At 43.5% G+C, this 144,179-nt stretch overlaps 7 protein-coding genes and 2 long non-coding RNA genes across 11 annotated transcripts; 2 read left to right on the top strand and 7 right to left on the bottom strand.

The window, feature by feature from the left end:
- Positions 1–25,586: 25,586 nt before the first annotated feature.
- Positions 25,587–62,576, bottom strand: LOC308280317 (uncharacterized protein; the record flags this gene model as incomplete). The annotated part of the gene is made up of 14 exons (XM_080720579.1): positions 25,587–26,571; positions 28,409–36,332; positions 38,205–38,486; positions 40,280–40,421; positions 41,990–42,126; positions 44,341–44,543; positions 45,156–45,291; positions 49,285–49,357; positions 49,664–49,809; positions 53,142–53,310; positions 59,325–59,355; positions 59,886–59,941; positions 61,979–62,009; positions 62,540–62,576. 14 exons carry the CDS (start codon positions 62,574–62,576, stop codon positions 26,564–26,566), a joined length of 9,375 nt encoding a protein of 3,124 aa, XP_080576705.1. The 3' UTR covers positions 25,587–26,563.
- A 9,077-nt stretch (positions 62,577–71,653) lies between these two features.
- Positions 71,654–108,068, bottom strand: LOC308280556 (gap junction gamma-1 protein-like). The gene is made up of 4 exons (XM_080720884.1): positions 108,033–108,068; positions 74,173–74,245; positions 72,510–72,864; positions 71,654–71,922 (listed from the first exon to the last, which is right to left on the bottom strand). Exons 2-3 carry the CDS (start codon positions 74,198–74,200, stop codon positions 72,512–72,514), a joined length of 381 nt encoding a protein of 126 aa, XP_080577010.1. The 5' UTR covers positions 74,201–74,245; positions 108,033–108,068; the 3' UTR covers positions 71,654–71,922; positions 72,510–72,511.
- Positions 75,476–78,112, bottom strand: LOC308309361 (gap junction Cx32.2 protein-like; the record flags this gene model as incomplete). Its single annotated transcript, XM_080754910.1, has 2 exons — positions 78,045–78,112; positions 75,476–75,982 (listed from the first exon to the last, which is right to left on the bottom strand). The coding sequence occupies exons 1-2, from the start codon at positions 78,048–78,050 to the stop codon at positions 75,476–75,478; spliced, it is 513 nt and encodes a 170-aa protein (XP_080611036.1). The 5' UTR covers positions 78,051–78,112.
- Positions 84,708–87,409, top strand: LOC308280560 (uncharacterized protein). The gene is made up of 5 exons (XM_080720889.1): positions 84,708–84,775; positions 85,083–85,217; positions 86,340–86,417; positions 86,510–86,704; positions 87,069–87,409. The coding sequence occupies exons 2-4, from the start codon at positions 85,165–85,167 to the stop codon at positions 86,682–86,684; spliced, it is 306 nt and encodes a 101-aa protein (XP_080577015.1). The 5' UTR covers positions 84,708–84,775; positions 85,083–85,164; the 3' UTR covers positions 86,685–86,704; positions 87,069–87,409.
- LOC308280562 lies at positions 88,661–98,766 on the bottom strand. Its single transcript, XR_013961753.1, has 3 exons — positions 98,593–98,766; positions 91,613–92,177; positions 88,661–91,417 (listed from the first exon to the last, which is right to left on the bottom strand). It is a non-coding gene; the product is annotated as an uncharacterized lncRNA (long non-coding RNA).
- Positions 108,069–108,095: 27 nt separating the features above from the next.
- Positions 108,096–110,581, bottom strand: LOC308280558 (gap junction gamma-1 protein-like). Its single transcript, XM_080720887.1, has 4 exons — positions 110,567–110,581; positions 109,278–109,350; positions 108,746–109,100; positions 108,096–108,158 (listed from the first exon to the last, which is right to left on the bottom strand). The coding sequence occupies exons 2-3, from the start codon at positions 109,303–109,305 to the stop codon at positions 108,748–108,750; spliced, it is 381 nt and encodes a 126-aa protein (XP_080577013.1). The 5' UTR covers positions 109,306–109,350; positions 110,567–110,581; the 3' UTR covers positions 108,096–108,158; positions 108,746–108,747.
- A 437-nt stretch (positions 110,582–111,018) lies between these two features.
- LOC308280553 (gap junction gamma-1 protein-like) lies at positions 111,019–116,566 on the bottom strand. 2 transcript variants are annotated; one of them, XR_013961751.1, is made up of 9 exons: positions 116,494–116,566; positions 115,246–115,318; positions 114,660–115,033; positions 114,116–114,200; positions 113,584–113,938; positions 112,875–112,996; positions 112,423–112,495; positions 111,891–112,245; positions 111,019–111,303 (listed from the first exon to the last, which is right to left on the bottom strand). XR_013961751.1 is itself a non-coding variant. In XM_080720880.1 (6 exons), exons 3-5 carry the CDS (start codon positions 114,672–114,674, stop codon positions 113,586–113,588), a joined length of 453 nt encoding a protein of 150 aa, XP_080577006.1. In that variant the 5' UTR covers positions 114,675–115,033; positions 115,246–115,318; positions 116,494–116,566; the 3' UTR covers positions 112,720–112,996; positions 113,584–113,585. The 2 variants fall into 2 exon arrangements, 1 of the variants encoding a protein (XP_080577006.1); XM_080720880.1 differs by lacking the exons at positions 111,019–111,303; positions 111,891–112,245; positions 112,423–112,495 and having other exon boundaries at positions 112,720–112,996.
- A 6,362-nt stretch (positions 116,567–122,928) lies between these two features.
- LOC308280561 lies at positions 122,929–125,609 on the top strand. The gene is made up of 5 exons (XR_013961752.1): positions 122,929–123,077; positions 123,589–123,754; positions 124,022–124,156; positions 125,279–125,356; positions 125,449–125,609. It is a non-coding gene; the product is annotated as an uncharacterized lncRNA (long non-coding RNA).
- A 4,146-nt stretch (positions 125,610–129,755) lies between these two features.
- LOC308280554 (uncharacterized protein) lies at positions 129,756–138,214 on the bottom strand. Of its 2 annotated transcripts, XM_080720882.1 has the most exons (6): positions 137,911–138,214; positions 133,777–133,907; positions 133,147–133,592; positions 132,095–132,421; positions 131,092–131,550; positions 129,756–130,313 (listed from the first exon to the last, which is right to left on the bottom strand). In XM_080720882.1, exons 5-6 carry the CDS (start codon positions 131,398–131,400, stop codon positions 130,185–130,187), a joined length of 438 nt encoding a protein of 145 aa, XP_080577008.1. In that variant the 5' UTR covers positions 131,401–131,550; positions 132,095–132,421; positions 133,147–133,592; positions 133,777–133,907; positions 137,911–138,214; the 3' UTR covers positions 129,756–130,184. The 2 variants fall into 2 exon arrangements, with proteins under 2 accessions (XP_080577008.1, XP_080577007.1); XM_080720881.1 differs by having other exon boundaries at positions 133,147–133,907.
- Between the last annotated feature and the right edge of the window lie 5,965 nt (positions 138,215–144,179).

Here is a 144,179-nt window from a genome sequence, read left to right as displayed (position 1 = left end):
AATTTGCCAAAATGGCCTGTAATACTGTTCTGTTGGTATTCACCTTTGTTGCTTGGAGCATTGAAGATTGCTCAAGGAAACAAAAAAACAACACATATTGGCCATGTTTACACTTTATAAATGTTACACTCAGTATCAGGGACCTCAGAAGCGTGTGGAAGATCCATACGAAGCAACAACATCTTGGCACATCCTTTTCATGCTGGTCACCAACCTAGCCACATTTTGACATTCCATCCTCTCCACTCTCAGATTCTGGAGGTACTCTCTGATGATCCTGGCTCTGTGGGGGTGAGCGTTGTCATCCTGAAGGATAGCATTAGGTCCCAAATTCTGTCAGAACCCATGTGACTGGCACAGACCTGTGACTGGCACACATCTGCCTTTACTTGAAGCCCAAAACGAGAGTCAATGCCAGCAGAACAGTAGGCCTATTACAGGCCATTTTGGCAAATATTTGGTCGGCGCTACCCACATGTTTGGCTGTGTTACCCATTCCACGAATGCCCGATGCTTACAAGCTAGTTCATGTATGTAACCAAATCTACAAAGTAACAAGTAACTAAAGTTTTCAAATATATATAAAGGAGTAAAAGTACATTATTTTCCTCTAAGATGTAGTAGAGTAGAAGTAAAAGTAGGCCTATTGGACATTTGAAATACTCATGTAAAGTACAAATGCCTCAAAATTGTACTTAAGTAAATGTTCTTGGTTACTTTACACCACTGCAGTTGTTAGGCTATTAAGCACTAGTGGTTAAGTGCTGAATGCTATGTCATTGTCATAAGTGATGATCACTGTCACTTGGCCCTCAAGCACCGTCTGCCAGCTGGATAGAAATTAAAAAAAAATCCAGTCTGCTTTTTATTTGTGTGAGTGCTTTATCCTGACTCTGATCATGCTATTGATTTAAGGAGCCTTGCATCCAATATATCAGAGCCTATACTTTGCCAAAATGCGTGCACTTGACAGACGCTGGTATTCAGTGGCGTAAAGTAACTAAGTACATTTACTTAAAGGGGGCCTGTCCCCTAAATGTACTTAGGTACTTTACACCACTGAATACCAGAAAAATTGCTAAATCTGGTTACTATAAATATCCCCTGGACATAAGTCAGGGGATATTTCAAAAAACCTAAGGGCACATGGACAGTAGTTCCTGTAGCCTTCCTGTCCCATAATGATATTGACAATTTGACCTCACAACAACAATCACAGTGTCAAGCTAAACCACAGAAGAGAGCTTTTGTCTGGGTTAACAGGAAACCTGATCTTCCTATTTCTTTCACCCTGGCTTTCTCTGCTTCATTCTCCCCCTATTCACACCACAGTGTGGGACACTGTCATGGTGACACAGTTAATATGAACACCTTGTATTTTTAAACTAATACTGATGTCTTGTGTCAAATATTTATACTGTATAAACATAAACATAGCCTACATAATAATAATAATATCATCTAATAATATAATTTAATAATAATATCTGGAATTTATACTGTGCTTTTCTCGTACTCGTACTCGTACTCGTCTTCTTCCGCTTTTCCGGTCAGGGTCCGGGTCGCGGGGGCAGTATCCTCAGCAGGGAAGCCCAGACAGTCCTCTCCCCAGCCACTTCCACCAGCTCCTCCGGGGGGATCCCGAGGCGTTCCCAGGCCAGCTGAGAGATATAATCTCTCCAGCGTGTTCTGGGTCGACCCCGAGGTCTCCTCCCGGTTGGACGTGCCCGAAACACTTCCCCAGGGAAGCGTCCGGGAGGCATCCTAACCAGATGCCCGACCCACCTCAACTGGCTCCTCTCGACGTGTAGGAGCAGCGGCTCTACTCCGAGTCCCTCCCGGATGTCTGAGTTCCTCACCCTATCTCTAAGGCTTAGCCCAGACACCCTGCGGAGGAAACTCATTTCGGCCGCTTGTACTCGCGACCTCATTCTTTCGGTCATTACCCAAAGCTCATGACCATAGGTGAGGATTGGGACGTAGACTGACCGGTAAATCGAGAGCTTTGCCTTGCGGCTCAGCTCTCTTTTCACCACAACGGACCGGTGCAGCGTCCGCATTACTGCGGACGCTGCCCCGATCCGCCTGTCAATCTCCCGCTCCCTCCTTCCATCACTCGTGAACAAGATCCCGAGGTACTTGAACTCCTCCACTTGAAGCAGGGCCACCTCCCCGACCTGGAGTGGGCACTCCACCCTTTTCCGGCTGAGGACCATAGCCTCGGACTTGGAGGTGCTGATCCTCATCCCGGCCGCTTCACACTCGGCGGCGAACCGCCCCAGGGAGAGCTGGAGGTCGTTGCTCGAAGCAGCAAAGAGGATCACATCATCCGCAAAAAGCAGGGATGAGATCCTCCCGCCACCGAACTCGACACCCTCCGCCCCCCGGCTGCGCCTAGAAATTCTGTCCATAAAAATTATGAACAGAACCGGTGACAAAGGGCAGCCTTGGCGGAGTCCAACTCCCACCGGAAACCGGTCCGACTTACTGCCGGCTACACGGACCAGACTCACACTCCTTCGGTACAGGGATTGAATGGCCCTTAGCAACGCGCCATCAACCCCATACTCCTGGAGCACCCCCCACAGGATACCTCGGGGGACACGGTCGTAAGCCTTTTCCAAATCCACAAAACACATGTGGACTGGTTGGGCAAACTCCCATGCCCCCTCTAGCACCCCAGAGAGGGTAAAGAGATGGTCCATGGTTCCACGGCCAGGACGAAAACCACATTGCTCCTCCTCGATCCGAGGTTCAACTATCGACCGGACCCTCCTCTCCAGTACCTTCGCGAAGACCTTACCGGGGAGGCTGAGGAGTGTGATCCCCCTGTAGTTGGAACACACCCTCTGGTCCCCCTTCTTAAAGATGGGTACCACCACCCCGGTTTGCCACTCCAAAGGCACTGCCCCCGATGTCCACGCAATGTTGCAGAGACGTGTCAACCAAGACAGCCCTACAACATCCAGAGCCTTGAGATACCCAGGGCGGATCTCATCCACCCCCGGGGCTCCGCCTCCGCGGAGCTGCTTCAGCACCTCTGAAACTTCCACCCCGGAGATTGGACAACCCAGCCCCAAGCCCCTCGGCTCTGTTTCCTCCACAGAATGCGTGCTGGTGGGATTGAGGAGCTCCTCAAAGTATTCCTTCCACCGCCCGACTATCTCCTCAGTTGAGGTCAGCAGCTCCCCGCCCCCACTGTACACAGTGTGGGCAAGTTGCCGCCTCCCCCCCCTGAGGCGCCGGATGGTACTCCAGAACCTTTTCGGAGCCGTTCGATAGTCTTCCTCCATGGCCTCACCGAACTCCTCCCACGCCCGAGTTTTTGCTTTTGCGACTGCCGCGGCTGCACACCGCTTGGCCCGTCGGTACCAATCAGCTGAATCTAGAGACCCACACGACAGCCACGCCCTGTAGGCCTCCTTTTTCAGCCTGACAGCATCCCTTACCGCTGGTGTCCACCAGCGGGTTCGGGGATTGCCGCCACGACTGGCACCGGCAACCTTGCGGCCACAGCTCGCGACAGCCGCCTCAGCAATAGCGGAGCGGAACACGGCCCACTCGGCCTCAATGTCCCCCTCCACCCCCTGGACGCGGTCGAAGCTCTGCCGGAGGTGTGAGTTGAAGACCGTCCGGACAGGTTCTTCCACCAGGCGTTCCCAGCAGACCCTCACTACTCGTTTGGGTCTGCCAGGTCTGCGCGGCGTCCTCCCCTGCCATCTGATCCAGCTCACCACCAGGTGGTGATCAGTTGACAGCTCTGCTCCTCTCTTCACCCGAGTGTCCAGAACATACGGCCGTAGGTCAGATGATACGACTACAAAGTCGATCATTGACTTCCGGCCTCGGCTGTCCTGGTGCCACGTGCACAAGTGGACAGCCTTATGTTTGAACAAGGTGTTAGTTATGGACAAACTGCGACTAGCACAGAAGTCCAATAACTGAACACCACTCGGGTTCAGATCGGGCAGGCCGTTCCTCCCAATCACGCCCCTCCAGGTCACGCTGTCGTTGCCCACGTGAGCGTTGAAATCCCCCAGTAGGACAATGGAGTCCCCAGTCGGGGCACTATCAAGTACCCGTCCCAAGGACTCCAAAAAGGGTGGGTACTCTGTACTGCCGTTTGGCGCATACGCGCAAACAACAGTCAGGACCCGTTCCCCAACCCGAAGGCGCAGGGAAGCAACCCTTTCGTCCACTGGGGTAAACCCCAACGTACAGGCAGAGAGCCTAGGGGCTATAAGAAAGCCCACCCCAGCCCTCCGCCTCTCACCCGGAGCAACTCCAGCAAAGGAGAGGGTCCAACCACTCTCAAGGACTTGGGTTCCGGAGCCGGAGCTATGTGTCGAGGTGAGGCCGACTATATCTAGCCGGAAACGCTCAACCTCTTCCACCAGCTCCAGCTCCTTCCCCGCCAGAGAGGTGACATTCCACGTTCCTAAAGCCAGTTTCCGTAACTGGGGATCGGACCGCCAAGGCCCCCGCCTTGGTCCACCCGATCCGTTTAACACCGGACCCCTCTGGCTCCTCCTGCGGGTGGTGGGTCCACTGGGGGATGTGCCCATGTAGTCGGTTCGGGCTGGGCCCGGCCGGACCCCATGGGCTAAGGCCCGGCCACCAGGCGCTCGCCCACGGGCCCCAACCCCGGGCCTGGCTCCAGGGCGGAGCCCCGGTAACCCTCCGGGCCGGGTACACGGACTCATGTTGTTGCTCATCATAAGGGGTCTTCTGAACCGTTCTTTGTCTGGCCCCAGTCAACTAGAACCAACTGTGCTTTTCTGAGTACCCAAATGTATGCAAAAAAAACTCCTTGCAACAATTTTATTTATAACTCAAGTCTGCTGTATAGTCATGACTCGTCAAATAAGAAAATCAGATGCCCGAACCTAATTGTTTACTCTTTTTGCCTCTCTCTCTGTCTGTCTCTCTCTCTCTCTCTCTCTCTCTCTGTGTGTGCGTGTGTGTGTGTGTGTGTGTGTGTGTGTGTGTGTGTGTGTGTGTGTGTGTGTGTGTGCGTGCGTGCGTGCGTGCGTATGTATGTATGTATGTATGGTGTGTGTGTGTGTGTGTGTGTGTGTGTGTGTGTGTGTGCGTGTGTGTGTGTGTGTGTGTGTGTGGAGTGGTGTGCGTGTGCGTGTGCGTGTGCTTGTGCGTGTGCGTGTGCTTGTGCTTGTCTGCATCCCCTCCCAACAGCAGATTACATGACATGAGGTCATTGCTATGGGAACATGAGGTCATGTTGGACCAATGGCTGATCAGCCAGAGAGGCTTACAGTCCAGTCCTCTGGGGTATATGTCCATCATCGCCTATTACATGCACGCACACACACACACACACACATGTACACGCAGCATGCATGTGTAAATCCACTCAACAGAGAGATGATTCCTTACTATGTCTCTTTACACCTTTTATATTTCAGCTAATTGATAACCAGAACCAAATGGATGCACACAACTCAGAGAGTGTCCAAATGGAACCAAACTGACCATTACAGTTCTATTTGGTTGATGGTTCCATTTGTACATTCTCAGTGTTACGGGGGTCCATGGCCTAGTGCACGGTCCTTGAAATTAAAAAGTCAATCACAGGGATAAGACATCCATTGCCAATATCATTTCACGACTTCAGTGACATCAGCACTCTCTGTAACAGTGAGTCATTTCACCACAGGGATTCCTGTCTGACCGTCCAGTGATACAGACGTCTTTGTTTACTGTGACCGAAGGTCGCAGTCTGTGTCTCTGTCTGTGTCAGTCTTTCAGTCAGTCAGTCAGTACATATTTTTACAGTCTATTGGTTCCTTTGTCACTGTGACATCACTCTGACATGCTCTGATGTCACTGTGATGTCAGGGGAACCACTATTAACAGATGGGTTTGCTGCTCTGACCTCACGCTCTGGATTCATGTCCCTTTTATGCCCATATATAGTCGACAATGTGCATGCCCATATATGGGCATTCCAAGATCAAACTAGCAAATTAATTACATCCTTGTCCGTTGTATTCCCTGCCCATATATGGAGATCCTTGTCCCAGTGTCATCAATATTAAGGGCATATCTGGGAATGCCCATATATGAGCATGTTCTGACATGCCCACATATGGGCAATCCCAGATCACACTTGCAAATTAATTACGTTCTTGTCCGTTCTATGCCCATATATGGAGATCCCTGTCTCGATGTCATCAACATTAAGGGCATATCTGGGAATGCCCTTATAGGCCTATATTGGCATGTTCTGCCAATCTCAACAGGCACTGTTGAGATTGGGTGACTGGTCCGATATACATCACTGGCCAGATAGCCAAGAATTGGTGCGACCTGTCGCCCTGAGGCTAGTTTACTAGTTTAAACCAGTAAGACTCCCTAATCGGGAGATAAGCGACCGTAGGTGGCTTATCTCCACAAATAGGGCAAAAATGTGTTTTTCCCAAATCTTCCTGATCCATGTTGATGACATGAGTGTAGACATGCTGTGTAGTGATATTCGTGATTTTAGGGCAAAAACTGTAGGAGCAGTGTCCAAAAATGTGTTTTAAAAATCGGCCTGAAGGTGGCGCTAGAATAGGGCCATGTGAGAAATGAGGGGTGGGGTCTCCGCGTTGCCTTGGCGGACGAATAGGTACCGGCCCCGGCTCTCCCGGACGCTCCTAGCCCGAGTTACAGCATTTTATGTGCGCTGCAGTGGCAGGGGGTCCTCCACTGGGGGCGCCACCACTTTTGCATCCGTTCTGGAGCACCAGGAGTCGGTGGTCCCCGGGAATTCCCCGTGAGCAGCCCCGTTGGGGTGGTCATTTGGTCATTTTTGCACATCTGGGGGTCCCCCAGGGACCTGGGGGTCCCTGGGGCTCCGGGGGTCCTTGGAGGTTGTAGTTTGGCAGTCAAGGAGTGTGTGTGCAAAATTTGGCATGGATGGGGGCAACGGTTGTGGAGATATGAGCAGGGCAAAAGTGTGACGGACTCACTGACTGACTGATTCACTCACAGACAGCCCGTGGAGGTTTTGGTAGTAAATGCGACCTACGGTCGCAATTAAATTGTGCTATAACTTCACAAACTTTATTTTTTACTGTGTCACCTCGTTCCACCCATCCTTTTGTTCATTGTAATGAGGACACAAGCTGAGGTCACACACTATATAGCTCACACCAAACACAGGTCAGTCGTCACCAACCGAAAACCTAGAGAATCATTCACCATTGATGTCATCCTAGGCTTCCGTATCCAATACACAACTGTGACTAAACATGACTTATAGCCTGATCAAATTCCACGGAACAAAGACGTCTCCGTCACTGAATGGTCAGGAAGCCCTGTGGTGAAATCTCTCACTGTTACACACAACAATGCTGACATCATTTTAGTAAGGGAGGAACAGCTTTTATTATTGTTATTCTTTTTTGTATGTAGGCCTATGTAGGAAAATTACAATAAACAAAATCTTGAAGTGTTTACCCTAGAAACCATACTGGCAGTAGATCACATGGGGCTGAAAACACCACTGAAGCCAACACTAATGAAAACCTCTCAGTTCGCATTTGGACATCAATATTAATACAACGTGTTTGGAACACCTATAGGCATGGACTGCACGTACCCACTGTATGTAACCTATCTGAACCTATTGTTGGACTGTCCTGTGTTCAGCTCATGCTCAGCACCTGCATGTTTTCAGTCTCCATTACACTGTCTTAACAAAGATATATTCTTCATCATCGTCTTTAACAAACAAACAAACAAACTCCTGCTAAGTGTTCATTTAACTTTTAAAGTGTACTGCAAATATATTTTGCTCTCTGCTATGTTTATGAATGTGCTATATATATTTGTCACTGTCTGGACAAAATCTCTTAAGGTTTTAGATTTTTTGGCATCAATCAGGACTATTGAACACCTTTTACATCTGAGTGTTGGTTAACATAATATTGAACAAATGCACAATGTAAAGTAGTAAAAAGTGCTTAGGACAAAACCTCCTAACTCCACACTTTCTGCCAAACCAGCTAACTCCACCCGTTTGGCCCTGTGTGTTGGTTAAAATAATATTGAACCAATGAAAAGGAGTAAAAAGCCCTTAACTCCACTTGAGCTCATTTTCCCCGAAAATGATCATTTTGGAGTTAGGAGGTTTCGGCCCGACAGCAGAGATAGGTTCGTTATTATAGAGACCTACTTAAATCTGATAAACTAAGCTACAAATGAACCAAGGCTGACATGATAACACTTATAACTTTCAAATGAATATTGTCCCATGAACTGATACAGCTACAGTATCTCGGTTCTGTCAGTGTTCCAAAGAGACATTCTCACAAAGAAGCATGGATTACCTGTGCATACCTGTGGAAACCTCTCTAGACAAACCAGCATTTTATTAGATGCGTCTTAGCTTATACTAGCCAATCAGATCACTCGCACTGTAGATACAGTAAGCCTAACCCAATCCAAGGAGGGTTCTAATTCTAAAATGTCAGTTTAATAACAACGTTTGGCTTTTGTTTTCTGGAATGCATACCTTCTTCTACTGTAGGCCCAGTTATAGTTATGGTCTAGAATTATTATTATTGCTATTATCTGTTTATTCTTTCTTCCTTTCCTTCTTTGTTCCTTCCACCCTAAAAGTATCTGCGTTTCAGAAAACATCCAATCTTGGCAGATAGGATGGAAATTCACCCACTAATCAGACAGAAAATACATACTAATTGGCCAGATGGTGGCGCTACAACAACAAACTATTGTCCAATAATTCCAGAACTAAACTCTCACTTACAGTGAGTAGGATATCGTCGTTGTCGGGTGGAAACCTTGTATGTCCAAAACTGTTTGTTTTGTATTTATCATTTTAAAAATGATTTAAACTAGTGAAAACAGCCGATCTACAAGCACACAACGCCTCGCACCTGTGTGCTTGTAGATCTGCTGTTTTCACTACCTTTGTGCGACGGCCTTGTATGATGAAGCAGCCAAGCAGGGCTTTACTTTGCGAAAAAACATACAAATTTGAAACTTGGAGATACAAGGTTTCTGCCCGACAGTGACGATAGTGTAAAGCCCTTTTTAAATCACCCAATAAGGGGGTGCCATCACTTCCAAACCCTTGCATGAGCTCACATTGGCCTTAAATCAATCAGTTTGTCAAAAAAATCACCAAACCTGCTGGATATGTTTTAATTAAACCTTGTCCCCAAAATGCTTTTGAAATTGACCAACAGGGGGTGTCAATATTGCCCAGAAAGGATGTGGCCTGTAACAAAGTTGGCCTTAAATGAATGAGTGTCTGTCTAATCGTCACAAAACCAGCCAGCTATCTTTAATACAGGTGTCAGAAGCTGTCAGAAGGTCACTCTAGGCCCCTCGCAGCGTTCGACTTCTAACAGTCTGTGTCGGCTTTCAAAGTTGTTTTCAACGTAAGTATCTTGAGACAGATGTGTTGGCAGGGGCGTCACACCAAATTCTGGGCCCTGAGTACAAGGATTCACTGCGGGCCCCCCATGAATGTTAACTATTGAAAAATAGCAGATTTACAAGCTCACAGCGCCGCACTGAGTGCCGCGGCAGCCGCGCTGCGAGCTTGTAGATCTGCAATTTTTGAAAAATCATGAAAATGTGTGCAAGAAACCGATGTTTCCATGTCAGTGGTGCTCAAACTTTTTCATGTCAAGGACCCCCAAAATGATATGTATTTGGGGGCGTCACACCAAATTCTGGGCCCTGGGTACAAGGATTCACTGCGGGCCCCCCATGAATGTTAACTAGTAATAATTATTGAAAAATAGCAGATATACGAGTGCCGCGCTGCGAGCTTGTAGATCTGCTATTTTTCAATAGCTAAATAATGAAGGCCCGTCCACCTTGGGCCCTAGTAACTCAGTCCCACTTTCCCCCCCAGTGTGACGCCCCTGTGTGTTGGCTTCATAGAGTTATAATAAGGTTGGCTTCCACAATTTTCAAACGCTTCCGCCCGGCCTAAACAGTATGCTCTTCAGCAGCCCTGACGAGGAGCACAAAGTAAAGCAGACCCTCCCACTTCCGTTTCGACGTGCAGTCGCGTAATTAACTCCTACTGGAAAACCCAAATGAGCCAAAGCCTAGCCAGTTAGCTGCTTAACAAAATTGGAAACAAAAAAATATATATTTTAAAATAATATTTTCATGAACAATGCATTGTGATTGGTTGAATAATACCCTTAGCCGGTCTGAAGAGCAGATGACATGTAATTCTCCAATTTCACAAGACAGAATTACAGACTGTGATACTGTGGCATTTCAAAGACTGTGGAAGGAGTTGCCTAGGCCTATTCAAAGTCAGTGTGAAGTGTATTAAAGAAGAAGGAAGGTTTACCTCAGTGCCCATGTCTCCAGCTTCGTAATATTCCTTATACTCCTGTCCAAAGCACAAATGACTGACTCTGAGAATCCATAGGAACACGACTAGTATCCACATAGTGGGAAGAGAAGGGGCAGAGGAGGAAGGTGTGACGATTGAATAGGGATGCAGAGAGAGGTGATGGGGAAGTAAAAAGAGGTACAACTGAGTCCGCTTCTGTCTTCGCGCCTCTGTCTTCCTTCTAGCCAGGAACATACTTTGTTTTAAAGCCCAGGATAAGGCTTACTAAAAGGCAATCTATTGTGCAAAACATGATGGGGATAAAAAACAAAAAACAAAATATCTCCTCTTTGATTTCTGGTGTTCAAAGACGGCGTCTCCTCTCTTGTCCTCTCTTCAGGGAAATGTATCCCTCGCCCTCTTTCATTCACTCCATCCTTTATGCCAACCTTTCGCTTGCCAGAGCCTCGGAGTGTCGTGCGCTTGGCAGTCGAGCTGCGCTTGGTTGCTAAATTGGTTCAAAAGAAAAAACCCAAAACATAAATAACAGTCACGAGAAAGGAAAAGGACCCACAATTAAGTCAATTTCCTGTCAGTAGGCAGCTGGTCCGGCTTTAATGCAAGTCAAATGACCTTGCATTTGAAACAGGAACTCTTCAATCTGAGCCTGTGGTTGAGTGTTGTCATCCTGAATGCCTGCATAATCTGTTTTTCAGTGCCTTAATCTGTTTTTCAGCGCTTGTCCTTTGTTTTATCTTATTTTCTTCTCTCTCTCCTCTCACACAGCTGTCTTCTCCACTCTCTCCTTCTCTCTGTCTTTTTTCTCACGGTCACTCCCCTCTTCTCTCTCTCTCTCTCTCTCGTTTTCTTTCTGTCTCCTCTTAAAGTTATTGTTGTGTCCTTCCAGAAGGCTTTCATTCAGACGTACTCAAAACGTGCTGCGTCTCAAGGAAGGAGCACAGTTTTGTCCCACTTTGTGAATCCATCCTTAACCTATTGCTGGGGTACTTTGGTCCTCAGACAGAGAGAGATAGAGAGAGAGAGGGGAGAGAGAGAGAGAGAGCAGGTATGCAGGGTTGTAAGAGAGTTTATTCCAAATCCAGTTTATTCCAAAGAAGTGTAAATTCCCCAAGCGGCTTCCTTGCTCAGTCTTCAGTGCGTGTCCGAGGGGAGTGAAAGAGAAAGAAGGAGGGAACGCAATAAGTCCAGATAAATCTCTGTCCCAGTGGACTGAATGAAGGAGTGGATTGCGCACTACAGAGAGCTGCTACATGTGTGAACACAGCTTATACTGACGTGGTCTCTCTCTCTCTCTCTCTCTCTCTCTCTCTCTCCTTGTCCTTCTCTCACTCTATGAATGGGAGGAGCTGCTGTGAATGTGTGTGAACACACACACACACACACACACACACACACACACACACACACGTGCACACACGCACGCAGCACGCCCGCACACACAGTGTTACTCTGTACACAGTACACTAACAGTAGGCCTATGTCTGAAAGGTATTGCTACTGTCTACCTGATGGGGAGTGTGTGTGTGTGTGTGTGTGTGTGTGTGTGTGTGTGTGTGTGTGCGTGTGTGCGTGCGTGCGTGAGTGCGTGTGTGCGTGCGTGCGTGTGTGTGTGCGTGCGTGCGTGTGTGCGTGCTTGCCTTGTCTGCCTGCGTCCGTGCGTGCAAGTGTAAGTCTCTTCTTCTGTCTGTTTCATCATTTGCTCGCCTCAGGAAGCCCCGAAGTGTGTGTGTGTGTGTGTGTGTGTGTGTGTGTGTGTGTGTGTGTGTGTGCGTGCGCGCACGTGCGCACGCATGTGTGTCTGTGTGAGTGAGACAGTTGAGAAGGGAGAGAGAGAGAGAGAGAGAGAGAGAGAGAGAGAGAGAGAGAGAGAGAGAGAGAGAGAGAGAGAGGGAGGGGGAGCCTTGTTGGCATTGAGACTAACTCATATTTGCATGGAGCTTATTGATAGATTGAGGTTACCATAAGCCAGGGTTCCCCAATAGGCGGCCCGCAGGTGGTATAAGAGCAGCAACAACACTAGTATATCGTCGTTGTTGGGTGGAAACCTCGTATCTCAAAATGTGTACGTTCTTTCACAAAGTAAAGCCCTGCTTCGTCATACGAGGCTGTCGCACAAAAGTAGTGAAAACAGCAGATCTACAAGCACACAACGCCTCGCACCGCGAGGCGTTGTGTGCTTTTAGATCGTCTGTTTTCACTAGTTTAAATCGTTTTTAAAATGATAAATACAAAACGAACGGTTTTGGACATTTTCACCTGACAACGACGATATCTGACCTGTCACTGGAGTAGCGGGAACGCCACCGTCGCCCCCTGCAATGTTGTGGCCCTCGTTTTGGTTCCCTACACATAATTCGGCCCTTGGGGAAAACTAATCGGGGAACCCTGCCATCAGCATACAGTATACAATATATGTATTTGCCAGTGTCTGAGTTTAATGAACAGTCCCTCCCACTCACACAAACACACACCATCAGCCTTCCTGCTATCCATCAAAAGCCTGTCTTCTGCATTCTTCATATAGCTCCCAGTATGTACTTCTTAGCGTGCGCGCGTGTGTGTGTGTGAGTGAGTGCGCGCGTGCGTATGCGTGTCAGTGGGTGGGTGGCCCCAGTGTGATGTCTAGAAACTCGAGCTCTCTTCCTTGCTTTCTCGTGCTATAGCTTCTCCCTGGGGCCTAGTGGTCCTTTGATCACCCCCCCCCCCCCCCCCCCCCCCCCCACACACACACACACACACAGTAAAATTCTCAGTGTTGGATTATCTCAGGGTGTAAAAATGTAACCTTTTCTGAGTTGTATCAACCCTGGTAGGCTGTGAATGGTGCTGGGTGTGTGTGTGTGTGTGTGTGTGTGTGTGTGTGTGTGTGTGTGTGTGTGTGTGTGTGTGTGTACTATTCAGAGCAACAACACAATAGAGACCTTACATACCTCACTGATTCTACTGCCCTGGGCATTGTGTGTGTATGTGGGTTTGTATGTCGCAGTTAGGGAGGCGCGCGCGCGCACAGGTGCGCGCAAACACAGGTGTGTACTACTATGTCTGTGAGGACATGTGACTGATTCCCAGCAAAATGTGTTTCCCTAACACTAATTCAAGTTCAAACCCTCACCACTGCATGCCTTGTTCACTTAAGCCCTGGCTACAGTATATATTATGTTGTATGACGAATAGAGAAAATATACGATTTACAAGGTCGTATATACCTAGGCCTAGATCTGCTATTTCTGGTACTTAAAATAATTGTTAACCCTACTGTCCCAACTCTGGTGGTGAACGACATTCAGCATAAATATCAGATCTGTGTGAGCTTTTAAACAGGCTATTCCAGAGATTTGGTGAGATTTGGTATACAATTTGGCCAAAATGTCATCCTGTCCGAACCTAGGCCTCCTTGAGGACGGCCAAAACGTCCTCGGGTGCCACATTTCATGATTTGTATCGTTGAAAGGATCCTTGCAAACCAATGTAGGTAGGTAGGTAGGTAGGTAGGTCGGTCGGTCGCTTGGTTCGGTCGGTGCAAAGTTACAGAGAAGTATGAAAAAGATAAAAGAAAAACAAGAACAGAGTACAGAAAAGAGCAAGGTACATCAAGAAGGAAAAGGCAACTCAAGCACAACTATCAATATAGTACAGTGCCCGAATCAAAGTGACCATAACAGTCAATCAGTGCTATAGTGCAAACAGTATCTCACCATCATGTCAAACACAAGCAGAAATACTAAAAAACTACTAACACAACCTAATAGTGCAGAGTGTCCAAAGGTCAAAACTAGAAAACGAAAAGAAACAAGAAAGTGTGTCATTACCAGCTCGTGTGAATGACTTACTGGACTCTCTTTGTCATGGTGACAGCGCAGTGACATAAATAATAGGGTGATAAATAGATAGAGGAAGAAATGGGGGGGGGGGCGGAACAGGAAACGAGAGTGAGTTAAGACATACAGACGAGACGGAGCAAGAGGTGTGCCTGGGAAATGCTTGGATGAGAAAACATCCGATTTTCTGGCCAATCCCAGCCAGCCATTCTGGGGATTTAAGACACACGTGTGCGTGCACGCGGGGTGGCAAGTGTCTGCTTGCACCATGCTTTATGTGTTGAAATCCATGTAACCAAATTCCACATTCCAGTCATTGCTGTCTCCATTTCATCGTGTGAACCAAATGCTCCATGCATAGAATAGGGCAGGGGTTCCAAAACTTTTTCGACTAATAATATAAAGATTATTTTTTTTAGTAGGTAGGTACCCCTACATTATATTCATAATTTTCACTCCCAGCACCTTATATTTATAGCATATTTTAGCGATTATGTTGAGAGGAAAACGTTGAGATAATAGCCATTTTGGTTAGAACTGACTGAAAATACGTTTGTACTTCAAGTTTAAAATGATACTAAATATTTTCCAAGTGTCCAAATAAATTCAAAATATTATCAAATTATCTCGCGGCACCCCCCTGGACTGCTGTCGCGGCACCCCAGGGTGCCCCGTCACGCCAGGGTGCCCCGTCACCCACTTTGAAAACCCCTGGAATAGGGAATACTAGAATACTAGATGGTGCACTTCTTAGTATAATACAAGAATCTACACATCTACTTCAAAGGACAGGTGCGTAGGAGTATAGGCTGCTAGGGCCCAAGGTGGAGGGGCCTTAATTATTTTATACTTTAGCAGATATACAAGCTCAGAGCGCGGCCCGAGCTTGTAGATCTGCTATAAGTCGTGAAAATGTGTGCACATTTTGGAATATATGTATTTTTTAAGCAAACATTTGTAACTAAAATTTCGCTTCTGGGGGGTCCCTGGAACTAAATATTTTGAGATGGGGGTGCGTGCTCCGTGACCAAATACATATCATTTTGGGGGTCCTTCACATGAAAAGGTTTGAGCACCACTGACATAGAAACAGAGGTTTTTCAAAAAAACCTTTGAAGGATTTGAAATATTCACTTGCCAAATGTACACTATTTTTCAAAAATAGCAGAGCTTGTATATCTGCTATTTTTCAATAAAGCACAAAATAATGCGTTCCCAGTCTAAATGGGTTAAACCCCCTCCCCCTATGAATAACAGTGCAGTGAATCCTTGTACCCAGGGCGCAGAATGTGGTGTGATACCCCTGATTGCAGGTACATGTCTTTTGCCGAAACGTTGTACCTGCAATAAACGTTTTGGCTGTATAGTGGAGGGATTCTCTTTCTGCTTCTCGAACGTCTTAGTATAAAATGGTCGGCTCCTAGCTGTCTGTCTATGACAATTCTATGGCACAGGGCCAAACAACTAGCAGTCCTAGACAGGCTTTCTTGGCTCCATTACCATTGTTGATTACCGGAATTTGGATTCTCCCCCAATGCAATACCGTTAACCCACTGTTTCCCAAACACTGGGTCGGGACCCATTTGTGGGTCACGGCATACATTTTTATGGGTCCCTTAATTTTAGGTTTCCTACATTTAGTTTTTATTATCTATTTCAAAACATTTTCCAAAAACATTCCCAAAAAGCTTTTACATTAACTACTAGTAAGATGTCTAAATTCTTGGCCATCTGGCCAGTGATGTATATCGGACCAGTTACCCATATATGGAGATCCATGTACTGTATATACATCCCTCTTATGCCCATACATGGAGATCCCTGTCTGAACCAGCTGCACAGATATGGGCTGTCTTCCTCCATATATGAGCATTCCCATATGAAGTCCTGTTAGATATGAGCTTAATATTGACATCAGGGATCTCCATATATGGGCATAAAAGGGATTCTGTTAGAGTGGTTCCCATGACATCACAACGTACAATATATTTTATGCCCATACATGGAGATCCAGCCACACAGATATGGACCATGTCTTTGCCATCTGGCCAGCGATATATATCGATGACATCAGGGATCTTCATATATGGGCATAAAAGGGATTCTGGGGAATACCCATATATGGACTTTTACATAGGTGATATCACCTGTGATGTCACAGTGATGTGTCAAGGGAACCAACCCACACACACGTCTACACACGGACAAGTTGTGACATTTCTCATGGTAAACTGTGACCTTCGGTCGCAATAAAATGAATAAAATGATTTTACGGTGTAATTTCATGAATAAAATAAAAATCTAAGAAATCCCATAAATTAGAAAACAAATCTTTATAAAGTAATGAAAATAGCCAATCTACAAGCTCAAACTATGTGGCGTGAAGCGACACGTTGTGAGCTTGTAGATCTGCAATTTTCACTAGTTTGTGTCCCGGGCAAACGTCTAATTTCTCTTTTGTGTCTCGAGCTAAGAAGTTTGGGAACCACTGCTTTAACCTAACACAACCGCACGCACGCACACACACGCACACGCACGCACGCACACACGCACGAACACACACACACACACACACACACACACACACACACACACGCACGCGCGCCTTATAATAGAATACTGAATTCTATGCTTCCAGCAAAAAGGTAAAACTACCCCTGTCTGATGAGTTCATTGTTGAAGCATCAGCAGCTATGCTTCAGATTATAGGTCTGACTGATGTGGGCCAAATGGTATTGAAAATAACCTGCAATTTAATGTGCTGCAGACATGAAGCACTTTCTTACCAAGCATGCAAGTGCAGGCAGCTCTGAAGAAAGACATGACTACAGATTACGGCATTAACGACTTGTGATTTTTGCAAGTCGACTCGACTCAGTAAAAGGTTGAGTTGAAGTCGACTTTATCGTTTGATGACGTCATCACATCACACACGACCCCCGATTGTTTTGGGGGGTCCCTAGATGATTAACTTAATGTGAAACATTGTTTTCTCACTAAATGCCCTACTACAGACTAGGTTAGTATATGAGCTAACAAAATACACACTGGCTTGTAGAGACGCAGGGACGTGCAGAGAACGTTAGGAAGGCAGGGGCTGAAATTCCTAAAAGGGCCCTTTGGTGAAAATATAGAAAATAGCCGACTTTCAAGGTCTTGAAGGTCGGCTATTTTCGGTGCTTAATACCACACTTCAAGGAGTAGTTCACCCCCAAAATGTATTTTTTTTTCTATTGATTAGTCACACCATAGAGACTTGAGTTCAATAAAAAAAAATTGTATTCATGGATGGGGACTCAAATGCATGGGCCGGGATGGGGACCCAAATAAGGCCCTGGATTGGGACCCAAATGCATTTGGGTCAACGGGCAAGTAAATGTACCCCCATTGATTTTCACACAAATGCATTTGGGTCCCCCTCCAGAATCTATGGGGGTCAATTTACTAATACCTTTTTTTTTTGTCTTGCGGAATGCGACAAATACAAAAAAATATTGAACTCAAGTCTCCATGGTGTGACTAATCAATAGGAAAAAAAAGTCTTTTTGAGGGTGAACTACTCCTTTAAGTGTGGTATTAAGCACCCGAAAATAGCCGACCTTCAAGAACTTGAAGGTCGGCTATTTTCTATATTTTCACCAAAGTGCCCTTTTAGAGATTTCAGCCCCTGCCTCCCTAACGTTCTCTGCACGTCCCTGCGTCTCTATAAGCCAGTGTGTATTTTGTTAGATCATATACTAACCTAGTCTGTAGTCATGTCTTTCTTCAGACCTGCCTGATCAAGGTCATTTTGGGGGTGAACTACTTACTCCTTTAAATAAGCATTATCAAGTCAATACTGGAGATTTCCACACAGAGAGGGCAATTCTTTCAACATAAGATGCTGCATTCAAGTTCAGGAGAGTTTGGTATCTGAGTGTACACAACATCAGGGACATCTTCTGCTCCCTGTTGACAGTGGTGTAAAGTAACTAAGTACCTTTACTTAAGTAACATTTTGAGTTATTTGTACTTGAGTATTTCCAGTTTTCAGTATTTTTACTTCTACTCAACTACATCTCGTATCCAAATACTGTACTTTTACTCCACTACAATTATTTGAACACTTTAGTTACTAGTTACTTTTCAGATATGCATTATAATATTTTAAAACATACATTAACCACTTTAGCCATATTTTATACCTAGGCTGTTTGAAAATAGCCGATCTACAAGCTCACAATGTGACCTTAACACGTTGTGAACTTGTAACGGAGTATTTCTAAATTGCAGTATTGATACTTTTACTCAAGTAAAAAATGTTAGTACTTTTTCCACCACTGGTTACAAGTCCGGAACTAAAAACATATTCAGTAAAAGTCCAAAAGTATTTGTATGAAAATATACTTAAGGAGGACTTCACCACTTTTCAACCTGTCTTCATAATAGGTCCTCACTAATGTTCATGATAAAATAGCAAAAAAAAAAAAAAACATCTACTCAGTCTGGGTCTCCGTACATATGAGAGCTGTGGGCTGGTCAGAAATCCATCCACCAGTGACATCGGTTGACAGATTTTTTTTTTACAATATTTTTGAAGAAAGTATTTAGATTTTTATTATCTTGAGAACAATGGCTTCCATTATAACATTGCAACTTTTCAGGAATAGAAAGCCTGCAGTTTCTATTAGCTTGGATAACTCATTGATGATGTCACCGGTGGCTGGATTTCTGACCCGCCCACAACTCTCCTATGAAAAAGAAAATGTGCTATTTTATTATGAACATAAGTGAAGACCATGAAGACAGGTTGAAAAGTGGTGAAGTCCTCCTTTATCAAAGGTAAAAGTACACATTATGCAAAACGTCCCATTTCAAAGTTTCCAAATGTATAAAAAGATCTTTTGAAATAACACCATTGCGACGCATTGTGAGCTTGTAGATAGTCTATATTCAAACGGCATAAATGTCTATAGGGCTGAAGTGGTTTTGTTAATAATAACTAGTAACCTTTCAACTAAATGTAGTGCAATAAAAAAGTGCAATATTTGGATCGGAGATGTAGTGGAGTAGAAGTAAAGGGATTAGAAATTGGAAATGCTCAAGTACAAATACCTCAATATTGTACTTAGGTAGTAGGCGGCTGCAGATATGGTTTGACCCTCAACAAATTGCAACAAAAGGTTTCTCAATGGTTTATAGTAGTATCAGGTGTACTTAATAACATATCGAAAGTCTACCAAAATCTGACCACTAGAAATGCACATTTTCAAGATGGCCGCCGCCAGTTCCTTAAAAGACCTTTACTCCTTTATTATTCATCATAGACAAATATTTGTGGTGTCAAACCTCATGTTTTGATGATCTAGGAATTAAATTAGCATATATAAATTTATATTCAAGTGATTGCAAGTACAATTATATGTTAAAACAGTTGGTTATTGCGACCGTAGTTCGCATTTACTACCAAAACCTCCACCGGCTGTCCGTCCGTCAGTCAGTGAGTGAGTCACACGTCACACTTTTGCCCTGCTCATATCTCCACAACCGTTGCCCCCATCCATGCCAAATTTTGCACACACACTCCTTACCTGCCAAACTACAACCTCCAAGGATCCCCGGAGCTCCAGGGACCCCCAGGTCCCTGGGGGACCCCCAGGTGTAAAAAAATGTCCGTCCACGTCACACTTTTGCCCAGCTCATATCTCCACACCCGTTGCCCCCATCCATGCCACATTTTGCACACACACTCCTTACCTGCCAAACTACAACCTCCAAGGACCCCCGGAGCTCCAAGGACCCCCAGGTCCCTGGGAGACCCCCAAGTGTAAAAAATGACCAAATGTGCAAAAATGACCAAATGACCACCCCAACGGGCCTGCTCACGGGGAATTCCCGGGGACCACCCACTCCTGGTGCTCCACAACGGATGCAAAAGTGGTGACGCCCCCAGTGGAGGACCCCCTCCACTGCAGCTCACATAAAATGCCATAACTCGGGCTAGGAGCGTCCGGGAGAGCCGGGGCCGGTACCTATTCGTCCGCCACGGCAACGCGGAGACCCCACCCCTCATTTCTCACATGGCCCTCTTCTAGCGCCACCTTCAGGCCGATTTTTAAAACACATTTTTGGACACTGCTCCTACAGTTTTTGCCCTAAAATCACGCAAATCCCTACACAGTATGTCTACACTCATCCCATCAACATGAATCTGTCCCATATAGCGCCACCTTCAGGCCGATTTTTAAAAACACATTTTTGGACACTGCTCCTACAGATTTTGCCCTAAAATCACGAAAATCACTACACAGCATGTCTACACTCATGTCATCAACATGGATCAGGAAGATTTTGGAAAAACACATTTTTGCCCTATTTGTGGCGGTCGCTTATCTCCCGATTAGGGAGTCTTACTGGTAATAAGGTTATAAGCATATTTATGTTAAATTTGAAGATTTCCAAATGTAATTGGACATTTCTCCTTTTTCCATGTGCCATAATGTCTAGTATTGATGATTTCAGTTATAATTAACATTTTGTTAAAGCTTTCAGGAGATTACTTTTGATACCAAAAAGGAATAAATTAGTTATTACTGTAAGGTACTGTGAAATTTGTAAAAACAGGGTGGCCAAAAGGCCATGTAAGAGTCATTAAATATACAAATTTGTGAACAGAACCTGTGACAGATGCTGAAAGTTGGGGTGCTGCAACCTTATACAGGAACAATCTAAATAATTTTAATTCTCACCTCTGTACATAGCTTGTGAAGAAACTAGAGTTTCTTCATGAATTCATTAAAAGCATTTGTTTTGCACTGAAACCACTGAGTCACAAACCAGTTTTTTGTTTGAAAATATACATTGCTATGGGTGTACGTCAGGGGTGCCCAAAAGGTAGATCGTGATCTACCAGTAGCTCACCAAGGGTGTGCAGGTAGACCACATGACATGCCTCTAAAAATATATAATTAGACAAACCTCCAATGCAATGCTTTGTTCAGGAGTCAGTAGCATTACAGAAACCAAAGAACCCCAAAACCTACCACTTCCATACAGAATGGGATGAAGACATTTCCCCCAGTATTTCCCATTTATTTCCCCCTTACAGTAAGTGTGTTTGTCTAAAATGTAACGCCAGTGCAGGGCTGCTATTCCAATTGCTATCCGAATGCTATTCAGGCCCTCAGCTAAAACATTTTGGATGGGTAGATCATGTTGAGCTAGTCATTTTAAAAGTAGATCTCACGTCAAAAAAGTGTGGGCACCCCTGGTGTATACGTAAATAAAAGTCCATTTCTATTTCACTCAAATAGTTTGAGATAGTGTTCCACTAAACTGTTCCATCTAAAATACCTCAAAGGGGTCACCACCTGGAGGGCCTGGTACCTCTGCAGAGTCCTCCCATGGTGGAGTGGATGTGTGTAGCAGGGCTAGAATGCACATTGGGAAGCTAAGGGAGCATGAGGCGTGAATGGTGTGACGATCAGTGAGGGGGCCAGTGTGGGAGTGTGGTGGGGATGTGGTGGCTCTCAGGTGGGTACAGGTAGGTTGGGATGGGTGTAGGTTAAGAGCGGGGCTGGAAGCTTTACATATCTGATAAGCTCCATACTTGAGGACTAAGCTGGGCCATCATGTGCTTGGAGAGGGAGTGGAGGTCAGTGCTGTCACAACCTAGGTGTTTACTGGGTCTTGGCAGGAGCAGTTGAGGAGTGTGGCGTGGATAGAGTTCAGATTGGCTTGTCGCAAATGTATTTTCTGGAGCATTTTAACAGTAACTAAGAAGGCAGATGGGACAGCTCATGACACGCTGTGCTCCAAGTCTTCCCATAGCATCCCAATCTAACCAACTTCAAGGCCCACGCAGGGCTGTGTCCCTGCTTCTATCTGACAGACAACAAGCATTGCTTTCTGCATAGCCTGGCCCTATACATCTCAGCTTTTTAACTGGAGAGGGGACCAGCCCAGGACCCTCTGAGTCACATTGATATGTCACTAGGGGCTCCTGGTAATATGAATGGTCTTAGAAAAATACCAAACAACCAGACACTGACTCTCCTGAGCCAGTCCGTCCATCCTCAAACATCAGCTCACGCTCACAGCCCGTCCTCACACCTCAGTCCCCGTCTGTGTCCGCTTGCCCTGACCGGACACGGACGGTCTGAGCAGCGGCTCTTACTGCTAAAATCACGCAAATCGGTACACAGTATGTCTACACTCATGTCATCAACACGGATCTGTCCCATATAGCGCCACCATCAGGCCAATTTTTTTCAAACACATTTTTGGACACTGCTCCTACAGATTTTGCCCTAAAATCACGCAAATCGGTACACAGTATGTCTACACTCATGTCATCAACATGGATCTGCCCCATATAGCTCCACCATCTGGCCGATTTTTTCAAACACATTTTTGGCCTAAAATCATGCTGCGACCTGACGGTCTCCCGATTAGGGAGTCTTACTGGTTTCTCCTCCTCCACATAACAACCCAGCTGTCTTACACATCATAACTAATTGTAGCCTCACCAAAGTTACGCTAAGCATGGAGCGTTTCTTAAAACGCACCGAATTGTGAGGATGGAAGTTTGAGTATTGGCATTTGGCTATTGTCGCCAATATTATCTGCCACCAACATCTTCTGAATTGCTGAAAATGGTGACAATTAATTTTGTCTTTGTGTAGCTGTTTTTGAGCATATCATGAAGTCTTTTTCAAGTGAAAAACAAATGTAAAGAAAAAAACTGTGGTATTTAATACATATTAAGTTAGGTAACTTGAAATGGTTGTCCCTTTCACTTCAGTGGGTTTTAAAAGAGTCACAGACACAATATTGGATTTAAGAATTATGTAATTGTATCTCTGCAATTTGGACAAGTCCAATGGATTCCTAGGCCACATAAACATAGGGTTTGACACAAAAAATACTTGTCTAGGGTAAATAATGAAGGAGTTAGAGTATTTTAATGAATGTCTGTCCATCCTGGACGCCATATTGAAAATGACACCTTTCCAGTGGTCAGACTTTGGTAGACTTTTAGTATGTTATTAAGGACACCTAATACTACACAAAAAAGTTGAAAAACCTTTTTTCATATCTGCAGCCGTCTATAGAGCACTTAAGTAAACTTAGTTACTTTACACCACTGCTACACCCACACCCCACAACCCCCACCCCCACCCCCACACACACACACACACACACACACACACACACACACACACACACACAGGGCTCATAATTAATGGCAGAACAAGTGATGAGACAATTTTCATTTGAGTATGGCTGTGCTGTCCTTCTGATTTGATCACATACTAGACAAAGTCTGATTCTAAAATGCCTTGTTGTCCAATCCAATTGTTTGGTCTTAATTACCCACTATATATTTCTACTAGTCAGACAAGGTTCCATATTGTTCAAACGTGTGAATTACAAATACGGTATTGTATATCCATTCAACAGAATGATGATGCTTTTTTGGGAACATGGCTCCTAGGCCTATAGTATTAAGTGAGACTAGTCAACTACAGAGCTGCCTATACAATTTTCAAAAAGCCTAGAGCAGGGGTTTTCAAAGTGGGTGACGGGGCACCCTGGGGTGCCGTGATGGCAGTCCAGGGGTGCCGCCGTGAGATCATTTGATAATATTTGGAATTTATTTGGACAATTGAAAAAATATTTAGTATAATTTTAAACTTGAAGTACAAAGTTATTTTCAGTCAGTTCTAACCAAAATGGCTATTATCTCAACGTTTTCCTCACAACATAATCACTAAAATATCGTCACTGTCGGAGTGTCGGGCAGAAACCTTGCATCTCCAAGTTTCAAATGTGTACGTCTTTTGGTAAAGCAAAGCCCTGCTTCATCATACAAGACTGTCACACAAAACTAGTGAAACAGCCGATTTACAAGCACACAACGCCTCGCGATGCGTTGTGTGCTTGTAGATATGCTGTTTTCACTAGTACGTTTTATAGATAAATACAAAACGAACGGTTTTGGACATACAAGGTTTCCACCCGACAACGACGATATGCTATAAATATAAGGTGCTGGGAGTGAAAATTATAATGTAGGGGCGCCTCGGATTAAAAGAATATTCATGGGGTGCCCCGAGAACAAAACGTTTTTGGAACCCCTGGCCTAGAGAATACTACTCAACTTGGAACAACTACCACCGGGCAATTTGACGCAATTTCAAATAAGCTTTTATTTACTTCAAGAACATGTTATATAAACCCAGATGGAACGCCCATATATATAAGTCATTCAAACTCTCATATATTTACAAAAAAAGATAGAAAATAACGCATACAAATAAATTAAAACCTTTTCACTGATCGGTCAGTTTTGTGTGCCCTCTGCATGGCCCGCTTTAACCCCTTTCCACCGAGGAATCCTTGAAGAGCATATCCACCATAAAGACACGTCTGTGAAGTCTTCGTTTGAGTTTGCAGACATGAACAGACCAACATGTCCACCAATAATAAGGTCCAGAATCCAGAGACAAGTGCCAGAGCTGACCAGCTGACAATGAACGCGAGAGCCATTTCAGTTGCAAGTGATATTCGCCAGGGTAGTTTAACACAAATATAGAAATATGTCCTTGTGTTAGGGCATTCACCAAATATTCGAATATTCAAATATCAAAGTCACTATTCGATGTTGTTCACCGAAGTCGAATATTCGCTTTTCTTTTTGTTTTTAGTTTGTTTTCTCTTTAAAAAAATATATAGTTTATAAAGCTTGGCTATTGTCAATGCCCCTGGTGGATGAATTTGTTAATGCTCTGTACCAGGGGTTCTAAAACCTTTTTAGGCTGTGACCCCCAAAATGAACATATTTGAACTGGGGACCCCCCACCCTGACAAGCACAATTGTAGGTATTACATTTAATGTGACTCGGTTCCACAGATAAATATTGTGAAAATAGGCGATCTACATGCTCACAACGCCTCGCAAAGCGAGGCGTTGTGGGCATGTAGATCGGCTATTTTCACAATGTTCGCCTCTTGCTTAATTAATTAATTACTTAATATTTGACAATTTGGCCAGTCCTGTCGAATATTCGACTATTTGAATACTTTGAGGTTGAATAATTCGAATGAATGCCCTACCTTGTATACATACATCATCACATGTATGTACGTTAAAAGTAAAACATAGATTTTTCAATGCAATTTCGTTCTTCTCTCTTTGCTAAGAAAACAAGAAAACACTAGGGGCGCAAGTTATTCGTTTAAAAAATAAATTATAAAAAAATAATTCACTTTAATTAGATTTTCAAAATGTGTTGAATTTTTAAAATACTAACAAAAATACAGAAAAAAATAGCAGATACACAAGCTCACACCACCTTGCAATACGACACATTGTGAACTTGTAGATCGGCTATTTACTCTATTTCTGTGCCTTCACTGTTGTATGACGAAAATTATAAAACACGGCTTACATGGTTAATCAGATTAATCATTTGGCTATTAGACAGGGTGATGTTCACCCCGTCCCTGTTCAATGGCTGCAGCCTCAAAGGACACAGGCCATGAATTGGAACAGTTGTGGTGACACAATGAGGAAGGCGGTGAGTTACTGTGTGTATAACACCCTCTAGTGGACAAACAGGGTGGTGGGAGTAAATACAAGTGCACAAAGAAAATGAGCACAAAAGTGTATCATCCGCTCTGGGATATGCAAAACAAAAAAAGTAAGAAAATAGCCTTTTATAAGAAGTTTAATTTTCCATCCATCCTGCTTGAACATATATCTCAGCAATGTATACAAATGTAACTTAAGTTAATCTAAAACAGTAGTGTACTTAAATAAAAAAAAATAAGGCAAATAGTCAAATGGAGGAAAAGTCTTAAAATGTTATGACAATTTGTACAGAGTGCAATAAGCAAATATGGTTTAACTTATGGCTTACTTAAGTAAATGAAAATGTGCATCCTATTAACTGCAGGCGCAGTCTTGCTTAAAATTGCCTTTAGTTTTTCTTTCTCTTTTTTTCACAGCTTACAAGAGTCCAGTCTTTCAGACAGAACACTGGTTCTCTGGACCGGGGAAAACAGCAGTTTAGGTCCAGGGCAGGCACTTCAATACTAGCTCTTCCGCTGTGACTGTCTAACCATTGAGTCAATTCAGTAGACCTTTACCTGTTGGCTATCTCACACGTTCTAGCCATCGCAGGGCTTCGTATTAGAGGCAAAGGGTGTAGAAAAGGGCCACGAAACACCCTTTAACGTCCCAGTCTTTCCACGAAAGAGCTCCAAGAACGGGAGTCTTTTCACAATGTATGAATAACCCAAGTTCTGATTTCCGTTATGACAGGCGCTGTTGGGACTTCCCTACGTCGGTCAATAAATCCAAGACTCTTCATCCAAAATATAAATTCTCTTTGAACCAGGAATGAGGTCTTCAGTTGCCTGAAATGGGTGGGGAGAACAATACAATTACTAAAAAATAAAAAATAATATATATATTCCTACCTGGCTGGGTCAGTAATATACACGATCGCAGTTTTCCCGGTAAACCGCAAGCGCAACGGTGGGGGCTGATGGACAAGGAGGGTCGAGCTTATGAGAAACAACTAAAACAAGACCTTAAAACCTGGCGAAAACAGTTGCTTGCATTAGCGCAAGATTAGATGAGGATAAAGGGAATCATTAGCCTAAATGGAAAACAGTAAATTAACTTCTGAAAAGGCTTCTAAGCCTACACTAGCCTACTAGTAAAACTAGTGGAACCGCGATCCTGCCACACGTGTAGTTGTAAACAATAACACAGACAATATAAATCCTTAGTCTAGTAGTGGGAAGAAGAGGTCATCATCATGGCCCCAAATAACTTTTAAATATCTTGCAATTGGCGATGAGTCTCTTACGAAATCGGCAAGAGTGCCTCTCATTACATAAAGGTATATAACCTCTCCATCGGCAATAGTCAGTGGTGTGTGTTCCCCACACTCCCACGCCCCCACCGTTGTGCTCAGGTTCACCAGGAAAACTGTAATCATTGCCCCCCCTGTAGCCACTGTCAATCAATTAATCACATATACTGCACATGAAATAGCTAGCTTCCCCCCCCCCCCTCCTTTTTCCAGAGCTATAATTCTTTTAGGCGCATTTATGCAACTAATTTAACCATAACATGATGGTCAAATAGGGCAATAAAGTACACAATAAAATCAATAACCAGATAAATGTACAACATAAACACACAACTCAAAAAACTATAAAATTAAATTATGGTCAATGTTGAATCTGTTCAAATTGCTTAAAGGAGTAGTTCACCCCCAAAATGACTTTTTTTCTATTGATCACTAATGCCATGGAGACTTGAGTTCAATGATATTTTTTGGTATTTGTTGCATTCTTAAGACAAAACATTTTTTTTATATATAGTAAATTTACCCCCATTGATTCCGGATGGGGCCCCGGATAGGGAGTAATGCATTTGGGTCCCAATCCGGAATCAATGGGGGTACATTTAATATAATATTATTTTTTTCTTAAGAATGCAACAAATACAAGAAAATATCATTGAATTCAAGTCTCCATGGCGTGAGTAATCAATAGAAAAAAAGTCATTTTGCGGGTGAACAACTCCTTTAATGTTTACACTGCAGTCAATGTTTGTTAGGGGTGCAGTTAATCAAATTTATGGATTTAAGCCCATTTAGGCCTAGAATTATTGAATGCTTTAACCAGTGAAAAATAGCAGATATACACAGCGCGGCTGCGAGCTTGTAGAGCTGCTATTTTTGAAAAAGTCCTGAAAATGTGTGCAAATCTTTTAATATATGTATTTTCAAAGCGAACTTTTGCTACTCAAATTTTGCTTCTGGGGGGTCCCTGGAACTAAATATTTTGAGATGGGGGTCCGTGGCCAAATACACATCATTTCGGGGGTCCTTCACATGAAAAAGTTTGAGAACCACTGACATAGTAGTCTCTCAAGAACAGACTGAGTTCCAGTTAAGTGAAAAGGACCTTTTCTTTGACGATGCCTAGCCAGATTACTGACATAGAAACATAGAAGGAAAAAAACCTTCGAAGGATTCAAAAGACACTTATAGAATCGGGTCAAAATTCTAATTTTCAAGATTTTTCAAAAATAGCAGATCTACAAGCTCGCAGCACGGCACTCGGTGCCGCGCTGTGAGCTTGTATATCTGCTATTTTTCAATAGTTAAAGCATAAAATAATGATACGCAATAATGTGTACCCGTTCTTGAATGGATTTAATTCAAATCATTCTCACCCTCATCATCCGAGTCAAAGCCAAAGAGGTTTGAGCACTTCTTCTCTAACTGGTGAGTCTGTAGCTCCTCCGTGCTGCTGAAAGAAGTAAAACAGCTGGCACACCGCTGCCTTGGGGAGGGCATAGAATGGGCAGCGGACGTGTCCCGGGCAGGCGATTCGTGCTGGAACATGGTCAACACTTTCCTACGTTTTGGCATGCTTGTATAGCATTCGTCGAGGTAGGCCGTAGGCGGGGGACGAGTGAAAGGCCTCTTCCCGAGTAAAGGAGTGTTTTTAGGCGTCGCTTCGGCTTCTACCTCCTTGACCTCACAGATCTGTGAATCTCTTGCTATCTTTAATTCAGTACAGTTCTCCAGTTTCATGGCAAACACTTGACCGCCGGGGCTGCTGCCCGAACAAGCCAACGGCGCCTCATGTACTTCTCCGATCGTTTCGACTGGGTTCTTTTCCACCTTCTCTCGCTGGGCACTGGGATCTCCGCTTGGCTTTCTTTTGGTCTTATGGGGTTCTGATGCACTTGTAACCTTCTGAGGCTTCTTTTTCTTTGTGGGGGAGGAAGGATCGTTTTTGTCTTTAGGGACACGCGGTTTCTTTTTTGCCACTTTTTGAGGCTTCTCCTCGACTGGTGACGTCGGTGTTCCATCTGCGGTGGTTGCAGTTGGAGGGCTAGTGTTCTTTGAACTTGAAACTTTCTGGGGCTTCTTTTTCTTTGTAAGGGTGGAGGGAAGTGTTTTGTCCTTAGGGACACGCGGTTTCTTTGCTGCAGGCAATTTATTTGGCTTTTCCTTGGCCGATAATGCCAGTGTGTCTTCTGGAGCGGTTGCAATTGGAGGGTGGTCTGAATTGCTGGCTTCTACAGATTGCATGGATATACCACTTGAGCTGCTTTCTTCATTAACACACCTTTTCTTTTTTAAAGACTGTTTTAGAGCCTTGCTTGCTGGGTTCTTTGCCACCTTTCTAGACACCTGTTGGGCTTCAGCTGGGTTTTTGGAAGTGGTGGGCTGTGTCAAATCTAGCTGGGTACCGGGATCTTTGTGAGGCCTTCTTTTCTTAATCTTTGGGGGTTCCGATGCGTTTATAACCTTCTCTGTCTTTTTCCTTTTGGAGGTGGAAGGAATGGGTTCATCTTTATTGACAGCTGTTTGCTGTTTCTTTGCCACTGCCAATGTTTTAGATTTTTTCTTGACAGTTAACTTCGATGTCTCTTCTGCAGTGGGTGGGCTAGTGTGGTTTGAACTTGTACTCTTCTGGAGCTTCCTTTTCTTTGCAGGGGTGGAGGGAGGGTTTTTGTCTTTAGAGAGAGACCTTTTCTTCGCTGCAGGCAATTTGTTTAGCTTTTCCTTGGCCGTTAATGCCATCATTTTTCCTGCAGTGGATGTAGTTGGAGGGCTAGTGTGGTTCGAACTGCTACCTTCAACAGATGGCTCGGATGTATCATTTGAGCTAACTTCTTGACTATTAACGCACTCTTCCATAATCTGATTTTTAAACACCTCAAGTATGGACTGGACACACTCCACGTTATCAGAGCAAGTTTTTGTGATTATATTTTCATCAAGCGCCTGAGGAATGTTGCTTACTTCCTTTTCCATCTCACCGCTCATGTCTGATATCCGTTTTGTTTGCGATTCGTCAGAGGAAAGCTCTGTAGCAATAGGGACATTTCTTTCCATAGACTGGTCAGGTTTCTCTTCAATGACAGATTCATGTGACTGATTAGAGGTCGTTTTTTCATCTGACTTCGTTGCTTTCAACTTTGCATCAGTGACTGGTTTGTTATGAGAATGAATTGACTTTAACTTCTCATCAATGGTTGGTACCTCAGACTTATTTAATTTAAACTTCTGATTCTTGGCTGGTTTCTCCATATATTTAGTTGAATGTAATTGTACATCATCAGCTGGTTTCTTATGAGATTTAATTGACTTTAACTTCCCAGCAGCGACTGATTTATCCGTTGATGTACTTGACTTTATCTTCTCGTGAGATTTAGTTGACTTTAACTTACCAGCAGTAACTGGTTTCTCCTTTGATGTGCTTGACTTTAACTTCTCGTCAGATTTAGTTGACTTTAACTTACCAGCAGTAACTGGTTTCTCCTTTGATGTACTTGACTTACATTTTCCGTCTGATTTACTTGTCTTTAACTTTACATCAGTTACTGGTTTCTCCTTAGATTTAGTTAACTTTAACCTCTCTTCAGATTTAGTTGACTTTACCTTCACATCAATAGATTTAGTTGACTTTATCTTTCCATCAGCAACTGACTTCTCATCAGATTTAGTCAACTTCCCAGAAGTAACTGGTTTCTCCTTTGATTTACTTGACTTTAACTTTCCGTCAGATTTGATTGACTTATACTTCACATCAGTGACTGGTTTCTCCTTGGATTTAGTTGACTTTAACTCCCCATCATTAACTGGTTTCTCCTTAGATTTAGTTGACTTTAACTTCTCTTCAGTGACCGGTTTGTCCGTAGATTTTGTGGACTTAAACGGCCAAACAAATTTAATTGGCTTTAGCTTTCCAACAGTGACTGATTTCTTCTTAGATTTTGTTGATTTTAACTTCTCATCAGTGACTGATTTCTTCTTAGATTTTGTTGATTTTAACTTCTCATCAGTGACTGGTTTCTTCTTAGATTGTGTTGATTTTAACTTGTCATCTGTGACTGGTTGCTCCTTAGATTTAGTTGATGTCAACTTCCCATCAGATTTTGCCGGCTTTAACTTCTCACCATGCACTGGATTCTCCTTAGATTTAGTTGATTTTAACTTTGACTTCTTGTCGGTGACAGCTTTTTCTTCATCTTTAGCAGACTTTAAATTCTCATCAATGACTGGTATTTCCACAGATTTGGTTGACTTTAACTTTGAGTTCTCATCAGCAATAGTTTTCTCCTCCGATTTAGTTGACTTTTTCCCCGATCCAGGAGGACGACCTCTTCTTTTAGGGCATATTGTGACAGTTTTTTCCTCATCTTTAGTAGACTTTAAATTCTCATCAATGTCTGGTATTTCCGCAGATTTGGTTGACTTTAACTTTGAGTTCTCATCAGCAACAGTTTTTTCCTCAGATTTAGTTGGCTTTAATTTCCCCGATCCAGGAGGACGCCCTCTTCTTTTATGGCATTTTATGCTCTTGATTAAGTGCTTTTTCCCCACTTTGCTGCTGGTTTCAACAAGGGAAGGGGTGGGATGTTCATGAGCTTTGGAAACTACTTGTCCCTTAAACTTCTGCCCACATTTCTTTGTAGAAGTAGTACTGAGAGTTGTGGGGGCCTCCATGTTAGAGAGGTCGTTAACTTTGTTGTTGATAACTTTTGAGTCATCGGCATCATTTGTTATCTTCGATCTCTTGGACTTCTGTTCCGTTTTGATAGTTTGAATATTTCTCCTTATGGAAAAATATTCTCGGCCTCTTAATCGGCATTTAGCTTTAAAACTATGAGTTCTTTTAACAGCTTTTACAGGTAGTGAAGTTTTGGAAGCCTTCGACTTATGACCCTGAAGTTTATTCTTCAACTGCACGTCACACATTGTCTTGCCCTTCATAGCATCAGTTTTTTTGTTGGGTTTGGGGGTGTAATGTTCTCTTTCGTGAAGGTTAAGTTGCCAGCGACAAATAAAGAGCTTAGGGCATCCGGGAAGGCAGCATACCGCCTGCAGTGGGTCGTGCTTCCTTGAATGCCGTATCATTTCATTCGTTGTTTTGAACCTGGCCTCACAGCCCTTGTGAAGGCAGGGATGTCTGGGGATAAGTCTATGACATTCAACATGGTGCTGGTAATGTAGGAAACTGCGGGTGGCCCTCCCACAACTGTAACATTGACTTTTCCCAACACTGAAAGCCAATTCTAAAGGTTTGAGGTTTCCATAATGCTGATCTAAAGCATGGTAGAGAAGAGCAACGCGGCTTTTGGATGGTACAGTATACCATGTGCATTCTTCAACGGGGCACCAAACCCTGTCCTGTGCATCAGCAGTATTTTCCAGAACGGTTCCTCCGTTGGTTTCCGTCTTTGGCACAAGTTGTGGCTCAGCTTCCTCTGTTTTAACAGGTGAAAAAGGCTGTGGCTCTTTCCCTACATTAAGTGGTGTTGTACTAGATCCCTCCTCAGCCTTTACTCTTTCTTGCAACAAATCGCCCTCGGATACATCACTTGATGCATGACAGTTCTTCTCTGGCTGTATAATAGTGAACCTCCCTCTTGTGTTCAAAGTATCCAACTTAGTTCCTTCATGCTCGTCATCATCTTGGCCCCTGATAAGATGCCCATTTACTTTGTGAACCGCCGTTTTGCCAGACCGCTGGTTGATGTCCTGGCCCTGTTTTTGCGTAGATTGTTCATCGTTTGACTTAATTTTAGACCGTAACTTCCTGTGATCAGATGGCGTTGACTTAGGTGGGGTCAAACACCTCGAGCTTATGATAGGCTTCCTAGGCCTTCCTCTTCGAGGTGCAGAAAACATACTTGAGGTCTCGGCCTTGGCAGACGTCTTAACCTTACAGGTTCCTTGGGTCTCCGGAGCCTCATTCTCTTGGCCATCACTGCCTGCCTGTTTCTTTATTTTTTCTAGATGTTCAGATAGGTGTATCATCGCCAAAATGTCATCTTTGAACAACATTCCACAAAACATACACTCGTCTTTGCGGTAGTGGAGCATTGCGTGTGCAATCCCGTGTTTACCCTTCAAGACCTTGTTGCAGAGGATGCAACAATACTCTAACTTGGACTCCTCTCCCCCCTGGGGGATATCCTCAAACTCTTGAGGGTCAACCATGGGGCGGCTGCTCCCAGGAGCTGCCACGGCTGTATCCTCCATTTTCAATTCCTCTCGCTTGACTTTCTGCTCGGCAGTGGTAGGGGCAGCCTGTACGTTAGCAGAGGGACTGGAGGTAGGTGGTATTTTGTTAGGAAAGTTTGATGGGGTTTCAAGCAGTGAAGGAACCTCGTCAGAGTTACCGTAGTCTAGCTCTTTAAGCCCCTCTGCTTCTGTTGCAAGCTCAGTCACTATCTCTGTGCGCAATGTCAGCGCACACATGTCCTTATTGCCATGCTCATTGGCGTTTGAAACCTCTGGCTCCGATGTTTCTTCCGGAGTTAATGTGTTCTCAAAAGTGCCAGGAATATAAGGGATAGCATGTGCGTCTGTTGGGTCTTTTGTTAAATCAGGTCTCGAAGTTATGAGCTCTTTAGAGTCTGCGGCTGGAACGTCATTGGCAGCAAACCCTAAAACACAGCTGCTCTCATTATTCAGCTCTTCTGAATTCACAGCATCAGAAGCAACATGCTGCTCTCTACTGGTAGCAGCAGACAATGGACTAGTAATCTCCTTTGGATTAGTGTTTCTGTCCCTTTCAGAGAGGGGGAAGAGTGAATCAGATTTCTGCTCACCAGCTCCATCAACAGGCGATTCCACAGTGGTAGGAATGGCTTTGGCTGCAACAGGATCACGTACCTGGGAAGTGCTATTATCTGCTGTTGTGACTTTAGAGACCTTGGATATGGAGAGTGAGCTCTTAGCTGGAGGTGAGATTTTGCACATCTTGGCTGCCAAACTCTGAGTAACCGCAGCAAGAGATGGCTTCTGTGAGGATTTAGGTGCGTTTTTGTTTTTGGAGACTTTATTATCACTAGGAGTTTGTGAGAGTTTGTCAGTGGCCTGGGTTTGTGAAACCATCTCTTCGATGTGGGATTGGGACAGCTTGGATGCCGCTTCTGGAGATTGCGAGGCAATGGTAACTTTAGAAGGTGTGTTGTTGTTTTTGGAGACTTTATCGTCACTAGGTGTTTGTTTGTCGGTGGCCTGGGTTTGTGAAACCATCTCTTCAATGTGGGATTGGGTCAGCTTGGATGCCGCTTCTGGAGATTGCAAGGCAATGGTAACTTTAGAAGGTGTGTTGTTGTTTTTGGAGACTTTATCATCACTAGGTGTTTGTTTGTTGGTGGCCTGGGTTTGAGAAACCATCTCTTCAATGTTGGAACTGGTCAGCTTGGATGCTGTTTCTGGAGATTGCGAGGCAATGGTGACGTTAGATGGTGTGTTATTTTTGGATACTTTATCATCACTAGGTGTTTGTGAGAGTTTGTCGGTGGCCTGGGTTTGAGAAACCATCTCTTCAGTGATGGATTGGGTCAGCTTGGATGCCGCTTCTGGAGATTGCGAGGCAATGGTAACTTTAGAAGGTGTGTTGTTGTTGTTTTTGGAGACTTTATCATCACTAGGTGTTTGTGAGAGTTTGTCGGTGGCCTGGGTTTGAGAAACCATCTCTTCAGTGATGGATTGAGTCAGCTTGGATGCCGTTTCTGGAGATTGCGAGGCAATGGTAACTTTAGAAGGCGTGTTGTTGTTTTTGGAGACTTTATCATCACTAGGTGTTTGTGAGAGTTTGTTGGTGGCCTGGGTTTGAGAAACCATCTCTTCAGTGTGGGATTGGTTCAGCTTGGATGATTGGGTCAGCTTGGATTCCGTTTCTGGAGATTGCGAGGCAATGGTAACTTTAGAAGGTGTGTTGTTGTTTTTGGAGACTTTATCATCACTAGGTGTTTGTTTGTCGTTGGCCTGGGTTTGAGAAACCATCTCTTCAGTGTGGGATTGGGTCAGATTGGATGCAGTTTCTGGAGACTGCGAGGCAATGGTAAATTTAGATGGTGTGTTTATGTGTTTGGAGTCTTTATCATCACTAGGTGTTTGTTTGTCGTTGGCCTGGGTTTGAGAAACCATCTTGTCAATGTCGGATTGGGTCAGCTTGGATGGCGTTTCTGGAGATTGCGAGGCAATGGTGACTTTCATCTCCACAACAGGCTTCTCACAAAGATCACCTGGTGGTACTTTGGGTGGACTGCTCTGCACAGAGGAACGAGTGATGGTTGAGACAGAGGCCTGGATGTTTGACACAACGCCTTTGCCCTTTGGACGCCGTGCATAACAATGCAAATGCTGCACAAAGGTGCTTTCGTCACGTGATCTAAGGACTACCTCTTTGCGATGCACAGGTTTCTCAGGCTGTGACTTGATAGGAACCTTCACTGTAGATTTATACAAAAGCATTTGAGGGTGTCCTCTTTGTCTATGGAACGTCTCCTCAGGAAAAGAGCCCGTCACCTCATTATCTGGTTGGGAGAGCTCAAGAATCACTTCTGGGGCAGAGGTTGGTTTGGTAAAGTCCATAGAAAGTTTTTTATGGTGCTCGTCGCTTTCCTTTGCTGTTAATCGAGAGATCCCGGCTGCTTTGTCTTTTGTGCTGTTCTTGACTGGACCAGATCCCTGCCTCTTCTCCAATGGAGGTTGGTTTTGATTTGGATGTTGCGTTTTCCAGCTGTTCCTTTTAACTTGACCACGGGGAGTGTTATTCTCATGTCTCATTTTATTACGAGAAGTGCTATTATTCCCAAACGTTTCAGAGTCCTCTATGAGCCACCGCGGCTTCCTTATCTTCCGTTTGGTTGGCTTCTGCTCCGAGAGCCGTGTGATACGCCTGTGATTGCCCTGTGAGCTGTCTTCCGTTTTGTCCGGCTGCCAATAGGACCGTCTGAAAGATTCCGTTGGAGTTTCCTTCCCAGCACGTGAGCCCGGGTTCCCCTTCTTCTTCACAGCATGATCAACAGACGACTGCGCAGCTTTATCAGAGCTGGCCTTGACCCGTCTGGTTGTCATGTGATTCTTGTCGTCTTTATTCTGGCGCTTCTTAGCTCCTGCCTGGTGTGCCGCTTTTGTTGTTTGCTCGAAGTCGCTCGAATGGGTGTTTAAATGCAACGTTGGATATTTGGTGCAGTAGTCAGGGACCCACTTGTCCTCCATGATCTCTTCTAGGGCAGCACTCTCCACCTTCTCACTCATCAGAGTTATACAGCTGGCTCGCAGAGCCATAAGGTTCCAGAGCTCGGGGTCAAAGTGCAATCCCTTCTTCAGGACCTACAAAGATAGAGTAACATTTTTAGTTAAATGTAATAGCTACCATCAAGAGCAGGATAATTCAAAAGGATTAGCACGTTTCACACTAAATAGCTACATGCAATATTTATGACTTACACACATAATGTAAACTCAGCACAAAAAGAAAGGAAACTTGACTTCGGTCCATTATATCTCCCTTTTAATAATACCAAACGTGTGGGTAGCGCCGACCAAAATTTTGCCAAAATGGCTTGCCATACTGTTCTGCTGGCATTTACTCTCGTTTTGGGCTTCCCTGACACTACGCTTAAAGGAGTAGTTCACCCCCAAAATGACTTTTTTTCTATTGATTACTCATGCCATGGAGACTTGAGTTCAATAAATCTTTTAGTTTGTTTGTCGCATTTCTAAGACAAAAATTGGATAACAATAAATGTACCCCCATTGATTCCGAATGGGGACCGAAATGCATTTGGGTCCCCATCTGGAACCGGATGGGGGGACATTTTCTATAATCAATTTTTTTATCTTAGGAATGCGAGAAATACAAAAAAAAAAATATTATTGAACTCAAGTCTCTATGGCATGAGTAATCAACAGAGAGAAAGTCATTTTGGGGGTGAACTAATCCTTTAACATTTACAAAGTGTAAAAATTGCCAATGTGTGTTGTTTTTTTCTTTTCCTTATTACTGTGGGAGAGTGCAATCATTCAATGAATGAACCAAGCAACAAAGGTGAACACCAAAAGAACAGTATTGCAGGCCTGCCAGGCCATTTTGACCATTTTTGGAGGGGCACTACCCACACGTTTGGCTGTGTTGCTCATTCCATGAATGCCAGATCCTTACAATCTGTACCTTGTTGTAAAGGTGACAAATGAATGATAACAATGATATCAAACACAATACCCGAATATTGGAAAATTTGGGGTCGGCGCTACCCAAACGTTTGGCTGTGGTGCTCATTCCACGAATGCCCGATGCTTACAAACTGTACCTCGTTGTAAAGGTGACGAATCAACGATAGAAATTATATAACACAATACAAATTGGTATTATTAAACGGGAGATATAATGGACCGAAGTCAAGTTTCCTTTCTTTTTGTGCTGAGTTTATTTGGTGATGATGTATTAAGCCCCTGCACTACCTGTAGTTAGGCCAGTCACAATTATTATATATTGGCTTTATCACAATTTGAGATATTCGGAATTCTTTTTATAATTGTGTTTATCATAATTTCTTTGTATATTTAGCTTATTTATCTTCAAAGCCTAAAAACCAAACAGAAATGTAATTTGTATTCATGTTCCAACGACAAAAACTAAATAAAATTTGATAATTGCAATTATTTGTATAACAAAGTAAAATGCAGAGTTCCCACACATCTTTACCAATTCATTTCCAAAACGTTTCCAGAATATTTAACCCGATTTCCAGGACTATATAACAATAATTCAGCTCAATAACGAGTCGCTTACTCCTATGCGCAATGCCTTAAGACAGGTAGTGTATGCCAGTGGTTCTCAACCTTTTCAGGCCGTGACCCCCGAAAGAATCATATTTGAACGGCACCCTCTACTAAGAGTAGAGGAATTTTGTATAACACGGTTTTATTGTGAAAATAGCCGATCTACATGTTGTGAGCATGTAGATCTGCTATTTTCACAATTTCTGCCTCTAATATTTGACAATTTGACCAATGTTGAATTTGTCATTTCAGAGGTATTAACAAAATCAATGCATAGCCATTTTTACTGGACTTTCCAGGACCCTTGATCAATTCCAAAACTTTTCCAGTACTGGAAAAATATTTGTCTAATTTCAAAATATTTCCAGGAATTTCATGACCGTGGGAACCCTGAAAATGTCATAATGGTGACAACCCTACCTGTAGTGTCTCAAAGCGAACATGGTTGCCGACGGGGCTGGCCTCTGCATGGTACTCCTGGTCAGGGTACGTGTAGAGGAGGAAGACCCTCTTGTAAGCCTCCACCCTGGGCTCCAGGAAGAAGACCAACAGAGCACAGGCTCTGCACATCTCCAGGTCGTTGGGGAAAAGTCCAGCGATGGTCTTGCAGATCAGGGACTTGGTGAGGACCTCACAAGGAAGACAGGACTGCAGGGCCTTGGTGCACAGCTCCACGCAGAACTGGAATCCATCTCTGCCCAACTAAATATTGACAAAATGAAACTATGAGTAGGAGCTGTGAAACATGCAACTACGCTCAATACAATGGCTCCTAATGGCCTAAATGAGGAATTCAACATCAAACCATTCTTGTGACCTTTAATATTTTTTTAACCCATTTAGGCCTAGAATTATTGAATGCTTTAACTGTTAAAAAATAGCAGATATACAAGCTCACAGCCGCGCTGCGAGCTTGTAGATCTGCTATTTTTGAAAAATCGTGAAAATGTGTGCACATTTTTCAATATACATTTTTCAAAGCAAACTTTTGTGACTCAAATCTCTGCTTCTGGGGGGTCCCTGGAACAACATATTTTGTGATGGGGTCTGTGGCCAAATACATGTAGTTTTGGGTTCCTTGACATATAAAAGTTTGAGAACTGCTGATTTAGAGGAAGGATTTAGAAGTCGGGTCAAAGATAGGGTCAAAGATATTCAAAGACCTTACACACGTTTTCAAGATTTTTCAAAAATAGCAGATCTACAAGCTTGCAGCGCGGCACTCGTATATGTGCTATTTCTCAATAGTTAAAGCATAAAATAATGGTTAAAGTGGTTAAAATCTAACGCGACTCGGGCACATTCCAGGTATTTGAGAGTTAACATGGTGTACTGTACAGTATTCTGGCTGCTGATAACGGATGATTTCCTTCATACTGTATTATATTTACCAACTCTCTGGTAACTTTGTGGTTTCACTAATTGACCTGCATTTGTTCCTTGTTTTTTGTTTTGAATTTTTGTATTGAAAGTTTTCAAGTGGCATTTCTCCCTCGGCTGAATGGCAAGATTTCACCAAAATGTTCATGATTTGAGCCATTTTGTTCAAAACAGACTCAGAACTTTGGAAGCCAATCATAGGCAATCAGAAAAAATCTTAAGGACACCTTTAGTTTAATGATTATTAGAGACACTGATTTGCGTCTTTTTTGGACAATCCAAAAATATGTTATTCACAAATCGGGCCTACTCGTGGCGCTACAACAGGTCCATGTGAAACATTTGTGGCAGAGGTTCTGCTCTGGCATCCACTAGTGTGTGCACAGTTGCCATGATCAAGCCAACGGTGCCAGAGATTTGCTGTCCACAGAAGTACAAGCAGACGGACGGACAGGGTGCAAAACTTAAAAATAAATCTGCTTTAAGTAGCATGTTAGGGGTCAAACTAAGGGTTTTTCATTATTCTGAATCCATCGCAAGCATTTGCTTTTCACAAAAAACACGCCTTAAGGCTTGGGCTAAAAACGTCCATAGCCAATTTTACAAGTCATCAAAAAACAATCTGTGTTTGGAGCAGTTTTTAGCCCTAACGTACCCGTGGATTCGCCGGCTCGGATCCCAATTCTTTGGAACCATGCTACCCTCTATCTCGGGAGTAAAACTCTTGTGTGCATCTGCAGCACGCAAACTGCTTTGCAAGGGTTTGTGTGTGTGACTGTGTTGTCTTGTGTTGCTGCTTGATTTTGGTCGGCGACCAGGTACATGGGCAGTAGGATGTGTGTGCATCGCCTCGTGGGTACACGAGAACGTGCGCATGATGCATGCCGCCTACAGGCTACAATATCGGGAAAATGGACAAACATTTTATTATTATGAGAAGTGGAGACACGTGAAGGTGGAAAAGTGGAAGGTTGCCGAGCCAGAGCCATTATTGATTTTTGTAGCTTGTTTGGGAGAGATTTTACAATTGCTTGCCCCCATCAGCATATACTGTATACAGGCTGGTGGGATAAAGCCTTGAATTAGGTAGAAAGATACTTGTTTCCATATCTCACCTCTTCCACAATGACTCTGATGAACGGGAAGATTGAATTGACATTGGTGGCAGACAGCATCAGCTCATGGCTCTCCTCGAGTAGAACTTGTTTGGAGGTTTGCAGCCGCATATGTAGTTTACTCCATATGAAGACAAGGTCACTGTAGGGCATTAAGAAAATGATGATGGTAAATACTTCCACTACATGCAGCAACATTAGACTACATTAGACACAGACATAAAATTATTATTATTGTCTATGATTTATTATTGTATGATTTTTATCAAACGCCAAATAGGGATGGTTAACTTCTTTTCCTCAAATCTAGGCATGGGCACTGTTTAAACCGTTCTGTGCCAAACCATGCACAAATGGGAACGCAATTGGATCAGTCGTTTGCACTGCTCAGAACAATTGTGGCCGTGCCTTGGTCAAAGCCCTATGCATAACCTAGCTCCCAGGCTTTTGCAAGGGGTTTGTCATGTTATAAAATAACAATGTCTGTCTCTGTTCTAAGCACTAAGCACATGCTAAATTTCCACGCCGAACAATTCCCTGAAGCCAAAATGACTGGTGAAGTAGACTTCTTTGTGATCATTCACACACCACATCGGTAGAATCTCCAGTCATGGTAGAAATATTTATTTGTCTGTCCTTGTGGGACCAGAAATGTAATAAAACACAATTTACACCACCTGGTGTGAGACGCAGTAGCTTACCTTGGTGCTTGTAATAGAAGAAAGTACTACACACACTTAAATGACAAACATAGTTCTATCCTCTACTCCTGCCTCACATATCTTTTGTTCAAGAATTGTACAAAACAACGATGTTGGTGTTGCCATTGTTCAACCTTGCCAATTAGAATGTCGGAATTCACCAAGGTTAGACTGATTCCACTGATATGTTTTGTGTCTGTGTCATGTGTTTATTGTGTTAAGATTGTAGAAAATGTCATTTGTATTCATAATGTTCCAAAGTTTAATTATTTGAGCAACAATTAATCGTCAACTTAAATGTCATTGACAGTGACAGCCCTACATTAGGGCATTCATGAATAGTGATTTTTTGTATTCGAATTATTATTATTCGACCTCAAAGTATTCAAATGGTCGAATATTCGACAGGACTGGCCAAACTGTCAAATATTAAGTAAGCAAGAGGCGAACATAATGAAAATAGCAGATCTACATGCTCACAACGCCTCGCAATGTAGATCTGCTATTTTCACAATATTTATCTGCGGAACCGAGGCACATTAAATGTAATACCTACAATCTGAGTGCTTGTCAGGGTGGGGGTCCCCAGTTCAAATATGTTTATTTTGGGGGTCACGGCCTAAAAAGGTTTGAGAACCCCTGGTATAGAGCATTAACAAATTCATCCACCAGGGGCATTTACAACTCATTCTTATGACTTCCTATCTAGCCAAGCTTTATAAACTATATATTTTAGAAACTATAGAAAAAAAAAAAAATACTATAGAAAACAATAAAAAAAATAAGCGATTATTCGACTTTGGTGAACAACTTCGAATAGTGACTTTGATATTCGAATATTTGGTAAATGCCCTACCCTACATACAATAAAGGGATTCTCATTCTGATGTCCACTGATCGCGATGATGCCAGGCATTCAAATGTATATCGTTTTGTGTGAAATACTGCCTTCATGGTGTGACTGGCCCTTTAGTACGATTTGTGGATTTCTATTGACAGTAAAACCTACCACAAGTGGTCCATGTCTCCTCTTCGGAGCTGCTGGGAGAGGAAGGCTCTTGTGAGGGCCAGTAGTGATTCATCTTTTTCATCGTTCTCCATATTACAGATGATGTGAACAGCATCTTTGCCATTAAGATCAGCCACCTGAGGGAGAGAAAAAAAGGCGGTGAAATCATTGCCATTACATCATTCAAGTCCCATTCTGAGCACATGGGTAGCTATGTGAATAATGTGTAATCGCTACAGTACTTTAAGTCCCAAATTTGATGTCTGCTGTGTTGCATGTTTTTCTACACTGTCCTTTGTCCTGCCTAAATAAAGCAGACTTGTATAACAAATTAAATAAAAGTATGTATAAGTCAGTGGTGTCTTTTATGAGTTGATTTCATTAAAAGATGTGATGACACCCCCAAAGAATTAACATTATGAGACAGTAGGTAACGTGGTCTTTCTACAAACTGTCTGAAAACGGAGCGAGTGACTGCGTGGTATACTTCGTCCGTCGTACGGGACCGCGCATAGAAAATTGCTGATTTACAAGCTCACAACGTGTTGCATCCGCAACACGTTGTGAGCTTGTAGCACGGCTATTTTCTGTTACAACCACACACACGACATGCACCCACATGTTGTGTGTTGTGGGAAGAAGTGAAGTCAAGCGGAAGTTGGAATAGTCAACAGCTCCACGGTCGCTCCAGGTGCCGGTACTTAGACCAGGGGTTTTCAAAGTGGGTGACGGGGCACCCTGGGGTGCCGTGACGGCAGTCCAGGGGTGCCACGAGATAATTTGATAATAGGTGGAATTTATTTGGACACTTAAAAAAATATTTAGTATCATAGTATCATTTTAAACCTGAAGTACCAAGTTATTTTCGGTCAGTTCTAACCAAAATGGCTGTTATCTCAATGTTTTCCTCGCAACCATAATCGCTAAAATATGCTATAAATATAAGGTGCTGGGAGTGAAAATGATCAATATCGTCACGGTCAGGCAAAAACCTTGTATCTCCAAGTTTCAAATGTGTATGTTTTTTGGTCAAATAAAAGCCCTACTTCATCATACAAAAGTGTCACACAAGGAGTGAAAATAGCCGATCTACAAGCACACAACGCCTCGCAATGTGAGGCGTTGTGTGCTTGTAGATCGGCTATTTTCACTATTTTAAATTGTTTTTAAAATAATACAAAAAGAGAAGGTTTTGGACATACAAGGTTTCCACCCGACAACGACGATTTAATGTAGGGGTGCCTCGGATGAAAAAAATAATATTCATGGGGTGCCCTGAGACAAAACAGTTTGGGAACCCCTGACTTAAGACAAACTAGACAGCAGGACACAGCTGCTAAAAATGTCCATAGCATGAGAGGAGAAAAGTGAGACCCAGGATACTAATCTTTGACCGCTTGTTTGTTGAAAGCTTTTACATTTGTAGCGGTAAATATGCCATGATTTATTCCAGAATCTTTGAGCTCTGGAATTTTGTACAGCTCTAACTGCTAGTTTAAATTTTTTCATCTGGAGGTAGAGGCCGCTGCGTGACGTCATCCAACAATATTAGCCAAACAGATTTTCCTTTTTTTTGGCGTGTCATAACCACTTAATCAATGCCAAGCTCTGCGGGACGGATATACAGCCAGACAGAAAGTCCGATGTAGGAGCGGTTGGCACCGCTCAGAATACTTTAACCATTACTACTTTGGAGTGTGCTGTTAACCCCAGAGGTTACACACACACACATTTTATCAAATCCAATGCTAGACTGCACTAAATGTACACAATTAAAATAAAAAATTGAATTAGTTTTACTCAAGACAATTGACTTTTCTCAGAAAGAGAGGGGTTTCAGAAAGCAACAAGACATGGTGTAGATACTGGCTGCCAAGTCACGTTGTATGGTTGAGACACGTTTTCATTGTATTCAAATCGTAAGCAAAGTTGCAAACACAAATCATAACCACAATATTTATACATATCCTGGCTCCATACTTTATTTCCTGTCTCTCTACTATAGAATCAAAAACACTTCTGAAATATCTACTGTATTTGATATAATAAACCGATTTGTACTTTTAGATATTATATTATACACTACTCCTACAGATTTTGCTCTAAAATCATGCAAAGCGGTACACAGTATCTCTAAAGTCATGTCATCAACATGGATCTGTCCCATTCCCCATATTCCCTCCTGATTGCCTACCATTTGCCTTCTAAAGTTTGTGTAAGCGAACTGACGGTCGCTTATCTTCAGATTTAGGGAGTCTTACTGGTAGATAATATTAAATTATACAGTCGTCCCTCATACACATCACAGGTGCAGTGTACACATCTCTATACAACACAGTCCCTCAGCCTACCTCTTTGTTCAGAAGGTCATGCTGGGAGGTTTTGTGAAGCCAGGTGAGGTACACCTGGAGGAAGAAGTGATGTTGCCCTGCTGTGGGATGCTTAGAGCAGCACTTGGCCAGGGCCATAGCCTCGCCGACCCTCTCACAGCTCAACAGGTAGTGTATCCGCAGCTCCAACAACACCGGCAGCTGGGAGCTGATATATCTGTCCACTGGAGGAGTCAAAGAGGAGGAGAGATGTGCATTTAGTTCCATAATGGAGAACAGATGTGGCAGGTATAAAAGACGGGGTTCCCGGACATTTTTACCGATTAATTTCCAAAACTTTTCCAGAATATTTAACCCAATTTCCAGGACTATATAACAATAATTCAGCCTCAATAACAGGTCGCTTACTCCTATGCGCAATGCCCAAAGACAGGAAGTGCCAGTGGTTCTCAAGCTTGTCAGGCCGTGACCCCGGAAATAATCATATTTTAACTGGGGACCCGAAACCCTGACGAGCACTAAGAGTTGAGGAATTTTGTATAACACGGTTCTATTGTGAAAATAGCAGATCTACATGCTCACAACAATTTCTGCCTCTAATATTTGACAATTTGGCCCATGTTTAATTTGTCATTTCAGAGGTATTAACAAAATCAATAACCAACAAAATCAATAACCAAAGACAATGCATAGATATGTTTTCCAGGACCTTCCAGGACCCTTGATAAATTGCAAAACTTTTCCAGTAATGGAAAAATATTTTTTCTAATTTCAAAACATTTCCAGGAATGTCATGACCATGGGAACCCTGAAAAGATGTGTTCAACATTACAAACCTTCAGTCTGAGGTAATGTGGACTCTGTGAGGATGGACTGAAGAGTGGCGTTCGCCCATGGCCCGCCATCTTGTAAGCAATTGCTCACCTGGAGCAAGTGAACATTCTGATGCCTCGCAAGGGACACGTGACATTCCTGAAAGACAGCAGGGGAGAAAGGGATGGACTATCGTAATGCACACATTTCTTTTTTTAATCTGTATTAGTGGTGTAAAAAAGAATCAATTCAGCAATACATCACGACGCGTCATAGAATCGAATTGTTACCTGGCGACTCGTAATTGAATTGTGAGGGCAGTGCCAATGCCTGGACACCTTTACTGTATTAGGGGCTTTCTACTACTGAAATGCAGTAAGTTTCATTGGATGCCAGATGGCATATAGGCACAAGGTTTCATGTGCCAGCCAGGGGGGGGGGGGGCACTGATAGATGACGCAAACAGACACAGTCTTTGCGATTCAGTGGGGGGGAAAATTGGTCAATCGGACAAACGCTTCCAGAGTTGCAGCAGAATGAAGCTTATCAAGCTATACAGTAAAGAATGTTTGATCAGGGGAGTGCGTTTTCTCACACACCCACAAGGGGGAGCGCACACACACAAACCCACATGGTAATATCAGCATTTCTTGCCATTTTCTTTATTAAAAAAACCCTATGAGTTAAGTTCACCATTTAGTCAACACCAGTCAATAAATAACAATTAATGCCACTAATTATACATCCTGTTTCATCTTCACCCATGTTTGAAAGGTCTATCTGCCCTAGCCAATTTGTAGGGGAGAAGGAGAGAGGGGGGTTTGGCTGAGAGAGAACGAGATACAATGTGCACCAAAAGTAGCCTAAATACAAAATACAGTACAAAATAAATATCTGATTATATCTCTTTATGGGAAAACATTGAAGAAATTACACTTTGATACAATGTAAATTAGTAAGTTTTACAGCTTGTAACAGTGTAATTTTTATTGTCCCCTCAAAATAACTCACTACACAGCCATTGGCTAAACCACTGGCAACAAAAGTGAGTACACCCCTAAGTGAAAATGTCCAAATTGGGCCCAAGTGTCAATATTTTGTGTTGCCACCATTACTTCCCAGCACCGCCTTAACCCACTTGGGCATGGAGTTTACCAGAGCTTCACAGGTTGCCACTGGAACCATCTCCCACTCCTCCAGGACCACATCACAGAGCTGGTGGATGTTAGAGACCTTGTGCTCCTCCCCCTTCCGTTTAGGGATGCCCCACAGATGCTCAATAGGGTTTAGGTCTGGATACATGCTTGGCCAGTCTATCACCTTTACCCTCAGCTTCTTTAGCAAGGCAGTGGGCATCTTGGAGGTGTATTTGGGGCCGTAATCATGTTGGAATACTGCCTTGCGGCCCAGTTTCCACTCAGAACAGGCCTCATCATGGACGACCAAAGAAGTTGAGTGCACGTGCTCAGCATCAAATCCAGAGGTTGTCTTTGGAAAATAGACATACGAGTGCTGCCAGCATTGCTGCAGAGGTTGAATGGGTGGGGGGTCAGCCTGTCAGTGCTCAGACCATATGCCGCACACTGCATCGAATTGGTCTGTATGGCTGTCGTCCCAGAAGGAAGCCTCTTCTAAAGATGATGCACAAGAAAGCCCACAAACAGTTTGCTGAAGACAAGCAAACTAAGAACTAAGGACATGGATTACTGGAACCATGTTCTGTGTTCTGATGAGACAAAGATAAACTTATTTGGTTTAGATGGTATCAAGCATGTGTGGCGGCAACCAGCTGAGGAGTACAAAGACAAGTGTGTCTTGCCGACAGTCAAGCATGGTGGTGGGAGTGGGAGTGTCATGGTCTGGGGCTGTATGAGTGCTTCTGGCACTGGGAAGCTACAGTTCGTTTGGCAACATGTACTGTGACATACTGTGTCACAGTACTGTGACAGTGAAGCAGAGCATGATCCCTTCCCTTCGAAAACAGGGCCGCAGGGCAGTATTCTAACATGATTACGGCCCCAAACACACCTCCAAGACAACCACTGCCTTGCTTAAGAAGCTGAGAGTAAAGGTGATGGACTGGCAAAGCATGTATCAAGACTTAAGAGCATCTGTGGGGCATCCCTAAACGGAAGGGGGAAGAGCACAAGGTCTCTAACATCCGGGAGCATTTCGCTGTCACTATGTGTCATCTTTTCGACACCCAAACCCAACCTCCGTGGGGTGAGTTGCTAACCCTCCTGACGCTCCTTTGTCGAAATGACGGTCGTTCGAAAGAGCAAGATTTCCCCCTAACATCCACCAGCTCCGTGATGTGGTCATGGAGGAGTGGGAGAGGGTTCCAGTGGCAACCTGTGAAGCTCTGGTGAACTCCATGCCCAAGAGGGTTAAGGCAGTGCTGGAAAGTAATGGTGGCCACACAAAATATTGATACTTGGGCCCAATTTGGACATTTTCACTTAGGGGTGTACTCACTTTTGTTGCCAGTGGTTTAGACATTAATGGCTGGCTGTATGGTGAGTTGTTTTGAAGGGACAATAGAAATTACACTGTTACAAGCTGTAAGACGGACTACTTTACATTGTATCAAAGTGTAATTTCTTCAATGTTTTCCCATAAAGAGATGAGAGGGGTGTACTCACTTTTGTGAGATACTGTATTTCCTGTTGATTAGATTAACCCAACTGGATGTATCTTTCATCTTTCATTAAGTCTCTCTACACCTACCAGTGAGGGACCAGCAGACTCACCCTGGAACCAGGGGAGGGTACACTCATTCTCATTTAGTATGAGAATGAGAAACGGGACATCATCACAGAATCCCTTTGATGCCCATAAATGGAGATCCTTGATGTCATCAATATTAATCCCATATCTAAAGGCTACTTTTAACCAAACCGATTCGGCCGCGAATCGGCGGCGGATAGCGTCTGTTGCCGAACGGGAGCTCATCGTCGGGTTTTCGGCAGCGGGTCGGGAACGTTATCGACCGAAAACTGGAAAACTGGACATGCTCAGTTTTGTTGAGTCGCCCCTCGCCATCGGTAAGATTGATTGAGTTGTAGAATAGTTGCTACTGCTATAAAAAAAAACAAGCCAAAATAAGCCAGATACATTTTCCCGTCGCATACTTTTACTAAATACCATATTCTCAATCTCCACTCTCAATTCCTATTCCAATCTGATCCAAAGCAAAGCTAGTAGTAGGCTAGTAATAGTGCAGCAGCTGCCCGTGTTGTTGTTGTTTTTTTCTTCTCCTCTGCACGGAGAACAGTCACGTACAGAGTGCCTCCAGGTTCGGTTGCCAGATTCTGTGAGTGAAATAAGCGACCAGGTCTAGCCCAAAAGCCGCGACCAGTTTCACCTCTGAGCTCTATTACATTAGTTATTTTATACAATAATGTTGAAAGCAAGGCCAAATAAGCAACTACACTTCAGAAACAAGCCCAAACAAAAGCAACCCACAACTAGTAACATTATAGGAAAACAGGATCAACGTTGCTTATAACGAGCAGACCTGGCACCACTGCCATACAGTAACTACAGTCGGCGTCGTCTGAAAAAATAAATAAGTGCTTAGTTTTTTGCAGTTCTTTGCAGTCTGTATACAGTCGGAAGGAGTCTCCTGTAGGCTGTTTGGTGTGGAGACACCTTAACAGGACTTCATATGGGAATGCCCATATATGGAGGCACCTGCCACACAAACAGAATCCATATATGGCCAAGACAGATGGCCAAGACAGCCCACATCTGTTCTACAGACAGGGATCTCCATGTGCGGGCATAAAAGGGATTGTATGTATGATGTCAGATGTCATGGACGTCATAGGACTTTCACATAACGAATAACTGAGTAAGCATGTTTGGGGTCTCACAGCATATCTCCATATACAGTACATGGATCTCCATATGAGGTTGGCAGGGGTCTGTCTCCATATATCGTTAACTGGTCCGATATACATCACTGGCCAGATGGCCAAGACATGGCGTGACCTCTCCCTTTAGGTCGCTTATCACCCTAAGGCGTTTTACCTGCTTATACTTAACATGGTTTGTATGTAAGGGGCAAGTGTGAACAATGACAGCTGCTGTCAAATCCCTTCATAGAAATACAAACACAAAAACCAGAAAATAAATGGTTTGAAGCCTCACCTGGAATGTAGCAGTGAAGTGTTTCAGTGGATCCTCATTCTTTTCAAAAAACAGCAAGAGCTCAAACACACTCCTGTGAGAGAACAGAAATCCTATAAATTTATCGCAGCAGGGAAAAAATATTTTTTGAAATGTGCATCCCTATTAATACCAATAGAGCAGTGAAGTCTGACGTCATTTACCCATCCTACCTCCCCGACAATATCGCACAAACCGTTTGTTTATTTTTGGACCACAATGCTTATATGAGAAGATTTTAAGATGACCCAATGTTATTCACCATAGAGAAATTACTTCTGTGAACCGGGGGATGAGCGAGTCACGTCATGACTTCACTGCTCTATAGTCCTTAACAAAGGCCTCTGCCAGGGTTACTTACAAGGCCAAACTGCTGAGCATGTAGTGTACATCATCGCAGCCTACTGGAAAGAAGAAAGAGCCTCGAACAAAGTAGCAAAGAGCGATCTCAAATATCCTGAGTTGAGGGAGTGGAGTCTGCCATTGACATGTGTACTCCTCCACCAGCTAGAGAGAGAGATGGAGAGAGAGACATCACAAATGAATTAAGAATACTTGAGAGTTAGGGAACAGCTTCCATTATAATGGATGGTGTCACTAACACCGCTGACCACAAAAATGCATACTGTACTAGTAAGGTGAGTATTGGTAAGTATGTGTGGTATTTGTTAGTTTTCCCACTGTGCACATTGCACAATTGTAGCACTCAAGCTCTCCATTCACACCCAATATTGCAATATTGTAAAGATACAGAAAAGAATATAAATAATAGCCTTCACAACCGACATTTCAGGTACAGGATCAACTTCGTCAGGCAAACCCAACCCACCTTGCCCGATTAAGCCTGTGGTGGTTGGATTAAGCCTGTGGTTGTCAAACTGTTGCAGCAATATAAATTATGGAGCTTAATTCGTTTTCTTTAGTCCTGTGACTGTCTTTAAGGATCCAGAAAGGTTACAGTTGGGTCTCCTGTGATGGTTCGAACCCAGTCCTCAACCATTTGTACCAGAAGACGTCCTCTGTATTTAGTCCCCAATAAGGGACAAGCTAGACCTGGGCTGGTAAAATAGGACACTGGGGTCTAGACTAGAGGACAGTAATGGGAACCACCTAAAAGTCCTTAATGTCCCATTTTATCGATGTACCGATGAATATATTTAGAGATGGACCGATTGCAAAATTCTTGGCCGATACCGATCCTCCGGTTTTATGAAGGTCTGACCTGCCAAAACCGATTTTTCCGATACCGATTTCTTTAGCTATTAGAACTAGAAAATAGGGTTGCTCAAATACCCTTTTTTCAGGCCAAGTAGGCCTACAAGACATACCGCTACTTGAATTTGAGTACCAATAAGCTAGAACAACACTAATGCCAAATCAATCACAATAGTACAATATCCAAAAACACAGACAATATCCAGTCTAATATGACCGTCTGTTTTTCTTTTCTCCTTCTTTTTGGAGACGACATTGACACAGGATTATTGAATATATCCTTACATTGGAGTAATCAGCACCATCTGTATTCTGTAGGCTGTCACTAAGTAGACTGGCTGCTACTTGCTAATGTTTACTTTAATCACAGGACCAGAGCATCATGCTGTGCAGTGCCATAGACACAACTGGCATAAAACCGGTTTTATGTCAGTGACCTGCCGATCACCGATTCGGCCGGTTTGATATAATACCTGCCGATTTTTGATATTGGCCGATACCGATGTCCATCCCTAAATATATTCTCAAAGTACAATACTGACCTGGGACTTTAACATTGCCACAACTCAAAAGTTCTGTCCAACCACCAAATTCATGTGTTATCATATGCAGCCATTGCTCCATGTAGACATCATGGACAGCACTGCCAGGCTGATCGGGACAGAGAAAGGTTGATACTAAAATGTATTCTCTCCTTATTCTCGTCTCTGAAAAAAGCAATTTTAGTATGAACATTTTGGGAATATTGTGTGACTTGTGATGATCGGGTCCAATATTTAGTTCAGTGACCGTGGGGCTAATGAATGGTTCAGAAGCTGTGTTCACTGTTCACGTTCACTCTCCCATTGGAAATGAATAGACTCCAACCTGCTTCCAGTCTCCTAAAGAATGTGTCAACCTACTTCACACAGATAGCGTGTCTTGCTATTTCCACCAGTCTACAGTACGTCCTCCTGGTGGGTGCTCCTCACTGGTAGGTGAGTCAGTAAGATACAACAGCAGTGACAGGTGCATAGCGTTGTTCCGACGTCACATTGTTCAGACTATACCTAATCCTAACCTTAACCTCAGTAAAACTGTCTAAACCTCACCTCAAGCCTAACCTCAGTAAAACTATGCCTAACCCTAAGTCTGACGAATTCAACATCAATTTTCCCAGCAGTGACAACAATACAGACGTGTGTGTAGGAAGGAATCAATTGGCATGAACTGACTAAATTATCATTAGCATCATTTTTGATGTCAAGTCAAAGTTAAATAGTTAGTTAAATAGTTAAGCGCAGCTTCAACAGTAGAAGTTTTAATAAGTGAGCAACAAGTAATTGTAATTGGATAATTTGTCAGCTGTTGGACAACATTGTAACATGACAATGGTATTGCAACATCATTTTAACAATGATAGAGTTGGTGCTGAATTCCACTTCTCTGTATGACAAGGCTGCCACCAAATTCCCCCAATACAACATTAGTATCCGACAACTTCGATGACACATGAACAACCTTGTTGTTGCTAGCATAACAGTAACTAGCATGACTACTAGTTTAATATTTGATATACGTTTATTGAACTCATATGTATGGTTGTTGTTGCCCAGAAACGACTTTGCTTGTTGTACTAATACTATGCTAACCAGGTGAATGCTGGCATAGCTTAACAGTTAGTTAGTCTAATAATTAATTCGTTTTCAAAGTGGGTCTGGGGACCCCCAGGGTTCCCTGATGGAGTTCCAGGGGGTCCCCAGTTAAATGATAGTTAGGAACCAAATGGGCCCATTATGGCTATGTAACTCAGAACGGGTCCATTTGGTTCCTTTTGTACACGTTCAGTTACATTAACATTGATTTGACAACATAACTTGTGGTCAACGAGATAGAAATGCCATTAAATGGGGGGTCCGCGTAGCCTGACGCATGTCAAACTGGGGGCCCTTCCTTAAAATGTTTGATAATCACAGCTAGAGCCGTAAACATCTTCTCCTCTGGCAGGTCTTTTCAAATGGGGGTCCGCGGGCTTAATAAGTGTCAATTCGGGGGTCCTTGACATGAAAACGTTCAAGAACCACTGTACTACATGTTTACGGAATTCGTATGGATGGTTGTTGCCCAGAAACGACTTTTGCTTGCCTTGTACAACTGCTATGCTAACCCAGAAGGCTAGTGTCAGGCTAGCCGGACAGTTAGCTGTAGTAGTGGTCAGTCAGTTGACTAATTGAACGGTTAACTGTCACTAACGTGCCACGCTAACGACTTATTTGACAGTCAGCGACGCGTTCAGCTGTTGTTGTGACCCAAAACACCACATAATATATGGAATATCTCCTTATCAGTGGGATTAGCTCCACCTGACGGCTAATGTTATGCTTCAGACTTCGTGTGTAGCTCAACAATAATAACGACGCACGCTGACAGCAAAACATGACGTGATATCCAAAAGGGGGGAAAAGTTGAAAACGTGTTTTCTTTTGGCATAAGAGCGACGTGGTGGGGGCGAAAAAGTCTAAACATTGAGGCTAAAAAAAACACGTTAGCCTTGTCTTTTCTGGGGGAGGGGAATCTGGAAGACTTGGTGTTGCAACGGTTTTTGTTTTAATGCGTTAAAAAGCCGTGCCTCTGGACGGTCTTACCTTGCGGAATTCGGTGCAGAACGTCTTGCCGTCCACCTGCACCGCGTGAGTCGAGCAGCCGTTTTTAAATAAACTCTGAAGTTGTTTCTCGAAGGCGTCCAAGTCGAGTGCTCTGCCCTCTTCCGCCATACTGCTTCTGGAGCCCTGCGCGTAGACTGGCTGCTGCTGCCTGCCATGGAACACAACAACGACAGGAGTCAGGACTACAACGTGACGTGAACGTAACGTAAGTTCACGTAGAAAACGTAACGAACGGCGTACTACTTGTGTCGGGAGACGTGATTGGATGAAGCAAGCGGTGCTCAAAGTGGGGTCCGGGGACCGGCGTTCGGTTCAGGTTCAGGTTAGTCTCGCGTGGCCAGACGGTTGCCTCCGCGATTTGGTCAAATGCTCCCAGCATACAGTCTGGCAAACCGGCGAAGAAACGATGAGTGCGAGATAAAGCGGATATGACGCAACCGCTCCCTTGGTGCAGTAACAATAACATGTCCTAGTGGAAGCGTTATGTCTCCTTTCAACATTTCTGGGGGCTTTATTTCGTCTTTCTCTGGTGTCATTGGTGTTACCTCCATGATGTTTTAAAACGTTTTCTTAAACTATACACTCATAACAATAATAGGCAGCTCGAATGACTTTGTCTGAGCTACTGTGTTTCTGTTACGTTTCCAATGGGACTACAGTTCAGTGCAGCAGTGGCTACTTCCGATACTCGCCGTTCGGGAGCTGCTCTTCCAGACTCTATATAGCATTCGGAGATTGTGGAATAGTTGTCTGGCTACGCGAGACTAGGTTCAGGTTAGTCTCGCGTAGCCAGACAACTATTCCACAATCTCTGACCAAATCGCGGAGGCAACAGTCTGGCCACGCGAGACTAGGTTCAGGTAGTCTGGGATCACTTCACTTTTCGGGTTTGTAACCGGTCTGGAGCGGAAACCACAAAACGTCATGTTGTAGTACTCAAGGACTACAATTTCGCCGGAAATATCCACCGGAAACAGTTTTAACCCAAAATAATTCCCTTGCGCTCAAGGACATACTTTTAGGGCCTACCTAATAAACTCCTCGATGCGGAGTAGTTTTGCTTTTGAAAAATGTGTTTGGTATATGCATGTTTTAGTCTAACTTTTAGCGACCGGCAAGACCACACTAGCCTACTGGAGCATTTTAATAGGGATTGGGGAAACAAACGGTGGGAACCAAATCAAAGCGACGCCGCTTCTTCTAGTGGTTTCCGCGCTTTAGGCGGAAACCAAACGGTCTGTTGTGAACGAACACCAGGCTCTCTCCCGGGAGAAAGCCTGGTAGGCGAGGTTAGGTTCAGGTGGTCCCGTGTGGTCGGTCGGTCTCTCTCTCTCTCTCTCTCTCTCTCTCTCTCTCTCTCTCTCTCTCTCTCTCTCTCTCTCTCTCTCTCTCTCGTTTCAATTAGGCTACATATTAAATATTTAAATTAAGGGCTTTATTGGCATGAGAAAACATTGCCAAAGCAGGAGTGTACTGTGTACACAAATATATAATTAAATATGTAGCACATGGATGGAATGACACGGGAATGTTTGGGTTCCCAAGGCATTCAGGGCCTTGTATGTGGGTCCCCATCCATGCATATGGGTCCCGGGCGCTATTATTCCTACCGTAGGAGACGCCGTTTGAAGGAGCGCTCGTTTTATTGTCCACGACATTGCAAGCGGCGCGAAGGCCAGCGGACCTTGGTCCTGCTCTTCGCCCCCGAGCGCCGCAGGCGCGAGTGGCCGCGCGAGTTACGAAGCCGTGGTGAATGCAATCGTTATATTTATGCCCAGGCCGTAAGGCCTGGGCAAGCCCACGATAAACGCCCTGTCCAAGTCCAAGCCCACAATAAACGCATTCACACCCGCCCGCGCAGTCCAAAGGCGCTTTTCCACTGCAAGGTGGAACCAGAACTTTCAGGAACCAGAACCTATTTTTTTTGGTTCTGGTTTTGTTTCCATTGCGAACGGCCCGGTTCCAGACGAGGTTCCTGGAACCTCCTGGAACCTTTTTTAGGTCCTGCTCCTGATGTAGAACTAAACTTGAGTTCTGGGAACCTATGGGCGGGGCCAGCAGCGCTCCGGCTCTCGATTGGTCGAGCGGAGGTAACGACACCGAGGAGAACGGGGAGAAATCTCTCACAACACAACAGCGTCATTTTTTAAATCCTATTCCGACAGACAGAAACACAGAAACACTATGGACGCGACGCCAGACGACAGCCACGACACATTGGTCAAGTGAATGTGATGATAGAGGCTCTTATTTGTGTCTGGGCGGGAGAAGAAAATATCCAGAAGGAGCTAGAAGCATCCGTTCTAAATGAAAGGATTTTCAAACAAATTCCGTCGCGGTCGTCTTTCTGAAATGGGCGTCGAGTCACCGCACAAGCAGACAGACACGGTGCCAAGCACAAATAAAGAAAATGTACGTCGATAGACTGACAACAAACTAAACAGTGGAGATAAGCATTTCTACATTCGCCCGTGCATTGGTGACTCGAGTCAGCACTCAGCAGCCGAGCCATGCGCTGTGTTCAGGACACGCCTGCTTCGTATCGTGTGTGTGTGTGTGTGTGTGTGTGCGTGCGTGCGTGTGTGAGAGAGACACGCTTTTTTTCTCCATAGAGCAAAGGCAGCGTACCAGCTCAGTACAGTTAGCAGCTTGTTTGAACGTTCTATTGTTTTTTATGTTATTTTTATATCCAGAAAGTTGTAACTAAAGACGTATTTCTTACATACAGCTGTTATTTTAGATTCCCGAATGTGCTGCTGTTCAAATGACCAGCTGTTTTGTCTCAGCCTAATCAGGCTGACCAGTTGAGCTTCCCGGTTGGGTCTGGTTATATGGAAACAAAAGCAGAACTTGGTTCTGGAACTTCACGGGTTCTTGAAAGTTCTTGGTTCTGGAAAGTTCTGGTTCTGGTTCTGGCTTGGCCCTGCAGTGGAAATGCGCCTCAAGTGACCACAGCCGAGCGCTCCAGAACTCCGCTCCAGCCAATCACAGGCCGCGCTTTCTAATTCATGCACACGCGTCTCCTATGGTAGGAACACTCGCGTCCCGGGCCGGCCCACCCAGAATCAATTACTATATTTAAGTTTTTGTTTTAGGAATGAGACAAATACCAAAAAATATTAGTCCATGGTGTGACTAATCAATAGAAAAAAAGTCATTTTGGGGGTGAACTACTCAAATTCCAGTATTCGAAAATGTACTTGAGTAAAAGTACAAACGTATTGGCATCAAAATATACTTAAAGGACAACTTCAGTTTTTTACAACAAGGGTTCATATTTTAGATTGTAATTAAATAATATAAAAGATGAGTGTTAAAAAAAAAAAAAAATGTCCTTTAAAGCACCAAACGTACAAGTACTGTAATGTCCCATTTCACAAGTTCAAAGTGTAAATCTTTTGACATTTTTAGATCTACACAAATAGTAGTCTAACAGAAATCTGCTCTAGTTTCAGAAAGATCACGGGGTACGGCTCTGCTAATTCAACTGTGTCAGGCACGGGGGAGCTGGCAAACGAGATGAACCTTTTTTTCAACCGGTTTGACGAAGCTCCTGTTAGTGTTCGACAAGCTGCTGCTGGGCCTTCAGCTGCACCTTCCCCTGCACCTTGATCTCCGCTGACTCTCACCACCAAGCAAGTGAGGCGCCAACTCGCACAAATCAACACCAGGAAAGCTGCGGGACCTGATAACATCAACCCTAAGGTGCTTAAGGTTGCTGCAGAGCAGCTCGCTGTCCCCCTCACGTATCTCTTCAATCTCTCCCTGAGGACGGGGAGGGTACCACAACTTTGGAAGTCCTCCTGCATTGTCCCGGTGCCTAAGAAGACCCGTCCCTCGGTCCTCAATGATTACAGACCAGTTGCCCTGACTGAACCAATTGAGACCGGCGGTCAGTGAACACCTGGACCCCCTTCAGTTTGCCTACCAGGCTGACATTGGGGTTGACGACGCCATCACCTACATGCTCCACAAGGCATTCACCCACTTGGAAGATCTGGGCTGCACGGTCAGAATCATGTTTTTTGACTTCTCCAGTGCTTTCAACACTATCCAACCTCCTCTGCTGGCAGAGAAGCTTGCGCTGATGGGGGTGGACAAGGGCTTGGTGGCATGGATCACAGACTACCTTTCAGGCAGACCACAGTATGTGAGGCTGCAGAGTTGTCGGTCTGATGTGCTGGTGAGCAATACGGGTGCCCCCCAGGGCACTGTGCTCTCACCTTTCCTGTTCACTCTCTATACATCGGACTTCCGCTTCAACTCCAAGACCTGTCACCTGCAGAAGTTCTCAGATGACACTGTGGTGGTCAGACAGATCTCGGGTGAGTCGGGGGGACAACACGGCTGAGCACGATGGTGTGGTTAAGGACTTTGTGCAGTGGAGCGAGGCCAACCACCTCAGGCTCAACGCAAGCAAGACCAAGGAGATGGTGGTGGACTTCCGCACTTCCAAGAGAGTCCCCCCGGTGCCAAGCACCATTAATGGAGAGTTGGTGGAGTTTGTGGACAACTACAAATTCCTAGGAGTGCTCCTGAACAGTTCACTGGACTGGTCGAACAACGTGGAGGCGATTCACAGCAAGGGGAAAAGCAGGTTGTTCTTCCTGTGAAGACTGAGATTGTTTGGCGTGTGCAATAGGATGCTACAGATGTTCTACCAGTCTGTCATGGCAAGTGTCCTCTTTTTTGGAATAACCTGCTGGGGTGGCAACAACAGAGCGGGCGACACCTTTAACCTAAATAGACTGGTGAGGAAAGCTGGCTCTGTTGTTGGGTCCTCTCTGCAGGGGATGGAGGAAGTTGCCAAAGTGCGAACGGCTAAGAAGTTGGACTCCATCTTGAACAACTCCTCCCACCCCCTCCATCTTGAGATCTTCAGTTACTGGAGTAAGAGAATGACCGTTTTGTCTACCCAGGGCAGAGATGCGAGAGACTAGGAAAGTCTTTTGTACCGGCTTCTCTCAAGCTGTACAACGAGACACACAACGGTCGATTGACAAGGACTACCTTCCTAACGTAGGACGACGGTAGCCTTTTTTTCCTTACTGGAACTATATCTGCACTGACTTTGACTTTGACCTCTAAGGACCTTCCAGGGAGGGTGTTTTTGTGCGTCTTGCCACATCACCCTTTCTTGTTTATTTTTTATTCTTTTTTTGCTAGTTGTTTTTATCGCTCTGACCTTTGGACACTGCACTATTAGGTTGTGTTAGTAGTTTTCTTTTAGTATTTCTGCTTGTGTTTGACATGATGTAGAGATACTTGTTGCACTAACTAGCATTGACTGTTATGGTCACTTTGATTTGGGCACTATTATTTTTTGATAGTCGTGCTTTAAGACACTTTATGTATATATATTATCTGTTCCCTTTCCTGTTGTACTGCACTTACTGTACTCTGTTCTTGTTTTTTTCTTTTTATCTTTTTTCATACTTCTCTGTAACTTTGTAAATAACCTTATACTGCTGTGCTGCCTCTGGGCAACACATTTTCCCCCTTGGGATAATAAAGGTATCTATCTATCTATCTATCTACACCATGTTTCTGTAAGCCTATCACTTAAAATGAATTTAGTGCATTTTAGTAAGTGGTTAATACTTCCCTCTGCTGGTCAGAATGAAAAACAACTATCACCCTCATCATTCTCTATCCCCCCTCATTCATGCTACACCATGTGTAGATTTGCCAATTCACCATGATGACAGCTGCATGCGTGTGTGGCATAGTGGTATGATTTAAAGTGATTGCCAGACAACGCCACCGGTGGAATTGCGCCACCGGAAATAGTTATAATAGAAGTAGCTAGTTTAAACACCTTAAGTTACCAAGGAACACACAAGTTCGTATTACAAGGAGGCAGGCAGAAACAGGTTTTAACAAAAGTACCAAAATAGGCTTTTATTTAACAGTCCTTTAAATAATCATTCGGTTATCACTTCATTTAACAATAAGAACTGGAATGCATTCAGTGGGAATACAGACAATCAATAGCAGAGAACCAACAGTAAAACTGAGCATCTATGGGGCCAGTGCTGGGGCAATGGGAAGGGGACAGGCCGACCAACCGAAGCAATGGCATTCCCAACTTATAACAAACCAAACTGAAAAGCAAAGCAAACACATCAAAAATGGGGTTACCACAACCAGGGTGGCCGTCACCTGTCCCAGATATAGAGCCCCAGCACCAGGCCTGTAAATAGAGATGACAGTGATTCACAATGCAAGATCATATAAAGACATATAGCCTATAGTGTGTGTACTGGGATAATGAATGAACTTAAAATAGGGGTGGTGATGAAACCACACAGGGACCATATCTTCGCTCTGACGTGCAGTTCGTTAATAGGGACTCGAGTTGTTGTGGACCAGTAGTTGTGGTGAAGCCACATTCAGCAAAACCCCGCAAAACAGCAGTTGTCACCTGGTCCTGAAATAGCAGGCACAAGCGGCCGTATTAGTATTTGTTGACTAACATTCACTAGAGACAGGAACGGAGAGATGCACCATGCACATACCGTGTTTGCCTGAACAACACACTCACGTCTGCAGCGGCGGACAGCCAGACCGACTGAACAGGTGTGCGTGGCACATTGTTGCCTGCCACACTCCAGGGTAGTTTTAGTGCGAGCCTAGAACAACAACGGCCACGATCAGGTTCAAGTTCAACTTAACTTAATACATACAGGCGATCACTTAAACAGCAAAACACAATAAACATACCTTCCTTGAGGAAGTCACAATTGTAGCTGAAGCCCATCAGGCCAGCGGGAGCTGCCCTACCAAGGAGAGACAAACAGCTAACTCGCAGCTGCAAGCCATGCTGCCTAAATACAGTGCTCAATCAGGCCACTAACAAGTGGGAGGAGGATGGGCTGTGGGAACCAACGCCCATACTGCTACAATCCATCCCCCCCAATTGAGTCGTCGGCCCGACGATAACCCACCTAGCGATACCAAACATTTCGTAAGGCTCGCAACACGATAATATAAAAGCTGTAGCCCGACGGCCAGCATTGTTGGAGACATCTAGACTCCCCGGACACAACACCATTACAATTACACCGCTCCTGAAGGGGCGGGCAAAAAGTCTCTGTCCAGCTCCTTAATGAGTGAACAGGCTGTAGTCAAACCTTTTAAAACCCTGGCTTGTTCAGCTCCGCTGGAGGTGAACAAAATTGACTAGACTGAAGCCCACACAGAGCCAGCCATCGAACCTTTTTAAAACCGACGTGTTCAGCTCCTCTGGAGGTGAACACAACTGACCAGACTGAAGCTCACTGTGAGCCAGCCAAACATTTAAACTACAACCTGTTAAACTCCTCTGGAGAAGAACAAAAGTGAAAAGACTTAACTTATGGAAGCACACTGAAGTGCGCGGACTGACTGAAACCCCACGGGCCAGCCATCAAACAGTTTTAAAACCAGGACGTGTTCAGCTCCTCTGGAGGTGAACACAGCGAACCAACTAAGCCCATTGCGAGCCAGTCATCGAACCTTTTAAAACATGACACATTCAGCTCCTCTGGAGGTGAACACAGCGAACCGACTAAACCCATTGCGGGCCAGTCATCGAACCTGTTAACTATAACCTGTTAAGCTCCTCAGGAGAAGAACACAACTGGAACTTTATTGGAAGCACACTGAAGTGCGCGGACTAACAAACTGAAACCCATTGGGCCAGTCAACAAACTCTGGCTGTTCAGCTCCTTTGGAGGTGAGCAAAACTGACAACTCAACTATTGAAAGCACACCTGAAGTGCGCGGACTGAAAACTGAAACCCAAAGGGCCAGTCAAACTTTAACATTGACTTGCTCAGCTCCTCTGGAGGTTAACACAATTGAAACACTATGACTTGCTCAGCTCCTCTGGAGGTGAACAAAACTGGAAGGACTCACCTATCCTACATGGGGGAGGGGGACGCCATTGGGGCCTACACTCCCTGGCAAAATGGCCGGTCTGTGTAAGCCATTTTAACTGCTCCTGCTGTCTTTTAAGCATTGTCTGCACCTCAGAGGAGACAATACTACTACCTGGCTGTGCATTTCTCGGTTCCTGTCTCGATGAACAATCTGCCCTGTGCTGAGCTACCAGCTCAGCCTCCATAGTGGTACAGAAATGTAAGACTTACAACCAGATTGAATACACCCAGCGAGACCAGGGAAGTGGTTTAGTGGCCCAAAGGTCCCCTCTCCTCCACTGACAAACTGCTGCTTTGCTGCAAAAGAATAAATAAAATACAAGTCAATACCCCACACAACAACTCCTCCCCCCCACACAACAAATTGACAAATATAAAAGGAATAGGAAAAAAATAAGAAATAACCATGTTTCTGCCTTTGGTTTGTAAATCCTGCCGACCCACGTCAAATGTGGCATAGTGGTATGATTTAAAGTGATTGCCAGACAACGCCACCGGTGGAATTGCGCCACCGGAAATAGTTATAATAGAAGTAGCTAGTTTAAACACCTTAAGTTACCAAGGAACACACAAGTTCGTATTACAAGGAGGCAGGCAGAAACAGGTTTTAACAAAAGTACCAAAATAGGCTTTTATTTAACAGTCCTTTAAATAATCATTCGGTTATCACTTCATTTAACAATAAGAACTGGAATGCATTCAGTGGGAATACAGACAATCAATAGCAGAGAACCAACAGTAAAACTGAGCATCTATGGGGCCAGTGCTGGGGGCAATGGGAAGGGGACAGGCCGACCAACCGAAGCAATGGCATTCCCAACTTATAACAAACCAAACTGAAAAGCAAAGCAAACACATCAAAAATGGGGTTACCACAACCAGGGTGGCCGTCACCTGTCCCAGATATAGAGCCCCAGCACCAGGCCTGTAAATAGAGATGACAGTGATTCACAATGCAAGATCATATAAAGACATATAGCCTATAGTGTGTGTACTGGGATAATGAATGAACTTAAAATAGGGGTGGTGATGAAACCACACAGGGACCATATCTTCGCTCTGACGTGCAGTTCGTTAATAGGGACTCGAGTTGTTGTGGACCAGTAGTTGTGGTGAAGCCACATTCAGCAAAACCCCGCAAAACAGCAGTTGTCACCTGGTCCTGAAATAGCAGGCACAAGCGGCCGTATTAGTATTTGTTGACTAACATTCACTAGAGACAGGAACGGAGAGATGCACCATGCACATACCGTGTTTGCCTGAACAACACACTCACGTCTGCAGCGGCGGACAGCCAGACCGACTGAACAGGTGTGCGTGGCACATTGTTGCCTGCCACACTCCAGGGTAGTTTTAGTGCGAGCCTAGAACAACAACGGCCACGATCAGGTTCAAGTTCAACTTAACTTAATACATACAGGCGATCACTTAAACAGCAAAACACAATAAACATACCTTCCTTGAGGAAGTCACAATTGTAGCTGAAGCCCATCAGGCCAGCGGGAGCTGCCCTACCAAGGAGAGACAAACAGCTAACTCGCAGCTGCAAGCCATGCTGCCTAAATACAGTGCTCAATCAGGCCACTAACAAGTGGGAGGAGGATGGGCTGTGGGAACCAACGCCCATACTGCTACACGTGCATTTGATTATTTTGACTATGCAAGATTTCTGATCTGTGTGTGTACAAACAAGGAAAGAGGTGTCTCCTCTCGATGGGAAATTACATGTACTGGTCTGGTACACGCATCCTTTATGAGTGTATGGTGTCAGGGCAGAGAGAGTAGTTTGAAAGTAGTGTTTGTGGTGTTAAAGACAAAGGGAAACACGTGGGTCTCTACAGCATGATATGGCTGTAGCTTACACCGATTCTACAGCAGAGCAGACAGACAGACAGAGAGAGGTAGTAATCCTATTATTATCATAAAGCAATCTAAAATGTTTAAGTGTGCTTGCTGCTGAAAGCTCCCAGGTAAAAAGCACTCCAGCCTGCATAAATGCAGACCATTTAGCAACAGATTGTGGTGGTACTGGGCAGCTCCTGCTTCAGCTGACCTCCTGTTATTTCATATATCCTAACCCCACCTGTAGTCCCTGAGCCTGGCTAAGAAGAAGATTGATGAGCTAATAGTGGCTGAGCAGCACAAGAGAACCATCCATCACTGACGCCTTTATAAGGCATCTCTCAAAAGGGGATATGGGCCAGCTCAGTGTCCTGCAGAGGAAGTTGACCGCCAGTGTCCGTCTGGACTCTGGAGATGGTGCGGGGCAAGGAAGAGGAGGCCTGCATTCACATGGAGGGGCTTACCAGAGACGTCTTTTCAGCAGTCAGATGTCAAGTCAGACCAACACTTATGCTGCATTCACACTACAGATATATAGTTGAACGTTTTGCTTGCTTGGTCAATGTTATCTCAATGGAAACCAGCTTTAAAGATACAGGAAATACACAGAACAAAGCTTTGAAAGCTTTAAAGCTGGTTTCCATTGAGATAACATTGACCAAGCAAGCTAAACGTTCAACTATATATCTGTAGTGTGAATGAGGCATTAGCCTTATTTATGACTTTGTCTATTCAAAAATCTACAACATCTGCTATTTTCAAAAAGATATGTTCATGTTTTTTAAAGAATATGATTTATTTTTTTGCCTATAATGACTTTCGCAAAATAGGAACGCCAGCTGACACTTTTCCACAGTCAGGGCTGTTGACATAATATGATCTTAATTGTATTTATTATTGTGATGTGATAAACCTTTATTGTGACGTGCTGAACCGGAAGTACTGGCTGTTGATTATAAAAAGCTGACTTAATAAACATCACTCGTGTTCTGTGTGAGCTGAGTTCCAGCACGTAGCTGTTGTCTCCGTGTGAAGTTCTTCTATAGCCTATTTTACTGCAAAACCTACTCTGCCAACAGGTTATGGTGCCCAGGCTGAACCAAAAGTTATTTCCGAGGTGATTTGTTTTGTTTTGTTACTTGCTAAGCTAAAAGCAAACAGCATGGCAAGTGCCTCGAGTAACACCAGCAGCCGCTGGTCAAGGCTATGTTTTGACGGAGACGAACAGAGGTACGAGCTTTGGGAGGCTAAGTTTTTGGGCCATCTCTTATTACAAGGGTTAAAGGATACGATCCTAAACGAACCCGTGCCCCACACTGAAGTGGAAGACGGCAACGACGAGGAAGGAGAAAACAACGACGAGGATAAGAATGCCCTAGCATACTCCGAGCTGATCCAGTTTCTGGACGACAAAAGCCTTTCGTTGGTTATGCGAGAGGCGGCTGATGATGGACGCAAGGCACTGAGAATCCTCAGAGACTATTACGCAGGTAAAAGCACGCCGCGGGTCATTAGTCTCTATACTGAACTAACTTCACTACAAATAAAAAGTTATCGAGTGAAAGTGTTACTGACTATGTGATCCGCGCCGAGACTGCTATAACAGCCCTGAGAAATGCTGGGGAGACATTGAGTGATGGGCTGTTAGTGGCAATGGTATTGAAAGGACTTCCAGTGGAATTCAAACCATTTGCTGTTCATATATCGCAAGGTGACGAGACCGTGCCCTTTTCCGAGTTCAAAACCAAGCTCAGGAGTTTCGAGGACACGGAGAGGATGCATTCAGCAGCCGCAGCAGGCGACAACGTCATGAGGGTCCAGATGCGGCCGACGGCTGTGGCGTGGGCGACTAGGAGTGACCAGCGGGGTGCTGGAAATGTCACTGCATTGTGTTACCGATGTGGTTTGGGAGGACACATCGCAAAACTGTGTCGCGAGCAGCAATGGTGCAACTACTGTCAGAGTTCAACACACCATTACGCGGACTGCAGAAGACGACGGCAGCAACAGCGAGACGACGCTCAGAAAATCTCGGAGGGGTACCGCGGCGGCGGCGGCGAGATTCAACGTGGACATCGTTTCAAGCATAATAATAATCACGGACATGAAGAAGTTCACGAGATTCGACGACAGATTCCAGGCTGAGACTCACTCCATGGAGCTGGCTGATGGCTCGAGATGCAGTGGAGTGGCTGAGCGCAAATGAGACGCGCAGGTGACCCTTATCGACAGCAGGGGGCAACCCCACACAGTTAAATTGAAACAGGCATTGTACATCCCTACATACCCACAGGACATGTTCTCTGTGCGGGCAGCAACCACCAGCGGTGCCACTGTCATTTTCACTAAAGGTAAAAACTTTCTCAAATGTAGAGATGGTACAAAGTTCAACATCTGTGTGTACAACAGACTATATTACTTGAACACAGTGAATAATGATGTGGACCAGTGTAATGTTTGTTACAATACGTCGATGTGTAATGCCTATAGACCGGTGCAGAAGCGCCACAGGGTTGAGTGTGCAAAGCAGAGAGACATGCCAGTTGTGAGACCGACTAGGTATAGACAAAAGCACCCACTTCTACCACAGGGACAAGTTCCCGAGGCTGTAATTGTTACACCTCAGAGAAGGTCAGGACAGTCAGATGAGGCTAAACGTTCTCCTAGTGTGAAGGTGAAATCAGCCTATTCAAATGACTGTTGAGGTAGACCAGGTTCAGATGAACATAGATTGCTGCCATAGACTGCTAGAGAGCAAGAAAGCAGTGGGGGATAGCAACTGGGCCAAGATGGAGCACTATTGTCCCATACAAAAACCTGCTAAGCAAAGGAAGAAGAAAAAGTGTTCATTTGATTGAGATGACCTGATTGTTTGGAAGCAACTTGCATTTGAGTTCCGTTTGATTATTGCAGACAAAATGTGATTTCTGTTTAATTTGAAAATTGTAATTTCACTATGGGGAAAAAGAAAAAAGGGAGAAAAAAAAAATATATAATGTAAGATCAAGTGGGGGTGTTGACATAATATGATCTTAATTGTATTTATTATTGTGATGTGATAAACCTTTATTGTGACGTGCTGAACCGGAAGTGCTTGTTGTGTGATGAGCCGGAAGTACTGGCTGTTGATTATAAAAAGCTGACTTAATAAACATCACTCATGTTCTGTGTTAGCTGAGTTCCAGCACGTAGCTGTTGTCTCCGTGTGAAGTTCTTCTATAGCCTATTTTACTGCAAAACCTACTCTGCCAACAAGGGCCATTTTAGAAATACTTAGTTAGGTCCTTGAGTACTCACCTGTAACCAGACATAGAGAAATCATTAACATATATTATTGGTATATCATTGACGCAGACCCTGTTCTTAAAAAGTGCAAAAGCCCACCGGGTGGTAAGCGTCCCCCCAATCTGCGCAATATGCTATAAGGGCAGACCTACCTCCCCAGCACCCTCACACTTTCTTTAGTGATATTCTATCTGGAAACTTACAAGGAGAGGAAAAGCTTCTCCAACTTTGTCTCGAGACAAACAAAACGTCCAAGTGGATGGGCCAAGCCATCACCCAGTCAATGTATAAGTTGGCAATGCATGTTTTACCTTAGCCAACTTTCTGTTTTGTAAATGTCAAAGAAAATCTGAAATTACAACTCCCTGGTAAAAGCTGGTAAAAGCTACTTTGTCTCGAGACACTGTAAAACAAAACGTCCAGGAGGAGCCAAGCCATCACCCATGGGGAGCTGAATAATCTTCCCAATAGTCAATGTATAAGTTAGCAATGCATGTTTTACCTTAGTTAAGTTTCTGTATTGTGAAAGAAAATCAGAAATCACACATTCTTGAAAAACCAGAAAGGAAGGACGATGCAAGGGTTTGAACTTTTATTTCTTTCAACCACACAAATTAAATGCATTTGAACAAAAAAAGAAAAGAAAAAAAGAAGCTGAGGGAAGCTGTCCTTGGACGATGACCCATGTGAAGGGGGGCAGTGGCGTCAGTTCAGCAAAAGCTAGGGTATGGCAAAGATGGGAGTCCTCATGGAAAAGAGGCATTACATTTTGTATAACACGGTTCTATTGTGAAAATAGCAGATCTACATGCTCTCTACATGCTCACAACGCTGTGAGCATGTAGATCGGCTATTTTCACAATAGTTTTTTACCCAGGTTTCTACGGTTTCTTGGGCTGGATATGGCAGCCTGGAACAGTTGTTCAAGTGCAGCTAAACTTGGCATGTTAGTAAACGTGCCACAATTATCAATAATGCATTGCACCTGTGCAGCTGACTTGCGGAACCTGGGAATATAGGCTACCATTTTGTCAAGATGGGGAGAATACAAGTGTGGAGAATATAATTATAATACCTTGTTAAAGTGACCATTTTGTTACATTTTGCATTTGTAGTTATTTTACTGTAATTTAACAACATAATAACCAGCACAGATAGACAAAGAGACATTCATGGATTTATATTTAAAAGTAACTTGTATTCTCCCCCCTGGACCCAGGGTATGGCAGCTGCATACCACTGCCATACCCAATTGACGCCCCTGAAGGGGGGAGGCTCTCTAAATGAAGGGGGTCACCAGCTGGATTTCTGTGCCTTGGACTTCAACGTCGACTATATTATAGGGCGTGTGGGGCAGGCCATGGCCAACGGCTTCATCCCACAGGTCCAAATGTCACTGGTGTGTACAGCGCCTGGCGGCCCGCCTCTCGCGGGCTCTCTCCTTGGCCTGGGCCAGTGACAGGTCGTCGGCGGCATTTGGAGACAGTTCAGGCTCAGGAAGAGGTCCTAGGATGGAAAAAGTCAATACATTAGCACTTTCTTTTTGTCACAATCGTGACATGAGATTTCAGACGGTCAGCACTCGACTGTCATCCAAAAGGACCTGCAGGATGTCGCCTTGGCCAGCCATGGTCCCCAACACACCCACCACTTGGGCCCGTTGGCCATCTGCTTTCCGCAAGACATCCGTTTTTACCTCTCTTTCTCTTATTTTTTTTTAAGCACCTATGTTAAAGGATTTACAAGAAAACTTACAGAAAAGATGACTTGATAAAGGCGCAAGTTTGCCTCTCGTTAGAGGTGCAGTCTTGCAGTTTGTTTTGTTTTCCATTTCCCAATTTTTTCCACCTTACCACGTACGTAGGGGACTGCCCATAAGTCAGAAATCTCATTGGTCCTACATCTCATTAGTCCTAATTTAGTTAGGGTTAGGTTTAGGCATAGTTTTACTGAGGTTAGGGTTTGGGTTAGGTTTAGACATACTTTTACTGAGGTTAGGTTTAGGTTTAGGCATAATATTTGAGGTTAACATCACCAGATTCTGACTAATGGGATGTAGGAACAATGAGATGTCGGTCCAATGCCATGGCACCGTACTACTAGACTAGTCTCATGGTGCGAGATGACACACCACTTCAAATAAATGCCAGCACTCCGAGCATTCTTCAGCGTGATGTAAACGTGTAAATTGCCTGCATGGTTTCCAGGCCTTTTTGGGGGCGATGACAATCACATCTCATAATCACGGAGAAGTAGAATAAAACAAGACTGGTGGGCTGGCTGTACCTGCGACTCTGTAATGCCTCTCTGGTTGGCTGGCCGGCTCCGGGGGAGGAGGGGCATAATTCCTGCCCGAGGGCCCCGCCTCGTGCCTGGGTTCGGGGGTCACCGGCCTGGGGACCTCATCGTCCAGGCCGCCGTTCGCCACTGAGTCGGATCCCGTCGCGGGGGAGGCGTCCCATGGCCAGCCATGGTCCTATATATCTATATATCTATATATATCTATATATATCTATATATATCTATATATCTGTATGTGTGTGTGTGTGTGTGTGTGTGTGTGTGTGTGAGATGCAAGGATGGGGAGGGGCCCTGAACCTGGCCATCTTGTCAATCACTGAGCCGGGGCTGGAGCCAGGGCCACGAGCCCTAGTTGCAGTGCACCTGCATAACCAGGCAGCAGCACTGGGGGGGGCAGGTGTGATATTACCTGCCCCCCTTTTGGCCATCTGCTTTCTGCAAGACAGGAAGAAAAAAAGTGCCATTACCAAAGGCCTTTTGGTCTGTATTCATTTTTTTTTAATACTTTATTGAGTCAGCCAGCATGTAACATATCCTTTAAATAATAATTTGTCATTGTTCATATATATATATATATATATATATATATATATATATGTGTTTTTTTACATGTCACCTACATAAAGACAAAAAAAGAACCACGATACATAAACAAAAGACAAAAATAAAAACTAAACTGGGTACACGTTCCTATTCATTACACAGTTCATGTTCACATATAACATAGAGTATGATCATTAAAGTTGGTGAGGGAACACACTGATAACTCACTCTCGGGTATTAGGAGTTGGACTAACAAATGTAGCACTTTTTTCTAAGATATCAATCTTTTATCTTGGTTGATTCCCATGTGTCCAGTATGTGCTAAAGCCTCATTACAAGCCAACTCTCAGCTCACCTTGCTGGGGCCCACCTCAGGGGACTCACTCTTGGTTGATTCCCATGTGTCCAGTATGTGCTAAAGGGGGGGGGGGGGGGGGGCAGGTGTGATATTACCTGCCCCCCGAACATGATCCACAAGAAGATGGTCTTCTCCTTGGGTCGTGAGGGGTAACACACCGTGTTTTGGCAGGGGTCCACCGTGCAGGTGAAAGAGGGCAGCACCTCGAAGCCATAGAAGGCGTACTGGCCATAGAGGAAGGCCGCCTCGAAGGCTGCACGCAACAGCAGCTGGACACAGTAGGCCTTCATCAGGCCATCAAGCGTGATCCGTTGAAAATTCGTCCCCTGATCTGGCGCCAAGGGGTCCCTCATGCCGGCGTTCTTGGTCATGGCGTAAGCCAGGTACGCGATGCTGGGCCAGGTAATCGCGATTACCTGGATAGACAAATCATAAAATCATGTTTAGTGTAAAAACATTATTTGTAATTATTCTTTTAACCACTTAAAACCCCATTTTATTTTAATGCCAGGTCTAAATAACAAAAAAAGAACCACGATACATAGACAACAAAAGACAAAAATAAAAACTAAACTGGGTACACGTTCCTATTCATTACACAGTTCATGTTCACATATAACATAGAGTATGATAATTAAAGTTGGTGAGGGAACACACTGATAACTCACTCTCGGGTATTAGGAGTTGGACTAACAAATGTAGCACTTTTTTCTAAGATATCAATCTTTTATCTTGGTTGATTCCCATGTGTCCAGTATGTGCTAAAGCCTCATTACAAGCCAACTCTCAGCTCACCTTGCTGGGGCCCACCTCAGGGGACTCACTCTTGGTTGATTCCCATGTGTCCAGTATGTGCTAAAGGGGGGGGGGGGGGCAGGTGTGATATTACCTGCCCCCCTTTTGGCCATCTGCTTTCTGCAAGACAGGAAGAAAAAAAGTGCCATTAACAAAGGCCGGTATGTTTGCTGAAGCGCTTGTTTTTCTTGGGCTTTTGAGAGCTCAGTCTAAAATAGATGTATTGTAGCAATTGTACTACTTGGGCACTTGTTCAGTTCTTATACATCACATACTGCATCTGTAACAAACTCCAAATCCGTAATAACCTCTTTTGCTGCTGCTTTTTACTGAGGTTTTTGATTCTTGTGCTGTAATGCAGTTTAATTATATATCATCTTTTATTCATTCAAGTTGGTTAGAGGTGGTCTCCCTACTGGTTGATAAGTAGTATTGCCACATCATCTCCCAAGGAGAAGCTGCAATTGCCGTACGAGTGGTAGAATGTGGGAGACCCAGGTTTGAATCTGAGGTAGTACATCAGTTACAGATTGAAGCTTTAACTCAAATCTAATTACCCATTATTTAACTTTCTAATAACCATTTTAATGTCCTTTGTTTTGTATAATTAACCGCTTTTTCAAAGATCCACACTCACAGTACGTTGCGATGCATTTGAAGCTTGTAGATCGGCTACTTACATTATCAGTTAATAATATTAGCTGTACCTTTATAGCTGAGGATTCTCCTCCTGCTCCTTAGCGGCTTGGAGGAGGCGGTGGTCGCGACGTCTCCCTTTGTAAAGGTAAAACAGCTCGAGGAGGGTGAGGAGCAGGCAGAGGGAAGAGACAGTGTACATGATCCAGAGAAAGATGCTCTTCTCCGTGGGTCGTGCGATGAAACAGTCGACCGTGTCTGGGCAGGGGTCGCGCGTGCAGATGAACTTGTCATGCACCTTGGAGCCATAGAGGATGCCCTGGCCAATGAGGAAGGCCACCTCGAGGATTGCACGAAACAGCAGATGGGACCCGTAGACCATCATCAGGCCATCAAGCGTGATCTGTTTCCGTTCCGACACCAGACCTGGATAATAAGTTTTGAGTCAAATTATTACTTTTATTTAGTAGCCGGGTAATAAGCGGGATAATGAATGGCTCCTTGGTGAATGACGACAGATAACTTCCCTTCGGACTGATAACTCCCCTCGGCTGCGCCTCGGGGAGTTATCAGTCCGTCGGTCAGTTATCTGTCGTCATTCACCGCGGAGCCATTCATTATCCCTTACTTATTCTTTTAACCACTTAAAACCCCATTTTATTTTAATGCCAGGTCTAAATAACAAAAAAAGAACCACGATACATAGACAACAAAAGACAAAAATAAAAACTAAACTGGGTACACGTTCCTATTCATTACACAGTTCATGTTCACATATAACATAGAGTATGATAATTAAAGTTGGTGAGGGAACACACTGATAACTCACTCTCGGGTATTAGGAGTTGGACTAACAAATGTAGCACTTTTTTCTAAGATATCAATCTTTTATCTTGGTTGATTCCCATGTGTCCAGTATGTGCTAAAGCCTCATTACAAGCCAACTCTCAGCTCACCTTGCTGGGGCCCACCTCAGGGGACTCACTCTTGGTTGATTCCCATGTGTCCAGTATGTGCTAAAGGGGGGGGGGGGGGGGCAGGTGTGATATTACCTGCCCCCCTTTTGGCCATCTGCTTTCTGCAAGACAGGAAGAAAAAAAGTGCCATTAACAAAGGCCGGTATGTTTGCTGAAGCGCTTGTTTTTCTTGGGCTTTTGAGAGCTCAGTCTAAAATAGATGTATTGTAGCAATTGTACTACTTGGGCACTTGTTCAGTTCTTATACATCACATACTGCATCTGTAACAAACTCCAAATCCGTAATAACCTCTTTTGCTGCTGCTTTTTACTGAGGTTTTTGATTCTTGTGCTGTAATGCAGTTTAATTATATATCATCTTTTATTCATTCAAGTTGGTTAGAGGTGGTCTCCCTACTGGTTGATAAGTAGTATTGCCACATCATCTCCCAAGGAGAAGCTGCAATTGCCGTACGAGTGGTAGAATGTGGGAGACCCAGGTTTGAATCTGAGGTAGTACATCAGTTACAGATTGAAGCTTTAACTCAAATCTAATTACCCATTATTTAACTTTCTAATAACCATTTTAATGTCCTTTGTTTTGTATAATTAACCGCTTTTTCAAAGATCCACACTCACAGTACGTTGCGATGCATTTGAAGCTTGTAGATCGGCTACTTACATTATCAGTTAATAATATTAGCTGTACCTTTATAGCTGAGGATTCTCCTCCTGCTCCTTAGCGGCTTGGAGGAGGCGGTGGTCGCGACGTCTCCCTTTGTAAAGGTAAAACAGCTCGAGGAGGGTGAGGAGCAGGCAGAGGGAAGAGACAGTGTACATGATCCAGAGAAAGATGCTCTTCTCCGTGGGTCGTGCGATGAAACAGTCGACCGTGTCTGGGCAGGGGTCGCGCGTGCAGATGAACTTGTCATGCACCTTGGAGCCATAGAGGATGCCCTGGCCAATGAGGAAGGCCACCTCGAGGATTGCACGAAACAGCAGATGGGACCCGTAGACCATCATCAGGCCATCAAGCGTGATCTGTTTCCGTTCCGACACCAGACCTGGATAATGCCACCAAGTTGTTTCATTCACCTTTATCGCAATCTCGTTGTGTGACGCTTTACATTAATGTTTAGAAAATGTGCTAAAAATGGTGATGCCAGGATTACAGTGGTAAAACCAGTGGAATCTCTGCTGAAATAAGCCACTTCTACTCAAGTTGAGAATGTACATCTTACCTTTGATCGGGATCGCCCCAGTATCGCCCATCTTGTGCATGGAGTAACCCAGGTACATGATGCTGGGCCAGGTAATCACGATTACCTGGATAGACAAATCATAAAATCATGTTTAGTGTAAAAACATTATTTGCAATTATTCTTTTAACCACTTAAAACCCCATTTTATTTTAATGCCAGGTCTAAAAGCGTCGTTTCGGTCGGTTCTGTAATCCGTTGTCTTGTGCGTTGTGTGTTAGCCGCCGGCTGCTGCTAGTTGTGTGTAGCCTCGCGTAGCCAGGCTTACTCATCTCCGGAGAAGCTGCAATTGCCGGACGAGTGGTAGAATGTGGGAGACCCAGGTTTGAATCTGAGGTAGTACATCAGTTACAGATTGAAGCTTTAACTCAAATCTAATTACCCATTATTTAACTTTCTAATAACCATTTTAATGCCCTTTGTTTTGTATAAAGCCTTTTGATTTGTAGAATTAACCGCTTTTTCAAAGATCCACAAACTCACAGTATGTTGCGATGCATTTGAAGCTTGTAGATCGGCTACTTACATTATCCTTCTTCATCAAGGACGTTGGGGCGGCCGCCTACATCACGGCCTTCACGGGCGTTGGGGCGGCGCCAACGGGGCCCAAGGTAAATCATCTCGCCGCAGGTGAGGACCAGGCAGATGAAAGAGACAACGTACATGATCCACATGAAGATGGTCTTCTCCGTGGGTCGTGGGATGAAACACCCGACCGTGTCTGGGCAGAGGTCGCGCTCGCAGATGAACAGCCGCGGCACCTTGAGGCCATAGAGGAAGCCCTGGCCCAAGAGGAAGGCCGCCTCGAATATGGCACGGATCAGCAGCTGCAACATGTAGACCTTCATCAGGCCAGCATCCTTGATCCGTTGCTTGCCTGCACCTGCGCCCGCAGGTGCACCTTGAAGGACAGACACGTGATCATAAACACCTGACCTGGATAATGCCACCAAGTTGTTTCATTCACCTTTATCGCAATCTGGTTGTGTGCCGCTTCACATTAATGTTTAGAAAATGTGCTAAAAATGGTGATGCCAGGATTACAGTGGTAAAACCAGTGGAATCGCTGCTGAAATAAGCCACTTCTACTCAAGCTGAGAATGTACATCTTACCTGCTGGCTTCTCGGCGATCTTGTTCATGGCGAAACCCAGGTAAATGATGCTGGGCCAGGTAATCGCGATTACCTGGATAGACAAATCATAAAATCATGTTTAGTGTAAAAACATTATTTGTAATTATTCTTTTAACCACTTAAAACCCCATTTTATTTTAATGCCAGGTCTAAATAACCAGCAAATTCAAATACTGCATTAAGAGTTGAGGCATTACATTTTCTATAACAGTACACGGTGAAAATAACAGATCTACAGGCTCACAGTTGTGAGGCGTTGTGAGCATGTAGATCGGCTATTTTCACAATTTCTGCCACTAATATTTGACAATTTGGTCAATGTTTAATTTGTCATTTTAGAGCCAATATAAAGTCCTTAAATTGTCACTTTAGAAATGTGCACATACCCTCTATAGACTTAAACGTTATGTTGGTTTGTTTACGGTTTAGGCCTAGAATTTAGGCCTAGAATTATTGAATGCTTTAACCAGTGAAAAATAGCAGATATTAGCGCGGCACCGAGTGCTGCGCTGCGAGCTTGTAGATCTGCTATTTTTGAAAAAAGTCGTGAAAATGTGTGAAAATCTTTGAATATATATGAATTTTCAAAGCTAACGTTTCAACTCTGGACATTATAATCCGTTAATTTCTGGGGCTCAGAAAGTAAACTCAAATACCTGCATCTGATGAACACTTTGATTTTATTCTCCTCCTCTCGCCTCAGTTGCCGTACGTAATTAGAAGTCATGTTTGCCTAAACCAACCGAAACAAACGGTCACTTTAAAACGTTTTAAAAGGCTAAAAACACAATAACGCCACCGATAAAAGCGTCGTTTCGGTCGGTTCTGTAATCCGTTGTCTTGTGCGTTGTGTGTTAGCCGCCGGCTGCTGCTAGTTGTGTGTAGCCTCGCGTAGCCAGGCTTACTCATCTCCGAAGAGAAAAGCCTGGTGACAATTAACCTCGCCCACGGAGAAGCTGCAATTGCCGGACGAGTGGTAGAATGTGGGAGACCCAGGTTTGAATCTGAGGTAGTACATCAGTTACAGATTGAAGCTTTAACTCAAATCTAATTACCCATTATTTAACTTTCTAATAACCATTTTAATGCCCTTTGTTTTGTAGAATTGATTTGTAGAATTAACCGCTTTTTCAAAGATCCACAAACTCACAGTACGTTGCGATGCATTTGAAGCTTGTAGATCGGCTACTTACATTATCAGTTAATAATATTAGCTGTACCTTTATCGCTGAGTTCTCCTAGTTCTCCTCCACTGCATCGTTGACATCAGAGCTCATGGACCTCATGGACCAGGGGGTCTCGGTCTCCTGTCATGTTGCCGGGGCAGCAACAGGACAGGAGACCGCGACCGCGAGGGCGGCGGACGCCGCCGTCGTGGTCGCGGTTGCGAAAGCACCCTATGCCCAGGGAAATCAACTCGATGAGGGTGAGGAGCAGGCAGGAGGCAGACTACGAACATGATCCACAAGAAGATGGTCTTCTCCTTGGGTCGTGAGGGGTAACACACCGTGTTTTGGCAGGGGTCCACCGTGCAGGTGAAAGAGGGCAGCACCTCGAAGCCATAGAAGGCGTACTGGCCATAGAGGAAGGCCGCCTCGAAGGCTGCACGCAACAGCAGCTGGACACAGTAGGCCTTCATCAGGCCATCAAGCGTGATCCGTTGAAAAGTGGCCACTCCGGACACAGTGACCAGTCCATCCCTGATGGTCGAGTGGCTAGGATTCGGCGAGTGGCCACTCCGGACAATGTGACCACTCTGTGCTCCTGGTGGTGGGCGTGGCACGAGGACCTGCAGGAAGAGACATTATTATCATATTATAATGTTGCATAGTTGAATACAAGTTGGGATTGGACCGGAGAAATACAATTAGTCATTGCGGTAAACTACACCGTTAAGATACCCATGTACCTGACTTAACTACTGGTATACAATATACACCAACACTAAGATACCCATGTACCTGTCAAACTACTGGTCTACAAGATACACTACACCACTAAGATACCCATGTACCTGACTTAACTACTGGTATACAATATACACTAACACTAAGATACCCATGTACCTGTCAAACTACTGGTCTACAAGATACTGTGTACCGCTTTAAGTGAGTTTAGGCCAAAATCTGTAGGAGCAGTGTCCAAAAATATGTTTTGCAATAATCTCCAAAACGAACACCTCGGAATCCCCAGGAGGAAGTTCTTAACGTTGCTCAGGAAACTCGACCGCCGCTCCAACTCGACCGCCGCTTATTTCCGGGTTGTGAACCATTGTATCTGCGGTGGCCGCTAGGTGGCCTGAGGTGTGTGCGTTTTATTTCATGACAAAAATAATGTATTTTACAGAGTAGGTGGGGTGCTGAGAGGTTTACCACCGCGGAGAATAGACTTTCTACAGCGCAAAACGACCTTTGGTTTGGTGAGTAGTGAAACGGTTTTGTTTATTTTCACTAGTATTGAGTGCTCGGCGGGGCCGACAATCTCGAGTCCATGCGTTTCCCGACGGGTCTGTCAGAGCTTCACCGGGAGCAATGCGGGAGGTGAAAGCGGATGGACCAGAGCTAGGGCTCAACCAGCGAGAGCCATATGACTCTGGCTTATAACTCCAGGAGAGACATAACCTCCGCATATTAGCATCCGCTCCTGGTAGTTATAATTTATGGCTAATTTTACTTGGGTTAGGGTTACACCACATGTGCCAAATGTTGCTGCTTATAACCCCACGTTTTGAGACAATCTTTTAATCTGCTTTGTTATGCCAAGCCTCTGCTGAATTTTAAATGCAGGGCTAGTTAAGTTACTGGTAAATGAGGCACAGCTGAGCTGACAAATGCAGATGTAACATAAATTGAATTCAAAACATGGTTGTTAGCTTTTGCTGTAGTTCAGTTACTTAGAACCAATGCTGTAAGTATCTTAGTACATTTACAAGTAATGTTTCCAAGTTAGTTATTAGTACTTTACTTGAGTATTTCCAATATAGCCTATATTTTTTTGATTTTGACTCCACTACGTCTCAATCCAAATAGGCTATTGTTCTTTTACTCCACTACATGTAATTAAACATTTTAATTAAACATTTTAATTACTAGTTGTTTGCAAATATAATATTTTGAAACCTACCTAAACCACTTCAGCCCCATTTTATACCAGGGCCATTTGAAAATAGCAGATGTACAAGCTCACAAAGCATCGCGAGCTTGTAGATTGATTATTTTTATTAGACAAAAATGGAGAATGGTACAAGTATAGTGTGTGCCAGCGGCTACGTCATTGTAGTCCTTAGCGGCCATTTCTTGTGACAAAACACAGGTGTTTCAATTGTTTGATTGCATAGAACTAATGCTATAGTCTAATCAGAACACCTGTGTAAGGCTGTGTTGTCACAAGAAATGGCCGCTCTTAGAAAGTCTACATTTGGCACACCCTATCAACACAATTGAAAATGAAATAGTAGTACAGTAAAAGTACAGTTAACACCCTGCCTAAAAGGAACATCCCAAATGACACCTTTTACGGTCTGTTTTACATTGGAAGCCCTCGGTATTTAATTCATGGGCACAATAGCAAGCAAAGAAAAACATTTTATGTAATGTTTAGTCCATTCTCTTGGTGATCTAACCCATTTAGGCCTAGAATTATTGAATGCTTTAACCAGTGAAAAATAGCAGATATACAAGCTCACAGCGCGGCACCGAGTGCTGCGCTGCGAGCTTGTAGATCTGCTATTTTTGAAAAAAGTCGTGAAAATGTGTGAAAATCTTTGAATATATGAATTTTCAAAGCTAACGTTTCAACTCTGGACATTATAATCCGTTAATTTCTGGGGCTCAGAAAGTAAACTCAAATACCTGCATCTGATGAACACTTTGATTTTATTCTCCTCCTCTCGCCTCAGTTGCCGTACGTAATTAGAAGCCATGTTTGCCTAAACCAACCGAAACAAACGGTCACTTTAAAACGTTTTAAAAGGCTAAAAACACAATAACGCCACCGATAAAAGCGTCGTTTCGGTCGGTTCTGTAATCCGTTGTCTTGTGCGTTGTGTGTTAGCCGCCGGCTGCTGCTAGTTGTGTGTAGCCTCGCGTAGCCAGGCTTACTCATCTCCGAAGAGAAAAGCCTGGTGACAATTAACCTCGCCCACGGAGAAGCTGCAATTGCCGGACGAGTGGTAGAATGTGGGAGACCCAGGTTTGAATCTGAGGTAGTACATCAGTTACAGATTGAAGCTTTAACTCAAATCTAATTACCCATTATTTAACTTTCTAATAACCATTTTAATGCCCTTTGTTTTGTATAAAGCCTTTTGATTTGTAGAATTAACCGCTTTTTCAAAGATCCACAATCACAGTACGTTGCGATGCATTTGAAGCTTGTAGATCGGCTACTTACATTATCAGTTAATAATATTAGCTGTACCTTTATCGCTGAGTTCTCCTAGTTCTCCTCCACTGCATCGTTGACATCAGAGGGACTCCCCCCGGCGCCCCCGGGCTTGGCGGCGGTCACGGTTGCGAAGGCACTCTACTCCCACCTGGTACATCAACCCGCCGCACCGGCAGGGCAGTAACGGTTGCGACGGTACCCTATGACCAGGTACATCAACTCGCCGAGGGTGAGGAGCAGGCAGAAGGCAGAGGCTACGAACATGATCCACAAGAAGATGGTCTTCTCCATGGGTCGTGAGGGGTAACACACCGTGTTTTGGCAGGGGTCCACCGTGCCAATAATATTAGCTGTACCTTTATCGCTGAGTTCTCCTAGTTCTCCTCCACTTCATCGTTGACATCAGGGTAGTTGGGGCGGCGGCGCCAACGGGGCCCAAGATAAATCATCTCGCCGCAGGTGAGGAACAGGCAGAAGGTAGAGACAACGTACATGATCCACATGAAGATGGTCTTCTCCATGGGTCGTGGGATGAAACACCCGACCGTGTCTGGGCAGAGGTCGCGCTCGCCCAGGTAAATCAACTCGATGAGGGTGAGGAGCAGGCAGAGGGAAGAGACTATGTACATGATCAACAGGAAGATGGTCTTCTCCGTGGGTCGTGAGACAGTCGACAGTGCCTGGGCAGGGGTTGAGCTTGCAGGTGTACTTTGGCAGCACCTTGGAGCCATAGAGGATGCCCTGGACAATGAGGAAGGCCATCTCGAAGATTGCACGCCACAGCAGCTGGATCACGTAGGCCGTCATCAGGCCATCATGCTTGATCTGACGCCGATTCGACAACTGACCTGGATAATGCCACCAAGTTGTTTCATTCACCTTTATCGCAATCTGGTTGTGTGACGCTTTACATTAATGTTTAGAAAATGTGCTATATATGGCATATATAGCATTCAGAGATTGTGGAATAGTTGTCTGGCTACGCGAGAGCCATATTCACACCGCGGCCATATTGGATTTACGTCACGTCCTGGAGTAGCAAAGTTGCAACAACAACAATGGCTTGTTGCTGTGTGCCGGGGCTGCAAGTCAGATAAACGTCGGGAATCTGACAAATTATTGTCGTTCCATCGTTTTCCAACTGACGACCAACTGAGGAGGCAATGGATAGCGAAGATCCGGAGGGATATTGGACCGAATTTCCAGGTAAAACACGATTTTGCTTAGCATTTGCCCCTGTTAGCGTTAGCCCCCCTGTTAGACACTGGAGCTGTTAGACTGGTCTAACGTCAACATTACATCCTGATCCTAGCCTAGATCCTAGCTGGCTTCCACATGTAAACAAGCTGAAATAACAACACACTTGGATGTATCATTTAAGAAGTAAAATCGACCAGATTCAACCAAGATTTCAATATAATGTTAAGAGCTTGGCCGCGGCTCACATCTCGAGGACAGATTAACTCGAGACAGCGTCAGTCGTCGTCCTGGTAACACGCTAAGGAGACGGTGCCACACAGAGCTGCCAACCCTCACGCAATGAGCGTGAGACTCACGCAAATGACCCTCTTCTCACGCTCTCACGCCACACATCGTATTTCTCACGCCGTCATATCACCAGCCGTCACAAAGTGGAAAACTGCGTCAACTCAAGTGTCACTGAGACATCCACTTCGGCCGCGATTTGAGCAACAAAGGGCTTAAAATACTGTATCTGATTCTGAAGTAATGATTAGATGTGTCGCTGTGTGTGGGTGGGTGACGTGACGTAGCGTTTTCGCTGTCCTCGGTGTCAAACATGTATAAATAAAAAATATATTTGTCAAAAACCTTCTGAATATTGTGCAGGACATTAAGCTTTATTTGAACTTACTCAAGATTAAAACATTTCATTCCTCATTTCTTCAGAATCTTCAACCAAACATGGTAAATGTCATCTGGTGTGACTGTCCCGACCTTGTTTCTCAAAGTGGGAACTTGAATAAAACTAAGAAAAAGAATTGCTAAAATTCATTTAAAAATGAATTTAGGCAAAAAAAAATGTCTATTTGTGAGCCTATATCTTTTCAAAGTCCAAGCGTAATGTTTTCAGTCATTTCTGATCAAAAAGATTTTGTCCCCCAAACCAAAATCATCTGGTGTGACACTAGTTTGGAAAAATTAAACAGGCAATAATTTGGACACCTACTGGGCTAGAGAGGTCCTTCTTCTGTAAGGCTATTCAGCACTCCCAGCACAACTGCAAGACAGGTGTCTGAGGTGAGTTATGATTTTAACATTTTCATGAAATGCCATCTTGTTGAAACTTTGACAAGTGTGGCACTTCTGGATGTCATCTGGTGTGACACCTTTTTCATTAATAAAGCAAAAGTTATTTGAAACTTTGGTCATAATTACATGTAAATCTAGGTTGTTTTGTTATAGCTAGCATGTTGTTAGCATGCTAATGTGTACCTGGTAGCCTCAAGGTAGTCCTAAATGCAGAAAACGTCATCTGGTGTGACACTTCGTCATCTGGTCTGACATATCTGCTTGTCACGCCAGATGACTTGATTGTCACACCAGATGATATATACTGTATTTTCCTACAGACATAACAATAAATAACAAGTCCCATGTTTCTTTTGTCCATTTAAAACATTTTAACATGTTTAAAACAACGTTTTAAACATTTTTACATAATTTAATTTAGCTTCATTCGGTGATACAGCAAATTCATCAGACAGAGCAGAAACCCCTTCACAGAAACCTAAACCTTATATTGTGGTAACACTTTATAATAACTATCCGTTATAAGCAGTTAATATAAGACACTTGACAACAGAAAATGGGTGGTAACCGGAATCGCACAAACTGCTTCCTCATGAGCAGCATTCCTTATACATGGGGATTCAAGAGGGTCACCTGGAACTTTTCAGAGCGTTCCCATGGAAAGGGCGCACCTGATGGTGTGGGAGGGGTGCTGAAGCGTAAGGCAGACATGTATGTCCTCGGAGGCAGTGACCTACAAACACCGAGGGATCTGTGTGAGTATTTACAGAAGTCCTCTGAAAAAGTCACTGTCATGTGGATCGAAGAAGAGAAGATATCCAACATGGATGAAATGGTCCCTCCATCAGTGCGTCCAGTGACTGGCATCAGCACTACGCACCAGGTTCTTTCTATCTTCCCGGGAAAGATAGTTTACAGAGACCTGAGTTGTTTCTGCCAGTTTCCTCAGATCTGCACCTGTCACAACCCACGGAAATTACAGTTCGTCCAAGTCTCCAGGGCTGAGGTGCCAGGTGACAAGACAAGTGATGAGTAAGTATAACTAAATCATTCTCTTTGCCAATTTTATGATACCTGTAATTGTACCTGTTTAATGACAATAAAGTAACTTATGTCATCCATTCATTCCTTTTCTTCCTTAACTAAGTGGTGGCCCATCTGCGGAACTGCCCCCTTCCCAGGTCAGCTGCAGGCCCAAAACAGCTTCCGGAGCTCAGTGAGTATAACATACTTGGCAAACTTGAGGACTTGCTAGTAATTACATTTTACTACTAAAAACAATCTACCTGACAAATAAATTACATTTAAATGTCTCCTCCTGAAGGTCTTCTACTCAGGTGCTGGACACAAGTGCATCTATTGGAGAGGCCCAAGCTGAGGATTCAGACACCTCCTCAGATGAATACACACAAGGACAGTTTGTCATAATCAAATATGAGGGAAAGCCATATGTGGGGCAGATTGTTACCATTAATAAGGAGGGGCTAGAGATAAACTGCATGAATCAACTTGGAAAAATGAAAAATGGTTTTGTCTGGCCAAAGGGGCGAGACTGCATTTTCTACAAAGAGCAGGAAGTTGTCTGTGGCATAGCAGAACCGCAACAGGGCAAACGGTTTGCTACCCTCACCAAATGTGACTGGCTGATGTACAATACAATCTAAATGTCTATACCCTCACCAAATGTGACTGGCTGATGTACAATGCAGTCTAAATGTCTATTCTAATCTAATCTAATACTTTTGTACTTTCACTCACTGGACTGGACAATGAGGTAAGGTAGGACCCGAGACAAACATAGCGAAAATAGCTGATCTACAAGCTCTCAACGCATTGTGCTGCGAGAGCTTGTAGATCAGCTATTTTCGGAGTTGCACAACCCAGCACTCTTTAGCTAGTGGAGATGTGGTGTAACGACATGATTCGTAAATAAATTTGTTCAACTCAAAATGCTGTGTTCAAGTTCAGGAGACTTCGGAAAAAAGTAATACACCTGAATGCTGAGTTGTTTCCAATAATTGGTGTTAATAAAATGTTGCCTTGGCTCCCAGTGTGGCTATGCACCTTATTGTCTCTTTAAGATCCTTCTGCCGTGGGCCGGCAGAAGACTTAGGTGTGCGTAGCATTCCTGTGCACATCCTCATCATCCATCTACTACTACAATTCTTTGTTATCCTATGTTAAGGCCCAACAATACTATCCTGTTCAGAAATATTAAGGCCATGTTATTTAATGTTAAAGCAATTTTACTGTTGCTGTTTTTCCTGGGTAATTGTTTAATCAATCAGTAAAGTTCAGTACTCACTAATAGGTAGGTTAAAACACAGTTTGCTTTGACACATGAAGATTATGGTCATCTGGTGTGACACTAAGTCATCTGGTGTGACATTCCAAATAGTGAGAAATCATACCTTTATTAATGATGAAACCGAAAAAATGTGTATGGTTTACATAGAAAATAGTATCAGGAAGAGTCACACATATTTGTGTAATTTTAAAGAAAGTTTTTGTCAGAATAAAATTAAAATATGTTGAAAGATCGACAACATGGGCCTCACACAGAGTGTTGATTATGAAAAAAATATACAGATTCAATTAATTTTCACAAAACTATAGTGGATCACAGGTTAGTTATGATAAAGGACTTTGATAAAGTGAGTAACTTAAGAAAGGTGTACTCCATTTTCATTTTATGAACAATTATTGTCATGTCACACCAGATGACGGTTTTAGGCACAAGTACAACAAACTGCTCAATAAAGTCTGATTCCAATAAAATATCTAAAAACAAAATGTGTTTCCATAAAGTTGAGAGTGAGTAGAACAAAAGTAAATAATTTTTATGCCTGCTATTTAAAGTTTTTTAAAAAACATGTTTTTTGGGGCGTCACGTCACTGACCCGTGTGCGTGAGCGTCTGGTGTGAGGAACGTTGCGTGCACGTTCCCTGCGCACATCATTCTCTACACTACAGTAAAGCCTGGTAGGCGAGGTTAACGCTACAGTAAGATCGACAGGCGACAGGAGGATCTACAACATTAATTCAACACGTCCAAAATGCCCATTGCTTACTAGCAGGCAGTTTAAATGAGGAGGGACTTTTGGATGGATGCGTGTGCAAAAAGAACAGATCTTCAAGCAAAAGACGTGTTACTTGCAGCTTAATGTAAACATTTATCCATAATTTTCTCATCCTAGTGAAGCCGGATAAAGGTATCAAACTCTAATCAAACTCCCTGTAAAATGCAACAGAATACAGGAAATAACATCTACTCTTTTCATTTTTTTCTGGGGGAGGACCCCCAGACCCCCCACCAAAATGATCCACAGTATAGGCTATTATTAACTACGTTTCTGCCTCAAAATTACATAATTCATTATTGAGGGTTAGATTTGGAGAATTAAATAACACCCACCCAGTGCAACATACTGTACCTGGTTGGTGTAATAGTGACTCCAAGGTTCGATACAATTATAATAACCTAAATTATTGTAATATTTGTTGAACATATAGGCCTATATATATCTTTTTTTTAATATTTATTTTGCGGCACCAAAGCCCCCCCCCCCCCCCCCCGTATTTAAACATTCTGAAGAGCTTCTTGATGGATAGATTACACTTTGGAGCAAAAAGGGACGTTTGTTTTGTGCATGTTTGCTTCCATCGTTCATCACTCTGTCAAACGACCTCATCGGTTTAGTTTTATAAACGCTAATTCAGTAACGTTATATTATTTTATTCTGTTTAATGTTCATACAGATTACACCATACACAAAAGTGTGTTCAACGCACTTCAGCCCCGAGTGTTTTGATGCTGTGAAGACACGCGGACACGGCTCACGCCTGCTTCCAGACAGTGTTCCCCATCTAATCAGTTTGCATGGACAAAACCCACCCGTGTCAGGAGAAGTATCACCAGAGTTTAGTAAGTGACTATTATAATAATATCTTGGTAGATACCGGTATTAGTAAAAAGGCAAGTTTAAATACTGTAAGTGTGAGCATTGATTAGGGTTTGTTTATACACATTCTTTGGGTTTGTTTATATACTCCTCTGTGTGTGTGTGTGTGTGTGTGTGTGTGTGTGTGTGTGTGTGTGTGTGTGTGTGTGTCTAATGCCTCTTTAACTATGACTGGCTACTGGTGGTAGCCTATTATATTTTACCTGTGTAGTATTCAGTTGATGCATTGTGTATTTATGTGTTGTGTTTTTTTGTCGATCTATCTATCAGTAAGGAGCGTGCTTGTGGAGAGACTCAGGATGAGAGACAAGAGGAGACTAACAAGGAGAATCTCTGTTCACCAGCTGTTTCTATGGGCCAAACAGACCTGTGTCAGGAGATGTGTCAACGTGTACTAAGAGTGGAGTAAGTCAGTGGTCTTCTACTATTTTCATTTCAAGGTCCATTATTTATTTGGCATTTGAGCCACGGACCACCATTAGATTATATTTAGTCTCTCAGACAACTATTTAGTTGTCTTTAGATAATATTATGTTCACAATTGATGTTGGTACCATAGGAGAGATACTGTAGTAACAAAATGTTTTCCACGTTCTCTAAATTCTGTAGACTTTTTGTAAATTAATACTGACGCTTAACAATAATTAACTCTTGAGAGTGTATACTCACAAGAGTTAAACATATATTAGGGTCCATTTGGTTACCAACTCCATAATTTAGCTGGGGACCATCTGGAACCCCCTCAAGGACCACTGGTGGAGAACCACTGGAGTAAGTGAATGTTAATAAGTAGGCTATCAATTAGGGGTGTAACAATAGACCTACATTTTAATAGCGATTGGATACATATCACGATACATGGTTGACAATACGATACATGGACGATATTGGTTCATTCATGGCGATACGATACGATTCGATTAAATGATTTAAAATCGATATAGTAACTATTTAGCAAAGAAATTAAATCTGTGTGAAAGGTGTGGATAGTGCAGGTTTTAAGGGAAACATGTATTATTATGGATATAAATAAGTAAACACAGTGATTATCTGCCAAATACATGGACATTGTATATTGACAAACCTGCACCTTGACATGAACCCAGAGATTACACACACTTATCGATAGAACAGTGTAGCTATATGGAAAGGAAAAGTAATTTAACCCCTCCTTTTAATTTTTTCTTCTTAAAAATGCTAAATACAATGAACAAGTAGGTAGTATCGATACAATCGATTTTTTGCACTGCCGATTCGATACGATACAAAATAAAATGATACGATTCGATTTTAGCTGTTTTCATTTCGATATACTTCGATTTCTTAAGTTAAAAACGATATTTCAATACAGTTACTATATCGTTACACCCCTACTATCAATACATTAGTAATAGCCATGTTTGTGCCTTGGTGCCAGGACCACTACCCTTGCCATCCGGGCCACCTATTATGTTATGTGCCCAATATCTGAAAATGAAACGGTTTGAAATACTGTGAGCATTAATGGGGGTTTGTTTATTTACACAGTGAGGAGCTTTCTGGGGGAGAGACAACACATGAGAGACAGGAGGCTGACAAGGAGAACGAGAATCTCATTCCAGCAGCGTAAGGAACTTTCAGATAGCATATTCACGTCTGCTTTTTACCTGATATGGTCACTGCATTTGAGTTCATGTTTTCTGATTTGTATCCTATAGTGGAGAGACGGATGTTCAGCCTGCAGCCCATCCTGACCATGACTATGCTCAGTCCCCTCTGCCGTTAGAAGAGCAGCTGGACGCAGCGCGGCAGGAGATTGAGCGCCTCACCCAGGAGAACACTATGCTTAAGGCCTCGCGCTTTGGTCTGCAAAGATTCCAGAATGATCCTTGAATTTCTACACTGGATTTCAGGTAAGCATTAGAAAACTAGAGGTTGTTTCTGTTGTTTAATGTTAATACATTTTACTGCTCATTGTGTAATATAATGGAACGGTGAGGTTACCTTATAAGACCTTTTAGGGTTTCCTACCTCACCCGCACAACATTTATACCCTCTCTTTAGAAAGATATTTGCACATAATGTGCAAATATTAATATCTGATGTGCAAATCAATAAACAAAAAAGATGCAGAGTTTGGGGTAAAATAATGCTCATTGAATAATGATCTAATATTTCAGAACCTCAGTGCATCACAAGTATGATAAACTTGAACTTGGCTTTATACTGTGGTAAAGAATCACTGCATCTGTGTCTTTTTCTTTCTTTCTTTTGTAGGATTATGACGTGTTAAAAGCAGTTTTCTTGTCCCTGGAGCCCACTGCACAGAGCATGCTGAGGTGGAACCAGGCTAATAAGCTGAAGCAGGACCAGGACATGCAGATGGGCTTTCGGACAGAGTGCTTGTCCTTGATTGACCAGTTTTTTCTTTTCCTTTGCCGTGTAAAAGAAGGGGCATTTGAGGAATCACTGGCAGAGCGTTTCAATGTGTCTCAGTCAACAGTTAGTAGAGTTTTAATAACTTGGACAAATTACCTATTTTTTATGTTTGGTTCATTAAATGTATGGCTCCACAGAACTGCTGTAAATAAACTAATGCCAGAGTGCTTTAAAGACAACTTTCCTAGAACAAGGGTTATCTTGGACTGTACGGAAATCTACATAGAGAGGGCTAGCTCTAAAGTAATAAACTCTGAAATGTATTCCAACTACAAGGGGAGAACAACCTTAAAGGGGTTAATAGGAGTGAGCCCCTCTGGACAAATTACATTTGTCAGCAATCTTTATGAGGGCTCAATTTCTGACAAGGAAATAACCAGACAGTCTGGAATATTGTCACTGCTTGAACCGGGAGACGAGGTAATGGCCGATAAGGGGTTTCTCATAAATGATCTGTTGTCACCTATTAATGTGGGGCTTGTTATGCCAGCGTTTCTCAGACAAAAGGGGCAACTCACCAAGGAGGAGGTCACCACCACTCAAAAAATTGCCAGGTTGAGAATACATGTTGAGCGAGCCATAGGGAGAATCAAGCAGTACCATATATTTGATGGAGTTCTTCCTCTCACACTCTTGGGGAGCATAAACCAGCTATGGTATGTGTGCGCCATGCTGACAAATTTCCAGGGCCCACTCTTTTAACCCATTTAGGCCTAAGTATGATTAGAAAAAATCATTAACCCATTTAGAACGGGTACACATTTTGTGTATCATTTTATGCTGTGCCGCGCTGCGAGCTTGTAGATCTGCTATTTTTGAAAAATCGTGAAAATTTGAATTTTGACACGATTCTATAAGTGTCTTTTGAAAAACCCATGTTTCTATGTCCGCAGTCTGGCCAGCCATCGTCAAAGAAAAGCTCCTTTTCACTTAACTGGAGCTCAGTCTGTTCTTGAGAGACTACTATTATGTCAGTGGTTCTCAAACCTTTTCATGTGAAGGACCCCCAAAATGATATGTATTTGGCCAGGGACCACCCAGACGCAAAATTTGAGTTACAAACGTTCGCTTTGAAAATACATACATTCAAAGATTTCCACACATTTTCGACTTTTTCAAAAATAGCAGATCTACAAGGTCGCGCTTGTATATCTGCTATTTTTCACTGGTTAAAGCATTCAATCATTTCTAGGCCTAAATGGGTTCAAATCCGATTTAAAAATTACCTTGTTTTTCTGGATAAATATTAAACAGCCTCTGTAGCAGCTGGAAACAAAATTTTCTTGACATGATTTTATTTATAAAAAGAGAAGACCCTTATATGGAGCAGAATTAAACATGTTCCTTTGCTAATTATTGGGACATTGACATAATTGTGAAGCCCTGTAGGAAATGAAAAAAATGAATGACTTCATGATTTCAAAAGAATATTTATTTTCTAATAGGAAAGGTGTTATGAGGTCAGTGAGGAATGGATAATGGTGAGGATGTCGTCAGTGATGTGATCGGTGTCAAACTGAATCTAGTGGTGTAAAGTAAATAAGCACGTTCTCTGAGGTACTTGAGGCATTTACAATTTCTCAGTATTTACAATTTTTTGCACTTTACCTCAACCCCACATCTCAGGGGCAAATATTGTTTTTGTACCACTACAATGAAAATTTACGTTGTAGATTTTGATTAAAACAAAAAAAACATTACGGGCTTCTGCCATATACATTTGACACTTATACGCACTCAAAACCTGACTAAATGAAGCAGACCCCCCCACTACATATTGTAATAAATAGGGGACTTTAAGTCCGAAGGTTCATTAGTCCAAATTTAGTTTGGGTTACTGAGGTTAGGCATAGTATTCTAAACTAATTCGGACTAATGAACCTTCGGACCAATGCCATGGCACCGATAAATAATGTTGCATATTAAACCGTGTCATAGATTTCATAGACTTCATATCAGTATGTTGGATTCCTGTTAATGTGCATTTTCCCCATTTAACCACTTAATCTGTTGACCTTTTACTCCATACTTTGTCTGCTCTTATCCCCCTCAACACCAAACTATTTCCTGAAAATAGCAATGTACAAGCTTTGAAGTGTTTTGAACTTGTGGATCTGCTATTTGTTAGCAAATGTTCTGCTCAGAATAGTAATGCTATGGTTCAAGCGGTTGATATATATATATATAAAAAATGAAAAGTTCCTTTGACACAATGATTTCGAAGACCCCTGTAGTACTCTGACGACCCCCCCAGACTCCTTGTTGTAGACCCGTCCTACCACTACAATGATTTGAAAAAGAAAACCTTATTCACTTCAGCCATATACATTGTGAACACATGTATACCTTTTTACACTCGAGAACTTGAAAAATGGGACATTTCTGCATAATGAGTACTTTCTACTTTAGGTATTTTAAGTACATTTTGATTTCAATAATTTTACAAAGTTCTGTGCTTATCTCAACCCCACTACATCCTAGGTGTCTTCAATGTTTTCAGGCCAAGGGGCCCTTGGCTTAGACAGAGATGAAGCAGAGACCCCCCACTACATATTTTAAGAAATGTTGCAGATTAAACCGTTTCAAAGACTACATATCAGTAGTATGTTGGATTCCTGTTAATGCAGGGGTCTTCAACGTTTTCAGGCTAAGGACCCCTTAGTAGAGATGAAGCAGGGACCCCCACAACCTGTTCATAGATTCCATATAGTTTCATTGTTTGACAGCACAATTATCAATGTACAGTATGTTGGATTCATGTGAATTTGTTTTCAGATATTTAACCACTTGAACCGTCAATACTTAATAAACTTGACCTTTCACTCTGTAATTAATCTGCTCTTTTGCCCCTCTACACCAAAGCTCTTTGCGGTGCGAGGCGCTGTGAGTTTGTAGATCTGCCATTTTTGGCTAAAGTTCTCGCTAGGATCTAAAAAAGGAAAAAAAAAAGTTTCTATCACACAAATATTTGGAGGACCCCCTGTAGTAACTCTGATGACCCCCTGTTGAAGACCCCTGTGTTAATGTGTATTTTCCCCATTTAAACACTTAATCTCTTAGTAAGCTTGACCTTTCACTCCATACTTTGTCTGCTCTTTTCCCCCTCAACGCCAAACAATGCTGAAAATAGCCAATGTACAACCTTCAAGGCATAAGTGATGCTATGGTCCAAGCAGTTAATGTAAAAAGAAAACTGAAACATCCCTATCACACAATGATTCTGGACCCCATGTGGTAACTCTGAGGACCCCTTGTTGAAGACCCCTGTCGTAGAGGCAAATATTGTTTTTGTACCACTACAATGATTTGAAAACATAAAAGTTACTTTGTAGATTTTGACAAAACTTAGATGACACTTGTATACCTTTTCATCACTTGTAACAGAGTTAAATAGACGAACAATGTGTCTTGTTAAATATACTGGCCAGGGGTGCCTGCTGGCTAACTGGTACAAGCGCAGTCAGTCTACTGTCCTATCAGTTAAATCATAGAAGCCCAAAAACAAATCTGAAAAAAGAAAGAAAAACTACTGGCCAAGTGTAGGGAGGAAATAATCAAAAAAAAAACATATCAAGCGTGGTTTTAATGGCCTCCCACAATGTGGGGTCGAAGCAGACCCTCTCCAGATGGTAATCCTCCTTACACATGACAAACAGGTCACACCACTCCAATCCCGTCAATCCCAGTTGTCCCATGATTTGGTAGTGATATTCATGATTGTGATTTAAAAAATATTTTCCATCCTTTTCAGTAAGGTATGGGCAGCTCCTGTAGCTGTCTTTATTAGGGCATTTTATTTCTAAAAGACCATGGCAGGGGTCAGCATTAAGGTCTGTGACTCTCCTGTCAGGTGAACAGCCAAGATGGGGGGCATTTGGATTTAACACAAACCCACTGGGGTAAATCTGGTGTCCTGTCACCTCAGAGTACATCACTGCTGCCTCTGGTTCAAGCAGGAGTCCTCTCTTCATCTCGGCTGTCTGGATGGACTTCTGTCTTCTCAGTGCGGAAGCAAGACCTTCAAAGTTGGATCGCCTGGAACAAACCCGCTTGAAGTTGGATGACGTAATGCGTTCAGCCCTTACGTCACGCCACAGTTTACAGCTACTCTGGTCTCTTGTTTCCTCCTCAAGCTGCAGAGCTTCGTCATGAGAGAACTTGAGTCCAGAGTAGAGTTCAGACAGGTCCTTGAGAAGCAGAATGAGAATCAACTGTCAGATCACATGTTTACAGGTGTAAAAGAGTGGGTGAAAATGTTCGTGCAAGCTCCATTGTCTTGAATGTTTCCTGAGATAAATAGGCCAAAATGAAGAGAGGCTTTAGAAATATAATAATATAATAACAAGAATGGTATCTACATATTTACACCTAGCATATCATACCTTGCTCAGTACAGTCGAGTAAATGCATGGTTGCACGGGAAGAGGGAGAGGAACAGAGGGAACATCCGCAGAGAGGACAGGGGCGTACAGGGACTGGTACGTGAGCGCAGAACCATGAGGCACGTTCCCGTGCTCAGTAGGCACATATTTAATGTGTTCTTTGTTGGATTCCAACAATGTCACCATCTGGCACTTTCCTGCTGTGGCTTTAAGGTTAAACAAAAGAGAATCCGCAAAAGAAACACTGGATTGATCAAAAAGAGGTCATGGGACAATACATTTTTGGTTCGATGCCATAATCCGAAATCTTTGTTTGTTTAGGTTTTAATTTATTAATGGAGAGGAAATTGGCTGGCTTGGGTTTAAGTCCTAATTGTCGTGAGGGGATGTGCCAGGTCTGGGGCAACGAAGTTTGACTTTTGGTTTTGGGGACTGTTTTGAGTTCTAATTTCTTGTAGTGGGCAAGGGTGAAGAGGAGGCCGACAAGATGGGAGCAGTGACCGAGACCAGCTCTGCAGGTACAGCTGGTCTGCTGAATCCAGTCAGCTTCACTTGATAATTCGACCTGAGAAGAGAAAAGAAAAACTGTTACATGAATGGTTAAATACAGTACAATGGCCTAACCTTTATTGCGACCGTCAGGGAGCAGTTTACTATGAAAACCTCCACCGGCCGTCCGTCCGTCCGTCCGTCCGTCCGTCCGTCCGTCACACGTCACACCTTTGCCCTGCTCATATCTCCGCATCAGTATGACATCACACCACATGTGTACACAAACCTTTGTGTACGTTGCTGTGGCAACAGTCTGTTGTTGCTGGTCTGTTAGTGTACGTTAGCAACCACCTTAGCAACCATGGTTTTACACTAGCAACCAACTGTTTACCCTAGCAACCAACTGTTTACCATAGCAACCATGTTTTTTTACCCTAGCAACCAACTGTTTACCATAGCAACCAGATACGCAGAGCAGGGATCTCCATATATGGGCATAAACAGGTGACATCACACTGATGTCAGATACTCAGAGCAGGGATTTCTCCATAATATATGGGCATAAAAGGGATTCTGTTAAGGATCTCCATATATGGGCATAAAAGGGATTCTGTTAGGGATCTCCATATATGGGCATACAAGGGATTCTGTTAGGGATCTCCATATATGGGCATAAAAGGGATTCTGTTAGGGATCTCCATATATGGGCATAAAAGGGATTCTTTTAGGGATCTCCATATATGGGCATAAAAGGGATTCTGTTAGGGATCTCCATATATGGGCATAAAAGGGATTCTGTTAGGGATCTCCATATATGGGCATAAAAGGGATTCTGTTAGCTGTTAGTGATCTCCATATATGGGCATAAAAGGGATGCTGTTAGGGATCTCCATATATGGGCATAAAAGGGATTCTGTTAGGGATCTCCATATATGGGCATGAAAGGGATTCTGTTAGGGATCTCCATATATGGGCATAAAAGGGATTGTATCCCAGATGATGCCCTGTTAGGAGATCCACACTAACAGAATCCATATATGGTCCTACCGACAGCTGCTATAAGCCAACCCTGGCGATAAGGTCTGAGTCGAAGAAATGCTTCTTTCCTGGCAAGAATTGCCCCTTTATACTGTAGGGCTCGTTTGTGTATTGTATGACATCACGCCACATCATCGGCTGAGGACTGTGTGATGTCATCATATCTCCATATATGGAGACATAAGTTGCTCATGCCCAAATATGGGCTGGTGAGGTCAGACTTAGTGTGATGCGTAGGTTATCTCCATATATGGAGATTCAACTTCAATGAGTAACCATGGCAAACTGTCAACTGCCCGTATGTCTTGATAATTGGTAAAACAAACTTTTGGCCTATTTGTGGAGATAAGCGACCAACGGTCGCTTATCTCCCGATTAGGGAGTCTTACTGGTTTTAACATTTAGATCAGTGGTTCTCAAATTGGATTCCAGGGACTCGATCTGTGGGTTCCTTTAAGGGGGTCTAAATTGACCCATACAAGTTTGTAACTCTGACAGCATACAAATGGAACCACATGAACCGGTTAGGGTTCATGTGGTTCCATTTGTACACTGTCAGAGGTACAGTAAGGGGAGACCTTTTAATTTGAAAGTTTGAGAAACACCGATTTAGACCATGCAGACAAAATTTCTCTCTCTCAGTGGTTTGCAACCAAGGGTTTGGGGACCACCATTGTTTAGGGGGTTCTAGGTGGTCCACAGCCAAATGATGGATAGTGGGGAACCAAACTGACCTGTTAATTCTGTAAATGTAGAATGTACATAGAACCAAATGGACCCGTAGGCGTACGTTTCGTTCATTTACACTCGTAAGAGTTAAATTATTGTTAAACATGCACTACACAATGGATTACATTTGCATTACTTAATCTCTTCATGCAGTGTAGGTCAAATCTGACCAATTTAAAAATTTCCTGAATCCTGATAGCGTCAAGACATTATGAATGTCTCCACACTAGGCATGTGAACAGTATTATGAAAATGCTGATCTCATTTTCACTGAATGTTGTAAGCAACGTTGTTACACTCAGTGGAATCCGACCATATAAAATGAATGGTATAATAAAGTATATATGAAACAGGTTGAAAACCACTGACACAGACCATGCAGAAAACATGCACATAAATAGAAGAATGAAGATTGAAGGAGATTTGAAATTTCAAGAGAGCGGAAACATTTATGTAGTAGACAAACTGTAAGGCAAATAGAGTAGTAGCCAATGATTTATGAGATTCAGTTTATTCTTCTTGAAAATTCATTGCCACTTAAGGAAAAAAAGAGAACAGAAAACCTTGTGAAATACATTGACAAGTGAACTGTCAGTTTTGGACAGTATAGTTTTGATGTGGATGATCTAACTTATTTAACTGCTTATGTATCACTTGTCAATGCTTGTCCCGTCACCTCTGATGTGGACATATAGTGCACTTTTCTTCTGATGTGGACATAGTGAACTTTTCCCATCTGATGTGGACATATAGTGCACTTTTCTTCTGATGTGGATTGTGGACATAGTGAACTTTTCTTCTGATGTAGACATAGTGAACTTGTGATGTGGAGTGGACAAACTGGACATAGTAGGTATGAACAAATCTGTCCTGTTTCTTATTATCTAGTTACATTACCTGTACCCTGTAAGGGGGCTCATTTTTACGCATACTAGGGTATGCCTTTGCCCTGACAGTCACAGTAGTGATACTGTCATCATCTACTTTGACTGAAATCAAAATGTTAACAAACATGCATATTATGTCACTTGCTTGCAATCTATGTGATATGAACATAACTTGCAACGTTAGATATATCAGAAATGCACTAATGAAAGAAACACGAATTCATCCATTTAACAACAAATAACAACGTCAGTTAGCAGCCACAAGTTGCTCGTATCTAGTCTACACAGATAACTGACGGCTACTGTAGCCGGTCTGGAGCACATTCCTAACAGACCCTCGCTACGCTCTGCGTTGTGTTGTGATGACGAGGAGACTGCAGTGTGCTGCAAATGTTTTCTGTGTGTAGCTAAAGCTGCTGCATTATTATCAAGCCCCCAGAACCCAGGGCTAGATTTGAAGCAGCCCCGATGGTGGCCACAGTTGGAACTGCAGCCTAAACGCGCATTTTGGCCCCGCCCCCTCCACTCCAGACAATCCTTCCTGTGAGCGGAGAGCAGCGTGACGTCATTTGCGGTCTCGAAATAGTGGCCAATTTCCCCCAGAATGCACCTGGATTAGCTACATGCTAGCACGTAGCCGTTGCTTCAAAACGCCACTGAGCACTTGCATTGAAATGATAGTGGGGGCGGGGCTCGTCCGCTCTCTATTTTTGCGACCGTCAGGGAGCAGTTTACTATGAAAACCTCCACCGGCCGTCCGTCCGTCGGTCGGTCGGTCGGTCGGTCACACGTCACACGTCACACCTTTGCCCTGCTCATATCTCCGCGTCAGTATATAGGGCTTGTTTGTTTATTGTATGACATCACGCCACATCATCAGCTGTGGACTCTGTGATGTCATCATATCGCATCAGTATATAGGGCGTGTTTGTTTATTGTATGACATCACGCCACATCATCAGCTGTGGACTCTGTGATGTCATCGTATCTCCATATATGGCCATCTCCGTATATGGAGATATAAGTCGTCCATGCCCAAGTATGGGCTGGTGAGGTCAGACTTTGTGTGATGCGTAGGTTATCTCCATATATGGAGATTCAACATTCCAGGCAATGCTCACTTCCCTGGTGAGAATTGCCCCTTTATATAGGGCTTGTTTGTGTATTGTATGACATCACGCGACATCATCAGCTGTGGACTCTGTGATGTCATCGTATCTCCATATATGGCCATCTCCGTATATGGAGATATAAGTCGTCCATGCCCAAGTATGGGCTGGTGAGGTCAGACTTTGTGTGATGCGTAGGTTATCTCCATATATGGAGATTCAACATTCCAGGTGTAACTATGGCTACCCGTATGACGTGAGAGGTGGAGGTTGTGATATTTGTGGAGATAAGCGACCAACGGTCGCTTATCTCCCGATTAGGGAGTCTTACTGGTATATATACTCTATGATTGCGACCGTAAGGTCGCAGTTTAGTATGAAAACCTCCACCGTCACACACGTCACACCTTTGCCCTGCTCAATGTATACGTGTAACGCCTGATACTGAGGTGATGTGTCACTGTGACATCACAGATACTGAGGTGATGTGTCACTGTGACATCACAGGTGAGATCGCAGTGATGTCAGATACTCAGAGCAGGGATCTCCATATTTAGGCATAAACAGGTGACATCACAGTGATGTCAGATACTCAGAGCAGGTATCTCCATATATGGGCATAAAAGGGATTCTGTTAGGGATCTCCATACTGTATATGGGCATAAAAGGGATTAGTGATGTCAGATACTCAGAGCAGGGATCTCCATATATGGGCATAAAAGGGATTAGTGATGTCAGATACTCAGAGCAGGGATCTCCATATATGGGCATAAAAGGGATTCAGATGGAGATTCAACTTCAATGAGTAACAATGGCAAACTGTCAACTGCCCGTATGTCTTGATAATTGGTAAAACAAACTTTTGGCCTATTTGTGGCTTATCATCACATCCAACCATCTTAAGATACTCAGCTAGTGGGGAATGCTCTCTTCCCTGGTGAGAATTGCCCCTTTATATAGGGCTTGTTTGTGTATTGTATGACATCACGCCACATCATCAGCTGTGGACTCTGTGATGTCATCGTATCTCCATATATGGCCATCTCCGTATATGGAGATATAAGTCGTCCATGCCCAGGTATGGGCTGGTGAGGTCAGACTTTGTGTGATGGGTAGGTTATCTCCATATATGGAGATTCAACATTCCAGGTGTAACTATGGCTGCCCGTATGACGTGAGAGGTGGAGGCTGTGATATTTGTGGAGATAAGCGACCAACGGTCGCTTATCTCCCGATTAGGGAGTCTTACTGGTTATTATATGCAGAAATAAATCATGACAGTTTCGGCTAACGTGAAACACAGTCTCCGTCCTCATCATCTTAACAACGCAGAGCGTAGCGAGGGTCTGCTAGTTAGTTGGCCCAGACGGCTAGGTTAGATTACAAATGAATCGTGTTAGATTAACATGCAAAAATCACAATACAGTAAATTAATGTTAGATTACAAATGAATTGTGTTAGATTAACATGCAAAAATCACAATACACCTAGTAAAATGACGACGGGGCAAACACTGCATGTAGGGGAGAGCGGGGTAAACTGAGACACCGGGTAAACTGAGACGCTCCATTTATCTTGGCAATGGAACACATTTGTGGTCATGTGACCATTATATTTTCAAGCCCCTTGAATTTCCCACTTGTCATGAAAAGAGAGACCTGATAGTGCTGTAGAAAACATGCTTTTTTCACAAAAATGTGTTTTTTGCATGTAAAAGTAATTTTTCTTGCTGTCAACATAATCAGCTGTTGTGTTAAAGCAAATTGATGCAGGGAGAACATTTTATATCATACATGTTGATGAACTACCAACTTATAAATCCATGTGATAGATGCTAGCTAAAGATTACCCTGAATTGATAAAAATATCCCTTTTCCCAAAATGTGGCTGTGGGGTAAAGTGAGACAATTGCTTCGGGGTAAAGTGAGACACTATCTCACATTATCCCAACATGATAGACATGGAGAAAGCTGTAAAAACCTGATTAAAGGGTGTACCAAACTAGTCTCAGTTGATTCTTATGTATTTTCCCCTGTAGAATCCATTTTTGATATATATTTCTTTGTATTGTGCATAATTAATGAGATAATTAGCATATTTGACTACATTTGACTAAATATGCCAATTATTTCATTAGTTATGCACAATACAACCATATACTTTGCAGAAATAGATTCTACAGGAAAAATTACATAAGCATCAACTGAGGAAAGTTTGGTAAACCCTTCTATATATTTTTTATAGGGTTTTTAGTTTTTTCCTTCTGCCCATGTGTCACATTATTTGACACATGGGTGGAAATGACAGGACAAACCCTATTAAAAGAATGTCTGCTATGTACATTTTTGTATTGTGCATATTTAACCTGGTTAACCGGGTTTTTGTGTTTTTATGGTAGTTTTAAAGTGAAAAAAGTGAGTGGATCACTTTACCCCGTTGATTTCTCTGTCTGTCTCAGTTTACCCCGGTCCTGGTATGGGGTAAACTGAGACACAAGACCACTTTTTTTAAAACAATAATATTTTCTCTGCCTTTTGTCTTGAATATGTTCTGATATCTTCCATTGTTAGGAAACATCCCAAATTACTGGGAAATGTGTACATTTTTACTGATATATCTTTTAGTTCGCCTAGAGGGGAGCAAATGTAAAAAGTGTCTCAGTTTACCCCGCTCTCCCCTACTGTCTAGTCTACAAACACAGTAGCCTAGTTGCAACCAAATTTACCTTGAATATCGTGGATGTACCCTTCAATCCAGTTACTGTAGCCCTTCTTTTGGATCCTTTTGGGGATGTTGACACATTCGTCTGCCCATTTGTCAATTTGGTCAAAAGAAATTGCTGGAACAGAACTAATGTTTGCCGACCATCGCTCCATGTTTACAAACTTTTCCAGTCTCAGACCACGCTCTGATCAAAGCGCTTGCTACTCCAGGACGTGACGTAAATCCAATATGGCCGCGGTGTGAATATGGTCTTCCCAAGCCCCCAGAACCCTGGGGGCGCCCTGAAACCAAAAGGACATGTTGGCCGTTTTGAGTTACTGCAGTTGGGTCTACTCACATGAACGCGCGTCTAGGCTTCTTTGTATTGACGCGCGTTCATACCGGAAGTGCTCGTTCATGAAGCGCGTCCATGAAGCGTGATTATGGATCCAACTGGGAAAGATGGATGGAAACGGCAAAGAGCGCTCGTTTTCAGTTATTGTCCACGACATTGCAAGCGGTGCGAAGGCCAGCGGACCTTGGTCCTGCTCTTCGCCCCCGAGCGCCGCAGGCGCGAGTGGCCGCGAAGAGCGGGCCAGGGCCGCGAGTTACGAAGCCGTGGTGAATGCAATCGTTATATTTATGCCCAGGCCGTAAGGCCTGGGCAAGCGCACGATAAACGCCATGATAATTGGGTTTTGGTGCACCTCGCGCGGTCCAAGTGACTACAACGGAGCGCTCCCTACGTCCGGTTCAGCCAATCACAAGCTTCAAAAATGAGTCCGGGGCGTGGTTATCCATCTTTCCCAGTTGGATCCATAATCACGCGTCCATGAACACAAATTATGACGAAAAATGCGTCACAGTAGACCCACTACGTCACGGTTTTACTCCCCGGAAGCGAGTTTAGAAACTCTAGGCTTGCTAAGGGAAACCACGCCCCGCACTCATTTTTGAAGCTTGTGATTGGCTGAACCGGAGGTTGGGAGCGCTCCGTTGTAGTCACTTGGACCGCGCAAGGTGCACCAAAACCCAATTATCTTTGCGTTTATCGTGCGCTTGCCCAGGCCGTAAATATAACGATTGCATTCACCACGGCTTCGCGCCTGCGGCGCTCGGGCGCGAAGAGCAGGACCAAGGTCCGCTGGCCTTCGCGCCGCTTGCAATGTCGTGGACAATAACTGAAAACGAGCGCTCCTTCCCTTAGCAAGCCTAGAGTTTCTAAACTCGCGTCGGGAGACGTGATTGGATGAAGCAAGCGGTGCTCAAAGTGCACCGGCGTTCAGGTTCAGGTGGTCCCGTGTGGTCGGTCGGTCTCTCTCTCTCTCTCTCTCTCTCTCTCTCTCTCTCTCTCTCTCTCTCTCTCTCTCTCTCTCTCTCTCTCTCGTTTCAATTAGGCTACATATTCAGGCTTGTCAACTCTCCTGGATTTCCCAGGAGTCTCCTAGATTTTGAACCCCTCTCCTGGGAGTCTCCTGGATTGGCAAATCTCCTGATTTCTCCTGGATTTGGTATCAAACTCTCAAAATTCATCAGAACACAGGAAATTACATCTACTATGTTCATTTTAGGGGTAGGGCCAATGCATGCAAGAAAAATCATACAGATATTCACTTAGATGAGAAGTCATTATTAAAGATGTCTTACTTTCCTTATGTCATCAAATCTGTACACCAACATTTGGCATTTTAAGGCTGAAATTGTACCCATGCTAGTAAAGCAAGCCTGATAAAAGTATCAAACATGCACAAAATTCAACAGAACACAGAAAAATATATTGATTAAGAAGTTTTAGGGAGAGGACCCCCAGAACCCGGTTGGGGAGTTCTGTGCACCCCCAAAAAAATAAATCTCCTGGATTCTGACAGTCCAATGTTGACAACCCTGTACATATTAAATATTTAAATTAAATTAAATTCAAAGGGCTTTATTGGCATGAGAAAACATTGCCAAAGCAGGAGTGTACTGTGTACACAAATATATAATTAAATATGTAGCACATGGATGGAATGACACGGGAATGTTTGGGTTCCCAAGGCATTCAGGGCCTTGTATTTGGGTCCCCATCCATGCATGTGGGTCCCGGGCCACCCAGAATCAATTACTATAATATATATTTTAGTTTTTGTTTTAGGAATGAGACAAATACCAAACAATATTAGTCCATGGTGTGACTAATCAATAGAAAAAAAGTCATTTTGGGGGTGAACTACTCAAATTCCAGTATTCGAAAATGTACTTGAGTAAAAGTACAAACGTATTGGCATCAAAATATACTTAAAGGACAACTTCAGTTTTTTACAACAAGGGTTCATATTTTAGATTGTAATTAAATAATATAAAAGACGAGTGTTAAAATAAAAAATGAAAAAAGTTGTCCTTTAAAGCACCAAAAGTAAAAGTACTGTAATGTCCCATTTCACAAGTTCAAAGTGTAAATCTTTTGAAATCTTTAGATCTACACAAATAGTAACAGAAATCTGCTCTAGTTTCAGAAAGATCACAGGGTACGGCTCTGCTAATTCAACTGTGTCAGGCACGGGGGAGCTGGCAAACGAGATGAACCTTTTTTTCAACCGGTTTGACAAAGCTCCTGTTAGTGTTCGACAAGCTGCTGCTGGGCCTTCAGCTGCACCTTCCCCTGCACCTTCATCTCCGCTGACTCTCACCACCAAGCAAGTGAGGCGCCAACTCGCACAAATCAACACCAGGAAAGCTGCGGGACCTGATAAAATCAACCCTAAGGTGCTTAAGGTTGCTGCAGAGCAGCTCGCTATCCCCCTCACATATCTCTTCAATCTCTCCCTGAGGACGGGGAGGGTACCACAACTTTGGAAGTCCTCCTGCATTGTCCCGGTGCCTAAGAAGACCCGTCCCTCGGTCCTCAATGATTACAGACCAGTTGCCCTGACATCACAAGTCATGAAGGCCTTTGAACGGCTGGTACTGAACCAATTGAGACCGGCGGTCAGTGAACACCTGGACCCCCTTCAGTTTGCCTACCAGGCTGACATTGGGGTTGACGACGCCATCACCTACATGCTCCACAAGGCATTCACCCACTTGGAAGATCTGGGCTGCACGGTCAGAATCATGTTTTTTGACTTCTCCAGTGCTTTCAACACTATCCAACCTCCTCTGCTGGCAGAGAAGCTTGCGCTGATGGGGGTGGACAAGGGCTTGGTGGCATGGATCACAGACTACCTTTCAGGCAGACCACAGTACGTGAGGCTGCAGAGTTGTCGGTCTGATGTGCTGGTGAGCAATACGGGTGCCCCCCAGGGCACTGTGCTCTCACCTTTCCTGTTCACTCTCTATACATCGGACTTCCGCTTCAACTCCAAGACCTGTCACCTGCAGAAGTTCTCAGATGACACTGTGGTGGTCAGACAGATCTCGGGTGACAACACGGCTGAGCACGATGGTGTGGTTAAGGACTTTGTGCAGTGGAGCGAGGCCAACCACCTCAGGCTCAACGCGAGCAAGACCAAGGAGATGGTGGTGGACTTCCGCACTTCCAAGAGAGTCCCCCCGGTGCCAAGCACCATTAATGGAGAGGTGGTGGAGTTTGTGGACAACTACAAATTCCTAGGAGTGCACCTGAACAGTTCACTGGACTGGTCGAACAACGCGGAGGCGATTCACAGCAAGGGGAAAAGCAGGTTGTTCTTCCTGTGAAGACTGAGATCGTTTGGCGTGTGCAATAGGATGCTACAGATGTTCTACCAGTCTGTCATGGCAAGTGTCCTCTTTTTGGAATAACCTGCTGGGGTGGCAACAACAGAGTGGGTGACACCTTTAACCTAAATAGACTGGTGAGGAAAGCTGGCTCTGTTGTTGGGTCCTCTCTGCAGGGGATGGAGGAAGTTGCCAAAGTGCGAACGGCTAAGAAGTTGGACTCCATCTTGAACAACTCCTCCCACCCCCTCCATCTTGAGATCTTCAGTTACTGGAGTAAGAGAGGAAATTACCGTTTTGTCTACCCAGGGCGGAGATGCGAGAGACTAGGAAAGTCTTTTGTACCGGCTTCTCTCAAGCTGTACAACGAGACACACAACGGTCGATTGACAAGGACTACCTTCCTAACGTAGGACGACGTTAGCCTTTTTTTCCTTACTGGAACTATATCTGCAGTCTGCACTGACTTTGACTTTGACCTCTAAGGACCTTCCAGGGAGGGTGTTTTTTGTGCGTCTTGCCGCATCACCCTTTCTTGTTTATTTTTTATTCTTTTTTTGCTAGTTGTTTTTATCGCTCTGACCTTTGGACACTGCACTATTAGGTTGTGTTAGTAGTTTTCTTTTAGTATTTCTGCTTGTGTTTGACATGATGTAGAGATACTTGTTGCACTAACTAGCATTGACTGTTATGGTCACTTTGATTTGGGCACTGTATTATTTTTTGATAGTCGTGCTTTAAGACACTTTATGTATATATATTATCCGTTCCCTTTCCTGTTGTACCTTGTACTGTACTTACTGTACTCTGTTCTTGTTTTTTTCTTTTTCATACTTCTCTGTAACTTTGTAAATAACCTTATACTGCTGTGCTGCCTCTGGGCAACACATTCTCCCCCTTGGGATAATAAAGGTATCTATCTATCTATCTACACCTGTTTCTGTAAGCCTACCACTTAAAATGAATTTAGTGCATTTTAGTAAGTGGTTAATACTGCCCTCTGCTGGTCAGAATGAAAAACAACTATCACCCTCATCATTCTCTATCCCCCCTCATTTATGCTACACCATGTGTAGATTTGCCAATTCACCATGATGACAGCTGCATGCGTGCATTTGATTATTTTGACTATGCAAGATTTCTGATCTGTGTGTGTACAAACAAGGAAAGTATGGAGGTGTTGACACCTCCTCTCGATGGGAAATGACATGTACTGGTCTGGTACACGCATCCTTTATGAGTGTATGGTGTCAGGGCAGAGAGAGTAGTTTGAAAGTAGCGTAAAGGTGTTAAAGACAAAGGGAAACATGTGGGTCTCTACAGCATTATATGGCTGTAGCTTACACCGATTCTACAGCAGAGCAGACAGACAGACAGAGGTAGTAATCCTATTATTATCATAAAGCAATCTAAAATGTTTAAGTGTGCTTGCTGCTGAAAGCTCCCAGGTAAAAAGTACTCCAGCCTGCATAAATGCAGACCATTTAGCAACAGATTGTGGTGGTACTGGGCAGCTCCTGCTTATGAATGTGAAACAGGACATCAGCTGACCTCCTGTTATTTCATATGTATATATCCTAACCCCACCTGTAGGCCCTGAGCCTGGCTAAGAAGAAGATTGATGAGCCAATAGTGGCTGAGCAGCACAAGAGAGAGGCCTGGAATTTCACCATTCTAGGCCGGCTTTACACTGCAGTCAAATCCAGCCCAAATCCGATTTGGTTGTCAAATCTGATCTTTTGGCCCGAGTTTTCACACAGCATTTGCAAGTGACACAGATCTGATCTGTGCGTTCAGACAGCGTTAGCCCAAAAGCTGCCCTGCGGCGACATGCATGCTTTGGTTACCGTGGTAACGACGTAGGCGTCATGACGTTACGTCACTACGTCGACGCTGGTTGATTACGTTCTGATTACGTTCAGGAAATGCGACATAATAGACCATAGTAAACACACGTTAATATTGTTTTTCTCTCTTCTTTTCTTTACTCTTGTGTTTCGCTCTTCTCTCTCGTTTTCACTGTTTAGCTCACGTGTTTTCTCTCTTCTCTTTTGTTTTTCTCATGTGCTCAGTGCGCTGTAATCAAATAGTAAATACTCGCGCTCTGTAATGATGTAATTTACAGCCGCGCTCGGGTCGCTCTGCTCGCGCAGCAAGTGACTTGCATATAACTCTATGGGGTAGATGTGGTTGCTGCTTTCAGACTGAGTCAGATGTCCTCAGATCCGATATGGATCGGATTTGAAACTACCTCTGGATGTGGTTTTTCAAAATCGGATTTCATGTGACCTGAATGTGACATGTTTGGATTTAGACTATTTAAAAAAAATCGGATTCCACTTTTGAAGTGACTCAGATCTGATTCAGGCTAGATTTCAGTGGCAGTGTAAAGCCGGCCCTAGGGGCAAGGCCACTTGGCCTTTGGTGTTGGCATTTTTTGAGGGAACAAAGGCCAAATGCCAGGGCAGGAAGGCATTCAAATAATGTTAGTCCACTGAAATAAATTGTTGAATTTGCAGTGAAAAAGATGATAGATGATGGTATTTACAATCTGATCCATGCTCAGCCCTGCTCCAATCAAAGCAGGGCTGAGCCAAAACAAATAAAAATAATCTTTAAACCAAAAATTGGTTTAAAGATGGGGACTCGGGGGAGTTAATATTTCAGAATCTAAACAAAAGACACTGGGTCTACATGACAAGAAAGAGACACCAGTCTACATATTGACAAGACAGAGAAAGTGGTACAGTCAGCTGGGGCATTTAGGCCACAGTGGCCTCAGGTCATGCCATTGGTTTGAGGGACACAAGGCCAAACTGAGGGGCAACGGCGGCCATGGCCTTCATGGCCTCCATGAAATTCCTTCCCTGACCATCACTGACGCCTTTATAAGGCATCTCTCAAAAGGGGATATGGACCAGCTCAGTGCCCTGCAGAGGAAGTTGACCGCCAGTGTCCGTCTGGAGATGGTGCGGGGCAAGGAAGAGGAGGCCTGCATTCACCTGGAGGGGCTTACCAGAGACATCTTTTCAGCAGAGTCAGATGTCAAGTCAGACCAACACTTAGCCTCATTTATGACTTTGTCAGAGGGCAGACTTAACTCCCCAGCACCCTCACACGTACTGGAGATTTATGTGACAGGGACAGGATTACAAGCAATCGGTAAAATATAAATGAAATATGAAATTAAAATGTTTTTTTTTTTTTTTTTTTTTAAATAGCAGATCTACCATCTAATTGGAGAAGAAAAGCTTCTCCAACTTTGTCTCGAGACAAACAAAACGTCCAAGTGGATGGGCCAAGCCATCACCCATGGGAAGCTGAATAATCTTACCAATTAGTCAATGTACAAGTTAGCAATGCATGTTTTACCTTAGAAAAAACTTTGTTTTGTAAATGACAAAGAAAATCTGAAATTACCACTCCCTGGTAAAAGCTACTTTGTCTCGAGACACTGTAAAACAAAACGTCCAAGTGGATGGGAAAAACCATCACCCATGGGGAGCTGAATAATCTTCCCAATAGTCAATGTATAAGTTATATAAGCAATGCATGTTTTACCTTAGTTAAGTTTCTGTATTGTGAAAGAAAATCAGAAATCACACATTGTTGAAAAACCAGAAAGGAAGGACGATGGAACAAGAACTGCAAGGGTTTGAACTTTTATTTCTTTCAACCACACAAATTAAATGCATTTGAACAAAAAAAAGAATGTGGGAGGGAAGCTGAGGGAAGCTGTCCTTGGACGATGACCCATGTGAAGGGGGCCGGGGGGAGGCTCTCTAAATGAAGGGGGTCACCAGCTGGATTTCTGTGCCTTGGACTTCAACGTCGACTATATTATAGGGCGTGTGGGGCAGGCCATGGCCAACGGCTTCATCCCACAGGTCCGAGCTTCTAGTGAAACAAAATGTCACTGGTGTGTACACTACAGCGCCTGGCGGCCCGCCTCTCGCGGGCTCTCTCCTTGGCGTGGGCCAGTGACAAGTCGGCGGTGGCCTTTGGTGACAGTTCAGGCTCAGGCTCAGGAAGAGGTCCTAGGATGGAAAAAGTCAATACATTAGCACTTTTTTTTGTCACAATCGTGACATGAGATTTCAGACGGTCAGCACTCGACCGTCATCCAAAAGGACCTGCAGGATGTCGCCTTGGCCAGCCATGGTCCCCAACACGCCCACCACTTGGGCCCGTTGGCCATCTGCTTTCTGCAAGACATCTCTGTCTTTACCTCTCTCTTATCTTATTTTTTAAAGCACCTATGTTAAAGGATTTACAAGAAAACGTCCAGAAAATATGACTTGATAAAAGGCCCAAGTTTGCTCTTCGTTAGAGGTGCAGTCTTGCAGTTTGTTTTGTTTTCCATTTCCCAATTGTTTCCACCTTACCACGTACGTAGGGGACTGCCCATAAGTCAGAAATCTCATTGGTCCTACATCTCATTAGTCCTAATTTAGTTAGGGTTAGGTTTAGGCAGAGTTTTACTGAGGTTAGGGTTTGGGTTAGGTTTAGACATACTTTTACTGAGGTTAGGGTTAGGTTTAGGTTTAGGCATAATATTTGAGGTTAACATCACCAGATTCTGACTAATGGGATGTAGGAACAATGAGATGTCGGTCCAATGCCATGGCACCGTACTACTAGACTAGTCTCATGGTGCGAGATGACACACCACTTCAAATAAATGCCAGCACTCCGAGCATTCTTCAGCGTGATGTAAACGTGTAAATTGCCTGAATGGTTTCCAGGCCTTTTTGGGGGCGATGACAATCACATCTCATAATCACGGAGAAGTAGAATAAAACAAGACTGGTGGGCTGGCTGTACCTGCGACTCTGTAATGCCTCTCTGGTTGGCTGGCCGGCTCCGGGGGAGGAGGGGCATAATTCCTGCCCGAGGGCCCCGCCTCGTGCCTGGGTTCGGGGGTCACCGGCCTGGGGACCTCGTCGTCCAGGCCGCCGTTCGCCACTGAGTCGGATCCCGCCGCGGGGGAGGCGTCCCATGGCCAGCCATGGTCCTATATATCTATATATATCTATATATATCTATATCTATATCTATATATATATATATCTGTGTGTGTGTGTGTGTGTGTGTGTGTGTGTGTGTGTGTGTGTGTGTGTGTGTGTGTGTGTGTGTGTGTGTGTGTGTGATGCAAGGATGGGGAGGGGCCCTGAACCTGGCCATCTTGTCAATCACTGAGCCGGGGCTGGAGCCAGGGCCACGAGCCCTAGTTGCAGTGCACCTGCATAACCAGGCAGCAGCACTGGGGGGGGCAGGTGTGATATTACCTGCCCCCCTTTTGGCCATCTGCTTTCTGCAAGACAGGAAGAAAAAAAAAGTGCCATTACCAAAGGCCTTTTGGTCTGTATTCATTTTTTTTTAATACTTTATTGAGTCAGCCAGCATGTAACATATCCTTTAAATAATAATTTGTCATTGTTCATATATATATATATATATATATATATATATATATGTATATGTTTTTTTACATGTCACCTACATAAAGACAAAAAAAGAACCACGATACATAGACAACAAAAGACAAAAATAAAAACTAAACTGGGTACACGTTCCTATTCATTACACAGTTCATGTTCACATATAACATAGAGTATGATCATTAAAGTTGGTGAGGGAACACACTGATAACTCACTCTCGGGTATTAGGAGTTGGACTAACAAATGTAGCACTTTTTTCTAAGATATCAATCTTTTATCTTGGTTGATTCCCATGTGTCCAGTATGTGCTAAAGCCTCATTACAAGCCAACTCTCAGCTCACCTTGCTGGGGCCCACCTCAGGGGACTCACTCTTGGTTGATTCCCATGTGTCCAGTATGTGCTAAAGGGGGGGGGGGGGGGGGGGGCAGGTGTGATATTACCTGCCCCCCTTTTGGCCATCTGCTTTCTGCAAGACAGGAAGAAAAAAAGTGCCATTAACAAAGGCCGGTATGTTTGCTGAAGCGCTTGTTTTTCTTGGGCTTTTGAGAGCTCAGTCTAAAATAGATGTATTGTAGCAATTGTACTACTTGGGCACTTGTTCAGTTCTTATACATCACATACTGCATCTGTAACAAACTCCAAATCCGTAATAACCTCTTTTGCTGCTGCTTTTTACTGAGGTTTTTGATTCTTGTGCTGTAATGCAGTTTAATTATATATCATCTTTTATTCATTCAAGTTGGTTAGAGGTGGTCTCCCTACTGGTTGATAAGTAGTATTGCCACATCATCTCCCAAGGAGAAGCTGCAATTGCCGTACGAGTGGTAGAATGTGGGAGACCCAGGTTTGAATCTGAGGTAGTACATCAGTTACAGATTGAAGCTTTAACTCAAATCTAATTACCCATTATTTAACTTTCTAATAACCATTTTAATGTCCTTTGTTTTGTATAATTAACCGCTTTTTCAAAGATCCACACTCACAGTACGTTGCGATGCATTTGAAGCTTGTAGATCGGCTACTTACATTATCAGTTAATAATATTAGCTGTACCTTTATAGCTGAGGATTCTCCTCCTGCTCCTTAGCGGCTTGGAGGAGGCGGTGGTCGCAACGTCTCCCTTTGTAAAGGTAAAACAGCTCGAGGAGGGTGAGGAGCAGGCAGAGGGAAGAGACAGTGTACATGATCCACAGAAAGATGGTCTTCTCCGTGGGTCGTGCGATGAAACAGTCGAACGTGTCTGGGCAGGGGTCGCGCGTGCAGATGAACTTGTCATGCACCTTGGAGCCATAGAGGATGCCCTGGCCAATGAGGAAGGCCACCTCGAGGATTGCACGAAACAGCAGATGGGACCCGTAGACCATCATCAGGCCATCAAGCGTGATCTGTTTCCGTTCCGACACCAGACCTGGATAATGCCACCAAGTTGTTTCATTCACCTTTATCGCAATCTGGTTGTGTGACGCTTCACATTAATGTTTAGAAAATGTGCTAAAAATGGTGATGCCAGGATTACAGTGGTAAAACCAGTGGAATCGCTGCTGAAATAAGCCACTTCTACTCAAGTTGAGAATGTACATCTTACCTGCTGGCTTCTCGGCGATCTTGTTCATGGCGAAACCCAGGTAAATGATGCTGGGCCAGGTAATCGCGATTACCTGGATAGACAAATCATAAAATCATGTTTAGTGTAAAAACATTATTTGTAATCATTCTTTTAACCACGTAGAACCCCATTTTATTTTAATGCCAGGTCTAAATAACCAGCAAATTCAAATACTGCATCTAGTGCACTAAGAGTTGAGGCATTACATTTTCTATAACAGTACACGGTTCTATGGGGCTTTTAAGCCGTGACATCATTTTGTAGGCAGAGGAGAATCTGCCCCCAGAGCATTTTCTGTCCCTCGCCATTTCAAAAAGCAACGACTAAAAAATAACGACTAAAGTATAATTCTAACACTTTCCTTTCAACAACAAAGAGAAGAAAAATGTGTAAATAGTAAAAATAGTAAAAAGATTCACGTAAACTGGGGGCAGAAATTCTCCTCTGCCTACAAAATGATGTCATACTTAACAGCCCCTATGACACACGGGAGACTACAAATATGGCGACCCCACTCCAAGATGCGCTGTGATTGGCCGGCAGTGTATAACCCTCGCTGTGATTGGCCGGTAGTATGATGACGTCATTTTGCCGCGAAATTCTCCCCCCCCTCACGGCTCATAGAAAACATATAAAGAGAAGGCTTTTGAAGCTGAAAATAACGGAGTGGGGGTTCTAAAACTTTAGCGATTTAACAGTTAGGACCATTTTAAGATTTGTTTTATAAAAAGTTACATGGTATAACTTTAATAATCAATATACCAACCAGCTTTGGAGCCTCAGCCTTCTGCCCCGCGTGCTTCAGCTGGTGTTAGCCTACAGGTAGTAGAAAACACAAAAATAAATGTCCAGTGGAATCCGTGGAATCATAACATTAAAGCCATGACATTGGCCAAGTAACATACAACAGCTGAACATACAACAGCTGTTTTTATAATAAACAACACTTTATCATTTGGAAATCCTTAAAATTGGTGCACATTATAAATTGGTGCAGATTATTATTAGCATTTGACTTTGATTGATTGATTGAAGACTTTGTTAGAAGTTTGCATAGGAAAAGGTACAGTTTCATGACGGTACAAACGGACAAACCATGACATTGGCCAAGTAACATAACAGCTGTCTTTTAGCTGATTAGCATTTGACAAACATTTCCATCAATGCAAACCTCAAGTCGTGTGGAACCCTTATATTCGTTGGTTGTTTCAGCAAGCAGGCAAGTAAACACATAATGCGACATCATAAATATCTATAAATGTTCTTACCGTCTGATTCTTTCCAAACTTTACCGGCTTTCCAAACTTCCACGCTAGTTGCAGTGCACCTGCATAACCAGGCAGCAGCACTGGGGGGGGCAGGTGTGATATTACCTGCCCCCCTTTTGGCCATCTGCTTTCTGCAAGACAGGAAGAAAAAAAAAGTGCCATTACCAAAGGCCTTTTGGTCTGTATTCATTTTTTTTTAATACTTTATTGAGTCAGCCAGCATGTAACATATCCTTTAAATAATAATTTGTCATTGTTCATATATATATATATATATATATATATATATATATATATATATATATGTATATGTTTTTTTACATGTCACCTACATAAAGACAAAAAAAGAACCACGATACATAGACAACAAAAGACAAAAATAAAAACTAAACTGGGTACACGTTCCTATTCATTACACAGTTCATGTTCACATATAACATAGAGTATGATAATTAAAGTTGGTGAGGGAACACACTGATAACTCACTCTCGGGTATTAGGAGTTGGACTAACAAATGTAGCACTTTTTTCTAAGATATCAATCTTTTATCTTGGTTGATTCCCATGTGTCCAGTATGTGCTAAAGCCTCATTACAAGCCAACTCTCAGCTCACCTTGCTGGGGCCCACCTCAGGGGACTCACTCTTGGTTGATTCCCATGTGTCCAGTATGTGCTAAAGGGGGGGGGGGGGGGGGGCAGGTGTGATATTACCTGCCCCCCTTTTGGCCATCTGCTTTCTGCAAGACAGGAAGAAAAAAAGTGCCATTAACAAAGGCCGGTATGTTTGCTGAAGCGCTTGTTTTTCTTGGGCTTTTGAGAGCTCAGTCTAAAATAGATGTATTGTAGCAATTGTACTACTTGGGCACTTGTTCAGTTCTTATACATCACATACTGCATCTGTAACAAACTCCAAATCCGTAATAACCTCTTTTGCTGCTGCTTTTTACTGAGGTTTTTGATTCTTGTGCTGTAATGCAGTTTAATTATATATCATCTTTTATTCATTCAAGTTGGTTAGAGGTGGTCTCCCTACTGGTTGATAAGTAGTATTGCCACATCATCTCCCAAGGAGAAGCTGCAATTGCCGTACGAGTGGTAGAATGTGGGAGACCCAGGTTTGAATCTGAGGTAGTACATCAGTTACAGATTGAAGCTTTAACTCAAATCTAATTACCCATTATTTAACTTTCTAATAACCATTTTAATGTCCTTTGTTTTGTATAATTAACCGCTTTTTCAAAGATCCACACTCACAGTATGTTGCGATGCATTTGAAGCTTGTAGATCGGCTACTTACATTATCAGTTAATAATATTAGCTGTACCTTTATAGCTGAGGATTCTCCTCCTGCTCCTTAGCGGCTTGGAGGAGGCGGTGGTCGCGACGTCTCCCTTTGTAAAGGTAAAACAGCTCGAGGAGGGTGAGGAGCAGGCAGAGGGAAGAGACAGTGTACATGATCCACAGAAAGATGGTCTTCTCCGTGGGTCGTGCGATGAAACAGTCGAACGTGTCTGGGCAGGGGTCGCGCGTGCAGATGAACTTGTCATGCACCTTGGAGCCATAGAGGATGCCCTGGCCAATGAGGAAGGCCACCTCGAGGATTGCACGAAACAGCAGATGGGACCCGTAGACCATCATCAGGCCATCAAGCGTGATCTGTTTCCGTTCCGACACCAGACCTGGATAATGCCACCAAGTTGTTTCATTCACCTTTATCGCAATCTGGTTGTGTGACGCTTCACATTAATGTTTAGAAAATGTGCTAAAAATGGTGATGCCAGGATTACAGTGGTAAAACCAGTGGAATCGCTGCTGAAATAAGCCACTTCTACTCAAGTTGAGAATGTACATCTTACCTGCTGGCTTCTCGGCGATCTTGTTCATGGCGAAACCCAGGTAAATGATGCTGGGCCAGGTAATCGCGATTACCTGGATAGACAAATCATAAAATCATGTTTAGTGTAAAAACATTATTTGTAATCATTCTTTTAACCACGTAGAACCCCATTTTATTTTAATGCCAGGTCTAAATAACAAAAAAAGAACCACGATACATAGACAACAAAAGACAAAAATAAAAACTAAACTGGGTACACGTTCCTATTCATTACACAGTTCATGTTCACATATAACATAGAGTATGATAATTAAAGTTGGTGAGGGAACACACTGATAACTCACTCTCGGGTATTAGGAGTTGGACTAACAAATGTAGCACTTTTTTCTAAGATATCAATCTTTTATCTTGGTTGATTCCCATGTGTCCAGTATGTGCTAAAGCCTCATTACAAGCCAACTCTCAGCTCACCTTGCTGGGGCCCACCTCAGGGGACTCACTCTTGGTTGATTCCCATGTGTCCAGTATGTGCTAAAGGGGGGGGGGGGGGGGCAGGTGTGATATTACCTGCCCCCCTTTTGGCCATCTGCTTTCTGCAAGACAGGAAGAAAAAAAGTGCCATTAACAAAGGCCGGTATGTTTGCTGAAGCGCTTGTTTTTCTTGGGCTTTTGAGAGCTCAGTCTAAAATAGATGTATTGTAGCAATTGTACTACTTGGGCACTTGTTCAGTTCTTATACATCACATACTGCATCTGTAACAAACTCCAAATCCGTAATAACCTCTTTTGCTGCTGCTTTTTACTGAGGTTTTTGATTCTTGTGCTGTAATGCAGTTTAATTATATATCATCTTTTATTCATTCAAGTTGGTTAGAGGTGGTCTCCCTACTGGTTGATAAGTAGTATTGCCACATCATCTCCCAAGGAGAAGCTGCAATTGCCGGATGAGTGGTAGAATGTGGGAGACCCAGGTTTGAATCTGAGGTAGTACATCAGTTACAGATTGAAGCTTTAACTCAAATCTAATTACCCATTATTTAACTTTCTAATAACCATTTTAATGTCCTTTGTTTTGTATAATTAACCGCTTTTTCAAAGATCCACACTCACAGTACGTTGCGATGCATTTGAAGCTTGTAGATCGGCTACTTACATTATCAGTTAATAATATTAGCTGTACCTTTATAGCTGAGGATTCTCCTCCTGCTCCTTAGCGGCTTGGAGGAGGCGGTGGTCGCGACGTCTCCCTTTGTAAAGGTAAAACAGCTCGAGGAGGGTGAGGAGCAGGCAGAGGGAAGAGACAGTGTACATGATCCAGAGAAAGATGCTCTTCTCCGTGGGTCGTGCGATGAAACAGTCGACCGTGTCTGGGCAGGGGTCGCGCGTGCAGATGAACTTGTCATGCACCTTGGAGCCATAGAGGATGCCCTGGCCAATGAGGAAGGCCACCTCGAGGATCGCACGAAACAGCAGATGGGACCCGTAGACCATCATCAGGCCATCAAGCGTGATCTGTTTCCGTTCCGACACCAGACCTGGATAATGCCACCAAGTTGTTTCATTCACCTTTATCGCAATCTCGTTGTGTGACGCTTTACATTAATGTTTAGAAAATGTGCTAAAAATGGTGATGCCAGGATTACAGTGGTAAAACCAGTGGAATCTCTGCTGAAATAAGCCACTTCTACTCAAGTTGAGAATGTACATCTTACCTTTGATCGGGATCGCCCCAGTATCGCCCATCTTGTGCATGGAGTAACCCAGGTACATGATGCTGGGCCAGGTAATCACGATTACCTGGATAGACAAATCATAAAATCATGTTTAGTGTAAAAACATTATTTGCAATTATTCTTTTAACCACTTAAAACCCCATTTTATTTTAATGCCAGGTCTAAAAGCGTCGTTTCGGTCGGTTCTGTAATCCGTTGTCTTGTGCGTTGTGTGTTAGCCACCGGCTGCTGCTAGTTGTGTGTAGCCTCGCGTAGCCAGGCTTACTCATCTCCGGAGAAGCTGCAATTGCCGGACGAGTGGTAGAATGTGGGAGACCCAGGTTTGAATCTGAGGTAGTACATCAGTTACAGATTGAAGCTTTAACTCAAATCTAATTACCCATTATTTAACTTTCTAATAACCATTTTAATGCCCTTTGTTTTGTATAAAGCCTTTTGATTTGTAGAATTAACCGCTTTTTCAAAGATCCACAAACTCACAGTATGTTGCGATGCATTTGAAGCTTGTAGATCGGCTACTTACATTATCCTTCTTCATCAAGGACGTTGGGGCGGCCGCCTACATCACGGCCTTCACGGGCGTTGGGGCGGCGCCAACGGGGCCCAAGGTAAATCATCTCGCCGCGGTGAGGACCAGGCAGATGAAAGAGACAACGTACATGATCCACATGAAGATGGTCTTCTCCGTGGGTCGTGGGATGAAACACCCGACCGTGTCTGGGCAGAGGTCGCGCTCGCAGATGAACAGCCGCGGCACCTTGAGGCCATAGAGGAAGCCCTGGCCCAAGAGGAAGGCCGCCTCGAATATGGCACGGATCAGCAGCTGCAACATGTAGACCTTCATCAGGCCAGCATCCTTGATCCGTTGCTTGCCTGCACCTGCACCCGCAGGTGCACCTTGAAGGACAGACACGTGATCATAAACACCTGACCTGGATAATGCCACCAAGTTGTTTCATTCACCTTTATCGCAATCTGGTTGTGTGACGCTTCACATTAATGTTTAGAAAATGTGCTAAAAATGGTGATGCCAGGATTACAGTGGTAAAACCAGTGGAATCGCTGCTGAAATAAGCCACTTCTACTCAAGTTGAGAATGTACATCTTACCTGCTGGCTTCTCGGCGATCTTGTTCATGGCGAAACCCAGGTAAATGATGCTGGGCCAGGTAATCGCGATTACCTGGATAGACAAATCATAAAATCATGTTTAGTGTAAAAACATTATTTGTAATTATTCTTTTAACCACGTAGAACCCCATTTTATTTTAATGCCAGGTCTAAATAACCAGCAAATTCAAATACTGCATCTAGTGCACTAAGAGTTGAGGCATTACATTTTCTATAACAGTACACGGTGAAAATAACAGATCTACAGGCTCACAGTTGTGAGGCGTTGTGAGCATGTAGATCGGCTATTTTCACAATTTCTGCCACTAATATTTGACAATTTGGTCAATGTTTAATTTGTCATTTTAGAGCCAATATAAAGTCCTTAAATTGTCACTTTAGAAATGTGCAGATACCCTCTATAGACTTAAACGTTATGTTGGTTTGTTTACTGTTTAGGCCTAGAATTTAGGCCTAGAATTATTGAATGCTTTAACCAGTGAAAAATAGCAGATATTAGCGCGGCACCGAGTGCTGCGCTGCGAGCTTGTAGATCTGCTATTTTTGAAAAAAGTCGTGAAAATGTGTGAAAATCTTTGAATATATATGAATTTTCAAAGCTAACGTTTCAACTCTGGACATTATAATCCGTTAATTTCTGGGGCTCAGAAAGTAAACTCAAATACCTGCATCTGATGAACACTTTGATTTTATTCTCCTCCTCTCGCCTCAGTTACCGTACGTAATTAGAAGCCATGTTTGCCTAAACCAACCGAAACAAACGGTCACTTTAAAACGTTTTAAAAGGCTAAAAACACAATAACGCCACCGATAAAAGCGTCGTTTCGGTCGGTTCTGTAATCCGTTGTCTTGTGCGTTGTGTGTTAGCCGCCGGCTGCTGCTAGTTGTGTGTAGCCTCGCGTAGCCAGGCTTACTCATCTCCGAAGAGAAAAGCCTGGTGACAATTAACCTCGCCCACGGAGAAGCTGCAATTGCCGGACGAGTGGTAGAATGTGGGAGACCCAGGTTTGAATCTGAGGTAGTACATCAGTTACAGATTGAAGCTTTAACTCAAATCTAATTACCCATTATTTAACTTTCTAATAACCATTTTAATGCCCTTTGTTTTGTATTTGATTTGTAGAATTAACCGCTTTTTCAAAGATCCACAAACTCACAGTACGTTGCGATGCATTTGAAGCTTGTAGATCGGCTACTTACATTATCAGTTAATAATATTAGCTGTACCTTTATCGCTGAGTTCTCCTAGTTCTCCTCCACTGCATCGTTGACATCAGAGCTCATGGACCTCATGGACCAGGGGGTCTCGGTCTCCTGTCCTGTTGCCGGGGCAGCAACAGGACAGGAGACCGCGACCGCGAGGGCGGCGGACGCCGCCGTCGTGGTCGCGGTTGCGAAAGCACCCTATGCCCAGGGAAATCAACTCGATGAGGGTGAGGAGCAGGCAGGAGGCAGAGACTACGAACATGATCCACAAGAAGATGGTCTTCTCCTTGGGTCGTGAGGGGTAACACACCGTGTTTTGGCAGGGGTCCACCGTGCAGGTGAAAGAGGGCAACACCTCGAAGCCATAGAAGGCGTACTGGCCATAGAGGAAGGCCGCCTCGAAGGCTGCACGCAACAGCAGCTGGACACAGTAGGCCTTCATCAGGCCATCAAGCGTGATCCGTTGAAAAGTGGCCACTCCGGACACAGTGACCAGTCCATCCCTGATGGTCGAGTGGCAAGGATTCGGCGAGTGGCCACTCCGGACAATGTGACCACTCTGTGCTCCTGGTGGTGGGCGTGGCACGAGGACCTGCAGGAAGAGACATTATTATCATATTATAATGTTGATAAGTTGCATAGTTGAATACAAGTTGGGATTGGACCGGAGAAATACAATTAGTCATTGCGGTACACTACACCGTTAAGATACCCATGTACCTGACTTAACTACTGGTATACAATATACACCAACACTAAGATACCCATGTACCTGTCAAACTACTGGTCTACAAGATACACTACACCACTAAGATACCCATGTACCTGACTTAACTACTGGTATACAATATACACTAACACTAAGATACCCATGTACCTGTCAAACTACTGGTCTACAAGATACTGTGTACCGCTTTAAGTGAGTTTAGGCCAAAATCTGTAGGAGCAGTGTCCAAAAATATGTTTTGCAATAATCTCCAAAACGAACACCTCGGAATCCCCAGGAGGAAGTTCTTAACGTTGCTCAGGAAAGGGAAGTTGTAAGAGCAGGAAGAAAGTGAGACTATCTCCTACTGCCAAGAGAACATTAGTCAGGATGATCAAGAGTAAACCTAGGAGCACCAAAAGCCTGTGGTGATGTAAAACACATTGACTGTGGACGCTGTCCTGCAGCTTCTAACTGCAGAGCTGCTTTTTGGTGCTTCTAGGTTTCCTCTTGATCATCCTGGCCAACATTCTCTCAGCAGTAGGAGATAGTTTGCGCATTCTTCCTGACCTCTTCCCAGTGGGACACACACACACACACACACACACACACACACACACACACACACACACACACACACACACACACACACACACACACACACACACACACACACACACACACACACACACACACACACACACACACACACACACACACACACACACACACACACACACACACACAAAACCTGAGCAGAAGGTATCCAAATAATGATTATACTGTATAGGACAGAAAGAGTTAATGAGTATTTCTACTGCTATGAGCACACACACTCCCTGGATGCCAATTCAGAACCTCTGACCCACATTTTTCAAATGGGCCTGTTCTAGCGCCACCATGAGGCCAATGTTTGCAAAACACATTTCTGTACACTACTCTTACAGATTTTGTCCAAAAATCCTACAAATCGGTAGGCAGTATCTCGACAGTCATGTGATCGACACGGATGTGTACCAACTACACCACTGTGCCCACATTTCAAGGTCACTTCTAAGTGTGTCACCTTTTCAAAGCCGTCCCTGCGGGTAGGACACTTTTTCAACCACAGCATGACCGCCTCAAACACCATCTCCTCCTGGGGCACGTTGAGATGGTCACTTGAGACGATCTCAGTGAGTTTGTCCACAGAGAGAGACAGGAACTCATGATTGTATTAGTCAACATAGGATTTAATATTGGCAGCTAATCGCCATTATTTATGTAAACCTCTGGCATCCATCGTGTTAATATTGTATAATTTGGGGTGTTTCCCTGAAGTTCTGAACTGCCTTTACTGACTGTGTGGGTGCCAATCCATGCTTCATTTTATAGAAGTATCTTCTGAAGTTCTGTTGTATTCTATGCTAGTCTGTATACTCATATCTTGAAATTATAACTGCTTTTTAGTTTGGAGATCACTTGACTAGCGTTTTGACGACTGTCATTCACGCCGCAGCCATCGTTACACCTCCCCCTTATTTATTTATTTTTTTGCAGATCTGCACTGATCTCAGAAATAGCCCCTATGGAATCCTCAAGACTGAAATCAGTCCCCAGGACTGAGAACTTTAACCCCTGCATACAGTAAAAATGCGTAAATAAATCCAGAAATAGAGATCCTTTGCAACCATATGAATAATTATATAACTGGTATGTCTAACTAATTGGAATATATCTTTAAACCATTTTCAGCTTGTACAAACAATAGTTATTTGACCTGTTAATACGGATTGCTTTAATTTCTCTCCATTACTATTCTGTCCATTGAAGTTGACATGAAACCAGTCGCGGACAGTTCATGCCATCCCTTCCTACTGTGTTATAGGCAACATAATTATTTATCATGTTGGATATACTGTACTTCTACAGTAGGCCTAGTTCACTATATCTCTACCTTTGCTCTGTTCAGAGGATTATTTGTGTTTGATGTTTTCACTTTGTGGAGAGAAAATAAAACTTGCAGAATCAGTCTGGATTCAAAGATACTACATCTCAGAGGTCACTACAATTATTAGAACATTTTAAAGTGTTCTGTCGGGTTAAATAAAATGTTATTGGCACTGTGTCATTATTGGCCATTAAAGTTTAGCCTATTAACCTATAGACCTGAAATAGGACCACAATGGAAACAAGCCCTTAGGGATTTTTATGTTATCCTTTTATGCTCCATTTCATAATAGTAACACTATATGCAAATGTTTAAAGTATTCCATCAAATGCATGCTGGCAGTGAAGTAAAACTGCCTGAACTCTTGAGTCACCACTAGAGGTAAGTGTTGACCTAAAGGTGAGTTTATTTTCCACTCCGACCAGAGAGGAAAACCCCACCACATTTTACTTGGGTTAGGGTTACACCACATGTGCACATCTGCTTTGTTATGCCAAGCCTCTGCTGAATTTTAAATGCAGGGCTAGTTAAGTTACTGGTAAATGAGTCACAGCTGAGCTGACAAATGCAGATGTAACATAAATTGAATTCAAAACATGGTTGTTAGCTTTTGCTGTAGTTCAGTTACTAAGAACCAATGCTGTAAGTATCTTAGTACATTTACAAGTAATGTTTCCAAGTTAGTTATTAGTACTTTACTTGAGTATTTCCAATATATATATTTTTTTGATTTCGACTCCACTATGTCTCAATCCAAATAGGCTATTGTTCTTTTACTCCACTACATGTAATTAAACATTTTAATTAAACATTTTAATTACTAGTTGTTTGCAAATATAATATTTTGAAACCTACCTAAACCACTTCAGCCCCATTTTATACCAGGGCCATTTGAAAATAGCAGATGTACAAGCTCACAAAGCATCGCGAGCTTGTAGATTGATTATTTTTATTAGACAAAAATGGAGAATGGTACAAGTATAGTGTGTGCCAGCGGCTACGTCATTGTAGTCCTTAGCGGCCATTTCTTGTGACAAAACACAGGTGTTTCAATTGTTTGATTGCATAGAACTAATGCTATAGTCTAATCAGAACACCTGTGTAAGGCTGTGTTGTCACAAGAAATGGCCGCTCTTAGAAAGTCTACATTTGGCACACCCTATCAACACAATTGAAAATAGTAGTACAGTAAAAGTACAGTTAACACCCTGCCTAAAAGGAACATCCCAAATGACACCTTTTGTTTTACGTTGGAAGCCCTCGGTACTTAATTCATGGGCACAATAGCAAGCAAAGAAAAACATTTTATGTAATGTTTAGTCCATTCTCTTGGTGATCTAACCCATTTAGGCCTAGAATTATTGAATGCTTTAACCAGTGAAAAATAGCAGATATACAAGCTCACAGCGCGGCACCGAGTGCTGCGCTGCGAGCTTGTAGATCTGCTATTTTTGAAAAAAGTCGTGAAAATGTGTGAAAATCTTTGAATATATGAATTTTCAAAGCTAACGTTTCAACTCTGGACATTATAATCCGTTAATTTCTGGGGCTCAGAAAGTAAACTCAAATACCTGCATCTGATGAACACTGATTTTATTCTCCTCCTCTCGCCTCAGTTGCCGTACGTAATTAGAAGCCATGTTTGCCTAAACCAACCGAAACAAACGGTCACTTTAAAACGTTTTAAAAGGCTAAAAACACAATAACGCCACCGATAAAAGCGTCGTTTCGGTCGGTTCTGTAATCCGTTGTCTTGTGCGTTGTGTGTTAGCCGCCGGCTGCTGCTAGTTGTGTGTAGCCTCGCGTAGCCAGGCTTACTCATCTCCGAAGAGAAAAGCCTGGTGACAATTAACCTCGCCCACGGAGAAGCTGCAATTGCCGGACGAGTGGTAGAATGTGGGAGACCCAGGTTTGAATCTGAGGTAGTACATCAGTTACAGATTGAAGCTTTAACTCAAATCTAATTACCCATTATTTAACTTTCTAATAACCATTTTAATGCCCTTTGTTTTGTATAAAGCCTTTTGATTTGTAGAATTAACCGCTTTTTCAAAGATCCACAATCACAGTACGTTGCGATGCATTTGAAGCTTGTAGATCGGCTACTTACATTATCAGTTAATAATATTAGCTGTACCTTTATCACTGAGTTCTCCTAGTTCTCCTCCACTGCATCGTTGACATCAGAGGGACTCCCCCCGGCGCCCCCGGGCTTGGCGGCGGTCACGGTTGCGAAGGCACTCTACTCCCACCTGGTACATCAAGTTTCAGTTTCAGTTTATTTTTATTTATAGTGCAATCATCACCCCAAGGGGTCTCTGTGCACTTTACAACAATTCACAACAAGTCATTAAAAACAGTCAGGCAGAAACATCAAAAACAATGATACCGCAAAACATTAGTTGCAAAACAACAAAAACAATACAATAAAATAAAATGTGCTAGCATGCAATATAGTAACCATGCAAAACTGAGTAAATTGAGTACATCTAGGGAGAACCATAATGTAAAATAAAAAGATGAGTTTTCAGCCTATCAACCCGCCGGCACCGGCAGGGCAGTAACGGTTGCGACGGTACCCTACGACCATGTACATCAACTCGCCGAGGGTGAGGAGCAGGCAGAAGGCAGAGGCTACGAACATGATCCACAAGAAGATGGTCTTCTCTATGGGTCGTGAGGGGTAACACACCATGTTTTGGCAGGGGTCCACCGTGCAGGTGAAAGAGGGCAGCACCTCGAAGCCATAGAGGGCGTACTGGCCATAGAGGAAGGCCGCCTCTAAGGCTGCACTCTAAGGCTGCACGCAACAGCAGCTGGACACAGTAGGCCTTCATCAGGCCCTCAAGCATGATCCGTCGACAATCCGGCACCTGACCTGGATAATGCCAAGTTGTTTCATTCACCTTAATCGCAATCTGGTTGTGTGACGCTTTACATTAATGTTTAGAAAATGTGCTAAAAATGGTGATGCCAGGATTACAGTGGTAAAACCAGTGGAATCTCTGCTGAAATAAGCCACTTCTACTCAAGTTGAGAATGTACATCTTACTTGCTTTCGCCACGGGGTCCCTCATGCCGGCGATCTTGTGCATGACGTAAGCCAGGTACGCGATGCTGGGCCTAGTTCTCCTCCACTTCATCGTTGACATCAGGGTAGTTGGGGCGGTGGCGCCAACGGGGCCCAAGATAAATCCTCTCGCCGCAGGTGAGGAACAGGCAGAAGGTAGAGACAATGATCCACATGAAGATGGTCTTCTCCATGGGTCGTGGGATGAAACACCCGACCGTGTCTGGGCAGAGGTCGCGCTCGCCCAGGTAAATCAACTCGATGAGGGTGAGGAGCAGGCAGAGGGAAGAGACTATGTACATGATCAACAGGAAGATGGTCTTCTCCGTGGGTCGTGAGACAGTCGACAGTGCCTGGGCAGGGGTTGAGCTTGCAGGTGTACTTTGGCAGCACCTTGGAGCCATAGAGGATGCCCTGGACAATGAGGAAGGCCATCTCGAAGATTGCACGCCACAGCAGCTGGATCACGTAGGCCGTCATCAGGCCATCATGCTTGATCTGACGCCGATTCGACAACTGACCTGGATAATGCCACCAAGTTGTTTCATTCACCTTTATCGCAATCTGGTTGTGTGACGCTTTACATTAATGTTTAGAAAATGTGCTATATATGGCATATATAGCATTCAGAGATTGTGGAATAGTCGTCTGGCTACGCGAGACTAAGGCCTAGGTGACAATAAGCCATATTCACACCGCGGCCATATTGGATTTACGTCACGTCCTGGAGTAGCAAAGTTGCAACAACAACAATGGCTTGTTGCTGTGTGCCGGGCTGCAAGTCAGATAAACGTCGGGAATCTGACAAATTATTGTCGTTCCATCGTTTTCCAACTGACGACCAACTGAGGAGGCAATGGATAGCGAAGATCCGGAGGGATATTGGACCGAATTTCCAGGTAAAACACGATTTTGCTTAGCATTTGCCCCTGTTAGCGTTAGCCCCCCTGTTAGACACTGGAGCTGTTAGACTGGTCTAACGTCAACATTACATCCTGATCCTAGCCTAGATCCTAGCTGGCTTCCACATGTAAACAAGCTGAAATAACAACACACTTGGATGTATCATTTAAGAAGTAAAATCGACCAGATTCAACCAAGATTTCAATATAATGTTAAGAGCTTGGCCGCGGCTCACATCTCGAGGACAGATTAACTCGAGACAGCGTCAGTCGTCGTCCTGGTAACACGCTAAGGAGACGGTGCCACATCTGTAAAATATCACATGTATTTAAACATTCTGAAGAGCTTCTTGATGGATAGATTACACTTTGGAGCAAAAAGGGACGTTTGTTTTGTGCATGTTTGCTTCCATCGTTCATCACTCTGTCAAACGACCTCATCGGTTTAGTTTTATAAACGCTAATTCAGTAACGTTATATTATTTTATTCTGTTTAATGTTCATACAGATTACACCATACACAAAAGTGTGTTCAACGCACTTCAGCCCCGAGTGTTTTGATGCTGTGAAGACACGCGGACGCGGCTCACGCCTGCTTCCAGACAGTGTTCCCCATCTAATCAGTTTGCATGGACAAAACCCACCCGTGTCAGGAGAAGTATCACCAGAGTTTAGTAAGTGAATATTATAATAATATCTTGGTAGATACCGGTATTAGTAAAAAGGCAAGTTTAAATACTGTAAGTGTGAGCATTGATTAGGGTTTGTTTATACACATTCTTTGGGTTTGTTTATATACTCCTCTGTGTGTGTGTGTGTGTCTAATGCCTCTTTAACTATGACTGGCTACTGGTGGTAGCCTATTATATTTTACCTGTGTAGTATTCAGTTGATGCATTGTGTATTTATGTGTTGTGTTTTTTTGTCGATCTATCTATCAGTAAGGAGCGTGCTTGTGGAGAGACTCAGGATGAGAGACAAGAGGAGACTAACAAGGAGAATCTCTGTTCACCAGCTGTTTCTATGGGCCAAACAGACCTGTGTCAGGAGATGTGTCAACGTGTACTAAGAGTGGAGTAAGTCAGTGGTCTTCTACTATTTTCATTTCAAGGTCCATTATTTATTTGGCATTTGAGCCACGGACCACCATTAGATTATATTTAGTCTCTCAGACAACTATTTAGTTGTCTTTAGATAATATTATGTTCACAATTGATGTTGGTACCATAGGAGAGATACTGTAGTAACAAAATGTTTTCCACGTTCTCTAAATTCTGTAGACTTTTTGTAAATTAATACTGACGCTTAACAATAATTAACTCTTGAGAGTGTATACTCACAAGAGTTAAACATATATTAGGGTCCATTTGGTTACCAACTCCATAATTTAGCTGGGGACCATCTGGAACCCCCTCAAGGACCACTGGTGGAGAACCACTGGAGTAAGTGAATGTTAATAAGTAGGCTATCAATTAGGGGTGTAACAATAGACCTACATTTTAATAGCGATTGGATACATATCACGATACATGGTTGACAATACGATACATGGACGATATTGGTTCATTCATGGCGATACGATACGATTCGATTAAATGATTTAAAATCGATATAGTAACTATTTAGCAAAGAAATTAAATCTGTGTGAAAGGTGTGGATAGTGCAGGTTTTAAGGGAAACATGTATTATTATGGATATAAATAAGTAAACACAGTGATTATCTGCCAAATACATGGACATTGTATATTGACAAACCTGCACCTTGACATGAACCCAGAGATTACACACACTTATCGATAGAACAGTGTAGCTATATGGAAAGGAAAAGTAATTTAACCCCTCCTTTTAATTTTTTCTTCTTAAAAATGCTAAATACAATGAACAAGTAGGTAGTATCGATACAATCGATTTTTTGCACTGCCGATTCGATACGATACAAAATAAAATGATACGATTCGATTTTAGCTGTTTTCATTTCGATATACTTCGATTTTTTAAGTTAAAAACAATATTTCGATACAGTTACTATATCGTTACACCCCTACTATCAATACATTAGTAATAGCCATGTTTGTGCCTTGGTGCCAGGACCACTACCCTTGCCATCCGGGCCACCTATTATGTTATGTGCCCAATATCTGAAAATGAAACGGTTTGAAATACTGTGAGCATTAATGGGGGTTTGTTTATTTACACAGTGAGGAGCTTTCTGGGGGAGAGACAACACATGAGAGACAGGAGGCTGACAAGGAGAACGAGAATCTCATTCCAGCAGCGTAAGGAACTTTCAGATAGCATATTCACGTCTGCTTTTTACCTGATATGGTCACTGCATTTGAGTTCATGTTTTCTGATTTGTATCCTATAGTGGAGAGACGGATGTTCAGCCTGCAGCCCATCCTGACCATGACTATGCTCAGTCCCCTCTGCCGTTAGAAGAGCAGCTGGACGCAGCGCGGCAGGAGATTGAGCGCCTCACCCAGGAGAACACTATGCTTAAGGCCTCGCGCTTTGGTCTGCAAAGATTCCAGAATGATCCTATGCTTTTGAATTTCTACACTGGATTTCAGGTAAGCATTAGAAAACTAGAGGTTGTTTCTGTTGTTTAATGTTAATACATTTTACCGCTCATTGTGTAATATAATGGAACGGTGAGGTTACCTTATAAGACCTTTTAGGGTTTCCTACCTCACCCGCACAACATTTATACCCTCTCTTTAGAAAGATATTTGCACATAATGTGCAAATATTAATATCTGATGTGCAAATCGATAAACAAAAAAGATGCAGAGTTTGGGGTAAAATAATGCTCATTGAATAATGATGTAATATTTCAGAACCTCAGTGCATCACAAGTATGATAAACTTGAACTTGGCTTTATACTGTGGTAAAGAATCACTGCATCTTTCTTTTGTAGGATTATGACGTGTTAAAAGCAGTTTTCTTGTCCCTGGAGCCCACTGCACAGAGCATGCTGAGGTGGAACCAGGCTAATAAGCTGAAGCAGGACCAGGACATGCAGATGGGCTTTCGGACAGAGTGCTTGTCCTTGATTGACCAGTTTTTTCTTTTCCTTTGCCGTGTAAAAGAAGGGGCATTTGAGGAATCACTGGCAGAGCGTTTCAATGTGTCTCAGTCAACAGTTAGTAGAGTTTTAATAACTTGGACAAATTACCTATTTTTTATGTTTGGTTCATTAAATGTATGGCTCCACAGAACTGCTGTAAATAAACTAATGCCAGAGTGCTTTAAAGACAACTTTCCTAGAACAAGGGTTATCTTGGACTGTACGGAAATCTACATAGAGAGGGCTAGCTCTAAAGTAATAAACTCTGAAATGTATTCCAACTACAAGGGGAGAACAACCTTAAAGGGGTTAATAGGAGTGAGCCCCTCTGGACAAATTACATTTGTCAGCAATCTTTATGAGGGCTCAATTTCTGACAAGGAAATAACCAGACAGTCTGGAATATTGTCACTGCTTGAACCGGGAGACGAGGTAATGGCCGATAAGGGGTTTCTCATAAATGATCTGTTGTCACCTATTAATGTGGGGCTTGTTATGCCAGCGTTTCTCAGACAAAAGGGGCAACTCACCAAGGAGGAGGTCACCACCACTCAAAAATTTGCCAGGTTGAGAATACATGTTGAGCGAGCCATAGGGAGAATCAAGCAGTACCATATATTTGATGGAGTTCTTCCTCTCACACTCTTGGGGAGCATAAACCAGCTATGGTATGTGTGCGCCATGCTGACAAATTTCCAGGGCCCACTCTTTTAACCCATTTAGGCCTAAGTATGATTAGAAAAAATCATTAACCCATTTAGAACGGGTACACATTTTGTGTATCATTTCATGCTGTGCCGCGCTGCGAGCTTGTAGATCTGCTATTTTTGAAAAATCGTGAAAATTTGAATTTTGACACGATTCTATAAGTGTCTTTTGAATCCTTCTAAGATTTTTTGAAAAACCCATGTTTCTATGTCCGCAATCTGGCCAGCCATCGTCAAAGAAAAGCTCCTTTTCACTTAACTGGAGCTCAGTCTGTTCTTGAGAGACTACTATGTCAGTGGTTCTCAAACCTTTTCATGTGAAGGACCCCCAAAATGATATGTATTTGGCCAGGGACCACCCAGACGCAAAATTTGAGTTACAAACGTTCGCTTTGAAAATACATACATTCAAAGATTTCCACACATTTTCGACTTTTTCAAAAATAGCAGATCTACAAGGTCGCAGCGCGGCACTCGGTGCCGCGCTGTGAGCTTGTATATCTGCTATTTTTCACTGGTTAAAGCATTCAATCATTTCTAGGCCTAAATGGGTTCAAATCCGATTTAAAAATTACCTTGTTTTTCTGGATAAATATTAAACAGCCTCTGTAGCAGCTGGAAACAAAATTTTCTTGACATGATTTTATTTATAAAAAGAGAAAGACCCTTATATGGAGCAGAATTAAACATGTTCCTTTGCTAATTATTGGGACATTGACATAATTGTGAAGCCCTGTAGGAAATGAAAAAAATGAATGACTTCATGATTTCAAAAGATCTGACCTTTGGACACTGCACTATTAGGTTGTGTTAGTAGTTTTCTTTTAGTATTTCTGCCTGTGTTTGACATGATGTAGAGATACTTGTTGCACTAACTAGCATTGACTGTTATGGTCACTTTGATTTGGGCACTGTATTATTTTTTGATAGTCGTGCTTTAAGACACTTTATGTATATTTATTATTTGTTCCCTTTCCTGTTGTACCTTGCTCTTACTGTACTTACTGTACTCTGTTCTTGTTTTTTTCTTTTTATCTTTTTCATAATTCTCTGTAACTTTGTAAATAACCTTATACTGCTGTGCTGCCTCTGGGCAACAGATTTTCCCCCTTGGGATAATAAAGGTATCTATCTATCTATCTACACCTGTTTCTGTAAGCCTACCACTTAAAATGAATTTAGTGCATTTTAGTAAGTGGTTAATACTTCCCTCTGCTGGTCAGAATGAAAAACAACTATCACCCTCATCATTCTCTCTATCCCCCCTCATTCATGCTACACCATGTGTAGATTTGCCAATTCACCATGATGACAGCTGCATGCGTGCATTTGATTATTATGACGATGCAAGATTTCTGATCTGTGTGTGTACAAACAAGGAAAGTATGGAGGTGTTGACACCTCCTCTCGATGGGAAATGACATGTACTGGTCTGGTACACGCATCCTTTATGAGTGTATGGTGTCAGGGCAGAGAGAGTAGTTTGAAAGTAGCGTAATTGGTGTTAAAGACAAAGGGAAACATGTGGGTCTCTACAGCATGATATGGCTGTAGCTTACACCGATTCTACAGCAGAGCAGACAGACAGACAGAGGTAGTAATCCTATTATTATCATAAAGCAATCTAAAATGTTTAAGTGTGCTTGCTGCTGAAAGCTCCCAGGTAAAAAGTACTCCAGCCTGCATAAATGCAGACCATTTAGCAACAGATTGTGGTGGTACTGGGCAGCTCCTGCTTATGAATGTGAAACAGGACATCAGCTGACCTCCTGTTATTTCATATGTATATATCCTAACCCCACCTGTAGGCCCTGAGCCTGGCTAAGAAGAAGATTGATGAGCCAATAGTGGCTGAGCAGCACAAGAGAGAGGCCTGGAATTTCATCATTTTAGGGGCAAGGCCACTTGGCCTTTGGTGTTGGCATTTTTTGAGGGAACAAAGGCCAAATGCCAGGGCAGGAAGGCATTCAAATAATGTTAGTCCACTGAAATAAATTGTTGAATTTAAGGGTTAGGGATTATAACCTAATCTGCAGTGAAATAGATGATAGATGATGGTATTTATAAATGAAATATGAAATTAAAATGTTTTTTATTTTATTTTTTTATAGCAGATCTACCATCTAATTGGAGAAGAAAAGCTTCTCTAACTTTGTCTCGAGACAAACAAAACGTCCAAGTGGATGGGCCAAGCCATCACCCATGGGAAGCTGATTAATCTTACCAATTAGTCAATGTATAAGTTGGCAATGCATGTTTTACCTTAGCCAACTTTCTGTTTTGTAAATGACAAAGAAAATCTGAAATTACAACTCCCTGGTAAAAGCTACTTTGTCTCGAGACACTGTAAAACAAAACGTCCAGGAGGATGTGAAAAACCATCACCCATGGGGAGCTGAATAATCTTCCCAATAGTCAATGTATAAGTTAGCAATGCATGTTTTACCTTAGTTAAGTTTCTGTATTGTGAAAGAAAATCAGAAATCACACATTCTTGAAAAACCAGAAAGGAAGGACGATGGAACAAGAACTGCAAGGGTTTGAACTTTTATTTCTTTCAACCACACAAATTAAATGCATTTGAACAAAAAAAAGAATGTGGGAGGGAAGCTGAGGGAAGCTGTCCTTGGACGATGACCCATGTGAAGGGGGGCAGTGGCGTCAGTTCAGCAAAAGCTAGGGTATGGCAAAGATGGGAGTCCTCATGGAAAAGAGGCATTACATTTTGTATAACACGGTTCTATTGTGAAAATAGCAGATCTACATGCTCGAGCATGTAGATCGGCTATTTTCACAATAGTTTTTTACCCAGGTTTCTACGGTTTCTTGGGCTGGATATGGCAGCCTGGAACAGTTGTTCAAGTGCAGCTAAACATGGCATGTTAGTAAACGTGCCACAATTATCAATAATGCATTGCACCTGTGCAGCTGACTTGCGGAACCTGGGAATATAGGCTACCATTTTGTCAAGATGGGGAGAATACAAGTGTGGAGAATATAATTATAATACCTTGTTAAAGTGACCATTTTGTTACATTTTGCATTTGTAGTTATTTTACTGTAATTTAACAACATAATAACCAGCACAGATAGACAAAGAGACATTCATGGATTTATATTTTAAAGTAACTTGTATTCTCCCCCCTGGACCCAGGGTATGGCAGCTGCATACCACTGCCATACCCAATTGACGCCCCTGAAGGGGGGAGGCTCTCTAAATGAAGGGGGTCACCAGCTGGATTTCTGTGCCTTGGACTTCAACGTGGACTATATTATAGGGCGTGTGGGGCAGGCCATGGCCAACGGCTTCATCCCACAGGTCCGAGCTTCTAGTGAGACAAAATGTCACTGGTGTGTACAGCGCCTGGGGGCGCGCCTCTCGCGGGCTCTCTCCTTGGCGTGGGCCAGTGACAGGTCGTCGGTGGCCTTTGGAGACAGTTCAGGCTCAGGAAGAGGTCCTAGGATGGAAAAAGTCAATTCATTAGCACTTTGTTTTGTCACAATCGTGACATGAGATTTCAGACGGTCAGCACTCGACCGTCATCCAAAAGGACCTGCAGGATGTCGCCTTGGCCAGCCATGGTCTCCCACACGCCCACCACTTGGGCCCGTTGGCCATCTGCTTTCTGCAAGACATCTCTGTCTTTACCTCTCTCTTATTTTATTTTTTAAAGCACCTATGTTAAAGGATTTACAAGAAAACGTCCAGAAAATATGACTTGATAAAAGGCCCAAGTTTGCTCTTCGTTAGAGGTGCAGTCTTGCAGTTTGTTTTGTTTTCCATTTCCCAATTGTTTCCACCTTACCACGTACGTAGGGGACTGCCCATAAGTCCTACATCTCATTAGTCCTACATCTCATTAGTCCTAACTTAGTTAGGGTTAGGTTTAGGCATAGTTTTACTGATGTTAGGGTTAGGTTTAGACACTTTTACTGAGGTTAGGGTTAGGTTTAGGTTTAGGCATAATATTTGAGTTTAACATCACCAGATTCTGACTATTGGGATGTAGGAACAATGAGATGTCGGTCCAATGCCATGGCACCGTACTACTAGACTAGTCTCATGGTGCGAGATGACGCACCACTTCAAATAAATGCCAGCACTCCGAGCATTCTTCAGCGTGATGTAAACGTGTAAATTGCCTGCATGGTTTCCAGGCCTTTTGGGGGCAATGACAATTACATCTCATAATCACGGAGAAGTAGAATAAAACAAGACTGGTGGGCTGGCTGTACCTGCGACTCTGTAATGCCTCTCTCTGGTTGGCTGGCCCGGCTCCGGGGGAGGAGGGGCATAATTCCTGCCCGAGGGCCCCGCCTCGTGCCTGGGTTCAACGGCCTGGGGACCTCGTCGTCCAGGCCGCCGTTCGCCACCGAGTCAGATCCCGCCGCGGGGGAGGGAGGGGGAGGAGGGGTCTGGATGACGTCCGGCTCGGGGGTCTCGGGGTCATCGTTGCCGGCGGGCGCGGCAGGCTGGAGGAACTCGGGGTCTCCGTGCTGCAGGATGTCGCCTTGGCCAGCCATGGTCCCCAACACGCCCACCATTTAAGCCGGACTTACTCTTACACATTTTCTGGCACCTAGTGCATTTCAAGTACTTTTTTTTGGAACAGGAACGATAATGGCTATATAGCCCGATCGGCGATTTGCACTTCCTATGGTGCACACATACACATGGATCTGGTCATCTTGTCTCTAAGGAACAAACAACAATCAATCAATCAATCAATCAATCAATCAATCAATCAATCAACCAATGTATGAGAGTTTAAAGGTGAAGCCCTGGTTTGGTAGACTAATGGTCCCAATTGTAGATTATTCCTTCTAAAGTACGTACGTAGGGGACTGCCCATAAGTCAGAAATCTCATTAGTCCTACATCTCATTAGTCCTAATTTAGTTAGGGTTAGGTTTAGGCATACTTTTACTGAGGTTAGGTTTAGGTTTAGGCATAATATTTGAGGTTAACATCACCAGATTCTGACTAATGGGATGTAGGAACAATGAGATGTCGGTCCAATGCCATGGCACCGTACTACTAGACTAGTCTCATGGTGCGAGATGACACACCACTTTTGTAAATTACAAGACAAATAAATGCCAGCACTCCGAGCATTCTTCAGCGTGATGTAAACGTGTAAATTGCCTGCATGGTTTCCAGGCCTTTTTGGGGGCGATGACAATCACATCTCATAATCACGGAGAAGTAGAATAAAACAAGACTGGTGGGCTGGCTGTACCTGCGACTCTGTAATGCCTCTCTCTGGTTGGTTGGTTGGTTGGCTGGCCGGCTCCGGGGGAGGAGAGGCATCGAGGGCCCCGACTCGTGCCTGGGTTCGGGGGTCAACGGCCTGGGGACCTCGTCGTCCAGGCCGCCGTTCGCCACCGAGTCGGATCCCGCCGCGGGGGAGGGAGGGGGAGGAGGGGTCTGGATGACGTCCGGCTCGGGGGTCTTGGGGACATCGTTGCCGGCGGGCGCAGCAGGCTGGAGGAACTCGGGGTCTCCGTGCTGCAGGATGTCGCCTTGGCCAGCCATGGTCCCCAACAAAAGTACAATAAATAATACCCTGTTGATTGGTAAGATAGAATTAGATTAATTAATTCTAAAATAAAGACATCCAATGCACTCTAATGGCGGGGGTGAAAAGTTAAAGGCCTTTATTATTAAACAGGGCTTTTTCAAATTGAAAATGTCAAAGACAAGTAAAAAAGAAAATAATTGGTTGGTTTGCAAAAACATCAAGAGGTCATTTGAGGTCACAACAGTCTGCAGTGTCTCCACCTACTGCAAGCCTAAATCCAGCATAGAGGTGTTGTGTGAAAGTGGTGTGGACTGTGTGGATGAGAGTCATGGGGTGCGTTTACATGCACAGATGTATTCCACTTATATTCGGAATGACTGCTCATTCAGAATAGAAATGCTCATATAAACGTTTAGGAATGGCCATTCCGGTCTGACCGGAATGAATTTTCATTCTGGTCTGAAGGGGTGGTATATGCCGTTTCAATCGGGATACATTTGTCATATAAACGCTCCATTCTGAATGAACTGCTGTCTGGAATAAATGAAGTATGTTGCACTGAGTACCCCCACACACCCCACCCTTCTCCGACCTGAAGTATACTGAAGTATACATGCCCACAGTTCTATTCCGAATGAATCCTTTGGTCATGTAAACGACTGTGGAATGAGGGATACTTGTATTCAGGTCCCATGTAAACATTTGGGTATGTAGCTCTATTCAGAATAAGTTCATTCTGAATGCCATTCTGAATGAGCATATAAACGCACCCATGAGTCAGAGACACTGTAGAAGGACAGTACACCTGCACTGTGATCCAGGTACACTCCTACTCTGGAGGACGGCACACCACCTGCTGGGAGTGGGAGTTTAGTTTCAATGCCTCTGTGTCTGAAAACATAACCTCCAGAAGAAGTAGAAAGCAATGATTCCTGATGGACCCCTCCCCGACATATTTTCACAATAGAACCGCGTTATACAAAATGTAATGCCTCAACTCTGTCAGGGAGTGGGGGTCTCCAGTTAAAGTATGATTATTTTGGGGGGTCGTGGCGGAGAACCACTGACTTGACACACACTCACTCACGTGCTGCTGTTGTTGTAGGCTTCCTCAGTTCCCAGGGCCCAGGGCACTGAGGAAGCCCAGCGCAGAGCGCTGCTCCTCAGTTAAGGGACATCTCTCCAGCAGGTCAGGTCCCTTAACTGACGCTCCTAGCTGGAGCCACAAACAAACAAACAAACCCACAGAAACATTATTAGTGATTAATATTATTTTGGTCAACTGCCAGTTCTAACTCAATTTTTCTTTCCCTCCTCCAGAATTGGCAATAGTACTGGGACAATCGACAGAAAACCATTTAGATTTTAATATGACACAGAAGCTTTAATAATTAATATACCAACTAGCTTTGCATGCTCAGCCTCAGCCTTCTGCCGCAGTTGGATATCCAGGCCCAGGCTTCTCCATGCAGGATGTCGCCTTGGCCAGCCATGGTCCCCAACACACCCACCGTTAGGGCCTTTTGGCCATCTGCAAGACAGGAGAGAAAAAAAAAAAACTTTAGTAAACAGCCCAAGCTTCTTCTGAAGTGCCATTACCAAAGACCTTTTGGTCTGTATTCATGAGTTTGGAATGTAGTCCTACACGCGACCGAGTATTTCCCGGTGAATCTGTGCGCAAAGGTGGGGGCTTGGGAGTGTGGGGGACACGAACCACTGACTATTGCTGATGATGGAGAGGTTATATAGCTTAGCTTTTATGTATTATGTTATGTAATGTAATCTTGCCGATTTAGTAAGAGACTCGTCGCAAATTGCAAGATATTTAAAAGTTATTTGGGGCCATGATGATATCCTTTCTTCCCACAACAAGGATTTATATTGTCTGTGTTATTGTTTACAACCACAATTATTCACGTGTGGCAAGATCGCGGTTCACTAGTTTTTAGTAGGCTATAGACTCGAGGTGGGTGAAGCCTTTTCAGAAGTTAATTTAATGTTTTCCTTTATCCTCATCTAATCTTGCGCTAATGCACGCAACTGTTTTTGCCATGTTTTAAGGCCGTGTATGCTTTTCAGAAGTTAATTTAATGTTTTCCATTAAATGATTTCCTTTATCGTCATCCTCCGCTAATGCACGCAACTGTTTTCGCCAGGTTTTAAGGTCTTATTTTAGTTGTTTCTCATAAGCTCGCAACCCTCCTTGCCCATCGGCCCCCACCTTTGCGCACAGATTCACCGGGAAATACTCGGTCGCGTCCTACACTGGCCATGTTGCAGAAGCCAGAGCCTATGCTCCGCCCCTCCCCTTCTCTCTCTCTCTTTCACACACACACAGATTCGCTCTCTTTCTCTCTCTCGCTCACCTTGGATAGATATTGAAGACTTCACATATATAGCCTACTAACCTTTCTTTGTATAACCATGCTTTTTCTGTTGTCATCTCGAACTAATCCACAGGGCTGTGCGTTGTTTGTTTGCTATTAGATTAGCTGTTAGGGATCGCTCGTGGATGTTTCCACCGTTGGTTACATTAACCTTAACCTACTGTTAAGTGCGAAAACAGCGGTGGCTTTAAGTGCCCAAAATGCAATCACTCAGACACTCTTCCCATTTACTGGGAGTCTCTCTCTCTCTCTCTTATGTTGGTGTCTTAAATGCTTGTGTAAACCACATAAGCAGAGTGCTTTACACTCTTTAAATGTGCAATTAAGAAGGTTAAGGCATTTAGAATTATTTGACATCTTTATAATTAACTACAGCACCAGTGCCCCCTCTTTGTGTCATTATTCAGTTCATCATTTTAGTTTGTGGAATATTATATTATCACAGTTGTGTATATTCCTCTTCTTGTGCATGCAATTCTATGATGGGTGTAAATTCAATTGTGAGGTTACTAAAATGAACCGAACCCGTATACCGAACTGAATGGCCATGTCCCGAACCGAAAAGCCCATACCAAATTAATGGAATTTCTTTCTTTTTTGGGTGTGGCCACAACTCTTTCTGTACGCTTTTTTTTTTAAAGAAGTTTTTCCTGGTATAATCATAATACCATGTTTTAGGCACCCCATCTTTAAAATAATCTGAACATTTTGGAAATATTAAAGATTATTATTATTTTACTGTACCAAAACCGTGAAACAAAAAACTATATACGAACCGAACTGTGGGCTGACTGAACCGTTGCACCCCTAGAGGTCATTGTACAATTGTTGTATTGTTACCTCACAATACATATCCATCATGTGTTCTAATGTTTTTTTCCTTTTTTTTTGTGAAGGCTGTACTAGTAGCATACAGTAAAAATGCGTAAATAAATCCAGAAATAGAGATCCTTTGCAACCATATGAATAATTATATAACTGGTATGTCTAACTAATTGGAATATATCTTTAAACCATTTTCAGCTTGTAAAAACAATAGTTATTTGACCTGTTAATACGGATTGCTTTAATTTCTCTCCATTACTATTCTGTCCATTGAAGTTGACATGAAACCAGTCGCGGACAGTTCATGCCATCCCTTCTTACTGTGTTATAGGCAACATAATTATTTATCATGATGGATATACTGTACTTCTACAGTAGGCCTACTTCACTATATCTCTACCTTTGCTCTGTTCAGAGGATTATTTGTGTTTGATGTTTTCACTTTGTGGAGAGAAAAGATACTACATCTCAGAGGTCACTACAATTATTAGAACATTTTAATGTGTTCTGTCGGGTTAAATAAAATGTTATTGGCACTGTGTCATTATTGGCCATTAAAGTTTAGCCTATTAACCTATAGACCTGAAATAGGACCACAATGGAAACAAGCCCTTAGGGATTTTTATGTTATCCTTTTATGCTCCATTTCATAATAGTAACACTATATGCAAATGTTTAAAGTATTCCATCAAATGCATGCTGGCAGTGAAGTAAAACTGCCTGAACTCTTGAGTCACCACTAGAGGGAAGTGTTGACCTAAAGGTGAGTTTATTTTCCACTCCAACCAGAGAGGAAACCCCACCACATTTTACTTGGGTTAGGGTTACACCACATGTGCCAAATGTTGCTGCTTATAACCCCACGTTTTGAGACAATCTTTTAATCTGCTTTGATATGCCAAGCCTCTGCTGAATTTGAAATGCAGGGCTAGTTAAGTTACTGGTAAATGAGGCACAGCTGAGCTGACAAATGCAGATGTAACATAAATTGAATTCAAAACATGGTTGTTAGCTTTTGCTGTAGTTCAGTTACTTAGAACCAATGCTGTAAGTATCTTAGTACATTTACAAGTAATGTTTCCAAGTTAGTTATTAGTACTTTACTTGAGTATTTCCAATATAGCCTATATTTTTTTGATTTCGACTCCACTACGTCTCAATCCAAATAGGCTATTGTTCTTTTACTCCACTACATGTAATTAAACATTTTAATTAAACATTTTAATTACTAGTTGTTTGCAAATATAATATTTTGAAACCTACCTAAACCACTTCAGCCCCATTTTATACCAGGGCCATTTGAAAATAGCAGATGTACAAGCTCACAAAGCATCGCGAGCTTGTAGATTGATTATTTTTATTAGACAAAAATGGAGAATGGTACAAGTATAGTGTGTGCCAGCGGCTACGTCATTGTAGTCCTTAGCGGCCATTTCTTGTGACAAAACACAGGTGTTTCAATTGTTTGATTGCATAGAACTAATGCTATAGTCTAATCAGAACACCTGTGTAATGCTGCATTCACACTACAGATATATAGTTTAACGTTTTGCTTGCTTGGTCAATGTAATCTCAATGGAAACCAGCTTTAAAGATACAGGACACACACGGAACAAAGCTTTGAAAGCTTTAAAGCTGGTTTCCATTGAGATAACATTGACCAAGCAAGCAAAACGTTCAACTATATATCTGCAGTGTGAATGCAGGAGGCTGTGTTGTCACAAGAAATGGCCGCTCTTAGAAAGTCTACATTTGGCACACCCCATCAACACAATTGAAAATGAAATAGTAGTAGGCCTACAGTAAAAGTACAGTTAACACCCTGCCTAAAAGGAACATCCCAAATGACACCTTTTACGGTCTGTTTTACATTGGAAGCCCTCGGTATTTAATTCATGGGCACAATAGCAAGCAAAGAAAAACATTTTATGTAATGTTTAGTCCATTCTCTTGGTGATCTAACCCAGAGAATTAGCCTAGAATTATTGAATGCTTTAACCAGTGAAAAATAGCAGATATACAAGCTCACAGCGCGGCAGCTGCGAGCTTGTAGATCTGCTATTTTTGAAAAAAAGTCGTGAAAATGTGTGAAAATCTTTGAATATATGAATTTTCAAAGCTAACGTTTCAACTCTGGACATTATAATCCGTTAATTTCTGGGGCTCAGAAAGTAAACTCAAATACCTGCATCTGATGAACACTTTGATTTTATTCTCCTCCTCTCGCCTCAGTTGCCGTACGTAATTAGAAGCCATGTTTGCCTAAACCAACCGAAACAAACGGTCACTTTAAAACGTTTTAAAAGGCTAAAAACACAATACCCCTTTCCACCGAGGAATCCTTGAAGAGAATATCCACCGTAAAGACACGTCTGTGAAGTCTTCACTTGAGTTTGCAGACATGAGCAGACCAACATGTCCACCAATAATAAGGTCCAGAATCCAGAGACAAGTGCCAGAGCTGACCAGCTGACAATGAACGCGAGAGCCATTTCAGTTGCAAGTGATATTCGCCAGGGTAGTTTAACACAAATATAGAAATATGTCCTTGTGTTAGGGCATTCACCAAATATTCGAATATTCAAATATCAAAGTCACTGTTGACTTCTTTCTTCAAAGAAACACTTGTGGTTTAAATCCAAACAACGGTTTTATTCCAATAAACGAGTCAGGCACGGGAGGCACTTGTGTGTGGACTACAGCCAGCTAAACACATACACATGTATAGGATCACGTTCTGTCTCGCGGTACTACCGCAAGTACGGCAACACTATATGACCAAAACAGTTAAGGAACACAACTGTCTACATCCCCCTTTTTAAGCTCTGCTCTTCAATCAACATTTCTTGTAGTATTCTAAACTTAACATCTTCTGGTTGCATGTGAAAATCAATCAACACTTTTGGCAGTATTCAAAACAACATCTTCTGGTTGTATGAAAAATAACAAACACGTAGAGTAAATACAATTGTTACCAGAAAACCTTTTCCACCCCTTTTTTTTTTTTTTTTTTTAACATCACCGTAGGCTGTAAAATGAAAAACAGCTGGTATCAAAACAACATTTGCATAGCAAGTCAGAATTCAATCATATCACAGTCACACCCTGTAAAAGTGCAAATAAACTTGCAGCCCAACATTTAAGTGAGCACAAAAGTATGCGTAACTCAAAACACAGGTCTGTATAAGCATGTATTACTTAATCAAAGTACTTTCTGTTTGGTTTGGGGACTCTCCCAAACCTGGTGCGGTACACAGGAGTGGACGGCTGAACTGGGCTTTTGTCCTGTGTCTCTGTGCACTCCTGTAGCACACTATTGGAAGTCTCCTCGGCACTTGCTTGTGCTTGACATTGTCCTGACAGCAAGTGTTCAGCGTTATCAGGCCCTTCAGTCATTTGTGTTCTGTCCATTTGACGAGTAGGAGTGCGTTGTGGCACTTCTGGTTCCTTCGCGATGGTGGGCTCTGGGTGTCGTGGGGGTCGTGGTTCCTTCACTGGCAGAATGTGACGTCTGTTGCGTCTGTATTCCCTTCCTTCAGACTCTATCACATATGAGCGTGGCTCGACACACTGTCTCTTCACAACCCCTATTTTGTCATGTCCTTTCTGTGTTTGGAGTCGTACTACTTGGTTCGGTGACAGAGGAGCTAGGGGCTTACTGGACCTGTCATAGCAGCGTTTCTGAGCCTCACGTTTCCTTGTGAGCTGGGCCTTGACATCGGCTGTTGCTTTTGCTGCAGGTGTCAGTAGCTGTTTGCAGATTGGCAGGATGGTTCGAGTCCGTCTGGAGAACAGTCTTTGTGCAGGGGAACCCAGGATCTCGTCTCTGGGCATGTTGCGAATGTGTAACAAGTTCAGGTAGAAATCTGTTCCATCTCTTTTTGTTGTCTCCAGCAGTTTCTTAGCACTCCTCACAGCCCTCTCACACAGACCATTAGACTGGGGGTACTCAGGACTGCTCATCACATGTGCAAAGTCCCAAGATCTAGCAAAGTCACGAAACAACTGGCTTGTGTACTGGCTGCCACCATCTGAGTACAGCGTCTGTGGTGTGCCGTGAACAGAGAAGTGGCGTTTTAGCTTGTTGATTACGCTCACGGATGTTATGTTGCTGAGCTGGTCGATTTCAAACCAGCCCGAGTATGAGTCCACGAGGACCAGATAGTGGTGGTTGTCCCATTCGAGTATGTCGGAGCCAACAACGGACCAAGGCAGGTCAGGGACTGTGTGTAGTTTCAGTGGTTCTTTTTGTTGGTGTGGTTTCAGGCTGTTACAGACACTGCATGCCTTGACGGCAGTCTCTATGTCGTCGTTTATTGATGGCCAGAACACACTTTCCCTTGCCCTTTTCTTTGTAGATTCCATGCCTGGGTGGCCCTTGTGCAAAATCTTCATGTACTCAGGATGCAGGGAAGTAGGAATGACAGCTCTGTTTGCTCTCATGATGATGTCATCTTCAATAGAGAGTTCATCTCTGTAGCTGAAGAACGGTTTCACGTCCTCTGGCACACTGCATGTGCGCCTAGGCCAGCCGTTTTGAATGAAGCTGGTGAGTGCCTGGAGGGTAGCGTCTGCAACAGTATGCTCACGGAGTTCTTCCAGACGCCGTGGAGATATCAGCTGGACTGCCATCACCTCAAACCCGCTTCGTTCCTCTTCCTGGGGGCAGACGTCGCGTCTTGGCGCACGTGAGAGGGTGTCTGCCAGATAGAGGTGTTTCCCCTTCTTGTAGGTCAGGGTCAAGTTGAATTTCTGTAGCCTCAACATCATCCGCTGCAGGCGAGCTGGGATCGTATGGAAAGGCTTGTTGTGGATTGTGACCAAGGGCTGGTGGTCGGTTTCGATCACAACCGGTTTGCCATAGATGTAGTCGTAAAACTTATAACAGGCGAAAACGACTGCCAGCAATTCTTTTTCTATCTGTGCGTATCTGGTCTCTGTTTTATGTGTGGCAACCAAGTTGGAGACCCATTCAGTGGGCTCGTCCACTGGTTCGATCACTCCAAGACCCTGCATTCTCTGAAGTTCCGATTTCACCTTTTTCAGCATTGCAGCAGGGACCCGGCGTGGGGGGTTGACAACAGGTGTCACGTTTGGGTCTACTTTCATGGAGTAGGTTACAGGTAGGTTACCTACTTCATCACTGAATAAGTCTGCATATTCCTGAAACATCCTGTGTGACAGAGTTTGATCCTGAATAGTATCAATGTGGTGCACATCCTTGCTAAAGGTGACCAGTCTCATCCTCAGGCTGTCGTGCAGGCCTAAGATGGATTGTACATCTTCGTCCACCACTTGAAATGTCAGGTCATATGGCCGCTCACTGAGCTTGCAGAGCATGGTTGCTGTGCCAATTGATTCAATCACGGCTCCGCCAAAAGCGACGAGTTTGACCAGTTTGCGTGACTTTTGCAATTTTTCAGTGTGCCTTATGGCTTTGTATGTGTCAAGGGAAATGACGTTACATTTGGCCCCTGTGTCCACCTTTAACTCCAGGCTGTTGTCATTGATAATTACAGCGCAGCGTCCCTCTCCTTTGTAACAGTCAGACTGCACAGAGTTAATGTCATTGCCTTCTTGTAGTGACAGAGGTTCAATAGTAAAAGTCTCATCGCTGTCTGAGTCTGCGTCAGCTGAGAGTAGATGCACTTGCCTGCCTGCTCTGTACACTTTTGCTGATCTGCATAGTTTTTTAAAGTGGTTCTGCTTACCACAGTTGTGACATTGTTGTCCAAAGGCAGGGCAATGCTCTCGTTTAGCTGGGTGATCGCCTCCACAATTTCTACAGCTTGAAATTGTTGTTGGTGGATCTTCAGTTTTCACCCTGTATTTGAATTGACCCTTGGTTCTGCTGCTGCGTTTTACTTGCATGGCATCTACGTTGGCAGTTGTCATGCATTTTGGTGCAGAGAGGACTTTGCTGTGCTGGTCAGTGAGTTCACTTATTTGACAGATGCGTATAGTTTTAGCTAGAGGAGGGTCAGTCTCTCTGAGTAAGGAACGTCTGACACTGTCACTGATGATCCCACAAACAAGTCGATCTCTAATGAGCTCATCTTTTAATTGGCCAAAATTGCATGTTTTAGCCAGATTTCTTAATGTACTCACATATGCTTCAATTGTTTCTCCGGGTTTCTGTTGTCTGGTATTGAAGGTGTACCTCTCCATTATCACGTTGGGTTGTGGGTTGCATAGCTCTTTGAATTTCCTTATTAGGCAGTCAGGATCTTCCCTGGATTCCGCTGGTGTTGTGACCACATCATCCTGGTCCACAACTGCAGGTGCATAGGTGAATGTCTGCTCTCTCTCTATAGCCTCGGGTCCCGCGAGATTGAGGAATATATAGGCTCTAGTTTTAGCAGGTTTATCACTGTGTGCTGCAGCAATGAAGATTACATATTCACGTTCAAACTTGCGCCAATTTTCGGCCACATTTCCATCGAAGACTAGCGGGTCTGGACGTCTGAATCCGTCTGCCATCTTCTTCTTTTTTTTTTTTTTTCTTTCAGTAGTTTCTGTTGTTCCTACCGGTTCCAACGAGTTGTTCAAAAAAACGTGGTCACAGCGGCGGAGATCCCACTTCTGACACCATGTTGACTTCTTTCTTCAAAGAAACACTTGTGGTTTAAATCCAAACAACGGTTTTATTCCAATAAACGAGTCAGGCACGGGAGGCACTTGTGTGTGGACTACAGCCAGCTAAACACATACACATGTATAGGATCACGTTCTGTCTCGCGGTACTACCGCAAGTACGGCAACACTATATGACCAAAACAGTTAAGGAACACAACTGTCTACAGTCACTATTCGATGTTGTTCACATTGAGCCGATAAAAGCGTCGTTTCGGTCGGTTCTGTAATCCGTTGTCTTGTGCGTTGTGTGTTAGCCGCCGGCTGCTGCTAGTTGTGTGTAGCCTCGCGTAGCCAGGCTTACTCATCTCCGGAGAAGCTGCAATTGCCGGACGAGTGGTAGAATGTGGGAGACCCAGGTTTGAATCTGAGGTAGTACATCAGTTACAGATTGAAGCTTTAACTCAAATCTAATTACCCATTATTTAACTTTCTAATAACCATTTTAATGCCCTTTGTTTTGTATAAAGCCTTTTGATTTGTAGAATTAACCGCTTTTTCAAAGATCCACAAACTCACAGTACGTTGCGATGCATTTGAAGCTTGTAGATCGGCTACTTACATTATCAGTTAATAATATTAGCTGTACCTTTATCGCTGAGTTCTCCTAGTTCTCCTCCACTGCATCGTTGACATCAGAGGGACTCCCCCCGGCGCCCCCGGGCTTGGCGGCGGTCACGGTTGCGAAGGCACTCTACGCCCACCTGGTACATCAACCCGCAGGGCAGTAACGGTTGCGAAGGTACCCTACAACCAGGTACATCAACTCGCCGAGGGTGAGGAGCAGGCAGAAGGCAGAGGCTACGAACATGATCCACAAGAAGATGGTCTTCTCCATGGGTCGTGAGGGGTAACACACCGTGTTTTGGCAGGGGTCCACCACCGTGCCAATAATATTAGCTGTACCTTTATCGCTGAGTTCTCCTAGTTCTCCTCCACTTCATCGTTGACATCAGGGTAGTTGGGGCGGCGGCGCCAACGGGGCCCAAGATAAATCATCTCGCCGCAGGTGAGGAACAGGCAGAAGGTAGAGACAACGTACATGATCCACATGAAGATGGTCTTCTCCATGGGTCGTGAGGGGTAACACACCGTGTTTTGGCAGGGGTCCACCGTGCCAATAATATTAGCTGTACCTTTATCGCTGAGTTCTCCTAGTTCTCCTCCACTTCATCGTTGACATCAGGGTAGTTGGGGCGGCGGCGCCAACGGGGCCCAAGATAAATCATCTCACCGCAGGTGAGGAACAGGCAGAAGGCAGAGGCTACGAACATGATCCACATGAAGATGGTCTTCTCCATGGGTCGTGAGGGGTAACACACCGTGTTTTGGCAGGGGTCCACCGTGCCAATAATATTAGCTGTACCTTTATCGCTGAGTTCTCCTAGTTCTCCTCCACTTCATCGTTGACATCAGGGTAGTTGGGGCGGCGGCGCCAACGGGGCCCAAGATAAATCATCTCGCCGCAGGTGAGGAACAGGCAGAAGGTAGAGACAACGTACATGATCCACATGAAGATGGTCTTCTCCATGGGTCGTGAGGGGTAACACACCGTGTTTTGGCAGGGGTCCACCGTGCCAATAATATTAGCTGTACCTTTATCGCTGAGTTCTCCTAGTTCTCCTCCACTTCATCGTTGACATCAGGGTAGTTGGGGCGGCGGCGCCAACGGGGCCCAAGATAAATCATCTCGCCGCAGGTGAGGAACAGGCAGAAGGTAGAGACAACGTACATGATCCACATGAAGATGGTCTTCTCCATGGGTCGTGGGATGAAACACCCGACCGTGTCTGGGCAGAGGTCGCGCTCGCCCAGGTAAATCAACTCGATGAGGGTGAGGAGCAGGCAGAGGGAAGAGACTATGTACATGATCAACAGGAAGATGGTCTTGCTGTTGTGTGTGTGTGTGTGTGTGTGTGGGGGGGGGGGGGGGGGGTGAGTGTTGCTGCGTGAGTGTG

The sequence above is a fragment of the Nannobrachium achirus genome (assembly GCF_963921795.1).
Source record: "Nannobrachium achirus genome assembly, chromosome: 24".
NCBI lineage: Eukaryota > Metazoa > Chordata > Actinopteri > Myctophiformes > Myctophidae > Nannobrachium > Nannobrachium achirus.
This window is presented reverse-complemented; position numbering and strand designations above follow the sequence as displayed.

Excerpts from the sequence above, each read along its gene's own strand:
- LOC308280556 (XM_080720884.1), bottom strand. The coding sequence starts at position 74,200 with ATGAACAAGATCGCCGAGAAGCCAGCAG. Across the intron at positions 72,865-74,172 it reads GATCGCCGAGAAGCCAGCAG|GTCTGGTGTCGGAACGGAAA; the intron begins GTAAGATGTACA and ends GGCATTATCCAG.
- LOC308280560 (XM_080720889.1), top strand. The coding sequence starts at position 85,165 with ATGGGCCAAACAGACCTGTGTCAGGAGATGTGTCAACGTGTACTAAGA. Across the intron at positions 85,218-86,339 it reads CAACGTGTACTAAGAGTGGA|TGAGGAGCTTTCTGGGGGAG; the intron begins GTAAGTCAGTGG and ends TTATTTACACAG. Across the intron at positions 86,418-86,509 it reads GAGAATCTCATTCCAGCAGC|TGGAGAGACGGATGTTCAGC; the intron begins GTAAGGAACTTT and ends TGTATCCTATAG.
- LOC308280558 (XM_080720887.1), bottom strand. The coding sequence starts at position 109,305 with ATGAACAAGATCGCCGAGAAGCCAGCAG. Across the intron at positions 109,101-109,277 it reads GATCGCCGAGAAGCCAGCAG|GTCTGGTGTCGGAACGGAAA; the intron begins GTAAGATGTACA and ends GGCATTATCCAG.
- LOC308280553 (XM_080720880.1), bottom strand. Across the intron at positions 113,939-114,115 it reads TGGGGCGATCCCGATCAAAG|GTCTGGTGTCGGAACGGAAA; the intron begins GTAAGATGTACA and ends GGCATTATCCAG.
- LOC308280554 (XM_080720881.1), bottom strand. The coding sequence starts at position 131,400 with ATGGTGGGCGTGTTGGGGACCATGGCTGGCCAAGGCGACATCCTGCAG. Across the intron at positions 130,314-131,091 it reads GAGGCATTACAGAGTCGCAG|GACCTCTTCCTGAGCCTGAA; the intron begins GTACAGCCAGCC and ends TTTCCATCCTAG.